Source organism: Oryzias latipes, chromosome 13 (genome assembly GCF_002234675.1).
Source record: "Oryzias latipes chromosome 13, ASM223467v1".
In the NCBI taxonomy this organism is placed as follows: Eukaryota; Metazoa; Chordata; class Actinopteri; order Beloniformes; family Adrianichthyidae; genus Oryzias; species Oryzias latipes.
In genome coordinates, this window is record NC_019871.2 from 19638778 (window position 1) to 19760673 (window position 121896).

At 42.4% G+C, this 121896-nt stretch overlaps 6 protein-coding genes and 4 long non-coding RNA genes across 15 annotated transcripts; 4 read left to right on the plus strand and 6 right to left on the minus strand.

Moving 5' to 3' along the window:
- Positions 1 to 8375: 8375 nt before the first annotated feature.
- Positions 8376 to 19731, minus strand: LOC101157147 (phosphatidylinositol transfer protein alpha isoform). Its single transcript, XM_023961576.1, has 12 exons — positions 19542 to 19731; positions 16992 to 17022; positions 15260 to 15405; positions 14926 to 15017; positions 14731 to 14738; positions 13790 to 13864; positions 11515 to 11598; positions 10734 to 10811; positions 10530 to 10640; positions 10266 to 10388; positions 9302 to 9360; positions 8376 to 9229 (listed from the first exon to the last, which is right to left on the minus strand). Exons 1-11 carry the CDS (start codon positions 19556 to 19558, stop codon positions 9316 to 9318), a joined length of 810 nt encoding a protein of 269 aa, XP_023817344.1. The 5' UTR covers positions 19559 to 19731; the 3' UTR covers positions 8376 to 9229; positions 9302 to 9315.
- Positions 19732 to 19763: 32 nt separating this feature from the next.
- On the plus strand, positions 19764 to 20673 carry LOC110016231. Its single transcript, XR_002291542.1, has 2 exons — positions 19764 to 20006; positions 20132 to 20673. It is a non-coding gene; the product is annotated as an uncharacterized LOC110016231 (long non-coding RNA).
- Positions 20674 to 24177: 3504 nt separating this feature from the next.
- LOC101157385 (large neutral amino acids transporter small subunit 4) lies at positions 24178 to 42469 on the minus strand. 3 transcript variants are annotated; one of them, XM_020708350.1, is made up of 15 exons: positions 42316 to 42469; positions 40341 to 40556; positions 38102 to 38321; positions 37894 to 37949; positions 37682 to 37758; positions 31797 to 31889; positions 31567 to 31700; positions 31075 to 31286; positions 28829 to 28972; positions 28698 to 28715; positions 28351 to 28477; positions 28139 to 28271; positions 27752 to 27825; positions 26631 to 26754; positions 24178 to 26556 (listed from the first exon to the last, which is right to left on the minus strand). In XM_020708350.1, exons 2-15 carry the CDS (start codon positions 40498 to 40500, stop codon positions 26395 to 26397), a joined length of 1734 nt encoding a protein of 577 aa, XP_020564009.1. In that variant the 5' UTR covers positions 40501 to 40556; positions 42316 to 42469; the 3' UTR covers positions 24178 to 26394. The 3 variants fall into 3 exon arrangements, with proteins under 3 accessions (XP_020564009.1, XP_020564010.1, XP_011481047.1); XM_020708351.1 differs by lacking the exon at positions 42316 to 42469 and adding an exon at positions 41413 to 41513; XM_011482745.2 differs by lacking the exon at positions 28698 to 28715 and having other exon boundaries at positions 42316 to 42466.
- A 3796-nt stretch (positions 42470 to 46265) lies between these two features.
- Positions 46266 to 49892, minus strand: LOC111948428 (myosin-2 heavy chain-like). Its single transcript, XM_023961541.1, has one exon. It carries the CDS (start codon positions 49160 to 49162, stop codon positions 46565 to 46567), a length of 2598 nt encoding a protein of 865 aa, XP_023817309.1. The 5' UTR covers positions 49163 to 49892; the 3' UTR covers positions 46266 to 46564.
- Positions 49893 to 51352: 1460 nt separating this feature from the next.
- Positions 51353 to 99184, minus strand: myo1c (myosin IC). Of its 3 annotated transcripts, XM_023961533.1 has the most exons (33): positions 99060 to 99184; positions 98699 to 98908; positions 70193 to 70348; positions 69757 to 69872; positions 67263 to 67461; positions 66820 to 66900; positions 65651 to 65830; positions 65260 to 65358; positions 64288 to 64398; positions 63313 to 63384; positions 63046 to 63165; positions 62409 to 62482; positions 62115 to 62220; positions 61208 to 61288; positions 60483 to 60574; positions 60305 to 60399; positions 59670 to 59716; positions 59480 to 59560; positions 58997 to 59102; positions 57952 to 58069; positions 57036 to 57149; positions 56878 to 56954; positions 56718 to 56786; positions 56557 to 56641; positions 56179 to 56338; positions 55550 to 55633; positions 55377 to 55470; positions 55239 to 55294; positions 55031 to 55166; positions 53898 to 53968; positions 53726 to 53823; positions 53359 to 53458; positions 51353 to 53012 (listed from the first exon to the last, which is right to left on the minus strand). In XM_023961533.1, exons 2-33 carry the CDS (start codon positions 98786 to 98788, stop codon positions 52986 to 52988), a joined length of 3195 nt encoding a protein of 1064 aa, XP_023817301.1. In that variant the 5' UTR covers positions 98789 to 98908; positions 99060 to 99184; the 3' UTR covers positions 51353 to 52985. The 3 variants fall into 3 exon arrangements, with proteins under 3 accessions (XP_023817301.1, XP_023817304.1, XP_023817302.1); XM_023961536.1 differs by lacking the exons at positions 98699 to 98908; positions 99060 to 99184 and adding an exon at positions 95148 to 95295; XM_023961534.1 differs by lacking the exons at positions 98699 to 98908; positions 99060 to 99184 and adding an exon at positions 75873 to 76036.
- On the plus strand, positions 72691 to 76448 carry LOC105355469. Its single transcript, XR_909867.2, has 2 exons — positions 72691 to 75749; positions 75865 to 76448. It is a non-coding gene; the product is annotated as an uncharacterized LOC105355469 (long non-coding RNA).
- Positions 99185 to 100912: 1728 nt separating the features above from the next.
- LOC110016157 lies at positions 100913 to 102221 on the plus strand. The gene is made up of 2 exons (XR_002291443.2): positions 100913 to 101412; positions 101510 to 102221. It is a non-coding gene; the product is annotated as an uncharacterized LOC110016157 (long non-coding RNA).
- A 1764-nt stretch (positions 102222 to 103985) lies between these two features.
- LOC101165659 (14-3-3 protein epsilon) lies at positions 103986 to 112181 on the minus strand. The gene is made up of 6 exons (XM_004075728.3): positions 111952 to 112181; positions 110072 to 110271; positions 109473 to 109579; positions 107908 to 108114; positions 107543 to 107679; positions 103986 to 105023 (listed from the first exon to the last, which is right to left on the minus strand). Exons 1-6 carry the CDS (start codon positions 112013 to 112015, stop codon positions 104971 to 104973), a joined length of 768 nt encoding a protein of 255 aa, XP_004075776.1. The 5' UTR covers positions 112016 to 112181; the 3' UTR covers positions 103986 to 104970.
- Positions 112027 to 114580, plus strand: LOC110016232. The gene is made up of 2 exons (XR_002291543.1): positions 112027 to 112192; positions 114325 to 114580. It is a non-coding gene; the product is annotated as an uncharacterized LOC110016232 (long non-coding RNA).
- On the minus strand, positions 113828 to 121667 carry crk (CRK proto-oncogene, adaptor protein). 2 transcript variants are annotated; one of them, XM_023961567.1, is made up of 3 exons: positions 121110 to 121661; positions 120129 to 120718; positions 113828 to 116131 (listed from the first exon to the last, which is right to left on the minus strand). In XM_023961567.1, the coding sequence occupies exons 1-3, from the start codon at positions 121327 to 121329 to the stop codon at positions 115994 to 115996; spliced, it is 948 nt and encodes a 315-aa protein (XP_023817335.1). In that variant the 5' UTR covers positions 121330 to 121661; the 3' UTR covers positions 113828 to 115993. The 2 variants fall into 2 exon arrangements, with proteins under 2 accessions (XP_023817335.1, XP_023817336.1); XM_023961568.1 differs by lacking the exon at positions 113828 to 116131 and adding an exon at positions 116138 to 119974 and having other exon boundaries at positions 121110 to 121667.
- Between the last annotated feature and the right edge of the window lie 229 nt (positions 121668 to 121896).

Below are 121896 nucleotides of genomic sequence, written 5' to 3' on the forward strand. Positions count from 1 at the left end.
CAGAAGAAGAGAGACTGAGGGGAGCAAGACAGAGTTCAAATCAATACTGCTGTATTGTTCAAGGGACTTCATTGTATGTAAGGAAGTTATGAAAATTAGTTCCAGTTTAAATAAAATTCAAATCAGTAGAGATCCCACATTTGCTTAAATTTTGATGTTTTAATCTGTCCATGTTTTCACTGAATTTTACTCTGCAATAAAGGGTGAATGTTTGCAGTTTGTTGTTCTATGACCATCTTTTGTTGTGTAGTATTTAACCAGCTATAAAACCCAGAGAGATGAGGATCTTTTTTGCAAGGGTGACCTGGCCAAGAGGTGTATATGTATATGGTTACAATATAAAATCAATGACATTTGAGTTATTAAAAAAATAAAATTAAGGTCAAGCAAAGTGACCTCGGGCTGAGCAGGGGAGGTGTGTTGGGTATCTGTGATTGACAGTGAGATGAACTTGAGGTAATGTAGTCCCACTGCGTGGTACGGAGCAAAGTGATGCCAGTTTCTCCACAAAACCTGTGGAAGTTGAAGATTTTTCTCCTCCACCTTCATATGATCAAAACCGTGTCTGAGTGTTGAAATGACGCTAGCATGAAAGCTAAGAGAATAACGTACAAACAATCCCGAGTGAAACATTCATTTTTAATCTAATGACCAGTACAAAGTTCGATGGATTCAATGTCAACTGCATTCAACCACTGTTGCCTTGCTTCCAGGTCCACTGAAAAGTTGCACAAGCCAGTAATTTTTGACAACCGAAGGCAATAAACCGACAAGCCATGCTAAGGCTAACACGCTAACGACCGACTGGTCCAGAATCAAAAAAGGGCGGGGCTTTTGCCACCCGCAGAAAGCGTAGAGAAAGTGTAAGGGGCCATTCGATTGGCTAAAAGCGAACCCGCCTGCTTTGCCGATGAGTTTGATTGACAGATTCACTAGCCAATGGTGACATTAGTTGACCCGCTCCGTCAGATGAGTCTCAATATTCACCGTAGAAAATTCTCTCACACACACGGGGAGATTCACAAACGAGAACGGGATTTTGAATGCACAGTCTGCAGTTCGAATGATCTGTGAGTTCACATCACATGTGTACCTAAAAATCATGTTTGTGAAGCACTTACTGTGCATTTCTGATACATTTATTGTGAATTACTAAAATGTTTTTTGTGAAACACAGTGTGCACATTTGTGAGAAACACTTATTGTGCATTTGTAAAACATTTAGTGTGCATTTGTGAAACACAATCTGTGTGTTTGTGAAACACAGGGTGTGTATTTCCGAATTTATTTTTCACGTTTGCATAAAATGACATTTGTGAATCGGAGCGTGTGCATTTGTAAAACCGGTTGTGTGCATTTCTGATTATTGAGACTGAATTAACTCCATAAAAGTACAGTCCCCTGTGGAGCTCCCACGTTGCTGACCACAGTGTCAGATGTGATGTCCTTCAGCCTGACGTACTGTGGTCTGTCGGTGAGGTAGCTGGAAATCCAAGCAACCAGGCACGGGTCCACTCGCATACTGGAGAGTTTTTCCTGGAGTACAAGGGGCTGGATGGTGTTGAAGGCACTGGAAAAGTCCAGGAAAGTAATCCTTACAGTGCCTTTTCCCTTGTCCAGATGCGAGTGTGCTCTGTGTAGGAGGAAGAGGATGGCATCCTCTACTCCAGGGGTCGGGAACCTATGGCTCGCGAGCCATATATGGCTCTTTTGATGGTCACATGTGGCTCGCAGACAAATCTTTAATTATACTTTTTTTTTTTCATTAGACCAGTCCTCGGCGCGATGCGATGCCAGAGGCGCGCAGTAGTAGCGGTGCTTAGAGAGAGAAATCTGCGCCAGCGCTATCAGTTACTATTATCTATTATTTCACAGAGTTTGTACCAGCTGAAAACCTGTGAATTGCCGTGCCTAAAACTGCGCGCTCCCGTCTCTGAGAAAGAGCGCGCAGTTGCGGAGACGGGATGTGTGAGGAAGAAAGCAGAGGGTGGGGGTGAGGGGTTGTGGGGACCGGCAGCAGGTGAATCGCGCTGGGATTGTAAAAACGTAAAACCCGCTGCCTGTCACTCACTGTAGCGTGTGAGTGTGTGTTTGGCTCCAGGTCTGCATGTGAGCAGTCTTTGTCACATCTAAAGAACATTCAGACCTATGATCACATTTAAAGTCTCAACGCCTGCATGAAGCAGAAACTCACCACGTATCAACCAGACTAGACCATCAGCAAAACTACCACGAGAAATACTCATCATTTATTAGCAACAGCATAACAATGTTATTAAAAAGAATCCACAGACTTATTGTACTTTAAAAATGTTGAAATTACATCAAATGCACACATTCACTTGTATATTTAGTTTTAAATATATTGTCGCGGACAGAGTTTAACTTGGCTGTTGGGTCGCCTGAGTTCTGGAACGCACCAAGCAGAGATCTGATTGGCCCTCAGTTCTGTCGCTCAGCCTGTTGTTAGGTAATTTGGACCAATGGGGTTCAGCTATGGGCCAAATAAGGGAAATGGGAGGGCTGGAGCGGGAGCAGGTGAATATAAAGTTGGGAGAAGCGCTCTCATCTCGCTGGAGAGATTCAGAAGTTGCTGAATTAATTGTACGGCGTTTGTTGTGGTCTGCAGTAACCAGAATAAAGAACCTTAAAAGAGGTTAAGACTCTGTGCCTCAGTGTGGGAAAGGGACACTACATTATTGTATGGCTCTTTCGAAATTACATTTAAAAATATGTGGCGTTTATGGCTCTCTCGGCAAAAAAGGTTCCCGACCCCTGCTCTACTCCAACCTCTGCCCGGTAGGCGAACTGTAGGGGGTCGCAGGACTTCTTACAAATAAAAATAATTATAACAAAGAATTTTAAAAAATAATTTTTAAACATGTAGAAGTTTTAGACCTCTTTTACATGTAATTTAAATTATTTAGAAAAGCCCAACAATAAGTCAATAGTAATAATAATAAATAATAACAATATATAAATAATAAGTAAATTATAATAATAAATGATAACGATAAATCAATAATAAGTCAATAGTAATAAATAATAATAATAAATCAATAATAAGTCAACAATAAGTCCAAACTTAACAACAGATTTACCCTTTAAAAAAATAGATAGATTTACCCTACTGATTCATGTGAGTGATCAATTTGTGTAACACAGATGGTATGGTGCCGGGTTTCAAGCGAACAGTCTGGCCAGTCTCATCAAAATGTGTTTCCACAAAATGTTTTGAACATAGCCAGACTGTATTGCTAGTTCGTAACCACAGTGATCCATCGGGGTTAGCTGTTTTGAAAGCTAAGGCCCACTTTTTCCTTAAGTCTGAATACATTGAAAACCTGCAAGAAAAGTTCAGCCTCTGAGTCATAAATGTATAAAAATTACAGTAATATCCTATTCCTAGTATGCTGTATACAGGTTTAACAAAATAAAGTTTGCATTTATGTCGATAGCAAACTATACGTACATCATGCAGCATGTTGATAATAGCCCTGCAGCATCATGCATGTCAACATGTGTACTATTAAAAAAAAACATGTGTACTATTAATGAAGCCCCTGCAGCTTTAAAAGAAAAAATATATACTTACCTGTCAAATGTTATGCCTTTCTCCTTCGTGGACTCATTTCTGTCTGAGTCTATGTAGGCGGAAATGAAATTGCAAACTTTAGATCAGAGTTTAGTGGAAAAAAGGCATGACCAAAATATATGTAAAGCATCTTCAGGGGGTTCTTGACAAAAATATCAGATTACATTTTAAATCTTTGTAGATATAGTCTAGATGGGTAGAATTTATGGATTAATTGAAAGATTTCTTTCACTTTATTGGTTAAAAGATATTTTGCTGGCAGAGGCCAGGGGCCTCATTTATAAAACTTTGCGTAGGATTTGCGTCAGAAGTGGCGTACGGATGAAACATATGACGTGCGTACGCACAGAAATATTCGGATTTATAAAACCATGCCCACGCACATCATATGCATCTTTCCCTTAATAAATCACAACCAATTCTAAATGCTGCGCAGCTTTTGCGGCTTCATCACGACACGCCCATAGTTGCCCATAAATAGTCCGTGAAACGCCCACAAATGAATATTCATTGATTGCGAGATCATGGCACACACCGAGAGGAAATGAAAAAAACGAAACTTCACTCAATGTGAAGTAGAAGTTATCGTTGTCGAGGTGGAAAAGTGTTGTTTGGTGGGCACAGTGTGGGCATTAATAATGCTAAAAAGGCACGTGAGCGGCAAACGGTGGCAGACGCCGTAAATGCTGTAGCCTCACAACCTCGGACCGTGGCCTGTCCGAGGGGGTGGGGGGGGACTGGAGCGCCAGATGCATGCACCGGGTGACACGCGTGGTTCCTCCGAGTGCTCCTCTGTAACGCCGGGCCCAAAAGCCCGCAGAGGTCCAAAAGGACGGCTCGAGGAAGTCGGAACCGGCTCATAAGCCACTCATAAGCAAGTGTTCTTGCTGTCTAAAGATGCGTTCACTCCTAATTCTTCCATTTGCCACATCTTCTAAGAGCACAAGATCAGCCATTGTGCGTCATTACGCATTGTGATGGGGCATTTTATTTCCATCCATTTAATTACATCTGACAAGCTACAGATGTCCGTAATAATCGACGTGGAAATGGGAAATTGTTCAGCGCAAATGTAATTTCTTGTTGCTTTCTGAATGGTTGAGACACACGCCATACATGGTTTTATCAAAAATAAAACAAACTAAAGGCATATGCATGAATACCATAATTCCGTAGCTTATGAAGAAATGTTTTAATATGAAAACAACTTTCCCCAGTGGACACTTAGTGCGTCTGTCTGTCTGTCTGTCCGTCCGTCCGCACGCCCGCACCTATATCGGCTCCGCCAGACGGACACATTAACGGGAATATCAGTTTTGTAAATTATTTTGTTCTGTTAACTATATAATTTATGAGGATGAATTGCACACCATGCCAATATTCAGGGCCGGCCCTGGTCTTCTGGGGGCCCTAAGCGAAATGTAATTTGTGGGCCCTCTAACTGATCAGCAGCACCAAAAAAAACGCAACTGTTGTTGTAATATAAATGAGATCTGTCTATTAATACATTTGTGAATTATTGTTGCTGCCAAAGAATTGAATACAGTATATTGCCTGCATGTTGGATGCACATTAAGTGGTGCTAAACAAATTTTAAATGCAAAGAAAAAAAAAGAATGACAAATGTATATAGATATATATTTTTTAATATAACATTAGGCACTCAACAAATGACATTCACAAAACTCCAACTTATTAAAAACAGCAACTTAATTGCAAATCAAATGACAATAAAACAATCCAACATAAAGAACACAACAGCTCAATGAGGGGGAGTTTGGAAAGTCAGAGTCTTCATCAGTCTGAAAAGGACCAAATCCATTCTTTCTGGATCAGAGAGTGTGGTTGGCCGTTCAGCTGGACCAACTGGATTTGAGGTACCGGTAGGTGGAATTTTGGATCCACTAGGCTCCTCTTCCAAACAGGCATCTCTTGGAGCCTCTGGAACATAAGATACATAACTTCAATAAAAGCAAACAGTGAAAAGTCAAACAGTCAAATGTTTCTCTTTCAACAGTAGATGTGGTGACAGGAGTTTCTCCTGCAGCTAAAAAACAAGAATTATTATTATACAATAATCAATGATAAAGCTAATAAAATATCTATAGCAGAATACTAATAATATAGTGGCTCGTTTAAAATCTGTGTGCAGGTTTTTCACAATGTCATGATCTTTTTATATATTTATGAGAGATTTATTGTTTGATTGTATATTTGCATAAGGTCATATTTAATTAATTTAATTATGAACAGTTTGGAGCTCCATACTCTTCAGCTGCTGTTTATGAAAAAAAGGGTTTATGCAGACACTGTTTTTTCTATTACTTTACATGCTTTTAAAATTACCTGAGATTAAATCTTCAGTGAAGTCAGGAACATCTTGGGATGTGGACGCTGCACCTCCTCCAATACTTTTTGAGAGCAGAAGAAACTGTCTGATGAGACACAACTGTGCAAAACATCATCATTATGTAAAATAATGCATGTGCAAACTACAAATAAGAAATAAATGTACCTATTTATAAATAATAAAATGTGAACACTAATTTGAGAATAAGTGGAAATATAAGCCTTTTATACACTTCTTTTTGTATAATTTTGTATGTTCATAATTTTAAAATTAGTACATTTATTTTGTTTGTCATTAATAGATGAGAACCTTTATTTCCTATGTATTTGGTAGTTTTTATTCTCCATATTTCATGCCAATGCAAGATTTTAAGACACACTCATTGTTGTAAAACTCAGACTACCTGACTGTCTAAAACAGATAAACAGCAGTTTTTATGCTGTAATAAACCGGAAAATGCAGAACGCACTAAGTATGTGTTAGCAAAACAATGAAACGATAGCGTGAGTTAAAACATTTTTCAGCCATCATATCGTTGTCATTATTTACTTTTCTTTACTCTCCGCCGTTTTAGAAGGTCATGTAAGACCACATCTTGGAAACTTGGGTATCAAAATATTTTCGAGTTTTCCATGGGAAATTACGACAAACGGGGTCGTTTATGTGCAAACTTCAGCTCAGACACATCGCTTAGTATTTTACGTAAATTGCGCAGCTGCACAGAAATGCTGGATAATGTAAAAATAAAGCCCCAACATCCTCCAAACTTACCTTGTGATTGATGTTGAAGTTATTTATCTTTTTTTCGCTCCTGATGATAAAGTCTCTGAGGAATGACGTTTTCTTGTTGTCGCTTTGATCAGCGTGACAAAATATGCTCGTTTTTTTCATTTTTCCCAACTTTATTGAAACAAAATGTGCTCGTAACTGTACAGTGTGCCAGGCTCAGATGCAATTATGTTGACCAATCGTTGCTAAATGGTGTAACGTCATTATTTGGGTTGGTCAGATTGTGCTGACAAGGGGGATCATTAAAGTGCAGGCAACTTTCTTTTGCACAACATTCAGAGCACACGTTGGTAAGGAAGTTTTATGAAATGGGTTGCCAGATTTGGGTCTTTTTTAATTTAATTTTTGTCGCCACTTCGGGGCCCTGCTGGTGACGGGGGCCCTACGCGGCTGCGTAATTCGCGTATAGGGAGGGCCGGCCATGCCAATATTGCAGAACATATTTCACTTTTCTTTTTCCAAATATGTGTTCATTTGAATTTCTGTTGTAATTTTCGTTTGATTTTTTTTATTTGTTTCACTGCTGATCGGTCCAACGGGTGTTCATGTAGGCTGTTAATTGTAAGACTTGCTTTGTGAAGTCTTCATGTTATTTATGAGAGGCAGTATTGTCATTTTCACTTTCACGTGTTTCTTCCATCTGCCGACGGTGTCGCTGTTTCTCATTTCACCTGTTTTTGTGCGTACGCCTGGGTCAGAGCTTGCGTGAAGGACCGCACATTTTCCCGTCAAGTTTGCTTTTTATAAATCTCAACTATTGCGTAGAGAGTGGCGTACGCCTTCTTTTGTACGTACGCAACGTTTATAAATGAGGCCCCTGATCCTTCCCCCCTCTAATTGGTATACTAGATTATTCCAATAAGGAACAACAGAGGGAATGGACACATCTTTCTGAAAAAGTGAGCGTATACGGCGATTTGTGTTTACATGAAGAAAGGCAAATCTGGCCAAATTCTATTTTAGTTGCGTCAATTGGTAATAAAGTTGGACTCTGCAATGATGAAGTGACGGCTCCACAACAGCTTCAAAAACATTCTAGTAGGGCTGTGCCATACGGCTAAAAACAAAATATATTTCACAATAACCATTTTATTTCAACATCTCGATTAGAAGTTTCCTGGACACAAAGTGCAACTAAATACAAGCCGATTATCTCTTTGAAAATCTTAAGTTTAAAATCACATTTTAAGATTGAAAGATGGAATTAATGACATGACACATGTGGACATGACAATGCACACGTATGTGGAACCAGGTTAATGTCTGCTTTTATTCAAAACTTAAGCCCCCCCAAAGAAAAACAAGTTTAAAGAAAACATGACCAATAACTGAAGGTTGCTGGGTTTTCTGAACTCCAGTCAGCATGGTCACCAAACTCACCTGATTCTGCTCCTCATTGAGCTCAACAGATGGATATTTGCATTTATGCAAAGAAACCTGGAACGCAGCCAAGATGGTGGACTGGAGATCAGGAGAGCGCAGCTTTAATATTTAATCAAAAGATTACCAGAACCCAAAGGTCTGATGAGCTAATCTTAATTAGAATCACGATGACAAAAACCAAATGTTTTGATCATTCCAATAGTAACAGCTTCCAAGGAGCTTTTTCCCCCTTCATAAAAAGAAAAAAGAAAAACGAAGAAAAATAAAATTGGTTTTAATGTAATGCACCATCATATAATTACAACCATCCAGATTCATATAGACTTACAGAACAAAAACAGTCAAGACAAAACTTTAATTTCCTAGGTAATTATAAATCAGCTTAGTTCCGAATCTTAGTGAACTTGATGGAAAGACAAAAAACAAAACAATCAGGTATTTGACAAAAGGCACTCTTAACATTATGACATCAATGTGTAAATTTTTACTTCAAAACATTTTAATAAACCAAATCTGTCTTTTTTCTGCTTTCATCCACCTACAATTTAATTAACCACTAATTTCTTTATGAAATCTTAAGTGCTGCAGGAGTTTACAAATACTGGACAGAAACCGGAATACAGGCACCTGTAATATGAAAACGTCCAACTTTGCCAAATACATCATTTCTGTTCTTTGCAGAGAAAAACAGGTGGGAAATTTTGACCGGCTGTTGTAACACCCTCCTCTTTCCATCCTCCAAAAATACAAACAATTACAGCCAATACCACACTAAAAGGTAAACCAATGAGTTTAAAAAAAAAAAGATACCAGTGATAAAGAAACAACCCCACCTTTGCTTTAGAAAATTCCCTCCACAGTGCAGACGTGTCAGTTTGTAAACCTGCTTTAAAAAAAAAAAAAAGTATCCAAATCCAGAGCAGCTGTACCTTTATTCAACAGTTGTACATAAATATGCACCATTGCCTCCCAGGATCGAGCTCTTATTAAGAGCAGAACATTTATTAGGATGAAAGGTGTTTTTTTTTCTGAACAAAGCTTAGAAAGCAGCTGTTGTTCCGGTCTGGAGTCTGAGCTCAGTAGAAGAAGGAGACTCCTTCTGTATTCAAGATCTGAAAAAAAGAAAAGGGATGCTAGAAGGGTTAAAAAAAATATGTACATTTAGATGAAAAGGTTATGCTCACCGCGTGACTTTCTGTCAATCATCTGCTCCCATCCCTTTAACTTCATCATTCTTCCTCATCTGTGACAAGAAGAAGAAAAAAAAAACAAGCCTGGTTACAAGAAGGTTTTAAATCGGCTCCATTTGAGACAGCATGCAGTGCTGATTTGTCAGAATGGCCTTTGAATTGTGTCGCAGTTCATAGAGATGGAAAAAGAAAATAAAAGCTGTGCTTTGTCAACTCCATTATCTCTGATCAGCTGCTAGCCAAGCTAAACATTAACTTTTAAAGCTTCCAGATCTGAACTTTCTTTATTTAAAAAGAAAAAAGGGAAGGAGAAGTGATGGTTCCACAACTGCTTCAAAAATGTTCTCCAAGTAGGACTGGGCTACATGGCTAAAAAACAGAATATATTTCACTAAAACTATTTTATTTCAACATTTCCATTGGAAGTTGGCCTGGACATAAAGACAAAATGCTTCTCGCACTCAACAGAGTGGCTTTGTTTCAGGGGTTGAAACAAATTAATTCCCACTTTTGGTAGTAGCAGCCTTAAAACAGATTTTGTTGTTTGTAGTCAGAAGTCACCAAACAGAACCCGTTTTGGGAACAAGCTCCTCTCTCTATGCTAACTTTTATTTTAACGTCTGCACGTAGCGAGAAACAGGCGGGCTGACCCTACTCTGAACAACGGAAGCCCAAAAAAGCTGAGTGCTGGAAAAAAATAAAAAACAGATTTTACCAACCAAAAAATATCTTACAACAGATTTAAATTCATAAATACAATCAATTTATGGCCCAGCCTGATCTCCAAGCAAAAGAAGAAAATAAAACAAAGCTCCATATATATTTATGGTCTCTTTGAATGGTTGTTCCTCATCTTTTAAAGCAAATATTATTTAATAATCAACTCCATCTTGTCTCAGTTCTCTAAATTAACAGATGGAGCACTAAAAAAAATTGAGACTTGCTCCAGTCCTGTTACCTCGTCCAGCTCCCTCTTGGTCTCCTCCTCCATTCTGCGGATGTCATCCATTGTCAGTTCAATCCACTTGTCGATGCTGCAGAACAACTGTCTGTGGAAGTGGGTGAACAAACGCTTCTCCACCTGGACACGGTGGGTGGATGAGGGACAGCGTTAGAACAGAACTGAAGCGTTTGATACTTTAAGTGAGGAGTGGAGTTTTGGCCACCAGAGGGCGACAATACAAATGCTAAAACAAGACAAATGAATCTAATCATTTCATACCTTTTGGATGTAATTTTCTATTCTATTTTGAAGTCCCAGCCACTTGAACTCCACAGTGACCAGCTTGTAGGCACACATGTGTGGACAGTTAGGGTTGTTAGGAAGTTCACTCTGCACGAAACCCAAAGTTGTACACATAAAAATCATAATCTCCAGTTTACAAATAGTAAATAAAGCATGGTTGAGAGCAGGAACGGATGGTACCTTCCAGTCAGGACCCAGAGGCCCTCTGCCCGTCTTCTCCGACTTAAAGATGGATGGATCCTGATCTGCCTTGTAGTCCTGAGGAGTAAATGTAGGTACACGTGAAAAAACAGGCCAGTTTCACAGCATATATTTAGTATCTTGATTGCTATTAAAAAAAAGGGCAGAGTCCCTATACTTCTTTGGAACCAAAGAGGAAGATCTGAGCATTTTTTATTATGAGAAGACGGTTTATAAATGCTTCCAAACCTGGTGATCTTATCCAGAACCTCCCATGCAGTTTGTACGTAAACTGGAGCCATTTCTGTTCCGTTTTTAAACAAGAATTCCTTTACTTCCCCATATCCACTATTTCTGCACATTTTCATCTGTCAAAATATATTAATGGTTTGTATCTATAAGCTCCTCCCATCAGTCTTTTGTTTACATTTGCCATGGCCCATCACGCGCATTTCAGGTTATACAAGTAGTCCTTTGATCTAAGAGGATCCTGTGACAGTAGTCTATAGTAATCATTTGATTTCATTCTAAATAAAGTTAGTTTCTGAGAATTCTGCTCAGCAGCAGCTGGGGAATGATGGAAAGCAAACCAGATGTTCCTCAGCAGGAAAAGGGTCAAAAACTGTCCAATGAGCATTTGACAGAATTTTCCAAATCCTCATCTTAGTTTAAAACAGGAGGAGGTTCTTACAAATAAATACTCAGCTCAAAAGGTGAACAGGACAAAGGAGCTGACGATGCACAGGACTTTGACTTTATAGCTCTTAAGGCTTTCTGTCACCTTTGAACTGATGGAGTTTTTGTCAGCGATGTCAATGTTAACAACCTCAACGTTGCCCCATGTTTTCTCATCCAGTCCGTGTACCTGCAAAGAAACATTTAAAGTGAAGGGCACAATTTGGAACTAAAATTAAAAAAAGTATATATAGAGGTTTAAGCCTTGCGGGTTTCATTGGATATTTAAAAAATGGTTTACTGTGTATAAGAGCAGACAACAAAGACTCTCGAATCAATAAAGTCTGCAGCTGCACGTGCATGCATCTGCCCTCAATTCAACCTTTGAGTGCTCGTCGAGCGTCTGCTGAAGCAAAGGAGTATTAGTATCCCAGGAGGATTTTCTACACCTGAACCGTTTAAAACACCGAGGAACCGTACTTGGATCAACTAAAATGGAACTTTTAGATGAGATTGGAAAATCCAAACATGCAGATAATACAGAAAAGCTCAAATGTGTTGACATTTTGACATCAGCAAACATTAAAATGTGATTGCCTATAATTTTTATCACAGGTATACCTCAGCTATAAGAGACAAAATAAGAAAAGAAAAAAAATCCAGAATAATAACATGGTCTGATTTTTAAAGAATTTGCAAATTATGGTAGAAAATAAGTATTTGGTCGATAATAGTTCAACTCAATACTTTATTTTAAAACATTTGTTTGCAACGACAGCAGTCAAACGTTTTCTTTAAGTCTTCACAAGGTTTTCACATACTGTTGCTGGTATTTTGGCCCATTCCTCCATGCAGATCTCTAGAGCTGGGATGTTTTGGGCGTGTTGCTGGGCAACACAGACTTTAAACTCCCTCCAAAGATTCTCTATGGGGTTGAGCTCTGGAGACTGGCTAGTCCACTCCAAGACCTTGAAATGCTTCTTACCAAGCCACTCCTTCGTTACCCGGGCTTTGTCTTTGGGATTGTTGTCAAGCTGAAAGACCCAATCATGTTTCATCTTCAAGGCCCTTGCTGATGGAAGAAGGTTTTCACTTAATATCTGACGATACATGACTGCAATCAGTCTTTTCTTTACACGGTCAGTCGTCCTAGTCCCTTTGCTGAAAAACAGCCCCAAAGCATGATGTTTGCTCCCCTGTCATTCACTAGGTCCCCCAGTGTGGTTCTGGGATTTTAGCTCACCGTTCTTGTGATCATCCTGACCCCATGGGGTGAGATCTTGCAGGAAGCCCCAGATGGAGGGAGATTATCAGTGGTCTTACATGTCTTCCATTTCCTAATAATTGCTCCCACAGTAGATTTCTTCACACCAAGCTGCTTACCTATTGCAGATTCAGTCTTCCCAGCCTGGTGCAGATCAATAATTTGGTTTCTGGTGTCCTTAGACAGCTCTTTGGTCTTGACCATAGTGGAGTTTGGAGTGTGACTGTCTGAGGTTGTGGACAGGTATCTTTTATATAGATAACGAGTTCAAACAGGTGCCATTAATAAAGGTAATGAGGATCCTCATTTAGAAGAAGTTACAGGGGGGTATTCCAGGAAGCATGTTTAAACTAGCCTGACTTTAAGCCTGAACTCTGGCTGAAATCCCCCTGAACTTGCTTACTCTGGGTATGTCGGTTCCAAAAGACCGGATATGAGTTAGCGTAATTACGCTTGACTTTGTAACCCTGGGTTAATGCACGTGCATTAACGTGCGTTTCCACCCTCTCACGGTGGAAAAAGTATTACCTGAGCTTCTTCATCCACTAAATCATCTTTAAATGGACTCATCATGCTGCTTCACCTCTCTGAAAACAAACTAAACTTCAACTAAACCTGCTCCAGACCAGGTTATGTTCAGAGCATGAGTTGCCATGGCAACTTGACATGCCCTGAAACATACCTCCATTTCTGGTACCGAAAGCTGAGGTTATCAGCTTCCTTAGCCTCAAACTTACCATGAAAGCTAGCATAACCTGCTTTCTGGAATACCCCCCAGGTCTGTGAAATCTAGAAATCTTGCTTGTTTGTAGGTGACCAAATACTTGTTTTCAACCATAGTTTACAAATAAATTCTTTAAAAATCAGACTTTCTGAATTTATTTCTTATTTTGTCTCTCGTAGTTAAGGTACACCTATGATGAAAATTACAGGCCTCTCTCCTCTTTTTAAGTGAACAATTGGTGGCCAACCAAATACTTTTTTTGCCCCACTGTACATTCATTTCTGCAAACACAGCAACTTTCACCACTGTAGTCTCTGCACTTAGACCAATTCCTCCTTAGTCTGTTACAGTTTCTGCAGAGTTTTTTCCCACGGTTTTACAGTTAACACTTACGTTCTCCTGGTTCCCCATGTCAGGTTTGTGCCACGTCTCAATCTTAATAAGGAACTTATCTTTCATGTAGGTGTTCTGTATGGAGACATAATGACAGTTCTGTCAACCCGTAAAAAAAACATCACACGCAAACAAATAACAGAAGTTTTCACAAGTTCATAACATTTTAGTGTTTTGTGGAGCATTTTGGCTTCAGGTGGACGTCTAACAAAAATCCTGGTTTAGGTTTCAGTTCATTCACATGTTTTCCATCAAAAGTGCAGCAAAAGTCAAACAGTGGAGTTTTTCACATTTAAGTCAACATTTCTCACCTTTAACCTTTTGACTTAAATACAGCAAACTGCACACGGTACATTAAAAACTAAAAACATTGACTTTATAATGCACTTTAACACCTGAAACATTAATACACCAACAAACTTTTCTTTTCATTTGTCACAGTCCGATATTTATCATTTTCTCATCATTTCACACCTGCCTTTAATGACTGCCACTGCAGGGCTTCTGCAGAGCCTGATGATGAGCTGAATCTTGGCATTTATGTAATTCGATATGAATCAGGAGTGCATAAGCAGAGCAACATAAACATAGGGTTGGAAAACGCTGCTCTAGAAGGATGCTCCATGTAGCTGCTCTACACCAGGGCTGGCCAGGCCTGATCCTCAAGAGACACAACCCTGCCTGTGTTCCAGCTCTCCCTGAACTGTTTGATGTTGACTTCCTAAATCAGGTGTGTTCAGTAAAATGAGCATATGGAATCACCTGAGTTGACCAATTAGGAGAAAGCTGGGCAGGGAGAGCTGGAAAGCAGGCAGGGTTGAGGCGCTTTAGGACCAGCCCTGCTCTACACAAATGCTCTATGTGTGCCCACTGTGATCCCACATGAGAAAAAAGGTAGAATTGTTCAAGGTAAGGATGATAAATGGTAAAAGCTCACTCACTGTAAGGACTGCATCAGAAGAACCACGGCGGGAAATAGACCAATCAGGAACAGAAAGAAGAAAAACATTTTCAAGCACAGACAAACAGTTACATTTAAATTCAAAAATGTAATCAAATATGTTTTAAACCTAACACTGGAGCAGGACATGTGGCAAATGAAAAAGTACCACGACAGTCTGAAAGGCGGGACTCACTCGTTCGACAGTAAGGATAAGCGTTCCAGGCCTTCTCGTGAATCTCTAGTGAACCTTTTGGAGCCACAGTCTTGATAAAAGCTGGCACTTTGCTGCAAAAACATCAATGCAGATAAGAGAACACATTGTGTCAAAGCTGCTGTCCTAAGCATAACAGAGCAGCGTCTGCTGTAGATTAAAGGCTGCATCATTGTTAACATTTCAAGTAATGTGTAAGTAAGGAAATCCATCATTTGTTTTCTGAAGGTCTCTCTTTATTTTCACAGTCAGCCTTAAACATGTGAATCTGCTGATCAACAGCTGTGCTAAGGGTGGAAGGGATGGAGGTTCATACCTCTGCAGGTGGTAGACCTTGTGGGTGAACTGTCCCTTCTCACCATTCTCCTCATACGGCTCATTGACCAACACCTCCACGCCTTCTCCTCCACCCGTTTCACTCTTACTGGCTTCTGCTACGGCGTACAGCTGCCCCACTTGGTACTAAAGACAAAAGAGATTTTCACATGACAGCTTTTCCAGGAAAATCCTTTTGCTCCATTTGGATTAACCTCAGTATGGTTCTCATTCTCTGAACATCTCAAGTCAGAATATGCTTAAAGAAAAGCAGCAGAACAGGAGACAAATTGTTTGAGGAATTGTTTAATGACCAAGAAAAAGCACAAGCTGCAGTAAACTGCTCAGAACTCCTACGATGGAGCATTAGGGCCACCATAAACAAATATTTGAGATTGAAGTTGTAAAATTAGGAGAGAAGTCAAAATTTTATGAGGAAATTTATAAATTTGTGAATGAAAAAGTTGTACTTTCCCAAGGAAAAGGTCATGTTTTGTCTGTATTTTCATGAAAATAATGTCATACAGGAAAAATGATAACTTTTTGAAGCATACATTTATAACACTTCTCTTGTAAATTGTTGAATTATTTTTTCATAATTGTAGGGTTTTTTAAACTCATAACATTTTTACTTTTCCAAAAATGTATGACTATATTGTGGTTAACTGTTTATTTTTTAATAATTGTATGACTCAATTTTACAAATTTATTCTCATAAATTGTTGAATATTTTTCTTCATAATTGTATTAGTTTTTTTTCTCCCATTTGTTTGTTTTACTTCTTGTAATGGTGGCCTTAATACACTATTGTTAAACTCCTGCCAAGGCCAATGTTAACTTTTTCCGTAACTGAGAATAAACATTTTATTTCTATGAGTGTTGCTCAGACTAAAGTTTCCACAGTTTAAGACTTTTCGTTTCACATTCTTCCTCTTCCTGGAGTCTTCCTGAGTCTGAGATTATGTTTGTTTTAGTCAAATTACAGGTCATTTTGGCCGGTTTGTCAGAAATTTGAATTATGTTCTAAACAACACAAACACATCCGTGATCCTGTGATTCAGAACATGTGACTTCCACTGTCCATTTCAGTGGAGCTGGGAGCTCCGCCTCTGGGAGAAGCCAGTCAGGAATGCAGCACGCCGTGTTTGACCAGAAAGCCTCAACAGCATTAGGAGCGTATAAAGCCAAACACACAATGTTCAGCTGTGAGGCGAAAACAGTTTAAGTTAACAATGACATGTTCAGACAAGCTGCTGACAAAAGGATGAACGTTATTCTTTTGTATCAAAACTAGAATCACTGGATCTCAGACTTTTTCTGCTTTTTTACAAACCTGACACAACGACTTTTTCAGTTTTAAACTACACCCAGCTGTCTGAGGCCTTCAAAACACACAGCCTGAGTTTATGAAGACGGAGAATGAAAAGGAATAAACACTAAAAACACCTTTAACAACAACTGAACACAAAGTTCTTGTTGCTTGCGGTGCAACATGGATTTAGAAGAACAAAATGTCTGCGATTCGAAACCCGCAACTCTGTCAGATGTTTGGATGACCCACATGTGACGCAGCAGAGATTGTAAAAAATAGTAAGAATAGATAATACAAAAGGAAACATCCTACAGATGTACTTTGTGGATATCAGCTCTTTATCTACATCTAGAGCATGTCCACCATGTCAATGATAAAGCACCATCCATGATAAAATAAAAGTTAGTATAAAGTTCTGTACCTCTTCCACTGAGACGGGCAGAACGATCCGGCTGTAAGGAAACAAAAACACAAGAAAACATTAACAGCGGGAAAACCTCAGAACAACCACAGTAACACGTCTGAACAGTCACACCAAGAGAAGGTCCTGGAGTCCATAAACAGGTCAGTAACTAAAGTGACTGACCGACTTGTTCAAGAACATCCAGTAGCAGATCCACCTGCGATTAACATGTGGCTGGATGTGGACCAAGAGCTATCAGGTCTTTGGTTTGTCCCTGATAGAAGTATCTCCATGAGTCAGACACTAAACACCACATCGGTTCACCCACACTTTCCTCTATGATATACGCTCATATGGGAGATTTTAAACACGCCATGGTACAAATACTTTTCATATATTTGGTCTAAATAATCCCTTTAATACAAAACAACCAGTGTTCCATGTAGAAATGCATGAAAACCAAAAAAGTCCAAATGTTTTTCCATTCAGCCTGTGTTCACAGGAGTGGTTACTCCAGTGGGTGTGTCTCCCTTCATGTTTGAGGTAGAACAAATGGGGCGTGAGCTTCAGATGGGGAAATTTCTGAGCTGGATCCATTATCTGAGGAAGCCTTCAACAGCACATCCCCTTTTCACACCTGCAGTTCCACATTAAGTGGCTCTACACTCACGTTTTGGAGACTTTTTTTTAAGAATTAAGTCATTTCACAAAACTATAAAAGAAAAATTCAACATTAAAAAAAAGGAAAAACTGTTCTGAGGAGGTGGGATGTCCCAGGAGCTCCTGCTCGAATTTAGACGTTCAATCAGAGACGCAATAATACAATACGTGCAATACATGAACAAATAGCAAAACAAACAAATAGCAATAATTTCCATTTCACTGCAACAGTTTTGTTTAAATAAAAGTCGACAAAACTGAAACGATGCTCATCTACATAAGGAGGCAGGCATCTAACAAAAGGGCTACATTGGTCAACGATGTGAAGGGCTTCATCCAATTGGTCAATCGTGTAAAGGCCTCTATTTGATTAGTTAAATACTTCAAGCTACGAGACCATTGTTTCTGCATGTGTGTAAACATTTATTGCAGATTATGCGGTCTTTTGGGACACAAGCATAACACAGGCTGATGCCGCAATGACGATAAATTTGAGATTTACTGTGCAGCTCTAGTAGAGACATCAGTATATAAAGAGTCCACTCCGATCCTCTATTGATCTCCTGTAAATGTGTTCCCAGTGATCTTTTAATTATGATTGTGCCGTTTTTAGGTCAAATTAAAAAAAAAATTGCTGTTTTAAAGGACGTATTTTCTGCAGAGCAGTAGTGCTTCATTAGAAGTTGGCTTCTGAATTGTGGGCGGAACTGTTGACTCACAACACCGCCCCCCTTCCCCTTCCCTTTGCTAAGAGCTTGGAGCAGGGAGCTTGTGGCCCCCAGCTTATTTATTCTCTGCATCACAAATATGCTCTTTTTCTAGCTGCAGAAATGCAATTTTAAGTTTAATTTTCTTCATATATGTCCTGCATTATTCAGAAAAATGCTACAAGAACATGTTGAAAACACTATTTTCATTGGAGTGGGCCTTTAATGCTCTTCGGGATGGTTTATTGCAGTGATATTTTTCTTCCATATTAGTTTCCTTATCTGACTTGAAAAAACACCAGACGCGGAGTTCGGTTTTTACGCACTTGTTAAATAAAAAAAAAGCGTCGTCGGTGGATTCAGCAGAGAAAGCGCTACGTCAGCACCTGGAAAAGGCTATAAAAGCACCGCAGATGCAACAGAAAAGGCTGACGAAGAGTCATGTCATCACCGCACATGTTCACACAGTGCTGACCTCTTCCTGCCAGCACGGGAAACCCGTGCGCGTGCCCCCAAATAAAGTTGCGCGTTTCAGTGGAGACCTTGAACGCATCGGCTGAAGGCAGCCCTTTGTCTGCAACGCAAAAGCCAATTAATCATCAACTGCAGCCTGTGGAACAGGATCTGAATGCTTCATGGGAGAGGAGCTCTCCGAGCAGAAACCTGGTGCTTGATGGGATCAAATGTATCATCTTGATAACAAAAAAAATTCCTTTCAACGGCTGTGTCATGTTCTCCAGACATGTTCTCCAGAGAGAACCCAGTAACGCCGCTGAGGCCGGGTGTACTTTGAACCCCGGTCACCGGCAGGCGACAGCCAGCACCGGATGGAGCCGTGAGCGAGCAGAGAGAACACCTGACCTGCCCCATTCAGGAGTGAAAGAGTGACCATTAAACTCACGGGATCTCCAAAGGAAAGAGTTAGAAAATGTCAACGTTTGGTTTAAATCACCAAACTTCCCCACTGTGAGAAACTGAAAGTTCAGTCAAAGCCAGTTGTCATTTCCCACCTGAAGCTTTTCAGTTCGAACTCGGTTCATTCTGAGAACACCTGAACAGGTGCAGCTTTACGGGAAGAACCAGTTCACGCCCGACTCAAACTCCAGGCTTTTATGTTTAAGGAGCTCAATATTCACAGCCTCCTTCGGGAAGCAGTGGCTCACTGGTCAGCAGTAAGAGGGAAAGTTCTGGAGAAACTCACAACTCCTTGATGAGCATGGTGGTGTCCGGGCTTTGGAGGCGCGCAGAGAGGAGCTGGACCGGCAGACAGATGCTTCTTCCCGGCTGACAGGGCGCTTTTCACTCCGGCCTCTCTTCCTGGGAGATGTCGTGAGTGTTGAGGGGGCGCGGCCTGCGCACGAGGACACACCCACCTTTCTTCAGGTGAGGCTGTGTCCCCTTTAGGCACCCTCGGAACTTTATCAACCGGTTTCACCAGCTTGCACCCATTCCTGAAAAACGCCCAGCAGTGCTACCTTAGCCTAAACAGCAATGATAGTTATTAAAGCATCGATATATATGATTATTCGTTTCGCTGGACTTTGTCTTCTTTGTTTGTTTGTTTGTTTGTTTGTTTGTTTGTTTGTTTGTTTGTTTGTTTAGGTAATCCAGGATCCCGTGCGTGGACAGGTGGTTAGACAGGTACAGGGAGGAACCCTCAGCTCTGGTAAAACGTGTTTATTTAAACGATCATTTTCTGCAGTTCAACGAACTACACTGATCCGTTGCTCAACAAAGTGTTCCTGAACTTTTCTATTTCGTTTTCAAATAAACTTCTTTCCATCTTGGCAGCAGGAGGAAGTGAGAATGAAGAAAGAGGAAAAGGCAGCATGAATACTCGGACTACTGATGCATTTGAAAGAAGACTCTTATTTCATAATAAATATGTTCATCATAATGGCAAAATCCCACATTCATAAATGTAACTATAGTAACCAGAGACTTGCTTTTTTGCCCTTTTAATATTATTTTTTTTATTGTATATCATTTTTTTTCTGTATAAGTGGCTCAACTAGCAAAAAGGCGTTAAAATATAAATTATGGATTGTGAGAATAACGACCCCTTGTTCTCTCCCAATGTTTTTATTGTTCATTCTTTTATACTGAATGTATAGTTTTCTCTATGTAAAACAAACAAAAGACGTTGGTTGGAAGCTGCATGATGAGAAACATCTTTAAGCAGCTTTTAACCGAATCAGAATGTAACGTGTCAAAAAATAAGACTTTTTAAAAACTTTTTGTATCCATTTTTAAATATATGTTTTGTCAATAGAATCAAAATGTCTTTATAATGAAAGAGGGACATTCTTAATTAAAAACATCTTGTAAATTCTCAAATTGTTATTTTTTTACTTTATTAACAAATATTGCACATTCAAAATACCAAACACAAAACTCCACACTGTGTGCAATATACAATTTTCACGTTCGCCAGGAAATTGAACAAAAAAACATGATAATAACAATGTAAAACAGGTTAAGCAAAAATAATAAAGGCAAAGGAATCTGTTAAAGTTTTAAAAGAGACCAAGTTTCATCTGTTCTGACAGCTTTTTTGTTAGTGGAGGATTTTATACTGTTTATATACAGTACCACTTCTTTCTGAAAAACATAAAATACTGTTTTTTTGTTGGAATATTTACACTTGTGAATGAAGGATTTAGCCATATATATAAGTAATTTAACTACAAATATTCTCTCTGCATTAAATCTCCCTTGTGTAAAATATCCAAAAATAATATGCTCATAAAATAATCTATAATCTTCACATAGATGAGTTCTTAAAAATGTATCAAATCTTTCCAAAATAGTTGAGTGAAAGAGCAAAACCAAAAAAGATGAGGCACAGTTTCTGGTGAGAAATGACAAAATTAACAGTTTATATCCAGATCTTTTTTAAACTTGGTAAAGAAGTGTTTCACTGGATACAATTTATGAAGAACTTTGAAAGAAATTTCTCTGATTTTGTTGGTGATGAAATAGTTTTGGGGCACGGACCAAACCTTTTCCCCTCTGAATTCTACAGCCAAACCTATTCCAACATGAGCTAACATGCGGGTTTGTGGCAATCTCATTTTGAAACAGAGAACGGATACTTTGATTATTCCTGCCATCTGAAAAACATACCTTTCCACACTACAATTCTGTTAATTTGGGAGGAGAACATGGAGTATTTGAAGGAGAACTGCTACACAGAAGTTTAACACCACCTGGGATGGCTCCAGTAACCAATGCAAACTCTGCAGGTGAGACATGCAGACTATAGGTGGAAAGAAACTCAACGTATGACGTCAGGTTACCTTGTGGATTAATCAGCTGTGTCACAAGAGAAATGTTATTTTCCAACCAATTTTCAAGAAAAATACTCTTGTTTTTGTATAGAATATCTGCATTATTCCAAATATAGTAGAAATGAGGAAAAAATGTATGTTTGTAGATCAAAGTCCATGCCAATAAAATCTGTATATGAAAATTAGACAGTTTTAAAGGAATTTTCCCTATTTTAAAATTACTTAATAGAAGAAATGTCAGACCTCCAAGCTTATCAAATATATGTTTTAGCATGAAATTTCAAAATGAGGTTTCACTTTTTAAGAAGTTCTTTAACCCTTGTGCTATCCTAGGCACTTTAACATTGGGAGTTGGGTCATCTAGACCCACTAGACAGTGCTCTGAACCTTTTTTCTTCAATGATTTGTGAACCTCACTGGTGTCCATGGATTACATGAAATCTGTCCATCTTTATCCACCTTTGTCATGGTAGGGAGGACACGTCAATGTAAGGGTGGGGTCATCTAAGATAGCACAAGGGTTAAGCATTTAATTTTGAGGGCATTATTTAGAGTGGAAAAGTCCAGAAAGTCAAGTCCTCCGTCTTTTGATGAATTAATTACTACTGATTTTTGTACATAGTGGATTCTGTTTCTCCAAAGAAAATAAAAAAGTTTCTGATCAATCCTTTTTGCATTTTTACTGTCCAGAGATAGTTAGGAAGAAATGTAAACTAGTCTGGAAATTCCTTCTGCTTTGCTAAGAGGGCACGACCTTTTAGTGAAAGATCTCTTTGTAGCCAGCGGTTAAACTTATTTTGTGCTTTTGCTAAAATAAGACTATAGTTATCAGTTCTCTTTGTTTTTGATCTTTAGTTATCTGCAATCCCAAATATGTGACATTTTCTTTGACTACTATACTATTTATGGATGTTAGAGCACATTGTTTAAGAGAAAATAACTCCCATTTCTTTAGGCTTAGATGAAATCCTGATGCTTTTGAAAATGTATTTATAACTTGAAGAACCCTGAGAGCCTGTGAGGATTTTTTTAAGAATGTGGTGTCACCTGCCAGTTGACTTATAAGAATGTTTTTACAAGCAATAGAAATTCCATCAATATTACTCGATTTTATAAATCTGCAGAAAACTTGTGCAACCAGAAGAAACAGGTACACAGAGACAGGACTCCCCTGTCTTCTTCTTCTCTGGAGACAGACAGTAGAATAGAAAAGGATGCTCAACAGAATTCTCCAATAGTTGTGAAATGAGTTTGACAAAAGTGCGTCATCTGTCAACAATCACATGATTTGGGTTTGACCAATCAGAGAAGAGTAAGCCTGACTGAAAGGTGAAACATTTTCTTGTTTTTTGTTTTATTTCTTTCTTTACTTTTCATGAATTTCTATGAGTTTAAATATAAACAACTCTGCTTATGAAATATATTAAAAGCTGGTCTGGTTTTTGAGAATGGACTTTTATGAATATAAAACTTGCCCAGACATTTTCATACATTTAAAGCTAAATAAATCAGGCTGTCATGTGAAATTATACCAAATTTTAATTTTACCAAAACAAAGAATTCAGAAGAATATGGGGCTATGACACCATGGAAGAACACCAGACATGAAAATCATTCCAAAAACTGATAACGTACATAAATGCTATAATAAAAAATTAAGCAGCAACTTGTTTCAGTGTTTTCAACACAAAAAGTATAATTGTTTCCTTCAAATCCAAAAGTTTAATATTAAAGGTCCTTTACAAAATATACATCATCATTATGATTTTTAAAATGTATTTCTTGATTGAAATGTTATGTCATTTGACATCAGTTTGTTCACTTCCTCTATGATATCCTGAAATTAAAGGATTATTTGTAAACTGGTGATGGACTGGCCATAAATGAGCAGAGAAGGAATTTGAACTTGCTGAATTAGCGTTATTGGTATTTCAATTAAAGACTGAGGAACAGCTTTTACAGTTTCATTTTATCATGCAAGTTAAAACTACCTAGAAAAGTTTCAAATCGTAAAATCCATCTACTACTGTCAATCAAATTTAACACTGATCGCATGTCCAGTTCTGGAAAATAAAGATTTACTTACATCACGAATTCCATAGAAATGTTATGGGGACTAAAGTTCTGTTTAAAGGTTAGTTTCCAGTATAACAACTTGCTGATGAAAGTGAAAGACTTGACAGGTAGTTTTTAGAATCATTATTACAATTTAACCCTTGTGCTATCTTAGATGACCCCACCCTTACATTGACGTGTTCTCCCTACCATGACAAAGGTGGATAAAGGTGGAAAGATTTCATGTCATCCATGGACACCAGTGAAGATCACAAATCATTGAAGAAAAAAGGTTCAGAGCACTGTCTAGTGGGTCTAGATGACCCAACTCCTAATGTTAAAGTGGCTAGGACAGCACAAGGGTTAAGAGGGAATTGATACCACCAATTTAGAAAAAAATTAGGAAGTTTTATGAAACCAAATACTTTTTCCAATTTTGGAAGAGCGATCTATATTAAGAAGTTTCTTTCACTTTTAAAACAACACAATAACTTCTGGTGATTACGTTCTTTTTTATTGGACTCAGCCTTTTTTTCCCCTAAACAGCATGTTCTGTAAACATCCTGGTTATATTACAGTACAGTCTAAAACCCAGATATATCAGACATCAAATCATTAAAACACACATTCATATAAAAAGAATAGAGAGAAGTAAAATGAAAACCAAAAAGACAATAAAAACCATATCAATGCACAGTAAATGGAAAATAACCAAACACACTTGGCAAAGCAAAAAAAAGCCTTTCTTTCAGGTCACATCAGATTTTCTTTTTAAATTGTCGCTGAACCACAGCTGGTAATCAGACGCATGGCAGGAGGGTTTCCCTGTCTTCCAGGACTCCTCACTCCTTCCACCAGCCTTCGGTCTCGCATATGACATGAAACAATGCGACATTTTACTACGGTACTATAAATCTCCTGACAGGAAGGGTGTCTTACTGGGCTTTTGAAAAAGGTGCAAAGTTGCAGTTCTGAGTCATCAGGGCTCACCCTTCCCAAGATAATAACAGAAAAATAATTTAAAATATTCGATTTTTCTTTTCTCTCTTCCCATTTGTCATCAAACCAATTATTTAGTGATTTCTCTATTATTTTTAATCAATGAAAAGAAAAGAAGTAACTGTTGGAATCTAAAGTGGCAAGTCAAACTGAAAGAAGAAATACATTTTTTTTTATGCACATAGAATCCACAACATAACATTTTCCCAAGTATTTCAGATGTATACCTTTCTGTTCCTACATTCTGAATCTCCAACTAAAGGCGACAAAGCACATTTCTGGTAGGGGAGTCCTGGGGGGGGGCTGCTGTTTACAAATACATGACTGAGGTCCATTTCTAAAGTGCATCGTGCGCCATTCACGTCTCTCTTAAGACCTTTGCTGGGGTCATGAGGGGGCAGCACAGGTTTGTCCATAAATTTGTCACCTCTGATCATTTCAAGGGGAAAACGATCAAACACTAAGCTCGGGTGAGGCGTTTCATCTGGACGTACTTCACGCCAGGTGACCATCTTTAGAGGGCTTGTCAAGCAAGAAAAGATCTGAGGTGCTTCTATGTGAGCATTCAAAGGCAACAGACTGAAAATCATCTCTTTCTGTGGACAGATTCCAGGTTTCTGTAAATGCAACTAGATAGTAGTTCTGTCATGCTTAGCTTTGTATGAATACATCTTCACCATCTTTGTCCTGAAGAAGTGTATTCAAGTTTCCCAGAGTGACTGTGCTGTGGCTGCATTTAGATACTGTACACAATAAACACAAATTGATTGAAAAAGACAAACAAAAAAAAGTATCACAAACCCTAAACTGAGCAGTTCTTTGGAATCCACCTTTGTAATTTAATGGAAATTTGCTGGTTTGCACGGCCTCCATCCCAGCTCAAAGAAGAAACCACACATTTCTAAAAGTAACTAGCACCGTAAAAAAATTCAGGAGAGGTCATCAAAATGTGCTTGTTTTGCTTTGAATGTATCTATAGTGTGTGCGTTTATTGCTAATAATGATGCAGTAGAAACGGTCAAACCACTGAAATGAAAGAACAAACTGAAAGCAGAGGAGATGCGGGTTGTCGTTCTTTCACGAAGCTCTGGCAGAGATGCAGCCAGCTTTTTTCTGGTGGACATGGTATGTGTCTCTGAAGATCACACAGCCATGAGCATTAGAGAGGTGTAGAGTGCTGCTTCAACGTGTGCATGCGCGTTTTCCTCCCAGGGAAAGTCCATACCATAACGGAGAGCTGACAGGTCGTCAGTGGAGTGGCACCTCAAACAAAGATGGATAACAATACTTAATGTGGCTCCTGGAGTCCGAAATGTTGACACCAAACCAGCTCTGAACAGGTGAGAGTTTTCTGTTTTCAGATTGTCCTCATCTTCAGCGAGGGGCATCTTCGTCATCCCCCTGCCGTGCTGAAGTGTGACAGGTGTAGCTGAACCAGCAGACCACACGAGTGACGGGCAATCAGAACAGCAGGAGTAAACAGAGGAGTCGTTTGAGGAGAAGTCTCTGTGCTTCTCCGAAGCTCCCGTTTGGGCTTCTTCAGGGACGAACAAACCAGGTGTGAGTGCTCATGTGGAATAAGCAGGGATGTGCTTGTGTGTGTTGTTTGCGGTAAACATGAGGTTTGTCAGTCTCTGAGATACTGCAGCTGTGGAGCTCCTCACACGCGTGTTCTCCTCCCTCCTTTGTTTGGCGCCTGAGCCTCCCTGTCTACACGCATTCCTCGGGAGCGCCGCCGTTGTTCATCTTCACATATATTTTGGGGTCTTCATCTTGCTCGTCTCGGAGGCGCTGAAGGCGGCGACTGTGGAGCAGCAGGTAGAAGGGCAGGCAGAATCCCAGCATGCTCAGAACCAGCAGCCCAATATTCACCTACAGGAGATTAGATGACATGTAACTAATGGAGTCTGACTTTTACTGATGTGGTGGTGTTTGTGTCCTCTTACCCAAAGAGGGTCTCCATCCAAAGGCCCCACCATGGCCATGAAGAGGGGCTGCTGCAGAAGGGCAAACAGGGCGCTGATCAGAGACTGCATCCCCGTCAGGCTGCCGAACTGAGAGGAGGGGTACCTGAGGGGGCAAAACGGCACGTCAGGGCACAGGGACAGGGTACTTTTAGAAAAATTAAAAGTTCCAGTTAAATGTTGTTTACACCCATAAAATGAATTTGAAAGTTCTAAAGTTTTTAGAGCTGCTTCTAAATCTAAATTTGATGATTTACCCAGCAGTGATTGAACTCCTAGTTTCAAAATGTTACAAACCTTATTTTAACAAATCAACTTATTATAAAGGAGCCAGTTCACCACTGAGGTGCTATGCTAAAGGCAGCAGACGTAGAGCTAAGCTAAACGGGTGGCGCTGAAATGCTGGGTGGGGCCTGATTTTCCTCTTCACTTATGATGCAGCTGAGCATCCTTTCTGAAAATCATTTAGGATATAACACACTCAAAAAACTGAGAGGGGTCTGGTTGAAGCACACCATTAAACTGTAACCATGTTCCTAACGCACATGAATTCCTGCATTTCAACTCCCACGCCAAGACTAAAGTGTACAAACCTGGAAAGTAAAACGCAGCCCTAAAAAAGGAGCTGTTCTGCTGCCCACTAGTGTTTAATTGCAGAACTGCAGGGCCACTCAAACTTGCTGGTTTGCTTGGGCTTTACGCAGATGCAAAAATCAAGATTTGCTTCTGATTTTACAACAAATGGGCTGCAGCTTTTAGCAGATTCATGGTTCCTGCGTGCGTTATGCACGTTCTATGGTTTGTAAATAGTTTGACCTGAAAAGTACACTTTTGTAAATGATGGCCTAAAACTGTAAGAAAAAGTAGTCTTTATGTGGGACTTTAATGAGCATAATCAATAGACTCTTCAGTTGGACCGTTCAATCTTCAAGTCTTCCCTTTACCTATTCATGCATGCACATGTTTGACAGTTTACTTTTGCTTTTTTTTTTGTTAAAACCATTGAGTTTCATGTCCTCATTGTTTTAGGAGTCATGCTCACTTAAGAAAATCGACACAATTCTTGTGTAATGTCGTGAAAACGAGCTGTTTTCATCACTTACACTGCAGCATACAGGCCTCCAACAGCAGAATGGATGAAGCCTCTGACAATAGTGTGGAGGACGAAAGACAGTATCTAGGGGACAGAAGAGGCACGTTTTCCATCAAGAACAAGGTATAATAATTACAGCTGGCTTCAAAGAGCTTTCATCTCTATCAAAAAGCAGACAAACATGATGCAGTGACGCTTTTGTCCACTAGGTGGCACTGTGTAGCTGTGTGAGTCTCAGTCAGTAGTGCTGTGTAAATGCCTGCTATGTTTTTTGCTCTCTGCAGTCTGAACCTCCCACATCAGAGTGAGTTGGGGTTACGCTGGCACATGTTAGGAAATGTGACTCCCCCCAACAGGACCCAGAGCAACATCTCTGTTTAGCAGGAGGTTTGCGTACCTGGAGGGACAGGTTGGGAATACAGCAGGTGACTCCAAAGCCCACCAGTAGCAGATTGGTGAAGATGAAGGCTCTGGTGGCATTGGTGATCTTCTGAATCCGTTTGTCTGGACGACGCGGCTGCCCAGGTTCCCTACGAAGAAAAAGAAAATAGTCCTTAAGAAGTTTTTTTTCCTCAATTTCTCATTTATTTGAAGCACGTGCACCCTCACCTTTTAGTGCTCTTGTCGTTCTCATCCTCGCACTCTTTGAGTTTCCAATCCATGACGTAACCAATGACAGGGGAGGTGATAAGACACAGAAGCTGGAGCACGCCAAAGATGGAGGTGTAGACGCTCACTGAAAAACAAAGCAGAGGCGTTAGTCGCCTTCAAGCCTACATTGTTAGCCTAACATGTTTTAAATGAAGCCTTTCTTTTGTTGCATTGAAGAAAACTGGATGCCATGAGATGTTTTGGGACATGTTACTCCGGACTTTAAACTCCAGGAAAGACAACAGAGGACAGAGTGTGGAGGAGGTGATGAATGTAGCTGGATAGATTAGCCTTAAGTGTCTTACCCACTTGCATCCTCTCCCCTGCAACAGTAGCAGGGCGCCAGCGTGACAGGGACGTTACAGAGTTGTTATTTTTTCTACAGAGTTGCTGCACACAAACCAAAACGCTGCAGAAAAGGGCTGCAAGCACACACCTGTGTTTAGGTCTGAGTCTGTGAGCGCCTCCAGGATGGTGTTTATGGCCCCCATGTAGAAGATGAGCCGCAGCTGAGTGACGCACATGGTGATGAGGCTCAGCAGGAAGATGGGGCTAAAGATACTCTTCATGAAGGACGGAGCTGCAGAGGAAATGAAACCAGAGAGGCCTTCAGAGCCGGGACCAAATTAAAGTCATAAAACACATGGATGTCAAAGAACGCACAAAGGAAATTTCTTCCTACTTTACTTTCTTTTTTCTGGTTTTTCTGTCTATCTGATAGATGATCATCGTCCGTACATCACCCCAGGATACAAAAAAAAACACTGAGGAGAATCTTCAGTGGGTGTTTATGCCATCCCCATGGAATAAACACTAACTATCATCTTAGATCCTGGTGAAACCTTTATTGTGAAAGTAAACTGCACTGAAGATAAAGGAAACACATCAATCCTGAGGCCTCATGCAAAATGCAAGCACCAACAAGCTTAAGCCTGCCTATGTCACTGTGTCTTTTTTTAACTGTACAACCTCTCTGTGAGGAAAAAAGACGGCCTCGCTTGGGTTCATCTGCAGCTGAAGCCATCAATGAGGTATTTCTGCGGGAACCAGGGTAACCCCGTTTACCAAACCGAGCCGGGTGGTCAAAGAAATGCAGGTTCTAGGAAAAGTTAATCATTACTGAAACTGAAATATAAATGGAGTATGAACCCATCGCTCCAGATGGTGAAGTGCTGCAAAGATCAATTAAAGGTAGGCTCAGCGTTGGAGCAAATGGGTTTATTGGTCTCCATTCCAACTTAATTGAAGAGACAACTTAGTTATAGACGTGAGGCCCAGTAATGTTTCACAAGCACTGCAGTGCATGTTTTTACATCCAAGTATGAAAGTTTAACTACTATATGTATGTAAAGAAGTCCAATATGAGTTTAAAGAGTCTCTTGAGGAAAAGCTTCCTCAGTGATGGCATAATGTGTTCTTTAGGCCTCACATGAAGTTTGTCCCTGCAGCTGCACGGATGAAGCAGGTTTCAAAACGGCCTTCTGGATTTCAGGAGACAGGAGAAGGAAAATGGTGCCGGAGATATGGACCTCCAGAATCCCCTCAGAAACCAGCTGACACTTGAACCAACAGCTCTTCCCAGGATCTTCCCACTGTACTGGGCCAAACCCCCTTCCAGCCGGCTTTTCCAAGAACCCAGCCCTCAGCAATTCCCCGCTCTGTTTGCTAGCAGAAAGCCGCTGTCCACCTGCTTGGACTGTTTGACTCTAATGGGACAGCGAGGAATGCCTGCTGAGCACTGGAGGTTCAGAAAGGGCCAAGTCGACTTCCAGTGGGTTATGGAAAGGAGTTTGAAGGAGTAAGAGATGATTTCAAGTGACTCATTACAGTAAACAATGCAAATGTTCTGAATCCAACTGTATTCCTTAAAGAAATTCAACGGTGGTCTATAGACTGCTACAGGATCTAAAATGATTTGAGTTAAATTAACTGTTGACAAATAGATAGAAATCTACCAGTATGACCAGTATTTGCAACTTAAAATCTGTGTCATGTTTGGATACCAATGCCATGCCATAAATTAGTGTTAGAAGCCAGCTCCATGTGTAACAGCTGCATGGGGGAGGGGGGTAATGCAAACATTTCACACAGAATGTAAACTAAAACTCATCTTATAGCTGATGTTTCAGTGAATTCCCTGCTGTTTTTGAATGAGTTTCCTAATCTTGAGCACCAGGTCAGAGTTTTACATCTGAACCACTGACTGTATATGAGAACTGGACTGAGTGACCCCCCTCCCCCCAGGTGTTCCAAACAGGAAGTACCCGCTGGCTCCAAGAAGCCAAAATCCCATAGACTTCTATGGAGAAATCAACAGCTGTTACTCTGTCATTCTATTTGTCAGAATAACTATTCTTGCTCTGATACCTTTATTTTTTAACATGTTCTCGACATTCCTCATTTTTTCATGATATTTTTTTCTGTAGTTCAAGTTTTTCAAGCTATAAACTGACCAATCAGATGCCTCAATAGAAGTAGGCAGGTACATCAAACATTCAAAAAGATTGAGCAGATTTTCAAGAATGGCGACTAAATTGACTTGATTTAGTTGGAGCTGGAAGTAAATTCTTTTCTGTGGGTGACGCCACACTGACTCAGTCCAGTTCTCAGATACAATCAATGACCAGAACCAGAACTGTCTGAACGGTTTTGCTGCAGAGTTTGAGGCTCAGTGGGACTCACTCTCTTCCTGGCCCGGACACTTCACCTCCAGGTCCACAGTGGACAGGCACAGCTTATTCCCGTCCTGTGTGGCGAGATCTGAAGGAGCCGGGGTCTGCTGCTTCATGGAGTGGCCCACGCTGAGACGCCGGCCGACTGTGGTCACCTGCCGGTAAAACTGCTTCCCAGTGATCTTGTGGTCAAAGCCCAGCCAGCTGAACTTGATCTTCACCCTGAAAAACCCAAGAGAGCGGAAGAGTTGAAGAATGGCTTATCTTAGGATGAAGAAAATAAAAAGAGCTGGAGAGGAAAAGAACATGGATGAAGCTCCAGGTATACGGCAGGAAGGTCAGTCAATTATCTGGTGCTATGGTCTTTCATGTCAGCAGCTCAGTCTGTCTTTCAAAGCAGGATTTATGTCTGTTTCAGTCTAAGATGTTTAGAGTAAAGCAGTCAAATGTCTACAAAGCCTCCAGTATTACAGCTCAGATCGCTTGAGCCTCTTGGTCTTACGTGAAATCCATGTCCTCTGGGCCTGGGAAGGGCTCCAGAGGCCAGTTGAGAAAGCAGTTCAAGAAGACCAGGCAGGCACAGCTGGCCCAAACCAGCAGGATGGAGATAAAGGTGGCACCCAGGTCGTAGATCACCTGAGGGCCAAACAGAACCAGAAAATTACAATGGAGAATGAATGACACATCTCTACTGATATCAGCTGATAATCAGTTCTATGTGATCTGTGTTACCTTAATGCCAGGAAAGGTGACAGCAGAGGAGGCATATGATCCAATCATCAAAGCTATGAAGGTTGACCTCAGGTCTCCAAACATGTTGGGGAGCTAAAGAGAAGAGATGACATGTTAGATCATCCACACAAATCCTCTCTTTGTTTCACATTTTGAAATAAGACTCATTGGAAATCAATCATATCCACACTTATCAATAGATTGTATAATTTAAAACAGTCATCCAGAAGTTTCCTTCTGAAAGTAAGAGCACTCAGTCAACATGTGCTCAGCATGTTATGGATTACTAACAGCAAAACCATCACCACAGACAGTTATGCCTTCATTGAGAAGATCCTCAAGCTGTTTTACACAATAATGTTGCTGGTCTGATGTTCCTTTTGGATTATTTCCTTTTTTTTGTGGGAAAAATCCTAAAAGAAAAGTATGAAAATTCAGCAGAATCTTGTCTTGTGTGAATGTTTCTCTGTCATCCTGTAAACTCTGTTCACCTAATGTGTGTGTGAGGGTGGGGGTGCGCTAACCAGCTGCCTGTACCCCCTCCCAGAGGATGCACCCTATGAACTCATTAGAGCAAAGACTTTTAACACAACCTCTGCTTCTGCCTTAAGTCCTAATGCTCAAACATTCTTCTCCTTTGCTTGCAGCGGCTCCTGACAGAGGAGGCCGGACATTTCACCCCGGAGGTCCGACTCAGGGACAGAACCTTTGTCGGAATGCCTCACCTCTTGCCCAGATAGTAGAAAAAGGGACCAAAGGAACCAGAAGTTGAAGATAAAGTCAGTGTTTGTGGAATCCAGCCACCACAAGGGATCAGAAATGACTGATTCAGCTTTGACTCTTGTCTGCTGATGGCTTTTGCTCTGGCAGTTATTCAAATTTTGATTTGGTACAAAGTTAAAATGTAAATAGTTATTTTAATGATATGGGGTGCCTCATTTTTGAATTGTGGAGGAAGGAACAGTTTTATGGAAATAGATAAACCATATTGTAGTTAAAACAAACAGCATCGTTCTAGGGCTGAGACTAAAGTTCTGCATCTGTAGGACGTCATGTTTAGTAAAAAAAACAAGGTTTTTGCAGCACGAATGTCTCCATGCTTCTCTCTTTATTAGCAGGAGTTTACAGTCAACTCTAAGCAAGAAAAAAAACTTGAATGCAACATGAAGAGCTCTAAAAACAGCTAAGAAAAGCATGAAATCAGCTTTGGATGCAGCGAGGCATCTGACACTGCGGCTGCGTCACACGGGTTTGTGTGGCTCACAGACGTACGTTTCTCAGAAGCCGGTTTGCTCTGCAGCTCACCAAAGCAGAAGTGGGAAAGTGAGTGTGACGTGTCCCTGGTGGAGCTACTGTCAGGAAGGAGCTGCAGATTTCAGGGTTCTTGTGGCTGGAACCAAACACACCTTCAGCTCAGGCTTTGCTTCACTGAGCTCCATCTTGTTTTGTAGATCTTTAATCATCAGAGGAATGTGTTGCGATTCCCCGCCTCTGGGATCAATGTGTGATTACGTCGTTTTTGATCAGAGGAGGTCCAAACATTTGTTTGGCAGATTTTAAAGTTGTTCCCTCGTTAATCTCCAGTTTTGCTCTTACAGTTAACATCATCACGTGAGGAAAGGAGCAGAAGCCATTAGACACTATTATTATCTTCAGAATGGCGCTGGCTTCTGCCTTTGTTGTTGTTTCCACTCTGAATGGCTCTTTTGTGTGCTGTGTTTGCTCTTAGATCTGTCTGAACAAAGTGACATTTGAGTGTTTAAACACCCCCCCCCCCCCCCCACCACCCCTAGGCTTTTTTTTAACTTCATAAAGGTCACCTGGAGATAAGAGGTCGGCTTGTGTCTGTGGTTTCCTGTAGGCAGCAGAGGAAGGTTCTGACATCACTGGTGTATAGGCCACTTTCCTATTGAGACCTCAGTTTTGAATCTGACCAATGACTGTTTCAGAGAACTGGAGTCAGTGTGACGTCGCCCATAGAAAATGCTTTACTTTCAGCTCCAAACAAACGAAGAGGCCATTTTCCCCCAACACTGGCAGTACCATGCTGGAGCCAGAGGAGGTCAGTAAACAGTGATTGGTCCAAGTCAACAGTTCTATCAGGGGTGACCCTGTTGGAGGCCACACCCCTACCACTTGAAAGTTGGCTACACGAAATCTGTCAATTAAACGCTCTGAATGTTGGATGTGGGGGCCGGCAGGCTCCACCTACTTCCATTGAGGCATTTGTTTGGTCAGTTTATGATGGGAATAACTTGAACTACCGAAAAAATATCATAAAAAAGAGAATAATCGAGAAAATGTAAAAAAAAAAGTATCAAAGAAAGAATGGTTATTTTGAAATAGAAGGCCTGAGTAATAGCTATTTTTTCTCTTTGAAAGTCTGTGGGATCTTGGCTTCATGGGGCACTTCCTGTCGATTTGTACGACTCGCCTTTATCTTTTACATGCGCTGCAGTTCTTTTCTGTTATGTGTTTATTCCTTTTTTTAATGGTGGTAGAAAACAATCAGTTTTCTTTGCATGATTTAAAGACCCAATTTAAGAAAAAATTTGTTTTTCACATGTTCTTGTAGCATTTTTCTCATGATGGAAGACATTGTGGAAAAAGATTATGCGTTAACTTGCATTTCTAATTGTTCATTCATTCAAATCGTGAATTAGAAGCAGAAGAAAAAAAGATCCTATTTGTTACGTAGAAAATATGCTGGGCTCTTGAAGTCAACTTCCAGACAACCAGGTCTTTGTTTTCCTCGTCTGAGCTGGCATCTGGCTCAAAACTGTACAGCTGGACAGCTCTGACACTGCTCACCATTTTTGCTGCACTGCTAATATTAGGTTGGAGTTTAAGTTAGTGGGAGAGAGTGTAAACAGAGAGCTCTCAGCAACAGGGAACAGAGAGGGAGGACAGGGTTGCTCCATGCCAATGGTCCCGCCCAAAACTCATAGAGTTTTGGGCGGGAACTACTGCCACTCTGCAGAAACTCTGTCCTAGAAAACGACACAGTTAACGCTTTTAAATGGCGTATACTTATATAGCGCCTTTCTTCCTACAAGGACAAAGCGCTTTACAGTCACAGACCCATTCACCCAGTCATACACACATTCACACACACAGTCTCACACTGGTGGTCGCTCCGCTGCCAAACACAGGCGCCCGCCTACCACCAGAGGCAAGGTGGGGTTCAGTGTCTTGCCCAAGGACACTTCGACTCATGGGCGTGCAAGGCGGGAATCGAACCTGCAACCTTACGATCATGGGACGACCGCCCTACCGCTGCACCACGGCCGCCCACAGTACAGTAGATCAGAAGATGATTGGAGTGGGACTTTGTTTAACCTGATTAATGAAGGGCGGGTTGTCTGCAAAACATTGTTAATATTTTGTCACTCCGCCATTATTTACAGTGTTTGGTAAATGTTGTTAACAACACCAGTAGCAGCACACAGTGTCCCTACTTGACTCCGCCCCCTAACATATTATTGACTCACTTATTTGTCTTTTTAGCAATATTTCAGGGAAGACTGGTATTTTCAGTTTGACTTCAGCCCAGAATGCATTGCAGAAACGTGACTTTTGCTGACTGGCTCTTCTGCTCATGTCTCGTGAGTCACTGCGGAATAGAGCGCGTTTTGAAAGTGGGGAAAAATCAAACGTGAAGAAACAAATAGACTCTGAGAGTGAAAGGCAGCTCAGTCCATTTGAGCTGGGAGGGGCGGAGGGGGGGTTGAAAATGAGGAAACAAAGTCACAGACGAGAACAGAGAAAGAAAAGAAAAGAAAAAAAATGTTTTTTTTTCTTTTTTGCTGCAGCAAATGGAAAATTCAGCCGGCGCATTCATAACCAGATCAGACTGGTCCTGATGTGACGCACAATGTGGGAGTCCTTTTGTAAAGTGCAGCCAAGTGCACTGGGAGGTGAACAAACACCGGCCGGGACTTCTCCGTGACAACTTCCACTATTTGACTGGACATCTGTCAATTTAGCATATTTGAAGAGAAGAAAACATTGGGAGAAATAGAAGATTTTTTTTATCAGATATTGTCTGAACAGATCCCTGATTTATAGTCAGCTGTAAAGAGCCGCATCTAAGGCAGAAAAAGCCCTTTTTAGAGCTTTTCCTGTTATAGAACCATCCAAGGTCTTCAACCGAGATGCATGTCCAGGCTAAAAAGTTAATTGGTGACCAGTTTATCAGGTGTCAGAAGACCAAAAGGTGTTGCTGGGTTCAGAGACCCTCTGATAGCAGGAGCAACTGGCTGTGAGCTTTGGCCTAGATGGACTGACCAAAGAGACAGTCTGATCTAACATGTGAGTGAGGTCAACTTTTTTGTCCAGTCAGTTTGTTTTTAATCCACTAAAAACTACAATTCCCAGGACCCCATGTGGTATCATTGGCCCAAAATGTCTCCTGTAGATACCAAAAGGAGTTCATTCAATTGTATGCAGTGGTTGGAAATTATTCAGGTTTAGAAATGACTTCTACAGAGGACACATTTGCATTACTGATGATTTTGTTCTCAGAATAAAGGCCTAAAGTCAGGAAAAAACAGAATGATCCACCCCTTCCTGCATCCTGCACACTCAATTATCTCAGGTCCATTCCCTGTTTTCCCGTGACACCGGGTGCTGAGTGTGCATCGCCTGCAGTTAATGAGAGGAGAGGGTTTTCTCTGAGGTCATTGCCAGTAACAGTGAGGGACGTGTTGCCATGAGAGCTTTTCCATCAAAAAATGTTACCAAGATGCAGGCAGAACAAGAGACTTTACAAGTTTTTTGGGGTTTTTTTGCCATGAGGAAAAAAGCTGCAGCGCTGCAGAACAGCAGCACAGCTGTAAACAGAACATGCCAGGCTGCGCGGCGGCTGTGACTGCAGTGTGCAGATTCTGTGTAAATGTGATCAGATGCAGACAGAAGACAGGAGTTGGTGGGAGCTGGATAGAACCGGATCAACGACATGTGTGAGTCTGTGTGTGTCTGTCTGTGTGTGTTTGTTTCAAAAGGCCATTCGAATAGGACACAGATAAAATGGGTGGGGAAATGAAAACGCACACTTAGTTCTCCTGTTGCAGCTTCCTGTTTGTGTCTTGTGTAGCCAGCCGCCTGCTTTGTTCTGCAGTTTGTTGTTGGTGAAGAAACCAAATGTTCAGAACAAGCGGAACCGAGAACACGCAGCGTTTAAAAAGCAGCTTTAGTTCCTGACAAAACCTCCAAAAATCTGCTGAAGCGCTTCTTTTTCAGTCAACATTTTTCCTATGATGCAATAATAATGAAAAGAGGGTGTTTGCCTCTGGGTTCCTGAAAAAGCAGCAGAGCATCATTGAATAATAGATCACCAAAGCAGACTGTTCGTCTCCCATGATGCAGCAAATCTCTGACCGCTGGCTCTGCTCATCCGCTCCAGCTCTGCTTTCCATCAAGCTACCTCTCATGCATCCTTTCAAATGTTCCTCCTAATCTAGTGCAGCGTCTGCTTTCTATCTGCTTTCTTTCCATCTGATTCATGCCTCACTCTCTCACATTGCATTAAAACAGACATTTCACAATTTCTGTAAAGAAAAAAAGCTGCACTGTTTTAACAATTCGACGTCAATAAGTTGATGAAACAACAACTTGAATTCATTTCTAGGGCTGCAGTCCCATCAGAACCTCTGCATGTTCCTGAGTGCCGCCATAACTACAGCTCAGCACTTGCTCAGGCACTCAGGTGTGTGATAATCCAGCAGACCAAGCTTCACCTTCTCTCTGCTCCCCAAAACAAACTTAAACAAAAACTGAGCTGAACTGGAAACTGGGCCGTGGAACACCAATGAAACTGTTTGGTCACAATGTCTTTGAGGGCTCCTAAACCTGCAGCAGAGACAGTGAACTCATCATTGTCTTACCGTCAGCGAGGTGAAGGTCATGCACATGCCTCCAAATCCGTTCAACGCCAGTGCAAAGAAGATCAGGATGGACAGATCTGCAGGAGGAAGAGCACACTGCTCAAACAAGACGGCCGGGCCATAAATATTCTGCACGTCCCACAAAGGAGCTGTCAAACTGCAGATGGTGTAGGTCAATAAAAACATGGCTGGGATGACATCAGCATACATACTGTTGGGATCGCTGGCACCGTAGGCGATGAGGAGACAGGAGAAGGCGAAGCAGGCACTGGAGACAAACGTTTGTTTGAAGTTAACCTTAAATATCTTCAAATTTGTAGTAAATGTTGAGCATTTTCTTTAATCTGAGATTCATGTTTCCTCTGAAAAACGTTGTGGAGGAAAAACGGGATTTATGTTATGATTCCGGTTCCCGCTCACCTTCCGAGAAGTCGTAACTTTCGTGGCCCGTACTTATCCATGACAATGCCAAGCGGCAGAGTTATGGCTGACAGCAGGAAGGAGCCCACCGTGAAGGCCAGGTTCAGCATCTCATCCTGATCCTTGCAGATGGGCCAGTTGTTCATGAGCAGGAACTCCTCACCATCATCGCCGGTCTCCACGGCGGAGGAGTTGGAGACGTTGAGGCTGGAGCTGTTTTCTGGATGGACATGAAGGCAGAGGGGAAAGAGCGATTCAGGTTGATGAACCTTCAGGACCTGCAGACACGCGTGGGCCGAAATGCTTTGGTTGATTATTTTAGGACACGTTTCTATTTTTGCTTTAGGTAGAGCAGTAAAGCACCTCCACCCTTAAAGGAGATGAAGCTGATGGAAATCTGAGCCTCATTAAAGGGGCGAGTAAACAAGTGAAAAAGAACACAATTCTAAGAAACCAGAGGACGGAATTAAATGAACCCTGGAACAGCTGAGGGGGACGCTCTGTGACTGATCCATTCCCTTCAGATGTCCACTCAAGTCACGTTGACTCTATTTTTATTGGTTATCAAACTTGTAGTGGGAGGGGTGTCTTCATTTCAGTCCTAAGGAACAAGATCATCAACACAAAGTCCTTCTCCAACGCGTAAACAGCACATGTGAAGACCTGCTTCCTGCATTCTGACGGTGGTTTTGCTGATTCAGCTCCCAGCAAAACAATTCTGGGGGAGAGATTGTGACGCTGTGGCGTGCAGAGGGTGCACTCGCAGCAGGAAGAAGCCGCAGGGTTGAGTCAAATGCATCCTCCAGATGTAAAGAACTGGCGGTTTGCCAGTGATGAGGTAACTAGGTGAAAGGTCACATGCTCCAGATGATTGTCAGAAAACTGCAGGTTGTTTTGACGCGTTCACCCACTGTTTTAGCTCCGTTAGAAGAGCAAAACCTCGCAATCTTATGAATGTAGGTTCATCAGGAGGAGCGGGTGAACTTGATTCTCAACAGCCGTAGAGATACGAAACCAGTGACCTTTATGTCACAAGTCTCATCCTGATAAACACACGCTAGAAGACCCATGGCAGGCTTTAGTTAAGGTCAAGAAGAAGACCTCTAACAAAAAGGGTTCATCAAACAGGAAGCCTCAGACTGTTAGCTGCATAAACTCAGACATTTATGGGGAGTGACCTACTAGGTACGCTCATCTCAGATTTCAGGCAATCTAGCCGATTACCAGTGTTTGAGGAGCACTGGGGCATTAAGTGCTGACTGTTGGGCTAACAGCAGCCGGCAGCATCTGTCGCTCAGTGACCAGAACTGCAGACTAATCATACGGCGACCGAAAAGCAAGCTGAGTCAATAGGGAAGAACCCCGTGCACTCACTCAAGCAAACATACCAGAAGGTTTGCTCCTCTCTAAGGGTTCTCAACACTCCTGGAACGTTCAAGTCAACTAAAAAAAAGTTTCTTAAAGTTTTTCTTCTATAAGTTCTACCTTTGGTCCTCTAGATCAGAAGCTCTTGGATGAATAATCACTAAAGCTGGTTTACTGCATTGGAGCTGTCCTCCTTTAACCAGGGAGTACAGACAAAAGCTGCAGCTCAGCTCCAAAATCAGTGGGTTTTAACATGGCAGTGACAGAATTCTGAATCCCATGATATTGTTAATTGAGTTCATGTTTTGTTATGACATTTTCAGACATCAGATGGCAGCACAGTTATGTTCCTGTAGCTGGAGCTAACAGCACGTTTCCGCTGATAAAGTGGTGAAATGTCTCACCTCCTCTGCTGATAAAGGTTTGTGAAAAATGTAACAGCGTTTTACCTGAAACTTCACTTTAATGTGACCGACCCCTGAATGAGGTTGTGGTCTGCATAGATCCAAACTAAAATCTGTCTGGAATTTCTTCCTTCGTGTCAGCTAACGGATGTGACGCAATCATGCATCCTTATGCCTAAATTCTGACAGGAAGTGGCGCTGCTCGACTTCCTTGTACTTCAGCTCAGCTGCAATAGCTCTGAGGAACACCTTTGATTAGAAGATGCAGAAGCTGGATTCAGGATGAAATGTCTCAGGTGACCCCTCCATGACTGTTCTGATGAGTGTGTTCCATAACCGAGGTGTGTCTTAACCCAGCCTGCTTCAGCTCTTTGGTTTTAGTTGCAGCTCAGCTTTACTTATGTGAATGCAGCAGCAAAACAAACAAAACGAAGTGAGTGTGGGTTTCCAAACGGCCTTTGCAGACACACCTGGTCCTCTGCACAGATAGGAGTAGAAGCCCTCGGACTTCAGCATGATGAGTAGGGATGACCACCCAAGCAGCACGGCGGAGAAAAGCAGGTTCTCGATGACGGCTGTAACGGCCATCCACCAGCGGCGGGAAAAGGCCGTGGACAAGCTGGGTGCCATTTCTGCTGGCGTTTAAATAACAACAGACTAACTTAAATAAACCTAAAGGATGGAGCCTGAAAGACAAGATAGAGAAGGAAAACAATCATGATGATGGGATGCAGACACATTTATTCCTCTAAAACCTGTAGGAAACATATTTGAGCAACAGAGAAGAACACACACTCGTTTGTTCTGAGAAGCTGGATAGGCCCCTGCAGCCACAAACCCTGCCCACATCCACGAGAGGTTCTCCCCCGTGAAATATCAGATGGGCCTGAAAGTTGTATAGGTCTGCTCTCATTGGCTGCTAATGATACATGTCATGCAGCCGCAACACGTGAGGCTGTTGATGCATGCAGCATTTCCTTTAGGGAGAGTCGCGCACGCGCTCGGTGACTGTAAACCGTTTCTTTTTTTTTTCAACTCCAAAAAGTGTTCATGTTATCATTTGTACATTTACACCTTAATATTTTCTGTTTTGATAGATGGAATAACCACTGGTTTAATTTAGTTGCTGAAAGCAATGGTGCCCCCTTTTTAGAGAGGCAAAAACGATTTTAAAGTGTTAAAGTGTCTTTTTTACAAACATCTGCACTGCGCGTGAACGCAGCACAGGCTGAAGCCAGTTTGAACCAGCGCGGCGCGATATTCTCGTGTGATTCTGGGCACGAGCGCTGTTGTTTTTCAACGGTTGTTAATGAGACAAACATGCCTTATGAGGGAGAGAGGGAGGGCAACAAAAACCTCATGAATGTTAAATAAATGAAGTGACCTGATCGCAAACGAATATTAAAAGATTAAACCTCAAATTCCAGAGCTGAACATTTATGATCTAAATCATTTCTCGTTAAAATGCGGTGTGTCAGTCACTGTTTAAAAGCTGTCTTTGTTCAACATCTCGAGAACAATAAAGCAGAGTTTTAAACGAACCTTGGAACTGGTCTGAACTGGACTGAAAAACATCCGCACAATACGTCCCCCTCCCATCTCAATCTGCATCTTCTCAAGCCCACCTTCTCGTCAACCAACGGAAAGTAAAACGTCAACTTCCGGTTTTTGGCTTCAAAATAAAAACAATTGGACTGTGTCTTGCATTTCAAGCGGTACAACTAAATATGTCTACAACAATGTTAATTCATTATAAGACTATTGGACTGTAATAGAGTGTAATATGACATGATTTAACACTAAAGGTACTTTTATGTATAACTTCATGTCAATTTATGGTGCTTGATTGAACTTAGACTGAAGCCGCTTTTATTTTGAAGCGTGCTTTCGGCCTTGTCCGGATTCTCTGCTTTTCCCCTCACGTAACCTGACACAAGTCTCGCCGACAAGCGCTCAGCTGTTCGGCAGCAACAACAGGGCTGAGGAGTCCATCCTGGAACAAAGAGTGCTTTCCAAAAACACATCCCACATCTCACTCGCGGCTGCTCCCGTTACACCCGCGCGAGCTCTTTTTACAACTTTGATGCCGAGTTAAACTGTCAAGTGACATTTTATTAATGCTAGGATGAAAGTGTGCAAGTCAGAGACAGTTAAGAGCTCACAGTTCATGTCAGGCGCGCGTGTTTGCAGCAGATCCATGACGTGAAGGATGTCAGGTATCAGACTTTGCTAAAATGATCTAAACTGAAGTTGGGGGAACTCTGTGTTTGATGCTGCGGTATTTGTGGCAACAAAGGACTTCTAACGATGCGGTGCTACTAAGTCATTCTGCTTTACATCGTTCTACATCTACAGATGATTTTTCTTGAAGCATCCAAAAATCCGAGTCGTCCTCTCATCCCCGGCGCAGATCCGGAGTCCCCCCTCCCCAGAAAGCAGTCTCACCTGAGCGGGTCCAGGAGCTGCAGAGCGCTCGTGCCGGTGGCTCAGCTGCGCCTCTGAGAGTTCTCCGTCTACAGGCGTCCGGGCATTCACCTGCAGGATGCCGAGACCCCTCTGTGCCCGTCACTGTTTCTGATTTCATCCGCCGTCGATGTCACTTTATAGAAGCGCAGTGACGGCGAGCACAACAGCGCCTCCCCCTTATTGGCCTGCTGGAAGCAGCCTCAGCCAATCAGAGCGCTCCCATTTCTCAGGAATTGTTTGTCAATGTGAAACATGTGTTGAGACAGAACAGTTTCTGCTTGGCGTTTGGACTCCGGTTCAGCAGAGCTAAGTGATAATTATAAACCAAGTAACCTTTAAGGTTCAGCATATAGAATGCATCATCAGCAGAAGCTGCTTTAAGTCTTTGGGATTCTGATCACTGTAATCGGGCTGGATTCATGCAGAACCGCGCAAAAATGTCTCTTCAACAAGAATCCAGGATGTTATCCAATAAAGTTCAGCAGATTTCCAGCTGTTGGTTTCAAAGTCTCAGATCTTCGGTTTCTCGTCGGCTCTCCTCTTATGTCTGTAGAGTCTGCCTTGTTTGCTGGAGGTTCAGATGATTTATTCAAGTTGGATTCTAATAATTCCACCATTCTATGAGGAAACACCCTGTTTACCTTCTCCTTCGTGCCAATCTGTGACTTCCTAGAAAATCTAGAGGGGAAGGGCTTCTCACGTGCCGGCTGAGTGAAAACAGACAGAAAGGGCGACATCTGGTGGATATAATGATAAAAACAAGCAAGTGTCAGAATTTCCTCATTTGTAGAAAAACAAAAGTGTTTTAACACTGTATTTTTAAATTATGGATTTATAGATTTTATTTTGTTTATTTTGTTATTTTTTTTCCAAGTGATTTTTGAGTAAATTTGGGGGGGGGGGGGGGGGGGGCATTATAAAATAATCTCACTGGCCAAGTGGTGAAAGACACTTCTACATTTAAGATACAACCAACAACAAATCCCGGTACAAACTAACAAATCATGAAGCATTAAAAACAATCTCAGAACAAATGAACAAACACGGAAACACAAAAGCAAAAGCAAATCTGGGTGCTGATTACCAAACACTGAATCACAAAAACAATCTAGGTACAAAGTAACAAATGCAGAAACACAACAACGAAAGTGGAGAAATAGCTCCTAACAGAAAGGGAATGTCCTAAATCCCGGAAGTGACGTAATATACAACTAATTGTGTATGATTTTTTACATTAATTTATTACTGTTTATTTATGTCTTCAAACCATCCATCCTTCTTCCTCCACTTATCCAGGACCGGGTCGTGGGGACAGCAGTCTAAGCAGAATTCGCAGACTTCCCTTGCCCCTGCCACTTCCTCCAGCGACTCTGGGGGAACCCAGAGGCATTCCAAGGCCAGCCGACAGACATAGTCTCTCCAGTGTGTCCTGGGTCTTCCCCGGGGCCTCGGCCCACTCAAAGAACACCTGACACCATTCCCAGCATCACTGACACAAACCAGGCATCACCCCTAAATGATTAACAACACAAACATCTTAAGAGGTAAAAGAGGGAAAGTCTTTTAAGGTGCATTGCCCTTCCTTTTATCTAACCTTCTACCTTTCATTTTATCCTGCCTTCCATTATTGTCCTGTCCAGGTTCTGGCTTGGCTCAGTGCCGAGGAGCAAGTGCTGCCCAGCATGGCTGTGGAAGACAAAGTACCCAATACGAGCAGAGGGAAGATAGAGACAGAGGGGGAAAGAGGGGGATGAGCGTCTGAAGGGGCAAAGAATGGAGATGGAGGAGTGACTGCAACAGGAGTGGAGGTAAACGGTGCAGGAGCATTGATTTGCAATTCTAATGAAGCCTGCTTACAGTGAATTACACAGCGACACACTCTGGTTTAAGTGTGCATAAATAATCCCAAGCAGCTCTGCTCAGTAATGGATGGTCCTTCAGTAACAAAGTTAGTGAGGCGCTCCACTGTTGGAACAACGTAAACATTAAAGCACTTAAGCATTAAAGTGAAAAGTGCCATAGTGGATTACGTCTGTGTCAGGTAGCTTCTGACATGGTAGAGCAAAAAAGAGCCAGAACGAAGCCACAGAACTGCCCTCAATACTGACATATTCAAATAGGCATATTTTTGAGGTACAAAGTCACCCCATTAAAGGATGGTGTAGGTGCCAAAACTGTAAGAGTCTGTTTGGTTGAATGCAGAGATTACTTGTTTACACAGAGTTTGGTGGATCTGTCAGTTGGGGTAATAGCAGTGGGTCTAGGTGGAGTTCACCTGTTCACTTGGCGGGAATGGACGCCGGTTGGATTAACCGGCTGCTGTGGACTGGTGTTGAAATCACTTTGTGGAGTTTGCATGTTCTCCTCATGCAAGTGTGGGTATTCTCCAGGGACTCTGGTTTCCTCCCACAGTCCAAGAACATGCTTCATAGGTTGATTATTTTCTCAAATTGTCCAATGGAGGATGATAAAAAACCTGAAAATGGTCTAAAACTGATTTAGCTTCATTTTTTCCCCCCAACAATAGCCTGGTTATGCTTTGTTAGTCCCATGACCCCTAAAAAGGACACAGCTGGTTAAGAAAAATGAAAGGATGGATGCAAAATAACAAAATCTAAATTTTTACACTAACCTTAAAATGTATCTTAGACATATTGAAGATCTGGGCCATAATGACAAAGGCTTTAAGTGAATTTAAATGAGTTAAGAGAAACACATGTAAAATTAATAAATCTTTTCTTGTGGTTATTGTGCATAAATACCTGAATCAGATGTTTTACTCAAACGTGTTGCGATAATTTAAAGTAAACAGAGAAATAAAAGATTTGCAAATTTCTTTATGCAGAAAGAATGCCAAGGAACCTTTCCCTCCATTCATCCTTTGAGGTTTATTTTAGTGAATTGATAAAGAAAAAGGAGCAAACCGCCTTCAACTGTCCCCTGAACCACGATGCATCAGTTCCTCATCAGTTGGCATAGGAAGAAGTGATTTTGTGTCTTTTTGTCAGGTTGGACTCAACCAGGGTTCATGGGAAGAGCCCCGGCCACCACGCCCTCATTTGCGAGCCCCAGCCTGGCCAAGCCTGGCCTGACTGCAACCTGTGTTGCAACTGGACCTTGTTCTTTCTGACTCAGTTGAGGGATTCTGAACCGCTCTTAGTCTGACTCGTCACCTAGAGCCTGTCTGTCGTGGGACACCATGCCATTGGCATTAGCCCTGGACAGATTAGCTTCTAGGATCACTCGAGTGCACAAACCCCTCCACCACGTTAAGGTGGCGGTTCACGGAGGGGATAAATTTAGTGTGTTGCACTTCTTTCTTTTTCAACTTTTTTCATGTTTTCTTTTTTTTATGAATGAAATTAATTTTAATACAAATAAATTATCAACTTGTTAAATTTTTTACAGGAACTACATTTTGGTTGGGTGGGGGGAACTGAAGTGCTCAGAGAAAACCCACACAAACACACTTATTAGTGTGTCGCCCTTTTTTTTCATTTTAAGTCTGGCCAGATTATAAATAATTAATAAATCATCTATTTTTTATTTTCTGCGTTTTTTGTTTTCAACCAGCAGAAAGAATTGCAACATTTTTTTCTTCAATTTACAAATTCTAACTAATAATAATCTTAAAGACACTACATTCAGGTTGGGTGGGGGGAACTGAAGTACTCAGAGAAAACCCACACAAACACACTTATTAGTGTGTCGCCCTTTTTTTTAAACACCTAAATGGATTTTGACAAATTAATTAACCCTTTTTCATGTGTGTGTGTGTTGTGTTTGCATTTGTCCAGTGGGGGGGAGGCAGGTATTTTAAAAATGTGCACCCCCCCCTCAGGTCCCCCCCTAACAAGTGACATTGCTTGTTAGAGAGGCGACTTGAGTGGGTGGGGTGGGGGGGGGGGGTTACTCTATGTTAACCCCCCTCCTCCACCAAACACATGCATTCAACAACACACATATTTATAAACCATATCCCAAGACAGCACAAGGATTATGAAACCAATAAAAAACCATTTCCATTTTTATTACATTATTTTTTATCCCATTTTTTATTTTTATTTTTTATATTTCTGCCATTTTGTGTCCTACTTTGTACTAAATAAAGGCTTTTCCCAATTTTTTACCCCATTTCTGTTTTAATTTTCCCATTGACCCTATTCTAAACATTAGTTTCTGCCTTTTTGTGTCCTACTAAGTACTAAATAAAGGCTTTTCCCAATGTTTACTCCACTTCACAAACTTCCTTTTGCTGCTGTTTCAGTTCTGAAACTTTATCCTGAAGCTGCTTCTTCTTGTCTTCAAGTTGGGACTTTTCCTCAGAGATTCTGTTAACTTCATCTCTGAGCTCTTTTAGTTCCTGGTCCTTCCTCTGGAGATCTTGGATTTCTTTCTCCAGAGCAGCAGTACTGTCTTTATGAGCCATGATCTGAACTGTAACGTCTTGGAGTTCCTTATAGAGAAGGTCATATTTTTCTTCTGCCTTCAATTTGTCCTCCTTTGCTTTTAAAATTCTTGACTCCACATCTTCGAGCTCTGAAAGCTTCCCCTTCAGAAAATCAACCTCCTCCAGAGCTTGACTGTTGTAAGCTTCTGCCTCCTCAGTTTCTGCTTTTATTTCATTGTATTCAGTCTCCAATGTTTGACGGTGTTTGAGAAGATCAGTCAGCACGGTTTTTTCGTCTTCGAGCTCCTTTGTTTGCTGTTGAAGAGGTCCCAGTTTGCTCAGTAACTTGTTGTATTGCACAGCCACTTCACAAAGTTCTTTTTTCTGCTGTTTCAGTTCTGAAACTTTATCCTGAAGCTGCTTCTTTTTGCCTTTAAGTTGGGACTTTTCCTCAGAGATTCTGTTAACTTCATCTCTGAGCTCTTTTACTTCCTGGTCCTTCCTCTGGAGATCTTGGATTTCTTTCTCCAGAGCAGCAGTACTGTCTTTATGAGCCATGATCTGAACTTGAATGTCTTGGAGTTCCTTATAGAGACGCTCATATTTTTCTTCTGCCTTCAATTTGTCCTCCTTTGCTTTTAAAATTCTTGTCTCCACATCTTTGAGCTCTGAAAGCTTCCCCTTCAGAAAATCAACCTCCTCCAGAGCTTGACTGTTGTAAGCTTCTGCCTCCTCAGTTTCTGCTTTTATTTCATTGTATTCAAACTCCAATGTTTCACGGTGTCCGAGAAGATCAGCCAGCATGGTTTTTTCGTCTTCAAGCTCCTTTGTTTGCTGTTGAAGAGGTCCCAGTTTGCTCAGTAACTTGTTGTATTGCACAGCCACTTCACAAAGTTCTTTTTTCTGCTGTTTTAGTTCTGAAACTTTATCCTGAAGCTGCTTCTTTTTGTCTTCAAGTTGGGACTTTTCTTCAGAGATTCTGTTCACTACATCTCTGAGCTCTTTCAGTTCTTCTTCTTCTCTCTGGAGATCTTGGATTTCTTTCTCTAGAGCAGCATTGCTCCCTTTATGAGCCATGATCTGAACTGTAATGTCTTGGAGTTCCTTATAGAGACGCTCATATTTTTCTTCTGCCTTCAATTTGTCCTCCTTTACTTTTAAAATTCTTGACTCCACATCTTCGAGCTCTGAAAGCTTCCCCTTCAGAAAATCAACCTCCTCCAGAGCTTGACAGTTGTAAGCTTCTGCCTCCTCAGCTTCTGCTTTTATTTCATTGTATTCAGTCTCCAATGTTTGACGGTGTTTGAGAAGATCAGTCAGCATGGTTTTTTCATCTTTGAGCTCCTTTGTTTGCTGTTGAAGAGGTCCCAGTTTGCTCAGTAACTTGTTGTATTGCACAGCCACTTCACAAAGTTCCTTTTGCTGCTGTTTTAGTTTTGCAACCTCAGTCTTTGCCTTTGAATTTTTCTCCTTTTCAACATTCAGTTTTTCCTGCACCTCATCCATGTTTGAAACCTTGAGCTGCAGCTCGGCAACTTCTATGTTTAGGGGGAGGAATGTTGTCATCAAGTCATTAGTTTGTGCTTGCATCTCCTTATATTCAGACTCCAACGCTTCACGGTGTTGCAGTTCATCTGCCAGTGCATGTTTCTCTGCTGTGAAGGCGTTTGTTTGTTCTCTGAGCAATTCCAGTTCTCTCTTTTCCTCCTCACGTCGAGCAATCAGCTGGCGTGTTTCCTCCTGCTGCTGTCTCTGATCAGAAATCTCTCTTTCCAGTTGAGCCCTCAGATCTGTGAGACGTCGCCTATCTTCCATCATGCTAGGATAGTTGTCTGCCATCTCTTTTTGTTCCTCATTTTGTTGTTGCAACTCCTGAAGGTTTTGCCTCAGTTCTTCAGTTTGTTGTTTTAAAGCCTGGAATTCATCAAATTCATTTTTCAAATCAGGTTCCAGGTGTGCTTTGCGGGCAGTCTTCTTCTGGAGTTTCTTCAGTTGGGACTGCAGACCTCTGTTCTCCCGTTCCAAAAGTTTACGTTCACCTTTCATGTCAGAAATTTCTAGTTCCATTCCTTGCAGCTGCTGAAGTCTGTCCTGGAGAGAGGCTATTATTGTTTTCAGGTCTTGGTTACTTTCCAAGGCCTGAGATCTTTTTGTCCTCTCTTTTTCACACACATTTTCCACGTGGATCTGTTTTTCCACGTCCACTCTCAGACTCTCCAGCTGCTTCACCAGTTTTTTGTTTTCCTCCATAGCAGCTTTGCGTGTCTTTTTCAATTCTTTGCATGAATTGTCCAAATCTTTCCTTTTCTGCAAACTCTCGCAAATTTTCTCCAGATGTTTGCTCAAAGTGTCATTTTGCTGCAGAATGCTCTCTGTGACGCTATTTAATTCTTCAATGGAAACGGCCGTCTGCTGAAATTCTTCGCTGTGTGACATTTTGAAAGAACTTGTCAAGAAATCTCAAAAAGTTGACGCACACTAAGTTATTGTTTTCAAAAGATGTGAAACCTTCCTGTTTCTCTTTCTCTATCGTGTCTTTGCCCACAAACTCTAAATCCCTTTGCTCTGAAAATGCCTCATACTTGAGGATGAAATTCAGGAGGTCCAATGATGTCAAATGATGTCACATGATGTCACATGATGTCAAATGATGCCTCTGAAGACTAAAATTAGAAGTGACATAATCCAGCCACTGATGTCAAATGATGTCATTACATCTAAAGTTTAGAATGACATCATCACTGATGATGTCATTGCAAACTTTTTTCCCTGTTAAATTTTTTTTCTTTTTTTGTGCTGTCCAGCAGCTAAAACACATTGAATGAGGAGTCTTTTGTTTCAAACAGGATTTCTATAAATTGAATCACTTCTACAGCATTTTCAACAGTCACTAAGAATTCTGAACACAGTTTTTACTACTTATTTGTACAGATATCAATCATTTTTCCTGTTTTGCTGGTCTTCTTACCACCCTATAGCATTTTTAACATGTATGCGTCCTTTGGAGAATGTCATCAGACGTCACAAACATCATCATTTTTGCAGCTCAACCAGGAAACAACTGAAATTTTAGTCATTGGTCCTGAAACCAAAAGAGATAAACAGCTATTGAAGCTAACATACCTTTCATTAAGTTACTCAGAAACAGTTAGAAACCTGGGTGTTATTTTCAACTCTAAACTAACTTTAACCCTTGTGCTATCCTAGGCACTTTAACCTTGGGAGTTGGGTCATCTAGACCCACTAGACAGTGCGCTGAACCTTTTTTCTTCAATGATTTGTGATCTTCACTGGTGTCCATGGATTACATGAAATCTTTCCACCTTTATCCACTTTTGTCATGGTAGGGAGAACACGTCAATGTAAGGGTGGGGTCATCTAAGATAGCACAAGGGTTACATATGAACCCACATTTCTGGTCAGGGTCTTTTATTAGCAACAGTTGAGGCTTCTTGAAAAGCCACTTGTTGTTAAAACTACATTTTCCAGCATTTCGTAGCATTTACACGTCTGATAGCAAGTTGAAAGCGCCATGCATGCTGAACCAATGAAAACTTGACCTGCTTTATGGCAACGTAAATTACCATCATCAATAGCTTGATGTTGAAATTCTGCCACAATTTAAATTCAAATTTCAGGTTAAACTATTTTTTTCAATGTTTTTTGTCTCAAAAATATTAAAATTTCATGACTTTTCCAAACTTTTCAGAAAATGGCATTTTCAATTTCCAAAACATATTTGCTAAGAATTTCAATGGTGAACTGATCCAGCTTAGACCTTTGCAAATACAGTGAGCTATTCCTCTTTTTCAAAAACAAAAGTAAAAAAAAAAAAAAGGATTTTTTATATTTTTTGTCAAATAAGTTGGTTTGTAACATTTCTGTGTTATAAAGGGGGTAATTTGTTTTATATCTACAGCAATCAAGCCAACATCATGCACGATTGTTTGAGCCAACTCTACAGTCTGGATCAAAAATCTGAACCCCTTCATGCCATTTGATGCAAATATGCATCAACCATTTCTGTTCCAAAATTATCTTAATTTAGCATCAACTCAGAGCAAAATGAAAGGGAAATTCATTTTTTTATATAGCTGAAATAATTTCAAGGTGTTAATTAAGGTTGTTTAAGGGAATATTTCCTTAAATGAAGCATCCAATTAACAGGGGAAAAAGTCAGTTTATCCTGATTGTATGAAGGCACAGCAACTTTACATTTTATGCAGTAGTTCTTAAGTTTACACTTTGATTGTATTTCACTTCTTTTGCATGTCTTTATTTTTTATGCAGTTAATTGAACCTCAAGTCTGTAATTAAACTCAGTCCTATTCTATTATGGAGTTAAAAACGACTAAAGGCAATTTGGCATTTTTAAAATGTAAAAATAACTAAAATAAAAATGTGTTACAGATTATTTGATTCAAAGCATTTTAAAAAACCTTGGTAGTTTTTATGTTTATTCTCTAATTATGAGATAGAAAATAATGATAAAAACTATAATCGTGTATAATATGTGGAACATTTCTTGTAACATTAGCAAAATATTGCCAAAATGTGTTTGAGTTTAGTTTTTCAAAGCCAAAACAATAATTTTACATCTCAATATGTATCCAGTCATAAAACCACTTCAAATGAAACAATATACATTTATTTTTAGTTGAAGTTTCATAATTCTTTGGAGTTTCCATAATTTTACATTGATGGGGTACATACAGTGAGTCAGGACAGAGATGGTGGTGGTGGGGTGGGGGGGATAAACATTTAAATTGTTTTGGACACAGAAAGAGGAAAAACAGACGTCCATCTCCCAGCATTCAAATCCTCCATCCATGTCCAACAGAAGGCACCAGTTTGCTCCAAAAACAAATTATCGCACAGACCCAAAACTGTACAAAACCCTCCACTATTTGGAAAACAGACATATTATTTAGAAATGACAGAATCATATTAATTATACAGACAGAAGCACAAAGTGGGTCCTCTGGCTTGTAGGTGCATGCTGCCACCGGCGTTTCTCCAGAGGCGAGAAGAAGAAAATCAAGCTGGAAACTCCTTCCAGCTCCTCTGAAGTGGCAGCTTTTCTTCAGCAGTCTTTGGTCTCACAGAGGTGGAGTTGGACGGTGGATGCTGGCTGTAGATCCGGTTTGTCGAGCGTCCAACTACCACAAACGTGTCGAGTTGCGGTCATTTTAATGGTTGAAAAAGCATCACAGACAGGAAAGGCAAGCGGCAAGCGTCCAGACGGGACTTTAGGATTATTCATCCGCCCATACATTTAGAGACATTTTTGGAAAACTCTTACCTTTAGCAAAAATCATGAAATTGGCAGATTGTTATACATGTTGGCACAAAACTTTCATCAAAATGTCACAGACCTGCTTTATTTAAAAAAAAAACTTTAGACTTTGGTTTTTGCACCATCGCTGACTCATCAAATGTTACTTTAGGATGAGAGTTGGTTCAGTTTTGTCTGCTTCCACCTGACAGGTTTTCAGTTATAAAATCTGACATATGAATATAAATCAGCTGTAAATCTGTTGGCTAAATTTATGTGTTTGAGATAAAGCTGCTCCTCTCAGGTAAACAGGCAGGTGAGGCACAGGAAGCAGCTTCTGCTTACGTCACTTGTCTTCCCTTCCTCCTCAACTTCCATACATTTTGAAGTATTTCCAAAACACGCACACACAGTGATGATCCCCAAACGCTTTTGGAAAGCTGCACAAAGAACAGCCGAGTGAAGTCAATTCAGTAGTACGTCAGCTGTTCCGGCTGAGCCGCAGACGATCCATGTGATGGAAAAGCTGCTCTTCCTCACCAAACCCCACGCCATCACATTCCAACAGATCAATGGCGTTCAGGAGGAGCAGCGTCAACTTTACAAGTCAAGAAGTAAACGTACTTTCCCTTCCTGACTGATGAGCTTTGAAGCAATATCTCACCTCCCCTACTGGTTCTGATCCAGACTTTTCCATCAGTTTTTTGTTCCCAAATCAAGCACAACAACATACATTTATTATTCCTGACAATAAAAAAAAATCTGAATATTCCACAAGCAACAATATTAATTCCCCCCAAATATTAATTATAAACATAAATATATAACAATTAGTTTAGCTGGGTTTTTCTCTGTTACATTGAAAGCAAAAGCTCCTCCACGAAGGACTGCTGGTGTGTGATTGGCTGATGCAGAGGGCGGCCTGGAGCCCAGTGGAGGGAGGAGGGCAGAGCTCAGGAGGGGCTTCCTCTTTGTGGATGGGGATCATCTGCTGTTCAGTCTGGGCGCCGTCTGGAAGAAAGATTTTACATCAGTCGTCAGCAGAACCAGTGGAGGAAGAAGAAGCAGAAACAGACGGGTCAGCAGTCACTGAACTATTTTTGCCATTGACCCGGTCGTTCTTTAGCGGGCTCACTTGGCTACGTGCAGGACTGGCACACCAGGGTTTATCAGTGTGTGTCTTTGAACAAGACCCTTCAAGTTACTGCTTAACTATGTAGCCACAAGGGGACTGAAGTCCCCCAGTCCAGTTCAGAGAGTCAATGGTTGAGTTAGAAACCATGGCAACCCTTTTTCCTTCTCCTGTTCTTCTACAACTAGAGTTTTGTCTCTCCACGGCAGCAGAAAGTCCACTCACCACAGACAAGTGTCCGTTCTTTGCCTTGGTCACCAGCAGTTCTGACCCGGCGGTGAAGTCTATGACCCCCTCTTTCCCTTGACCCACTGTAAACTGGATGCTGGAGGGAAAGCACAAACACATTTAGAATGAGAAGATCAACAGTTGGAGCTGCAGGCCTGAACATCAAGGAGTGAGAGCCAACAGGACAGCAGGTGGATGTGTTCAGACTGAGTCAGATCCGGCAGTTCAGATGCAAGTGGGTCCTGGGCCTGACCGGAGGAACTTTGAGGCTGCAGCTTCCACCAAGACACTCTCCATTTAAACTCGCCTTTATGCAGATGCCTCTTGTGTTTGGCTCAACAGGACTGAACAGTACCAAACTCACCTGCCCTGGCTGATGTTGATGTTGTTGATTTTGTCGGCACAGATGGCGATCTTGGTCAAGGTCTCAATCACGTGCTCGCTTTGCAAAATCACGTCACCCTGAAAAGAATCCACCACAAACCAGATGAGTACGGAAACCTCCAAATAGCGAGCCTGAGACGGCGTTTTGCTACCTTTTGTTTGTTGTCGTCACTGGGCACGTGCAGAACAAAAAGGCCGTCGCTGAGAGAGCTGACCGAGATGCCTGAGAACAAAGCAAGAGCAAAGTCGTGTTTTAGTCACAACAGCTAGAAGTTCAGTCAAAAACATGCAGACGTTTCTTCGCAACCTGGGGCACGCGCACCACATTTAGCACACAGAGGGAAAGATAGTGGCTCCGGGGGTGTGACGACAATAAACACTTCAAAATTACTCACTAAAAAAAATCTGTTTCGAATGATCATCTCTTCTCATAATGAGCTATTTTCCCAAATGGCGTCATAAGGAAAGGGTCTAATCATGCAACACTGTTTCTGTGACCCCGCCCACCTTCATAAATACTGTCACTTCTCCACGTCAGCCTTCATGAACAAGCAATTTAAATTAATGCGTTTTTTTTGTCATGTTTTTGGCTGACATTCATGAAATTACAAGTTCAGTTTATTGAAAAATAACGAAGCAAAGTCAGATTAAACCCAGACTTTCTGTTCTGCAAAATATCAATATGAAATATAAACATGATTTAAAATGAATACTACAGCTCATCACCACAACATCTAGTGGGGGTGAAAAAAATGAATAAAGATGCTGTCCAAATGCAGAAAATGTATATTACTTTAATTCGCGAACTAAGCAAAAGTAAAAAACATTTGATTTTAAATGCAATAAAAGCCCCATCAAAGAAATAACATTAAGGTAAGTAACTCAGGCCCTGTCTCACAAGGTAACAAAAAATGAACAAACCAAAGGCGTTTGCCTATTTTTTTCATGTTGATAGTTGTGAAGTTCATAGAAATATTGATGGTATTTTGTTCTGACGTATCCAATCCTATTGCTGTAGGCATAACAAACCACCAATGCAGTACCTGTAGTTTCAAACAAACATAGATGTAATACTATTCCAACTTTCTTTGTCCAATCTTGTTGTGAAAACACTTTTTGGAGTTAATGCCAAAATATGCTTAAATGTTTTTTGACCGGCTGTTTGTGAATTAAATACCATTTCAGATATTTTGGAAATGTTTTTGTATTAGAGTTAACATTAAAGTTGGTGATGGCACAGTTGTTAAGGAAAGAAATTGCAACTAGCCCTGCTTTAGAGTCTGACCTTTGAGGGCTCCATAGTCGATGCGCTGCTTCAGTTTGCCCTCCTCCACGATGATGGCAGAGTTGGCGGTGAGCAGCAGCTGGCGGGTCCGAGCCTTGTAGCCCTTCCGGTCGTACTTTGTCACCGTTACTGCATACTGTGCCCAGAAGGAGGAGAGGTCAGGCTCATGAGGAATTCATGCCATCGTGGCGTTCAGAGCTCCACCCACCTTCATCTTCTCATTGCCCAGAGCCTGCAGCACCTTGGGACTGATGTTCTCTCCAGCTGAGCAGAGGCAGACATGTTGGATAAGGGTTAAGCAGATATGATGAGGCAGATGATGCAGCAGGAATCACACCAGCCTTACTGAGCCTCGTGTTGAGAAACAGCTTGGACACGCTCTGGGGGTAGTTGTCCTTCTTATCTTTGAAGATCTCGCTGGCAATCATCTTCTGCTCCATCTACGAAGACAATAGTGACGGTGTGAAAAAAAAAAAAGGAGCCATCTCTGAAAACAAAATCTAAATGATGAATATTCACCTGATGTTTCCACTCTGGACTTGTCTTCTTGCAGTAGCTCCACACCATGTTCTGCATGCACATCTTCCGTAAAAGTTCTGAGGCCTGAAAACAGATTGGTCTTTAGTTTCTAATGAAGGTCCTGCTGGACGCTTAGACCCTTCAGTTAAAGGACATCAGCAGAACAGGTTTTCTGTTCACAGAATTTTAAACCTTTTACGTGATGCTACCACATCGGTCTTAATTCTCACACATTTCTTTTTTTCTTTTCAAGAATTTTAGACTTTTCTTACTGATCTTTTGGAACAAAATTACTTTAGGTTTTTGCAAAAATCTATTTCTTTCGCCGAATTACTTTTGGATGCTTTCATTTCAGTTTGTTAAACTGATAAACACTAAAAAATTAGGAGAAACAGTGAGACTAAACTTTCCAGGGAATAAATGTAAATCTTCAATATATTTTCAAAATACCTGGAATGAAACGAACATGAGAACAAGTGAAAAGCAGCTGAAGTTTAAAGAAAAACGTTAAAATGACCTGAAAGTTGTTGCTCTAGACAGGTCAGATGTTTTATGAGCAAACATGACCCCTTTATGTCAAAAGACATCCAATTTACATGGAGTTCCATGAAAACAGTGAGCTGTCCCACCTCAGTGAGAGCCGCTGGAGGTGTCGGCCAGTTCTTGTCCAGAACGTTCTTGGGCAGATTCTTCCGTAGATTTGTCAGGAACGAGTAACGAACATAATCCAGGAAGTATTCGTTCTCTGGGCAGCGTTCTTTGTGGCGATTGATGAAACCTTTGATAAACCTGAAATGAAATGAAAGGATAGATACTTTATAATAGCAATGATAGTAATTCAGTCCAACAATAAATCATCTAAACCGTTAAAAACATGTATAAATATTAAATTAAAAATGATATAAAAGCTAACATTTCTGGCTGTTTTCTCATTGCATCTTCAAAAATCAAAGACAGATTAGGAGGTGGACAGCGCCTCCTGCTGGCCGTTCTTGCACAGCTCATACCTGCGAATTCTATCAGCAGCCTGCCGTCTGCGCTTTGCTCTCCTCCTGGCCAGGATGCCCCTCCACCACGCTTGGATTGCGATGGCTTTGAGAGACAGCAGCAAATGCATAAATGTACGATACCATTTATGGTTCAGCATAACCTGGTCTGTGTTCCTCACCTGAACCTCTGAGTTTTTGGTATTTGGACTTCTGGCTGTAGCCCTTCCATCCCGCCTGCAGTTTGGTGGCTGTCAGGTGACAAAGATTCCACAAAAAGATTTTTGATGTTTGAAACAAGGAACCTGCTGACAGAAACAGGACAAACCAGTGGATTCTTACCAAGACCATGTTTCCGGGTCTCCAGAGCATCTTCAGTGGCAAACAGAGTTTTGGGGAAACGGATGAAGATTTTAGATCTAAACGGTTGAAAGACACAAAATAAAAAAATTAGGGAAACAGAATCCTCAGACTGCAGGAGCTACAGCAGAACATCTGACCTGCCCATTTTGTACTCCTCAGGTTTATATCCCAGATGTTTGACCAGAGTGGAGACTCCGTCTGACAGCTTTCCGTGCCAGTTAGGCCACGTTTCTGGACACAGAGACTTGTACCTAAACACAAAGTGCACAGAGGAGAGGAGTTAATCAAATGTTTTGTTTTAAAATTAAAGTCTTTAAAGAGCTTCCTTTGATTAAACGTTGATATTTTTTTTTTTTCCTTCTGCTTCTCCTAAACTGGAGGCGAGATTTGCACAGGAGCAGACAGAATCCTGGGAAATTTCTGATCCGCTGACGGTTCATTTGATCACAAAGAAATGTAAGAAGCGATTTCAGCTGTGTTAAGTTAAATGTTCTAAAAAGTAAGCAGTTTGACCCTTTTTTCTGTTGCGTTACATTTGTCTGTGTCTTATCTGTTGCTTCATTCTTACTGTTTAATCGGCTATGGTGGCCGATTTGGTTCAGTTGTTCCGTTCTGAGGACGGATTGTATTCAGACAGGAATCTCAGAGCAAACTGAAGCTCAGTCTGATTGGAAACAAACCGAGACCACTTCCAAAGAAGGGTCAGAGAGCGGTTTCTGGTCCTGGACCAGGGTCCTCCTTGGTGTATTCAGTCTGAAAATTAACCATTTGTTCCGGATTATCTGGGCAAATGAACTCTGGTTCACTTTAAGCGGCAAATGTGTCCAGCTTGAAACACCCTAAATATTTCCAGAGAATAAAGATTTACCGCTATTCTTTAGTTTCATCTGTTCATATGAGGAGAATCATTACAGTGATTTGTCTCCCTCAATACACCTCCACAGAATCATTTTAGAAAGTGGAGCTGTAGAAAGTGTCTCTGCTTCCACACTTTCTCAGCTAATCTCCATAAAAAGCTTCAGCGATGCTTGACTCTGAACTGTGGCAGATCACCTCTGCAGGAAGACCTCGTAACGCCGTCTGTAGGCGAAGCCAGCCCTCCTCACCCTCAGGTTCTCCATCAGACCCAGATACTTGACCTGGTGACGGATCAGCACCTCATCGAACCGACCTGAGGAGCAAATGGAAATGGTGGAACAGCCTGCTGGAGCAGTAAAAACTGAGCATCAGTGGTGAGAGAGACAGAGGACAGAGATTCATTGAGAAGCAGACAAAGGCCGGTCCGATATACTGACCACCACTGACCCAGCTACGCTGCAGCTGCTGATGCAGCAAAAAAAACAACAACTGTTTGGTTGATTGAAGCAGTGCATGTTTGTGGGAAGACAGGTAAAGTTTACAGGAGATGCTTAAAGTTTGACAGAATAATACAAACACTGATACCAATAGTATTGAAGGCACTGGAATATTTTCCATGTTTAGTTTAGATGCTGTAAAAAATCTGCACCTGACAAACATGCAGCAAAACTGAAAAATTAGACCACCTAACTTTTTTACATATTGAAATTTGATTTGCTATGATTTTATTTTCATTTTCAAACAAAATAAATCAGTCAAATCAACATGATAAACAAAATGATAAAGTGCTCAAAAAAAGAAGTGGGTAGAAGAATAATCGTATTAATTCCCAGACAAATCTCACGATATTTTATACCAACATTTTTACATTTTAATTATGCAATAATTATCAACATTAACGCACCAAAAGCTAAAGAAAAAAGTTTCAAGGTACCTAAATAAAGTCATGAAGTCATGATTGGGTTAAAGTTCACAATCAGAAATAAAAAATGTTTATATTCATGGTAATAAATGTATTTATAACAACAAATGTCTAAATGAGAGACAAAATAGGAGAGAAACGGCAAAATATTTGGTTCTGAAGGTTTATATAATAATAATCATGAACATTTCAAACATTTCAAAATCCTGAAAAGAAACGACTGAAACTTAAAGCAAATATCTGAATCCTGAATTGGAAAAACATGACAGAAAACTCTGATCTCTGCATAGTCAGGACAAAGCTTGTACTCTGGCTTACCTGCTTGCTTGGAGTCATTAGGCTTGATGCAGCGGACGTATGACGGCTCCTTGGACATCAGGATCTCCATCAGCTTCGCCAGGCTGGTTTTGAACTGAGTGGCTGCCTGGAAGGGACAGCGGACGGATCAGGGATGGACTGAGACGAAGACGCAACACAGAGACCAAGACGTGAAGGAGAACAGAGGAACCCTGTTGGGGATGACCAATGCAGAAGCGTGTCTGGGAAACACTGGAGCCAGTGTCAGAACGGGGGCCGGGGCTTGCTAGCCTGTGACAGCCCCCCTGCATCAGCGCCTGTTTGTGAGGCATTATTCAGCAAAGGGGCAGAGAATCCCCATCACACTGCCCACTCAGGACTGGAGAGGGGGGACACATGGCTGTTTGTTGTGCTGTGGGAAAGTATACTGCATGCATGGATTTATGAGTGTGTAGAATCAGCTGAAAACAAAGACGGACTCCAGAACGGAGCGGAGAGTCTCACCGTTTCAGGACGCTTCTTGTCACTCAGCTCCTCCTTGTCGAAGCACTGGGTCAGGATATTGTTCTCCGACATGCACATGACCTGCAAACACACACAGATTTCACCTGCTGAGCTACACAAAACAACAATGTGTGGAGAAACAAGTTCTTTTCTCTGCTGGAATTCACATTTCACACAGGCTCCATCTCACCTCCTTCAAGTTCCTGAACAGCAAGTCGTTGTTCTTGTCGAGAAACCCTGAAGAAGAAGAGAGGAGGATCAATCTATGAGGCAAGCATTGCTCTGAGCTCTTGTTTTGGTGTAAAATTTAGAAAATGAAAAAAGATTAGAATTAGAATTCTTCCCAAAATGAGTTTATGTGAAAGTCATCCTTTCACAGTGAAACATAGAATCAAAATAGATAATAATAATAATAATATTTATATAAAGTCATGGCTTACATATTTGTCCCCTAAAGTCCCATTCCAGTCATCTATTGATCTGTTGTAAAAGTATTCCCAGTGGTCTTTTAATTCTGATTATGCCATTTTTGGACAGAATAGAAATTCACCTCTAAATTGTGGATGGACTGTTGGCGCAGAGCAACCCAACGTTAACACACTGTCCCACTAGCTTACAGCCCCTCACGCCCCAAGCTAACATTAGCAGTGCAACAAAAATAGCGAGCAATGTTGGACCTCTCCAGCCGTACAGTTTTAAGCCAGATACCAGCTCAGACAAGGAAAAAAAAGGCGTCGGTGGATCCAAGTGGGTGCAAAATCAACTTTTCTGCTCGTCTCTGTTTGCTTAACATCTACGCATAAAGGTGTGCACGCGCACACTTACCATTCACGTTGTAGTTGACGTCTCCAGCGTAGTGCTGCAGCCTGAACTCATCTCTGCCCATCACCTTCCGGGTCTTTCCATCAGCCAGCTTGTGACTGCAGAAAGAACAGATCATCACATGTGAGCATCCATCAGTCAGTCAGCTGCATCAGCGGGAATGAATGAAAGCCAAACTGACGTGACAAAGTGTGGATGCCCTCCCACGGTGTCCTCCAGCTTCTCCAGGAAGGTCAGGTCACTGGCATCTCCGGGCCTCAAACATTCTTCATCCTGCCATCAATAGACTCAGCCGTTCAGGTGGATGCCGGGAAAAATTTTCATTTCCTTTTATGTTTTACTTGAATGAGGCAAATCTCAGCTTTTTAGAGCAAACCTGAGCTGTTCTGAACGTTTAAAAAACAACTAGAAGACAGAACATTTCCCTGACCTTAAAGAGAAACATCCTCCGGTCCTTATCCTAAAACCAGATCAATTACATTTCTACCAACAAAAACCAAAATTCATCAAATAAAGTTCTTTTTTTAATAGTCTGGTGTTAAAGTTTAAGCATAGAAATGATGTAAATCCCCAAGTTCATTATTAATATAATGATTATCATTTTAAAAAAAAGTTAATCAAAGAAAGTAAAATTTGAAGAGAAGGCAGTTTTCATTTCTCATTAAACAAAACAAATGGAGCTTTAGGAGCTGCTCGATTGAGTGTTTTATGTTTGACAGCAATCAGACACAGAAAACCGTTTCTCTGATTCTTAGAGAAAAGATTTAAACTAAATTCTCCTTTCATTTTGGTAAAAACAAAGCCGTATTTCATATATGAAGATGAGGAAAGTGACTTTAACATTTGGAAGATCAACTACTGCTGCAACATGGATGGAGAGGTCGAATACGTCCAGCGCCTCCTCACCAGGATGGAGATGATGCCTTTAAACTTTTCCTCCACCAGGTCACAGATGATTTTGTTGTTAAAATACTGGACAGGCTCCCACTGAAAAACATGCAAGTGTTTTGTCAAATTAGCAGACATATGGAACACTGCTTGATGATGAGGAAAGACTGCAAAACAGTGAACAGCAGAGACAGCCTGCAGATCTAAATTCTGTGAGGACGACGGGCCGAACCGGGGCGTCTGACAGCTGCAGCTCGACAGCCTTTACATGAATAATCCACGGAATGCCAGGAATCCAAGCTGGCTTCCCACCCACACGTGTGCACATGAACCCTGTGCAGGTGGAGAGGCGGGTCGTGTTTGTTCTGGTGGTCCCATCGTTTCCACAGAAATGATAGAGGCACAAGCTGGATCTGCTCCTGTCTCCTCATAATGGACTCTTTCAAGACTGAATTCCAGCTTCTCCCACAACTGTTTAGCTCTTTCCACACATGCATTAGGATGCGACAAAAACAACAGGCTTTTGTTCAGCAAACCAGTGTAAAGGCAGTGAGAATAAACTCAGAGCAATAACAGCAGAAACTGTTTGGAAAAGTTCAGGGAGCTGGAACCTCTTTTGTGCCAGAACTCTTATGACAAGCAACACCTTCAAGGGTTTTTGTCTGACAGCAAACCAACATGATAACACTTTTAAATGCCTAAAAGCAGTTTTCAAAAGCCAAACTTGATTAAATTTGCTTTAGAAAGGAAACCAGCAGGTGAAAACATTTCAGAAGAAACAGAAGTCTGGAAGAACGTTTCAGAAACCAATGTCTTATTTGTTTAACAAAATCTACAAATCCATGTCCATGCAAAAAGGGATTCATTTGCACTGTCACATTTTGCATTTAACAGTACAGGCAACGAGGTGGAAGCTCAGTCTGACCGTGATGCCTTCAGCCTCATACTCCTCCTGCTCAGACTTGAGGGTTAGTTCGATGAAGAGCTGCTGCAGCTTCTCGTTGCAGTAATTGATGCAGAACTGCTCAAAGCTGCAAGACACAAAAAGCCCAAAACGTCAGGTGCTCTAATGCAAAGGAAGTGTATGGAAATACGGTATGGCATGTTTTTCATTTCTGTTTCACTAGGTTAATTGTTAAAGATTTTAGGAACTCCTGTGCAGTAAAGGAAATCGGTTAAGAAAACAAAAAGCAGATTTCTGGACAGAAAGTTCGAGTACCTGTTGTTCTGGAAAACCTCAAAGCCGTAGATGTCCAACAGACCAATGACTGAATAATTTTTGTTAGACTCATCCTGTTCAAAAAACAACAAATGAAGCCAGACTTAGTTCAGGATCCATAAAACATATAAGGTTCTTCCACAAGGTGGAGCTGTTCACAAAGTAACGTGAGGGTTGATGTTGGGACATTTGATGACAGCTGAGTGGAAATAATGTGAATAATCTGATGTGACAACAGAAGAATCTATCAATAAACAGATGAAGTCTCTAACCTCTGCAATAGTAACGTTTATGTGCGTGTGTGTGTCTATGTGCGGGTGTCTGTGTGTGTACCTGTGTGTGTACGTTTGTCTGTGTGAGTCTTTGTTTATTCCAAATGGCGTATACTTATATATTGCTGTGCCTTCTCAGAAGGCCCAAAGCGTTTTACAGTCATGCAGTCCCATTCACCCATTCACACACACACACTGAAGGTTGCTTCACTGCTAACCTTTAACCACCAAAAGCACTGCCAAGTTCAGTGTCTTGTCCAAGGACACTTCAACACAAGTGGGCAAGGCGGGAACTGAACCTGCAGGCTTTTAAACAGATATGGACCGCTCTACGTCCGGGCAGCCGTGGTGCATGTGTGTTTTACCTTGTTGGCTAAGGAAAAGTTGATCTTGTTAACCAGCCAGGTGAAAGTGCGTCCATACACCGCCTTGGACAGCGCATCCCGAGCAGAAGAGGCCTGGTCCATGTTCAGCGGACTCATCAGCTGATGGCACACAGACACACACAGAGGAAGAGCAGACATACAATGAAAGCCTTTAGCCAGGACAGGACATGTTACAAACTCAGGATGTTGGATGCAGAAAGACATTGTGTGATTGAACGAGTACAGCATATCAGGACTTAGACCCACCTCCTCGCCTTTTGCAGTGATCTTCTTGTGTGTTAGTGCCTCCGTCAGCACAGCTCCATTCACTCCCAACAGCTGGAAAAGAAAACAACAGGAGCAGTGACACATGGCTGCAGCAAACGCAGACGCCGCATCAGCAGAAACGTCCTGTTATCTGCTTGTTATGTCTGCCTCTGAACCCAGAAGACATGGATGATGGCTTCACTGGACCATTCTGATCTTCTCATCATTTCTGATGGCATGCTATCAGATGTTCTCCCTGTTGTTCTTTTCTATTTGTTTGGGTTTCCAGGATTTTCCTATGCAAATGAGCTTTGAGGAGGTAATGCTTGATGACCAATGGTAATGCTTGATGACCAATGAATGTAAATGGATGTAAAGTGTCTGACCTCTCACTCTGCATGTTGTTTGGAGGCATGAAAGACAGTGGAGAACATTCACACTTTTTTTTTTACAAGCAGAGTTTCTATTCCAAGAGCAGCATTTTGAGGCTTGAGTGGAGGGGGAGGTACAGGATGGATGTATACATTTCCAGTTTCATCCTGGTCTCTCTGTAGTTTTGAACATTGTGGAATCTCAGATGTTCTTCCTAAAGTTCTTTGAGAATCCTCATGTTTGTTGTTTTTCCATCAGGATTCCACACACACGATTCCAAAACTTGTGATGTGCTTCAGTGTGAGATGGATCAACGATAGCACATGTGTTGGAGATGTTATTTGTTTGTAAACAACAACAAAATTAATACATCATGTAAATAGAAATCAGTATCTGTCTTGTTTAATGAGAGGAACTGTTCAATTAAAGCCTTTTCTCGATTCCTCTCTATATTATTTAAGCATTCAGTCAGTTTGTTGATCGTTGAATACTTTCTTTTAAGGATTTCTATGCTTGTAAAGCTGCTCCTAAAATTAAAGACCATGTTTACGGTTTTGACCCACTTCTCAGGTATGCTTCTTATCCATCTGTTAACCATCTTACCCTGGCCAGGTACTTTATCTGAGTGTCTGAGGTGATGCAGGCGCTCCCTTCTTCTCCTCCGTACTGTACGTTGCCAAGGTGAAGCACGCTTGCAATGATGTTGAGCAGCTCCTGCAGAGGAGCAGAGACAGAAAAGGGTTCATCTTCATTGGACTGACCAGGGGATTGCTATGATGACACTGGAACATGGAGGAATCTGCACACATAAACCTGTGCTCACAAGTCCCATCAGCAGTGGATCTAACAGGGATTTGGGAACCATCACAGAGCTGTAATTATGTAGGCGGAGCCTAAGGCTCTTCTAAACATGTAATAATAAAGACACACACACTCCTGTCAGACATATATCTGCAGAAAGAGCAGCAGAACTCCTGTTTGCAGGGAAAGCGGATGTATGGATAAGAAAAAGTCTTCATGGTTAAATAAAAGTTATGATAAAAACATTAATAAAACTCTTTTATCTTAGAGGAACCAGCCTTTAACTTTAAAGAAAGAAACCCTAATATTGGATTAAAATCGGGTAACATTACCTTTAATATAGCACTTTACTACCTTCTTGGAAGGCCCGCAGTGCTTTGCAGTCACAGTCCCATTCACTTCTACACACTGAAAGTGTTGGTGCCAACCTATAACCACCAGGAGCAATCTGGGGTTCAGTGTCTCGCCCAAGGACACCTCAATGCATGGGCAGGCAAACTGTGAACCGAACCTGCAACATTCTCATCTACCTCTGCACCATGGCCCCCCCATTAAGGTACAAACCAGCACTGAAGGACCGCTCCCTCTGTCATAGAGACGTGGTGCTAGGTCATTGATTGCATGAAAACACTCTTTTTTTCCCCTCAGTCAAAGATATTATTGATTAAAAACACATGAAAAATACACATAAAACATAGCTTTACTTTGCCATCTATCAGGAAAAAAAACATCATCCAAAACGTAGCAATGTTGAAGAAAATCTATGGGCCTCACCTCCACCTCATCGTCATTGAAGCCAATCACAGTCAGGGCTTTCCTCACTACCTTCCAATCGCTGCGGTCGTTGATGGAGCTCACTTTGGGACAGTTGCCCTAGAAAAACACAAACACAACATGATGAAATGGACACCTGAGGCAAAACCCACAGAGGGGGGGCCTGAGAAAATGACCATTTACAGGTAAACACTGAGCCAAAGGTGACGTCAACACCTATTTACACAAACACGGGGGGGGGGGCTTCAGCTCAGCAGCTGCTGGAGATTTCTCATTTCAGAGCCAGTTTATACAAACTCAACACACATGTGCACACACGTGCACATATGCGCAGACAAACGTGTACACACACACAGATATGCACACTACAATCACATGAAAGCCGTCTTACTTTGACCAGATAGTGGTACTGCTGGGGGTTCCTCTCCAGGCCCAGGCGCCTCAGCAGGTCCTCCTCCCCACCCTCAATCAGCTGATAGAAGATGTGAAAGTTTCTCTCGCCGTGGTTCTGGTGGACCACTCTGGACTTCTCCAGCAGGTAGTTGATGATGTGACCCCCAACGGGCGCGCCCTGTCGACGGGACAGAGGCCATGGATGGAGGGGAGAACGGGAAGAGAACGGGGGGGGGTTGGGGTACTGAGGAGCCATGAGGGGTCAAGTAAACGTGCAGGTTCCATAGGGGGTTCGGGAGAAAGTTGTTGCGTACCCCACAAAAATGCACACAACAACAAGAAAACAACTATTTGATTTTTTCAATGAAAAGCAGATTTATCCCTGATGCTGGAGTCTTCTTACAGGAAAAGCTCGTTTGACCAAAGCTTTTCAAAATAAATGCCACATTGGAGCACAAATGAAAACCTATTTTACACAAAAAGGGTTTCCATATTATTATAGAAAACTTTACATTTCACACATTTTTGACGCAGTCATAAATAAACAAGACTTTAATTATTTTGTAGAAGAAAACAAACATATTTTTTTAACAGGATTAACGATGTTTGCTGAACTTATTACCCATCATGCAGCATGTTTTCAGTTCTGCTACAGACTGTAATGACTGAGGTTTCCAGGCATCTGCACAGCTTCATGCTCAGCTGATTCAGGTGTATTTACACAGGTTAACACAGTTTAGGAAACTCTTTATGTTTATAGTGAACCGAAATAAGGTTGTATTATGTCAGAATGAGAAGAGTCTGAAAGATGTTTTTGACATTGCTTGGATATTAGACAGACGGCGTAAGGTTCAATAGAACACAGAACACTCAGTCTAAAGATTTAAAGCATTTTATGTTTTGTATTTCTAACAAAACACATCAGTATTTAATTTGTTTTATTAAATTTAACCCAAAATCTACCTTTGAATAACGAGCATCGTTGCTGTTATTGTGCAGCTCGTCATAAGGAAGCTCCTTAGAAAGCTTTCAAACCCTCAGTTACTTTGTTGCTTTATTATGAAGATTAAGATAAAATTGCTCATTGTAACAGGAAAAATAACCTTCAGCAACACCGTTACGGTCGGCTGGAAGCAGAAGCTGAAGCATGGCGGTGTCTGTGCTCACCTTGAAGTCAAACTGAATATCCATGTATTTGCCGAAGCGGCTGGAGTTATCGTTGCGCAATGTCTTGGCGTTCCCAAACGCCTGCAAAGAGAGGAGACCGGGAGAGAAAGGATAGATTGAGAGAAGAGAAGAGATGACAGTAGGAAAACACTGGAGGCACACAGCAGCAATATGAAGCAGAAATCCACAAGTGGTGAGATGATCCCACTGTTTTATCTAAGAAAGAGATGATCACAAAGCTGAAAAAAAGGGGATTCTGTCGCTGCTCTGTTCAAATAACTTTTTTTCTTAAAATAAAACTACAAAACATTTGAAATTACTTTTTTAGCTGAAACAGCTGTGACATCACGATACGATCTATCACCCGAAGTTCAGAAAGGTATGTTTTTTTTTTTTTTAATCAAGATGGTTTCTCCTGGAAGTGCAGGATGAGCGGCGTTTACCTCCAGCACTGGGTTGGACTGCAGCAGGCGATCTTTGATGGTCTGCACGTGCGCACTGGCTGGGCATGTGATGGCGTAGTACTGCAGGATCTTTTTAGACGCCTCCGTCTTTCCGGCGCCACTCTCCCCAGAGATCAGGATGCATTGATCCTTCCTCTCGGTCCTCATGGAACGGTAGGAGTTGTCAGCCACGGCATAGCTAAAAGAGAAGGGAACAAACCATTAGATCGGGATTTCAGGTGTTTGGAATGAATCTTTTTATTGTTAATTATTTAGATTCTGAGCAAACAGATCAATTATTTAATTATGAGAGAAATCAGTTGAGATTTCACATTAATGGGAAAAAAGCCAAATAATTCTACAAAATTCCTTTATAAGAATCAACTCTTTGCTTGAAGTCATGTGACCCACAGATATCACTTCGACTACTCAACGTACTGAAAAATGACCTAAAACGCACATACTCACTGATTATCCTCAAATCATTTGATAGAGAAAAGAGGTTTAATAAAACCAGTTCAACTCAATGTGACAGTTTTATACACGTTAATATTTAAAACCTAAAGGAACATCAACCAAAGTCTGGAGAAGATTTGATTCACAATTCCAATCAAGTATAGCAGCTGGGATTCGAACCAAGGAAATGGCGCTAACCACTGCACCACTGTGCAGCCCTCCATTCATCTATTGATTCATTTATCAACAAACAAGAACAAAATCCATGTCTGCTCTTTCATGTCGAGTTTGTCTACTCAGAATTCTTCATGTATTTGTCCGTTAGGGTGAAGGAGGTTGCTGGAGCTTTTCCTAGCCGTCTTTCAGCAAAGGCAGGGTGAATCTTAAGCAGAAGCCAGTCCATCAAAGGAACATTAAACTTCATTCTTTCTGCTTTTCAGTGCCTTAACCCATAGGGCATCCCCCCTCCAGGCCTCGAGGCCAGCATCCTGCTGGTTTTTCCGAAAACCAGCCCTACCTCACCTGGATCAGGTGTGTTTCGTCAATAAGAAGCTGGCGGTAAACATGTAGGATCCCTGAGGCCTGGAGTTTGACCCCTGTGGCTTAACCAAATGGTTTTTCTCCATCATGAAGCTTAAAGTTTTCTCCTTAAAGATCTGCTAACGTTTGGTGTTTCCACATTTTTGACAGTAACCTATTGATTAAGCTGCTTCCTTGCCATAAATGATCAAATCTCATCATTTTCTTGTTTCCACTTCATTTAAACACTTAAATCAAAGAAGCAATAAAATAAACTTAAAACATTAAAAGCCATCAGGCATTAAATGTTTATGAAACACCTCTGAAGGGTGTAGAATGACGAGTGTAAACGTAGATCACTTTGTTCTCCTCCATCATTCGTCTCGTCCATGGCCTCCGCGTTTCTGACAAAAGCGTTCTTGTTGAAAGATAAAGCCCAGCTCTCAGGACGTGTTTGCACTGATGGTTATGAGGTCAGAGGAATCCCCTCTTCTGCCTAACACCATCGCTTTTTCCCTCCTCTGCCTCCCATTTTCTTTCCAGCAACTCTTCACACTTTGTCAAAGCGTTATCTTTCAGCTGCAGGCGGAGAAAACCTTTGCGGTTGGAAGTGAAGTCAAGAGCTGGGAGTTGTTAAAAGTGAGGCCAGTGAGAGATTTGGAAAGGTTTCAGTGACTTTTCAGAGTGCGGTTTGTTTTGCTGCTGGCAGAGAAGGATTCAACAAACCATTCCTGTGGTAACCTCTACAACAAACAGCCAGCCCGAGTCATGAAATCCTGTGAACATGACGTCGCTTCATGTCTGTGTGAGAAATTACCACACAGCAAATACTCCCATGCAGTCACAGGCTCGGAGATGACAAACACATAGAACACAAACTCTTACTCTGAATACATTTCAACAACATGAATAAACATTAATTCTAAAACTAAATCTAAATGTTGTGATGTCAAAATGAGTTCTTCATGTGATTCACATTTCTTTGTACTTTTTGGAAGCTAACTTTAGCATCTAAAAATCTAAAAACCAACTGCAACTAAACCCCTTTTTTTCCTCACTAATCTGTTTCTGGGTTTCTGGGTAATGTATTTTTATTACCGTTTTCACATCTTCTCTGTGCATTTTCATTAACTGTTTTTCTCTCCAGTTCTGTCCCTTTACGATTTCACATTTCTATTAAAAATTTTTTAGTTGTTTTATGTCTGAACAAAACAAATGAGCCCTCATTTAATACATACAACAAAAACTCCAATGGAGTTTATGGATCGAATTCTGATGAACGCTACATCAGCTCAGGCTACAGCAAATAGTTTTAACTGCCATCTAGTGTTGGGAGATTTTGATTTTTGATTTGAAATGGTTTATTTCAAGCAATCACAGAATAATGCACAAAGACGTATCAAACTTAGGATAATTGTAATAACATAACAACATATGGTTCCTTTCATAGTGTCTGAACAAGAGTCATCAAGATCTTTTTAATCAAATCTTCAGACAGATGGGGACTGAATAAACTTACATGTGTGGTGAGACTTCGTAGAAATTGACGCCCCGGTATCGCTCCATGTGGTTCTTGTTGTAGATTTCCAGGTCTTTGTACGGGTTAACTGACACCAGCACTGAACCGATGTAGGTCTATTGAAAGATGAAAACAGGTGTAAGTCCTTATGGTAAATGTGTTTCCTTGACCTTATTTCTTTAGGTCTTTATAAAAATATAATGCAACTGTAAATCCTCCACAGGTCAGACCAACATGAGGACATATTAAGCTGTACTCAGGGGGGTTCCCCCGTATGGGAGCAGCATGTCCGTAGTAACACGTTTTTACTTAAGGGGTTTACAACGTTGATATTATGTGTGAACCTCCTGCACGCCTCGTGCTGGTTTGACCATTTTTTTGCCTGCAGACAGCCCTGTAAGTGCAGTTGGAACTAAGAGTTTAGCCTTTTACTCACATAGATGAGGTTCTCCTTGAAGCGTTTACGTAGGTTCTCTATAAAGGCGGCCTCACTGGTGTAGTTCTCCAGCAGGACAAAGTCCTGCACGCCGACCCGGTCTCTTGCTGTTAGGGCCGACTCCATCATAGCCCGCACACCTTCACTAGCCACCACCTGGATGACAAAAAAAAGGAGATATGATTGGATGAAGTTAAATCCCCAAACTTTATTGTTGTGATGTTTTCTTTTTTTGGCCTCAAGGTAAACTCAAGCCCTTTAACAACCAGCTATTGAAGCCTTTGATTGGCTTCATTACCTGATCCAGGTAATCAAGAGATAGTAATGAAAGGGTTAATCTGGAGAAGGATCAGCGCAGGATCAACAGTTCAGAAAAGACCAAACTTTTGAGCTTTGACACAGAAATGTTTGAAAGGCCATAAACTCAGGAAGTAGAACATTCAGGGTCGTTCTGCTGACTCCCTGCTTTCGTTGAAGTCGCCTTTAACTAATCCTAATATCAGCGAGAACCTTACACAAAACAAACAGAGATGCAAGCAGAGAGTTATCGCTTCATCCAAACACGAGGAGCCACACCCGCTTTCACATGTTCAAAAATATCTGGGACCAATTTAGAAAGAAATGCGTCAACAAACTGCAACACTTACATGCTGAAGATCATCGACTGGTTTACGCAGGAAGCCCATGTCTAAGAGAGAGCCTTGAGTTTTACGCAGAAGACTGCAAATGTTGTTGACGTCCATGATCAGAAATGGACGGAGGTGGACGCAGGAGGGCAAAAGTTGTGATGGGGAGGGGGGTTTGAGACTGAAGAGGATGGATACAAGGATGAGGGTGGAGCAGAAATTAAGAAAGTACATCAGGTGCTGTTGTCGTGTTATGCAGAGCAGCAGTTTAATCCCTCAGGAGTGAAGATAGCGATTAGGAGAGGAGGAGGCCTGGGGGAGCTGAGAACATTAATTAGAGCCAGACTAGAGGGGGGGAAATACAGGAGGGGGGGCATGATTGATGCTGTGTTAGGTTTCCAGATCAGCCCCATCACTCCATTGAAACTCTGCTGGAAAATTAACAGTACTCCCTGAAATTCCACACAGCAGCGCCCTCAACGGCAACACCAGGGCCTGAGAACATGTGTTCTTCTTTGCATGTGCAGGAGCAGCTGCTAAGAAGGGGAGGAGTTGCAGAGCCCTAGGAGAGCCACGCACGGCGATGAGGCATGTCCACGGGTCCACAACACAAGTTCAGGAAAACAAAGTCAACACGACCACACTAAACGACAGTCGCTCATGCTGCCAGCTGCTCTCACAACCTTTAATTAACCAAACCACTGCTGTCATTTATCTTTACGGGCTTGCAAAGAGGCGAAGAGGCGAGCGGCTTTGCAAACGGAGAGAACATTAGAGAGGAGTCAAGGTTTCATCTGTGTCTCCTCAAAGCTGAGAAACGACCTGAAATCCAGAACAACCATTTTGGATCCCTCAAGAGTAAGAGCTGGAGTTTTTGGAGAAAAGATTCACTTACAATCAAACAAAACTGTTTTTAGCCTTGATTCAAAGATTTCCCAGAATCCAGTGGCATCCAGGTGCATCAGCAGCAACAAGGTGCTTCAAGCTTTTCATGAACCTCTTTGAGAGACTTCAGGATGAAGATACCCGAGGCTAGTTGAGCTAAAGGCCTGTTTGTTTCTCATCTTCATCAGTCACGTCAGGAGATGATGGAGCAAACCTGATGACGAGGAGCAGCGACTCTGCACTGATCATAATCCAATGCATCCTTCTCACTGATTTCTGGTCTCCAGTCGCCGGTTACAAGTTTAGTCTACATAAACAGGGAAACATTTACAGCAAGTCGTAACATTTCCCATCAGGAGCAGAACCTCTGATATCAGCTCTTCACAGTCTAAACATTTTAGATCTGCGCTTCATATGAAGCCTCCTTCACTCATGAGAACTGAACAGTTCAGAAGCATTCTGGTTGATTCTGAACATTCACTTGAGATCTAGAACTAGAGATATTTATAGAACATTTTTTTCTCATCAGTTCAGTTTCAGATGTCTTATTGTACAGAAATTAAATTCCAGTTATCCGAACTGTGAGGTTAGTGACATCCACAGATCAACATCTGCAGCAGGCACGGGTCCACGTATGGATAGGGAATCATTTTAATCATTTATTTTAAATAAGGACAATTTGATTGAACGGAAGGAACATCTAATTATTTCCCATCTTTATGGGGTTTGCATTTCCAGGTAAGGAGTGTTTTAGAGTTGGAGCTGCTGGACTGATGGTGCTCAACTCTGATGTTTCCTCTGCTGCACATGCCCTTAACATCACCTGCTGTTCTTTATCCCTTGTGCCATCTTAGATGACCCCACCCTTACATTGACGTATTCTCCCTACCATGACAAAGGTGGATGAAGGTGGAAAGATTTCATGTAATCCTTGGACACCAGTGAAGATCACAAATCATTGAAGAAAAAAGGTTCAGAGCACTGTCTAGTGGGTCTAGATGACCCAACTCCCAATGTTAAAGTGCCTAGGATAGCACAAGAGTTACGCTGTCAAGGCGTTTTTAGGTTCAGCGGAAATTTTTTATTACATCAATCATGGACTACGTTACAAAAAAAAAAAGTCTTCGAGTGTGGTGTGATCATATCCTACTGTGATGAACCCCAGCAGGCGTCAAAGTCACAGCCTCAGTGCAGCTACTCCTCCGTCTCTTGCATTAGAAAGGATTCAATTCTTTCTCCCAATGAAAAAAATAATCACCCAAACACAAACCTCCATACTTTTTTCCACTGTTTTCTTTGCAAAAATGAGAAAAATTATGATCATGTTTTCAATCCATCTAAATGTTTGTCTGTAAGAGGAACATCTGGCTCACAGAAGAGAGTTGTGTTTGTTTACGACTGCACAATGAAGCAAACTACAGTTTTCACTTTGAACCAACTTTCTTTACTGCAGTTGTTTTAAAGTCAGAGGTTGTATCAGAATTCCTTCACTACTCTATGACCCCTTATAGACTTTATAGTGTGGGACTATCCAACGTCCTAGATTTGAATGCCATTCAGATGACTTTTTTTAAAGGCAAATATGACGCCACCCATTTGCCGAAGTAAAAACCTAATGATGAAAATGTGGAGGATTTATCAAATATAAATTGAAATGCATATTTACATATGACAAACTGTTCAATTGCAATGCATTGTGTTCTATATTTACCAGTGTAGTGATCATCAATGCTCACTAGTATTTTTACAGAAACTTCTGGGAAATTTCTAGCACACTGGATTTTAAAATTGTTGATTTGAACAACCTGAAGAAATGGTGATAGCCGTATGGGGGCCACTTGAGTCAATGAGGGAATTTGGAAACAACTAGTGTGTCTCCTGAATCCTTCAGTGCATTTTTATTTGGTCAGGTTCTTCTTTTCTAAACAGGTTTCATGTACCAACATGGTTCAGGACCTAAATGCCTTCTCATAAGGAGAATAGTGGTTCATTTGGGGGCTAACTCCTAAATATGGCTGTTATGGTGGCACCTAACAGCAGAGGCCACTTCAAAGCTGGAGGAAGAGAAAGACCACCAACATCTGGGTTTTATTAGAGAACACTAGAATGTTACCAATATAGGAGCTCATCTTAGAAAATAGGAGTTTGTTCCAGTTCTAAACAACAAACACCAGGAGGACAAAAAGTGTCTTTAGATAAATGTTTCCCGGTTTAAATTAGACTTTTATGGTGAAAACTACAATTAAAGAGTTCAAGAGTGTGTCCATCAGCCAACAGAGTAACATCTCCATCTCCCCAGGTAGCTATAAGTTCTGCTGAGTCAGCGTTTGACATGTTCTCCTACAGGAGGGAGTGCGCTCCAGTTTTCCTTTTATTTTTCTGCTGTTTTTTTTTTAAGTCTAGTTTGTTTTCTTTAATGCAGACACTGCTGTGGCTGCAGCTGGAGGCACCACTTCCTGTCTACAGCTGAGAGGACTTTTCCTGGGAAAAAATGGAGCCTGCTGGGTCTTCTGCGTTCAGGAACCGGTTAAATTACTGCAGAAAAACTGGCCTATCAAGTTGTTAAGACTACTTTTCTCATATGGTGGCAGAGAGGAAAGAAACCACAGCTTTACTTCCCCTCCTTTTCCTCTTCTTTACATCTTCCTGTTTCATAATCATTTCTGTCCGTCTCCATTGCTTCATTGTTCGTCAAAGATTCTTTCACTGTTTGGCTTTCCTGATGGTAATACACGATGGACCTCCACCCGCTCTTTGGAACGCTGCGACGGCGGTCCGGTTCCTACATGCCATCATGCTTTCCATATCCTGTGCAGCAAACAAACCAACTTGGAGCCGAGTTTATTGTGGCAGACCTGAGCAGATGCCGAATTTTATTCACAGCAGCAGTTGTTTGTGATTTAAATTGAACTTAAAGAACTGACAGTGTTATGTTTAACCAGACCAGTTCTACTCAGAAAGGTTGCTGTGCAGAGAAAAGATGGAGGAAATGTAGCGGTCAGTTTTGTCAGGAAAAGAAACTTCACACAAGTCTGTAATGAAAAGACGGGTTTCGGTTTTGATCGTGTCTGTTCACTGAAACAGTTCTAGAGTGGTCAGGCAGGTGGAACAAAATGGTTCTAAATCCCAGGCAGTCCCTCTTTTCCTGACTGTGCATCAGAGCGAGACGTTCCAGAGCTTTCCTTTGAGGTCTTTGAAGGAGCAGCAGAACAGTTAAAGTCCAACTCTGGAGTGACTCGGGAAAACTCTGCTTAAGATCGGACCTTTGGTTCTGTGATGCAATAACTCTGCAGAACCATCAGTCAGTTATGAGGAAGTAAATCAAATCCTTACACGGTTTTAAAAGCTGATTTAAAAAAAAAGAGAAGTAATTTTCTGCAGCATCAGGTATGGTTAGAGACATTAGTGGAAGTCGTTCATTCATCTCTCAGACAAACATTTTAAAACGTGTTTACAATCGTAAAATCTGATAAGAATCATTTACTCCGACATTTAGGGTGAAACAGAATCAAGCTTTAAATCAAGCCACGTTTTTATAGTTTAAGAAAACCCATTTGTCCCTCTGCTAAATTCCTCGGAACAACTCAGGCGAAGCTCTGCTAAAGGCTTTACAGTTTTTAGAGTCAGTTTGTCTAAAAATGAAGAGGTTAACATTCGACCAATGAAAGCTCCGGTCAGATGCCTGCAGGCAACGATGACAACTGTGTCAGGAATTTGTTGGTGTGTCTCCTACACACATGCACTCATCAGGGCGATGATTGCATGCAAACACATACTCAATCCGTCACAGATTCTCTTTCGTTAACGTTTGTTAACTGAACCAAAGCAGCGCCGCAGCCCTGGCTGAGGAGATGCCAGGATCCAGAGAACTTCCACCACAAACAGCGTGAGGGAGGCGTGACAGGTGAGCAAGCCACGGACTGCCCACCTGCGTCCTTCAGGTCAACCAGGACGCCGGCAAGGTTATTATGCAACACCAGTTACTGAGTGCAGAGAAACTCCGTCGTCCACATCAGCGCGTGCGTGGATTCATCAAAATGACAGAGGTAACAGCTTAACCGCTACTCTGGAATCCAGGCCTGTGGATTTCAACCTGACAGCCTCCCGGAGAGTCAGCAAAGCGTAAAACCAGCCCTGATTTCCACACTGCACTCCCCACAGAGTCTTACCGAAGGTCTGTACTTCATGGCTCCTGCCGTCTTCCCAGGGATTTGGTTGTTCTCTGCGTTCCACCACGGCCTTGGTGGAATGTGGCCTCCAGCGTCAGCGCCACTTTTCAGCCCAGGGTTTGTTTTTAGAAGCTCTCCCCTCCGTCCTGAGAGCCAGCTGCCATGCTTCTCCTCTTACTGCCTCTCTCCACGTCGCTCTGCCTCCTCTCCACTCCTTCACCCACTTTGCTTCTCCCTCCCTTCAGAGGAAACAGCCCCTCTCTGGGGTGACATGTAACCCCACTCCCACCAATAACTTTTTTTTTTTTTTAATTACTTCCTCCTGAAGACAACAAGCACTTTAAGTCTGAAGGAAAACTGGATAAGATGAACTACAGTAAGAAAGAAATTCTAAAAGCAGAACAGCTGACGGGTTCTAGGTTAACTTTTGTGGAGGTTCTAAGCCTAGTCCTGACTGTTCTTTTAACCTCTTGACTACCAGCGATGTAAATGTGTCCTCTGTATAGGACATTTATAAACATGAACATCTCCAAACCACTGCATACTATTGAATAAACTCCTAGTTGAATCTCCAAAGGACATGTGGGGCTTTTCAATGATACCAATAGAGAAAGGGTGGGGCTCAGGGAATTGTAGTTATTAGTGGATTTAAAAGATTATTTTTCTCTGATGATCAAGAGGCTAATCATTGAACTAACTGAGTCATAACTTTGGTTTTTGATGCTTTCTGCATGTATAGCATGCATGTGTGCACGCATTGACAGATGTAGTGGAGCAGTGTGATTGCAGGCAGGGTTCTAACTCCAGACCAGAGCTGCAGACGGATGCATGCATCTGCTTGCTGCAGATCAAACGCCTCAGCAGGTTCCTGGTCTTTAGCACTAATAATACTCAGCATGTTACGGGAAAAGAGAAACTGTTGCCACCAACCACAACAAACACAAAGACCAAAACACTTCAACCAAGATTTTAAACTGGGTTCATGTTTTTTAGGGTTTTCTTACAAGTCGATGTATTTTCCTCTACTTTTCTTCTAAGTGTTCTTCGTTGAAAATTCTGGGGACTTTCTTAAAGTACCACTCTGATTAAATTGAGTTTTTAATTGAGTGATTTAATGTATCAATTTATTTCTGATTTAATTGATTGTTCTTGTGGCATTTTTCTGATGATGGATAATATATATACAAATAAAATTAAGCTTGAAATTCCTTAGTACTTCTTTATTCAAATTGTTGTAAATCAGGAGCAGACGATAAAATGACGTTGGAAAAACAGATTATTTGTGTTGCAGAAAATACGCCAGGTGGGCCAAAGGCTCCGCTCTATTCTGATGGATCTCATTTCAGACAAATATCTTTGTTTTCCTTGTTTGAGCTGACATCTGGCTCAGAACTATGCAGCTGGATGGCTCCAATGTTGCTCGGATAAGCTCCTGGTAGCAACATTCAAGACAAAGGCTGCTGCAAAATGATTTAACTTTTCAAATATTCTCCCAGTAAAAAAAAGTATGTAACTCAGTTCAAAGACAAAGATGTAAAATGCCTCAGACAAACAGAACCTCCTCGTGTTTTAGGACTCAAGCGCACGCAGATCATTTCACAGAAACTCCCCCTGCTCTGTGTGTCCCCCTCCTTTTGATTCATTTTCAGATTTATGGGTTGAATTTGTGATTTCCCAGAATGCTCCTGTCTCCCCTTTAGAGAACAACTCACTGCTATAAACTTCCAGCAATGATCACAACAGGCAAAAATAAAAGGGATCAAAGATTCATTCGATCCAATCAACCCTCAGAACTTTAAACCTGAACCTTGATCCGTTCCAAACACGGAGCTCGAAAGGCTTCAGAAGCCGACTGGTTCCTTTATACCTTCAGTTTATGGGATCATAAACTGACTGAAAGTGTGACGGGGTTTTTCTCTGCAGACAACAAAGTGGGTCTGAGCGCAGAAACTTCACTTTCATCTTCGGTGGAACTTGACTTCTTCATGGGAGCAGCGGTGAACAATTAGCAGCAACAGAACAACAGATGGGCGAGGTGCAGGGACGTTCAGGCTGAAGAGGAGCAGCAGGAGACGCAAACTTTACAGCCCTCATTAGGAGGAGCCGCTCCTTCCTGTAAATTTGATCAAGAAACCTGGTAACTCCAAAGAATAAGCAGTTGTTGGTTTTGTGCATCCCTGTGTGCCTTCCAGTACACATGTTGGTAAACACTCTTGTGTAAGAGTTGTCAAATTTTATGAGAAGAAGGAGGACCCTGATGGAGAAGAAGAGGAGGAGAATTCCTGACAGTCCCATAGCAATCCTTCCTTTTGTTCTGTTGTAGAAATGTTCCTGCTGGTCTTTTAATTATGATTATGTGCCTTTTTTTAGACAAAAATCCAAAAACCTGTGTCGTTTTCTAGGACGTAGCTGCTGCAGAGCGGCAAAAGTTCATTAGAAATACACCTGAGTTGTGGGCAACTCAGGTGTATTTCTAATGAACTTCTGCTGCTGAGAGCCCTCTGTTTACACGCTCTCTTGCTCGCTTTCAGCCCCTCACCTCACCCAACCCTAAAATTACCGGTGCAATAAAACTGGTGAGCAGAATCAGAGCTATTCAGCTGTACAGTTTTGAGCCAGATAACAGCAGACGGAAAAAAACAAAGATGGAGGCCCACCTGGAGTATTTTCTACCGCACAAATACAATCTTTTTCAGACTGCATTTTTTCGTCTGCTCCTGATTTACTACAATTTAAATAAGAAAATACTCTGAAATTCAATTTTCAGATTCATGTTCTTTATATGACACCAGAACATGTTAAAAACGGCAAAAACACAATTTTCATTTGAGGGTGTCTTTAAAAAGCTAGAAGGCAGTTTTCATAAAATGCCCTTAAAGTCTTGTCTTACACTGTCAGCTCCAGTCAAGATAAAGTATCCGTCAAGGTCGTTCTGAGTCTAAATGAGTTCCTCTGAAAATGCTCGGCACAGCAAACCCGGGTTTGTGTTTCATTCATCAGGAACAAAGACCCTTTTTTTAAAAAGATGAAGCATCTTTAGATAACAGCGGTTGGATTTGCTTTAGCACCAGCTAAGACGAGGCAAGGACTGCGGAGAGACACAACAGGCCCAACAAGCAGATCTCAGTGGCAGGGGCTCGAACACGCTGCCCTCTGCTGGTCACCTCCTGCCCCTGAAGTGAGGGACGTCATGCAGGTTTCACATTGCCTGGAAATAACTGCCCCAGAGCTCTGTGCCAGAAGGATAAACACACTCATTCACTGGATCTCTGGGAAAGATTCGACTTTTCCTGCCTGCCCTCAGCACCACCCCCCGGCAGAAGTCCTGTAATGTTTTCCAGGCGCTCTCAGTCTCTCCACAGTGACGGGCAGCAGGAAGCAGCTGAGATCCAAGCAAACATGAAGAGCTGGACTCATTTCTCTCTGGATCCTCTGGTTTGTTCTGGCCTGCGTTGGGTCTTCAGTGACTTCTGGCACGAGCGAGGGCCATAAAGGTCTGCCGGGTAATGCTGAAGCAGCATATTTGAGCTGAGCCGGACGAGGGAGGGGCTCCTCCTCAGCCCTGGATGTCAAACATTAACCCTTCCCGGTTAACTTTTCTTCTGGGATATCAGCTTTAAAGGCGGCCTGTGATCAGAAGGCCACCGCCGCATATGAATTCTTCTCTTCACAGCTCCGTTTATGACTGGGATCATCAATAAAGGGCTCGGCACCAATAAATCCATGGAAACAAAGCAAACTCTGTTTTATGCCTGCAATCGAATGACAGGTGGAACTGTCCAAACACAGATGTTTCCTGCAAACACCTGCTAACCAACCCTGCAGGTGGATTCATTGCCAGCACTAGCCTGCAGGATTCAAACAGCCCCCCCCCCTTCCATGTGCGTTAGTGTCCATCCTCTCAAAGTTCACGTAAAACTGTCCTTTTTTAGAGGGAAAAGGAAATGGCCACCTTTGGACAAAGGGGGCTTTGTGTAAATTTATCAAATTAAAAGGGTTTCAGGCATAAGCTCATGTGATCTCGACTCTGTGGGAACGCAGAAACACAACTTTCGCCTTAAGCTCAGTGCTCCACCCGCCCTCACAAACTCTTTTCTCTCACACTTCCTCCTCCACAAGGTTCCTCAGAAGGATTTCACTCAAAAATAGAAAAGTTTTTCCTCTTTGCTTCTCTTTACACGACCCAAAAACGTGCTTCAGGAATGTGAGGTCAAGCAGTTTACGCCGCCTTCCCATCTTGCTTGGAGGAAGATGAGAGGAATGGAAAACTCCAGGCCTCTAAGACCACTGTCCCACTCACTAAACTAGTTTGTTGATCACCTGGATCAGGTGCGCTCAGCCAATCAGAAGCTGGACGGGCAGGGTGAGTGGAGAAGAAAGAACATGAACAGAATAGGCCGTTACAGAACAACAGGAATCCTTTTCTTTGCCTGAATATCATCTGACTTTCTGTCTGTGTGGAAAATGACAACCTAATCCGGTCAGATTAGGAAAACTCAGAATACGAGAAACTAAAAAAAATTAAAAAAACACTTCATAGGCAAAGCATCAATGATATTAAGTCCACATAAAAAGGGTAAAAGTGCTTCTCATATAAACCCTTTAAGATGCAGCCCTCACATTCTGTGAACCGCAAAGAGCAAAAATGTGTATGTACATTTTCTCTTTTTTTTTTTTTTTTTTTTAACTTGTCCTGTCCAACAGCTAGGCAAACAGATGAGAGCTGAGGGCGTCTTGTGTTGGACATATTTTATTTTAACAAGAGGGGTTATTCATCTTCAGACAAACCAAAGGTATGTCTGAATAAACCCCTTTTGTAATTGAGGCCAAAATTTATTAATTTCAATCATGTTTGAAAATCTTTGGTGTTGGACCGGACGGAAAAGGAAAGAGGGGAAGAAGAGAGAGGGACGTTAGAGAGAGGGGGGGGTAGGAGGGTGATAATAGGAGGGGAAGGGGGGTAAGACCATGAAGCAGCATAGAGCAGACAGGTTTACTGGTTGTTTATCGTTACGGTACGGTTCAAATGTAGTACAAAAAGGGCGGGGCCTGTTCACACACACTCAAATATTATCAACACACCTGCTAGCCGCAAAAATGTCCACATGTCAACATGCACACAAAACAGATAGTGTTCACGAACGCATACCTATGCCTTTAAACCAACTAGTGTGAAATCTTTCATTCATTCACTCATGCAAACTATTAGTGCAAAGGTGAGCTAACACCTGTGCTCAGGTGAGTGTTTATGTTCTTCTAAAATGGATGGTGGAATGTGAAAAGAAGGAGGAGGAGCGCCCAGCTACCCCCACACCCATACCCCCGCCGCAGCAGCAGCGGCAGCCGGAATTCCCCCAACGCCACACGGGAACAGGCAGGGAACAACCGCCCCCCGGGCGACCAAGACCGCCACCCAGGCCAGGGCCAGCCGGACCGCCGCGAGGCCCCCAGAGCCAGAGAGCAGGGAGGCGCAGAGGGAAAGAGAGCGCCGCCCCAGCCCAGCCAGGAAAGCAGCCCCCCGCCGCGCCGGAAGAGCCCAACGCAGGGCCCCACCGGAGAGGGACGCCCACAGCCCCAGACGAGCACCCCACCACCACCCAGGAGTTCCGGGCATCCCCCCGCCCCGACCCCAGGTACGAGCCAGGACCCCCCAAGGGAGACCCGCTCCGCACTCCAGGCAGCCACCCACCCGGCCCACGGTTGGTCCAGGTAGGAGCAAGGCAGGGGCCCGCCGCCCCCGCCCAGGAGGGGGGAACCCCGGGGAAAAAAGGGGCGGCCCACAAGGGATGTTATAAATATGGCCCGACCAGGCTCGGCCATGTTGGAAGTTTGGCGGGGCCCAGCGCCCAGGGGCAAGGACCAGGACCCACCCCCCAGGGACACGAACACCCCCGGCTCAGGTGTAATATGAACCCCCCCACCGCGCGGAGAGAGCACCGCCGGGCCCAGGGAGCCGGCACCCAAGGGACACGGCCGCCTTCGCCAAGGGGCCCACACCCCCCACCAGGGAAGGGGTAGGGGACAGATGGACCCAGGTCCCACCTTCCTTGTAAAATGTGTGTGCGTGTATGGGTGTTTGAGAGGGTGTTTGTGTGCATGTGTGTGTGTTTATGTTTGAATGTATATATTGAAGGGGGAGGGGTGTGTGTACTAAGGGGGGTGCAGTTAAAATTGGCGAGTAGGGCACTAAGGGGACATCTCCTGATTACTCACAGTGATGTCCCCTCACCCTCCACACCAAGGGGCCCTAAATGTCTAAGGTGCGGTTAAAATTGGCGGGTAGGGTGCCAGGAGGACATCAGCTGCTTGCTTGCAGTGATGTCCAAGCACCCCCCCTACCAAGGACCCTACATGTCTAAGGTGCAAATAAAACCGAAAGAGGGGGGGCCCACTCCATACGGCAACCATAGGAGGGGGGCCACTCCCAAGTAGCCCCCCCCCCAAGGCGCATCGCAGGCTAGACCCCCCACCCCCTCACCCTAATATGAGGTTATATAAGGAAGGGGGTAAGTTGGGGACAGCTGGTAGACTGTCCCCCGGTGGTCAAACAGCCGTCCCCCTGCCCACCCCCAGCAAAGGGGCCAGGGCCACCCAGCCCAGGGGCCCACCCCCGGAGGCGCCGACACCCCAGGCCCGGCACCACCCACCCCACACAGAGAGAGAGGAGCCAGAAAGCGTCGCCCCCCCCGGAGCAAGCCCAGGCCCCCACCCCCAGACGCCGGCCCTAGAAGAGCTCTGGTCAGGCCTCGACGGGACCGAGGAGGCCAACCGGCCGAGGCAACCACTGATTGCCTCAGCGGAGACCCCGACCCGCTAGCCCCCCCGACCCGTACTAATAATGGGCCCCCCCTCCCCCCCAGAACGCCCCCCCACAGGACAGGGCCGACAAGCCCCCCACCCCACCCCACCCCAGACCCCGCAGCCGAAGCGGGCGACACCCAGAGCGACCGGGGGCCCCGAGAGGGTTGTCCCGTCCCGCCCCAGAGCCAGGGAAGGGCCGATCCCAGCCCCAGGTGCAGATGGGCAGCCCATCCGGCGCCGCTGGGCCCCCCCACCCGAGCAGGGCCCCCCGCCAACCCCCCCCAGCACAGGCAAAGGGACCACCCCCCCAAGCCAAGCCAGACCACCACCCCACCCCCCCACCACGCACCCCCACACCCAAGCCCAGAGGACCACGCAGCGCCCCAGCCCGCCCCACCCAGGCACCGGACCCGACCCCCCGACCAACGGAGCCCCCCACCGCCCCCGCCAGGCACCGGAAGCCCCGACCCCCACCCCAAACCACGGCAGAAGGGCAAGGAGCAGCGACGACCAAGCCCCCCACCCCCTAAGTCATGGAGTCAACCACAGGAGACCAGAGAGACTGAATTCTTTCAAAGTTACTTGAGCTTTGGGCTGACATTTTTTCCAAGCTGATATGATCAAACAGCAGATTTCTGTGTTGACTTATGTTTATATTTTTCTTGTTTTTCCAATTTATTAAAATAGTTTTTTTGGCAATACAAAGAGTTATGAAAATGATAGAAGCTAATCCTTCTTCTATATCGATGGCACTCATGTCACCAAGCACACAAAGTGACGGTGAGGCAGTGATTGAAACCTTAAGCCAGACTGATAAATCGGCACATACCTGCTGCCAGAGAGCCTGGACAGGCGTGCAGAACCACAGTGCGTGCATGTAGCTGTCGGGTAGATTATTATCACAGTGCTCGCAAATGTCTGAGTTACTGAGACCCATCTTGAACATCCTCTGTCCAGTGTAGTAAATTCTGTGAAGAGTTTTGAGATGGATTAGCTGCAGATTTGGACTTTTTGTCAGTTTAAAGGTGTTTAGACAAAGTTCTGACCAGAAGCTTTCATCTGTGCTGATGCTCAAATCTGCATCCCATTTTTTTGTTGGAAGGGCAATATTGTTATCTAAATTACATAAAAGTTTGTATATTTTGGAGAGAGTTCTATTCATTGAAAAATTAATCAGAGTGGTAACTACATCTGGTAGCTTTAAATCGTCGTCTTTAATTTTATACTTTTTAGTAATACTTGATTTAAGTTGCTGATATTCCAAGAAGTTATTTATTCCATGTTTGTCTTGAAGTTCCTGGGGGGTTATGAATCTTCTATCAATAATTACGTGCTCTAGTTGTTTTATGCCCCCTGCTTGCCAAGCTGGGAAGTGAATCATTTTTTTGTTAATAAGGATGTCCGGGTTGTTCCAGATGGGTGTCATTTTGCACGGTTGAATTGATGATTTTGATATTTTGAGAAATTCCCACCAGGCTGTTAAGGTGGCATTTATATTAATGCTTTTGAAACAATCCTGTTTTTTAACTGTTTGGCTAATAAATGGTAGCTGTGACAGGTTGATCTTTCCACATAACGCCTGTTCCAAGTCTAACCATGAGTTGGTTTCTGGATTATTTTTTAACCATTTTAAGATGTATTGTAATCTATTTGCAAGAAAGTATTTGTGGAAGTTAGGTAATTCTAATCCTCCACAGTTTTTTGCAGATTTTAAAGTTTTTAGACTAATTCTTGCAGGTTTGTTGTTCCATAGAAAGCTTGATATGGATGAGTCTAATGTTTTGAACCATTTTAATGGCGGTTGTGTGGGAATCATTGAGAAGAGATAATTAACCTTGGGTAAGATTTTCATTTTAACCGTGGCGAATGTACATTTTCTCTAAGGGCATGCTGCAGGCGATAGGTCGTAGAGAACACTTATACAACACGTAAGAGTAAGTAAGGGGGACGTAAGTGAGGCGCAGGCATGTCATACAGATTTGTCTTTTCTCCCCTAAATCCTGCAGACTGAACAAAAAGCCCGTTAGAGTTGTTCACATGATAAGAACGCGCTCCTTGCGTGCAGCCTGATTGTTAGAAATAAGGAAATTATACAATCAGAGTGTAGTTTGTGTGGACATCCTACGGGCACTTATGAATCACGTGCACACCCCGTGCGTGCAGATTTTGTGCGTGGTCAGTAAGGAGCCAGTACTCGCACCTTACTAATGACATGTAAGGACACCGTACGACAGCATCATCCATACGTCATAAGTGTGTGTAGCTTCCAAATACTTAACAATACACTTACCACATGCAACACAATGCAGCCGCTCCTTTCTATGACCCTCCAAGAGGAACCCAAACGAGTCAACCCGCTGTAAGTAAGGCTTTCAGAGGCAGCATTAGCATGCGTGCATAAGTTCTCCTGTTGACTTAATATAAACAACCAACCAGCTTCTGGAGAGTAAAACCTGCTTCTTTACGGCTCAATCAGGACTAAACTGAGATCAGAGATGAATCCAGAACTTAAGGTTCAGGTTCTGGGTCTGAACTGCTACTCCAAGCTAAAACTTTGGGTTTGAGTTTTGACTTTTTTCTGTTTGAGACTCAATTTATTAAGTGCAGTTTTCTCTGGAAAAACAAAAACAAAAAACAGAGTCCCAGGATTTAAACAGCTTTTATCACAAGTTAGACTTTCTCTAAAGTTTTTCCACCTTCAGTGAACCTAAAAACTGATAATTTTTTTAGGGGTTTGGCATTTATATTTTATGAATAAACATTATTTAGCCATGAGTTTAACGTCTCACTGAATCAATAGAGTCACTTCTCACTTTTTCATCATTTAGCTTTTGCTTTAGTTGTTAAAGAAGCCACTTGGATGAAACTTTTTAAGAGAAGAAGTCCAGGTGCCATGACTCGACTTCAAGATATCATCTGGATGATTGAGAACCTTCACCAAATTAGATATTTATGCGGTCATTCATAAAATGCATTTTCAGCTTTATTAAGTGCAAGCCTAGCTGTGCTTGTGTGTCTGCGTAAAAGTGTTATCGCCATAGTTACAGGACAGTTTGTGACACACTTTTGGCTTTTTCAGCATAAGAGAAGTTCATTAATGCATAAAAAAACAAAAACAAAGATAAAGAAGCTGAAGGGTTTCAATAAAAACTCGTTTATTCCTTGAAAACCTGTAGTTTTGTTCCTTCTTTCTGAGATTGGAGTTTCACCTCCAACACACCTGCATTCAGTATCAGCCGGCTGTTGACAGGCTCAGAGTTGCGTCATGCCGAGCACGCCCTTGTTTGTGCATCTCCATGTTATCAGAGCTGCACTAAAACGGCACATAGATGCCGGGATTCTGATATCAATAGCAGCTTTTCATTTTTGCAAACGTGAATCCTAAACTGGATTTATGTGTGGCGCCAGGGGGAGCGGCGAGGGAATCATCCATTAACGAGAGCACAGAAAGAGATGGTGAAGTAAAAGATTTATGTTCAGGTCTCACACCCACAGAACATCTTCTCCAACAATGTTCTCTATTAGGCATGAAGCCAGGGTGACCCCACCCCACCCCACTGCATTTTTACATGTCATCTGAAACCTCCAATGCAAAATTTTGCAATAGTTGGTCACAATCCAAGAAAAAAACGTGTTCAAACTCGTCAGCTGATTTTTTTACAGACGATTTTAGAAATGTGTCTCTGGCAAACAAATGAAACATCCAGGATCTGACGACAGACCATAGAGTAAGAAACAGAAATGAGCATCTCCTGCAGCTTCGACCAAACATTTCTTCTCCAAATAATCTTTTTTTAATAACAACAACCACAATAGGATCAAACCTCAACCACTGACAGATGCGAAGGACCTCCCCTCACTGTGCACGTTTGAACTTTGAAAAATGCTGCTTTGTGTCACTGCAAAAACATTTCCTCCTCCAGGCTGACGGTCCGGTTCTGTTATGACTCAACATCTTCCAATGACAACAGGTCTAAAATGACAGCTCCTCTCTCTCCATAAAAAAGCTGACTCTGGTGGTCAAGAACCAGCATAGGAGAAAGAGAGGCAAAAGAGAACGCCGCTGATGTCAGGGAGAAGGAATGTGAGCCATGTGGGCGGCAAGCGGCACTCTGGAACCACGGAGAAGAGGCATGAGAGTCGAAGAGATGATAAAAGAGAAGTTAAACACATTTAAACCCAGGATGTGGAGTAGGAAATCGGTTATTAAGAGTGAAAGTGTTGATAAGAATATCCTTGGCTGAATGTGGGCAGCCTCGGTTTGTTGTGACACATTTTTAGAAACTGAAAGTGACACACGTTTAGGAGTCCATGAGAGCTTCAGGACCAGGTTTCCGGTTCTGCACTTAGTTCTTTATTGACCCGAGGAGTTTCCACAGTGTTCCTGCGACTTCTGCCCGTCTGTCTGGACTCCTGGCCCTCTCAGGTTTGGTGAATCACCGGGTGTGTTGGTGAGTAAGAGCAAGGAAATGTGATCCGCTGGCACTGAGATGATGAAAGGAAGGAGAAACAGGCTCCAAAATAAGTTAATGGAAACGGGGCTGTGTTCAGTCTAAACACCAAATATGGAAAGACTCCTCCACACAGAGACACGCCCACTTTTCCACTGTGGCAGCACTTTGGTCATGCAGGCATTTCCTAAAGTCTTTAATGTCTCCAGAACAGCTCAGAGAGAGTTTCTGGCTCTTTAAAGGGGAGTTTTTATGGCTGATGTTTGTTTCAGACAAAAAAGAAAACAGTAAAGGATTTGAAGGAGTGTTAAAAATGCAGATGAAACCTGTGTTTGCCACCTAAACTAACTCACCTGCAAGAGAATAGTGACAAAGCTGCGGCAGCTGCTTTAATGTGACTCTGGAAAAAGTAAATGATAAGAATGATGCAGGCCCTAAAGAAATAAAAACGCTGTTTGGCAGAAAAAGCCAGGTTCTTGTTGGATCATTTACTTGGGTTCTCCGTGGGAAGAATCAATAACATAACCCAAACTAAGCGATTGCAAACATGCTTTCGTCCTAAGATCCCACCGTTTTCCACCAGTTACATCTGAGGAATGAAGATAAAAACAGTTCAAGTTAGTCAGATAACAACTGAAGTTCTTCCAAAACCCTCAAACTGTTTGGCTTTCTATTTATATTAACTTGTAAAGGTGTGGGAAAATGACTGTGCACACTCACACACGGTCCTGCAGCAACACAGACGCAGGTCGGGGCTTGTTTAGTCAACTAATGGTAGTAATGCTTCTTCAACCCCCCCCCCCCCCCCCCCCACACACACACACATCTATGACTGCATATCTATGCAGGCAATCTTCTCCTTTGTAGAGCCTCTTTCTACACGACCTTCCACCTTCATCCTGAGTCTTTATCTTTCTTTCCCACCTCCATTTCACGTGTCCTCGTGCCTCCTATCTTCTCCTACAAACCAGCAGACCTTATATGGAGAAGAGCTTGATGGCGTGGAGGTTAAGACATGCGGCCGACACCACATAACCATCTCAGGGTCTTCTCACAAACATCATCTGCTCCAAACTGTGCTGAAAAAGCGAAGGGATTTGATGGATCGCAGTTGCTGGTTCCACTCAAAATCAGCAGGTGTGCTCAGGTAAACTTCCTGTGTCCAATGTGTGTAAGCCTGAACAATAGATGGAGGCGTTTCCTCTTTCCAAGCCACACCTTGCAGAAGACCCTCAGAATAACGAAGCCTCTCGTCTTGAAATGTTTCAAATTAAGAAGTCTTTAAGTCCGGATGCCATGGTTCAACTTCAAGACAGAAGGAGATCCAGATGGATCCTGTGGTCATCACCTTCTTACTGCCATCCCAAGAGTCTCTTCTATTTAGTCAATATTTGGACATATGTGTTTTTGCACAACTGTCATAATGTTTTCCAAACACTACCAGACAACTGGATCTTCCAGTCCAGGGATCAGTACAGTGGCCCGGCTTTGTTGGCAGGTCCAGCCTTTCCAGATCAAAAGAACCTTAAGAACCACACTTTGGAGTCAAACGTAAAAAAGCAAAAACAGAAGAATGCTGTGAGACGCTCACTGCTACAGCGAAACTGAACTGCATAAAACCCTTAGGTTCCATTTGAAAAGTAAATGTAGAAACTTCCTGTGTTGAGAAAAACCTGATCCAGATCCAGATCCAAGAACGAGAGCATTAATCAGATTTACACGCTTTAAAAGACAATAATATACTAAAGGGCATCTTTGTCGTGGTTATCAAAAACCTTCAAGAATCAACTTCTTATGACGGATGGAAAACAGAACAGCACATGAAAAGGGTCTAAAGTAGAACGGTTCTTCATCACTTTGACGCCACGGTCAGTTCAGGACTGCACGGAACAAACAGAGGCAAAAAAAGCAGACCTGAGCAGAAGAAACCTGCAGCCTGGAGATTGATCTGATGCTAGACGTCGCATGTGAGGTCAGATTGATGATGACTATCAGGGCTGAGAGCGGCAGTCCGGACCTGGGTTCTTCTGAGCACTTAGGGGCAGCACGCAGACTGTGTTTAGACTTAAGGCAAACGAAGGAAGCTGTTAATCAGATCGGACCAAAAACAAGAAAACTGGACCAACAACATGCGTCTGCTCCCAAGTATGTAACAAAGGGTTACATACTTGGGACAATCCTTTGTTTTTGTACTGTAAATATCCCGTTAACACTCCCCCTCTACTGAGTTATCAACAGCACTATGAACGGTGGGACAGAAACTGAATGAAAATGTGTTTTTTTTTCATGGTTTTTCTTCTGTCTTCATCCATCGGATTCCATTAAAGCTGATTATTGCCTGCCTTCTTCAGTTTCAGCTTTTCACCCACAGAGGGGTGCAGGCCTGAATCATGGCAGATTGGAAAAACAGCTCCTGAAAGGTTCTAATTAAAGAACAGCCAACATCAGCAAGCACTTAGATGAAACTGATGAATGATGGGAAATGTATGCACATTCTCTGGAGAAAGCTACCTCTCACAGCCGTCCTCGAAAGCCTGACAGAGAAACCGATCAAACACATTTCTATGCAAGATCTTTAACCGAGCTGTCGGTTCTGTTGACTCTCAGCCAGAAAGTCCAGGTTGGAGTTGTGGCCGGGTCCATTCTGGGTGGAGTTTGAGGAGTGCATTTGGATCAATCTGAGGACCCTGCCTCCCTCCCAAAGTCCCAAAAACATGTGTCACTCTGTAAGGGGCAGTGGGATGTCACTCCAGCCATGAAATGGCACCTCTACACTCCGTTAGTCAGCGGGGAAAGGCTCCAGCAACCCCGCTGACCCCACACAGGACGATCGATGGAGACTCATGGATTGTTCCATTTCCAAATATAGAAGCTGCTGCAGCTTCATAACCCTCTGATGTCCTGTACACAGCAACACATTTATCACACAGTCATTCATTTAAGCTAACAAAAACTGACCCCTTCATCATGTAACTACAAACACACACTCTTGAAGTGATCAGAAGGAGGGAGAAGGTCGTTCAGGGGAAGCCAGCAGAGCTCACACAACCCTCATGACACACAACCACAAACAAACACAACCCTTAAGGCCATGTTTGTGTTGGAATTCTTTAAAACTGACATAAAAAGAAGTGTCTTCGGGTCAAATATTTCAATAAACTATAAAGAATTTTGCATTAACAACTTCAGCCTGCAACACACAGACCACCAAATCTAGAAGAGCTGCTCAGGAGGGATGCACACGTTCCTGCAAGACAGGACGGAGTCCTAAAAAGTCCTAAAAGTAAAAGTCCGGGTGTCATGGAGCTTCATGTGGGCTGGTCTGCAGCTCATGGGGGCCCTTTCTGTTTTTTGAACCACACTAATTCTTAATGTGTGGAGAGCAGGACTGAAAAATAATGGTTTGAATCCACTTAAATAAATAAGCCATGTCTACAAAAACAACACCGTTTTACCCAGAAGACTGAGAGAATCTCTAAACATCACAAAAGGATTAAACTAAAGTGCACAGGAGAAACAAAAACAGCTATAGTGCTCCAATTTGGGCCTGTAAGCACAGACCAAGTGTAATACCAGATAAATGGGATTAGGAGTGGTATCATTAGGTTAATCTGAGTGGAGGTGTGCAGGGACAACACAGTGGGATTATGAAGAGACCGAGTCAGCAGGGTGGTGAGGGAACACCAGCTCTGTCCTCAGCTGACACCCAGTGAAGGACAAAGAGTCCCAAACAAATGAGAGGAAATAATGAATGAAATAAAGTAATGGTGAGTGTTTGATAGATAAAATAATCTTATTGCTGTCTAACTGATTGAGAAATGTCAAACAGGCAAAAAGGGACAATTCCCATCTCTAAATCCAGTCCTGCTACCAATACTTTCAGGACATGGACAAATTAGGCAATGGAGCTGGCAGGGAAATTTCTGAATCACATCCAGAACCCACAACATTTGAAACTGCAATAATGCAGGACGCAGCCACTCTAGTTGTAGTCGCAACAGGGCGGAGTTCCCTGCACCAACCGGCAGGTTCTGGGTTGCTGGAGCAGCAACTGAAAAGGAGTCTCACATGTGAGGAGCAAGGACGCTCTCCAGCTGTAAATCACCATCCCTCACTGTCAGGGATACTGTTAAGGAATCATTTTTTACCCACAATGCATCTCCCTTTCAGCTCTAACTCAGTTAAAACTTTAAGGTCTACAATAGAATGAACAGTTGCTCATATTCAAGAGGTTTCCTGCTTCAGAAGTCTAAGATTGAAAAGTTCAGACCTTTCCAGAAGTACCTGACATGTTCATCAGGTGACTCTGCAGTTTCAAAGGAACTGATCACATCCTCACACAGAGAACACGTGCATTACTTGACACAAAGGATTAAAGTTACATAAAGAACGGTCCACAGGTCGTATCGGGGAACTAAAAGTCGTCTGGTTTCAGGAAGTCCACAGCAGCTACAGAGATTTGTTATTAATGCAGGTTTACTTCAGTCCACCGGTTGGTTTTAGGATGAAACTGGGCTTGAAGATGCAGCTTTTGGATAAACCAATTTTTGCCTGACACTGACCTACAGCTCTAAGATCCTGCATTGGAGTCTGACTGGCAGTAGTTATGATAAGTCTACTCAAGCAAAGTGGTTCCATCAGAATCTCCCATGATCTTCAGGAGCTTGGGGAACATGGTCTCTGCACTCCTTCCTGTGGACCTGAGGTCAGCCGGGAAACTGAACCAAACTGTGCTGCAGTCATCTGATGAGAAACAATAAGCTGGAGCTTTTTCGTTGTCTTTCTGCTGCTCATTTTGGCTGAAAGCTTACTGTTGACACTCTCCCGCTAGTTTACAGCCCCGACAAACCCAACCTAACAATGGCAGTAACTACGTTTTGAGCCAAGTAGAATCACCGGCTTTAGTGAAAATTGAAGGCAATAATTTTAAATTGACAAATGCTTCCATGCTACATCACCTCCTGCTACCAAAAAAAAAAACACCTACAACAGCATTTAGAGGTGTTTTCACAGAGTGGAGCAAAAACAAGAGCTCCCACCACCGTGCATCTCTCCATTTCTGTCTCCAACAGATTCCAGATTAAGATTCGGTCCCGACCTGATCCAGAGTTTTTCAACAAACCCCTCAACAACCCCCTGATAATATGAAAGTTCATCACTCAGACCGATTCAGAGTCTGACTCACAAACACACATCGCTCTCATCACATGAACCTTCTCCCACACGGCATCTGCATCACTCCAGTAATGAGCAACCCGGTCTGGTAATCCTTCATAATTCCATCCTGCAGTTAATCTCACAGGAAACTGATATTTCTGTACAAGACAAACATGCTCTCGGGCGTCTGTTTATGTCCTTCGTCTTCATCAGAGGGAGTGTGAGACCAGAGAAGTTTTGTGATGCTACAACACCATGACTGTGGTGCAAACAGGAACAGGTTTAAGTGTCTTGAAGGTATTAGGAATGTAAGGAGCCACCAGTCATCTGTGAGGAGATCCGTTATCAAAATAAAACAACGTTTGGCCCTGAATTCAACCCTTTTGTATTTTAAAATGTGCGGGCAAAGGCAGCAAAAACACTTTCAACTGCTATTGCTTCATGACCTTATCAGCCTCGTTCTTGGCTCGGCCCAGTTTGGCATCTGTGCTTAAAACCATCAACACTATCAAAGCTGAACATCTAATCCTGGGCCGTATCTTTATGCTGGGGGTTGAACTGCAGACACAGCATTCAAAAGAGGCCCATGCACTCTGCAGTACGAACATGGCGCAGAAAAACGCCTGCAACTTCATTTTGAGCTTGTTTGGATGACATTTTTCAAGTAACATCAAAGTTTTTTTTCCTTTTTTTTTTTTTTACTTGTTCTGTCCAACAGCTGAGCAAACACGAGAACTGAAGGCCTCTTGTGTTGGACATCTTCTACTTTTACAACATGGGGTTATGAATCTTCTAACACACCAGGTTTATATTTGAATAAACCCCTTTTGTAATTAAGACTAAACTTTATTCGTCTTAATCATATTTGTAATATTTTTGTGTTGGACCAGACGGAAAAGGAAAGAAGGGAAGAAGAGAGAGGGATGTTGGGGGGGGGGGGGGGGGGGTTAATAGAGGGGAGGGGGGGTAAAACCAAGAATTAGCATAAAGCAATAAGTTGCTGGATGTTTATACGGTCAGATGTAATACAAATCTAGAAGGGGCGGGGCCTGTCCACACACACACTGAAATGTTATAAAGATACCTGTTGGCTCCAAAAATGTTCACAAGTCAACATGTACACAATACAACTAATGTTCACACACGCATACTTATGCATTCAAACCAACAAGTGTGAAATATTTCATTCAGTCACGGAAACTGATGATGCAAAGGGGATGCACCTGAGCTCCAGTGAGTGTTTATGTTCTCCTGGGGTGGATGATGGAATGTAAAAAGAAAGAGGAAGAGTACCCAGTCATCCCCAAACCAAGACCCCCCGGCAGCGACAGCCAGGACCCCCCCCCCCCCCCCCAACACCCGCACGGCATTCAGATAGAGAACAACCGCCTGCCGGGCAATCACATCCACCAACCAGGGACAGCAGGATCGCCACAGGGGCCCCCAGTGCCAGAGAGCAGGAAGGCATGGGGGGACATAGAGTGCAAGCTCCAGCCCTACCAGTGGAGCAGTCGGGAGGGCCCAACGCGGAGCCCCGCCCCAGGAGTGCACCCCCAGCCCAGGAAGTAACATAACCAAAGTTACCTGCACAGACATGAATGCAGAGTGGCCCTGAGGTACAACCGCAGCGCAGTCTAATGTTCCAGCACTTTAAGCTGAAGTTCTCTTTGTAAAAACTCCAGGGAAACCAAAATAAAACAAAGAAAAAGCGGAGTTTAGGTCAGAAAACAGGGATTTGTTGTTAACCCTTTGTTGGCTGAATCTTCGTCTTTCTGTCAAGTCATTTGGAGATGTTTGGTGATGTTAAAGTTTAAACAAACTGGTGTTTAGCATCTCTTGGTTTTATAAAGTGAGTTATTATCAGATTGACTGGTGTCCATCAGTAGAAATATGTCTTTAAAATGGAAACAGTTTAACTTGTGCTATCCTACGCACTTTAACATTAGGATTTGGGTCATCTAGACCCACTAAACAGTGCTCTGAAGCTTTTTTCTTCAATGATTTGTGAACCTCACTGGTGTCCATGGATTACATGAAATCCTCTTCACCTTTATCCACCTTTGTCATGGTAGGGAGAACACGTCAATGTAAGGGTGGGGTCATAGGATAGCACAAGGGTTAACAGAAAATAACAGGAATGAGCCCAAAATCTGTGAGGACACATCTGTCATGACAACATCTCTGCTCATGACAGTTTGGAGCAGCAGTTCATCAAGATTTCTGAGGAATCTGCACTGTGATTCAAAACACACCTGCACGGATTTCTAACTCAGACATCAGAAGTCAGGTCAGTTCCAGACAACCAGGAGAGTCCAGTAGCGCACGGGTGAAGCTTCAACATGAGAGGAGACGCGGGGCGCACCGTGGGTTCGTTCGCTCTCTCCTGTTTCTGATGGACACCCGCGCTGGACGGAATCTCCACAGCAGCAGCCTCGCCCGTGGATCCTCAGGAAACTGAACTTTTGCAGCACCTTTGGTCCGGTGCGACAGGCGGGCTAATCTGTGTCTGACTGGCTTCTAAAAAAAGACGAACCCAACCTGAAGGGATTTGGAGATGTGGGTCGAAAAAAGACGAGTAAACCCGAGTGACAGTCGCTCCAACTTTCATTCAATTGACGCACATGTCGTGATGTGTGTGTTCTTCTCCTCAGAACTACAGCGGGTTCCAAACACCTTTAAATTAGACCGTCTCGGGGATTTTACGCACCAAATGACGTAGTCTCGGATAAGCAACAAGTCCACGAGTGACGAAGTAAAAAAAAGCCCACGTTTCTTCAGGCTGTTAGCTGAATTTCAAACAGTTCGCTGACGCAGCAGAATGACGGACAGCGCGGACAAAAGCAGCAAAGTTCTGTGGTTCTGCTACCTGATCCTGCTGGTTCAGCTGCTCCCTCGTGGACCGGGTTCTGGCGTCCGCGTTCAGGCCGGTGTGCTCTGCTCAGCTGAGTCGCTGTCTGACGGAGTCCTGTCGGCTTGTCCTGACCCTCCCACCACTCCCCGCGCGCACTGGCGCGCACCGGTGCCCCCTCCGTGGATCTGCTGCCGCCTCACGGTGCACGCGCAGCCGCGCTCCGACTCAGCATACCGGCGCTGATCGGAAATAAGCAGAGTCGGTTCCTCTGGAGCGGCGTAATTTCCCTTTTTCCTCCTCTGTCATTGAGGGGAAACACACCCTGAAGGACCAGGAAGTCTACCATCCAAACATCCAACGGCCCCGGCTGTCCCACGAGACACGCCATCTTACGAAAATGTATTCGTTTACTTTACGTTCATTCGTGGGTTGTTTTGACTAAAATGTGACGTTTTTCTCTAAAAAAAAAATTATGTTCGGGTGAAACTGAGTCCAGTCCCTTTATGTGGGGGTCAGAGAGTGGTGTTGGTGGGGCACTATGAGCATCAACGATTTTCAAACCTCAGTTTCTTCACTGCGATCATTTCCACAAACACTAACAACTCGTGACTAAAGTCACGGAGAAACGTTTTCTAGAGGAAGTTAGCGGTAAACCTAAAGGTTGCGCTCTTCTTCCATCTGCTGGCGCGTCTCTGCTCCTGCGGGGGTTTTAATGATCCCGCACCGCACCGGCCATCAACGCAGCTGAATGTGCTTTAAAATGTGGGGCTCAGGTCATTACCAGGGTCTCCATCGGTGTTTTTAAACAAAGACAGCTCATTGCGGCGTGACTCGTCTGTGAAACACACCTGGGTCACATGACCTTAAGTAAGAAACAATGAAGTTCTATTCTGAAAGGTTGGTCTACACTGATTGTTTCTCTAAATATAATTCCACGAGTTGATTAGTTTGAAACAATCAAAAAGGGGGGAGGGGGGACAATAAATCAAATGACTCCTTTTTCATAACACCAGGATGTGGTTCTGCTGAAACAAAAACATCAAGATCTAAAATGAAGTTGGAAGGATTCAAAATGAAATGAATACTGTGATTTAAACCTAAAAGGCCCTAGTCTGTTTTATATCTACACAAACATGTTTATATTCATCCATGTCATTTTTCTTTTATTTATTTATTTTTCTAATTAATAAATGACAAATTATCCTGAGTCCCATTAGTTGTAACACATCTAGGTGCGTGAATTCTGTACAACACAGCCGCTCCTGCCGGGAACCATTTGGTGGTTTAACCCCCCAATCCAACGCCTTAATGCGGAGTGTCTATCAAGGAGGCATTGGGTCCCATTATTTTAGAGTCTTTGGAATGATAAGGCCTTGGATTTGAAATTGCAACCGTCCAGCCTCAAGAGAGACACTATAAATTAGATTAGATTAGATTAGATTAGATAAGATAGATAGATAGATAGATAGATAGATAGATAGATAGATAGATAGATAGATAGATAGATAGATAGATAGATAGATAGATAGATAGATAGATAGATAGATAGATAGATAGATAGATAGATAGATAGATAGATAGATAGATAGATAGATAGATAGATAGATAGATAGATAGATAGATAGATTTTCTAGAACTACTGACACAGTGTTTTTAAAAGTTGCCAAAGTAATAATGTTCATCAATCCATTCATTGATTTCCTTCAACCGCTTTATTCTTTTTGGTATCTGCCAGAGTCTAACCTGACTGCTGTTAGCCGTCTTTTCTGCCATGATGGTGACCAATTACGTCCAAGGTTGTGTCAACTAAGACATTTTTTTTAATGTGAGTTTTGCTAAAGTCCAATACGTTAAAGATCTGTTACTTTTGCTGGAATGATGCTAATCCAAAGGGTTATAATTTATAATTCCTTGTAAAATGCACCTCGAAAGGAAACTACATCAGATTGTTACTGACCATTGTGGCTGTAAATGCTCAAACAAAGCCAGTCTCCTGTCCTGCAGTTACACAACACGTGGTTCATGTGGAGGTGACCTCCACCCTCCACGTGCTCTGTCCTTGCTGGTGCTGAACTGTAATGATGCTCCATCGCCAGAGGAGGGAGCAATCGATTTACAGCAAGCCTCCAGTAATGTTCTGTACACAGTTCCGCTGACAGGATTTATGGATCAACTGAGACAGTCTGACTGTACGGGACAGAAATGCAGGTCAGGACATCCGCCCTACCTCCACTCAGGACTTCACCTTCCATGTCCCACAATGATGCTCATCCTAACCATTTAGGAGATCAGTGAGTCAAAGACGGAAAACTGAAACAAAGATTTATCAGGAATCTTTTATGGAAAACCATAAATGAGAACAAGAAGGTTTCATCTGTGGTCACCAGAGCTCCAAAGCAGTGACACCTTTGGCACAAACACAGGGTGACCTGACCCCACATGAATGTAGGAAGGGGAAGAGGAATGTCTTTGTCATTTCCTGAAGTCCGAACAGTGGTACATTCCACACCTTCACCAGCACAGCAGGGTGAGTCAACCCTCCCTTAACTGTAACAGAGATGTATCTGCTCAATCTGGAGCTGAGAGGCAGAACGTCGTCATGATTCCTCACAAACGCGAGGAACTCAGTAACTGATTCCATTTATTGTTCTAATCAAAAAGCAGCATAAGTCTGATAGATTTCCTTCATTTTCCACTGTACCTTTGAGCAAAGTTGATCTGATTTAACATCAACAATTGCAGAGAAAACTAAACTGATTTCATTTTGAGTTTTTTCCTAAAATGTCTAGTGCTTTCAACTTTTTCTAACAGGTTTCAGCCAGTTGGGAAGCAGCTCTAAAGTCTGCTGCATCCATGAAAACTAACAGAAGCTTTCACAACTGGAAATGTTTGCAAACGTGTTTGAAATCAGTAAATCTGTTTGCATTAATTAAAATCACATCTTCAACAGCAAACAACTTTCTTCAATATCCAAACATCAACAGTGATAAAGACAGAGCAAACAGACCAGAAGCTTCTGTGTGGCAGCGCTGCCATCGATTCATCAATGAGGACAGAAATGTTCCCTGAAGGTAGAAGCTAACCCTTCTTTCTGTTCCTCCATCCTTCATCATTCATCTCCCATCCCTCCGTTCTTCCCTTCCTCCATCATTCCATCCTAAACCCATCCCATCCTGTTCAGGGTCAGAGGCGGGCTGGATTCTGCCCCCAGCTGTCAGTGAGTGAACTGCGGGTTCTCGGATGTTCCTAAAATTAAACGTGAGATCGGACCTCATCAGCAGACCTTTGACCTTTTCTGCACTTGCATCAATAACATCCTGTTTCTATGGAGCATCTGTCAATCATCAGAGGAACCAGAAAAAAAAGTACAGACACTTTTTGGTGGGTTTTCCTAAAGTTTTTCTGTTGGTTAACTAAAGAAATCTCATCTTAAATGCTGATATGCAGGATGTCCTTGAGCTCTTTAGATTTACTGACCAACCATGAACTGAGTTACTGTCTTTGCTTATCAGCCAGCAGATCATCTCTGCGGTAGACCCATTCTTTCAGGTAACGTTGACGCTCACCTTGCAGCCGTGGCAGAAGTTTTCTCCATTCTTCCCTGGAGAAAAGATGATCTCCCCCGTTGGGATCAACTGAATCGTCAGTTCCATCATTTTTCCCCAACCAGGATTCTATCTCCTTTAACGCGAAAGGTTCCGGTCTTTTCTCGTGTTCAGAAGTTTAATTCTTTTTTCTGGAGAGTCTTGAAATGAAGTCACTTCATCGCTTTCCTCCTGTGTGATGACAAAAAAAAGAATCCAACTAAGAAGTGTGACAGAAACATTTGCAGTTCACCAGTAAAACCAGAAACTTTTCATCTTGCAGCAGCTCCAGAAAGAGCATCAGAGAGGGCTGAAGCTGCAGAGAGCAGAGGTTGGGTGTTACCTGCTGCAGAGCAGAGTCTCAGTGAGACCTGCTTCCCCTCGCTGAGGATGTTGCCTCTCTGACTGCTGAGGGATCATGGAGAGGATGTGGAGCTCGCCCAACTCCAGATGAGTGTGACAGGCAGAGGATATGTCTTTTGTCTTCCGAGCTGACAGTGCTAAGGGTTTGGAGGCGGGGTTCTACTGAGAACTTTGTACGCAGATTATTCCAGGATTTCCTGCAGCCGTGATGGATGGACAGAAGGTTCACTATTGAGGATTTTCTGAACACTTTCCCCGACACACACACAAAGTCAAACACACACACGCAGGGTTTCCTCTGAGAAAGAGCATCCTGCTTCAGACATATTCAGGACAGACATGCAGCCACGGGGTTGTCAGTGAAGAACCCCGCATGTTTGCTGCACATGGTTTCCACAGGAGGTCCATGATGTGTCTACACTGTCTAGACTAGACAAGTCCCAGGGTTTGATGCACCTAGGCACCTTGGGTGAAGTCTTTATGACAGGGATTTACAGAAAAACTTCACTCTGAAGCATAAGCTCCTGTGTAAACCAGGTCATTTTCACTTTGAGAGGGTTTGCATATTCAACAATCTAACATGTATCTTTTAGCAGGAATCACACTTTGCTGCTGAGGGAAGGGAAGCGACAAAGACACACATCCTTTGACCTGTGAGCCTGGCTTGCCAGCCTGGCATCAACAGGAAACCTGTGGCCTTCATGCAGTCGCACACTCACAGACACGCACACACAACCCTCTGCAGGAAGCGCGGCGTCGCTCAATACTGTTTTAAAGACAGATAAGATAACGGTGGGCTGTTAGCTAACAGGAAACAAACTGTTGTTCGTGTGACGCACAAACTTTAAAAGTTGACTCACCTGAAAATGTTACTCATAGCTGATAAACATAGAAATGTAAATGCGCGTGCAGATCTATGGAGTTATAAGTTTTTCACGATACATAAATCCAGATTCCATTGTTGTGTGTGTTGACTTTCTATTGTCTTGTTGGTCAAACTCTGGTCTTTTGTTTGCAACACTAAAGTGAGGAGCAGTAAATAGAATGAGGGGCTGGAAGGTTTTCTTGTGTTTTTCTTCATAAGTTTTTGCTTCATCAAGAGCTGCAACAAAAGATGCAACAATATCTGCGTGTGTGTTTAGTGGTGAAGGATCAGCCCCGTCCGTAAGACAGCAGAAGGCTGCGGTGTTGATCCGGCTCAGGAATGGCAACTATTTCAAATAAGCCACCACCAAACCACACAATGACGCCTCTCCCTCCGTGCTTTACGTGTGTAAACAAACAGTGCTCTGCTCCTGCACCGTACAGTAGCTTGGCTCAATTAGAATGACAGATGTAGAGTCAACCTCAGGTGTTTGCATTGACCTGTGGTTACCACAGTGGCTGATCCTACACTTGAAGCTGCATTTTCTCAGTTTTCAAATTTAATTAGTTCTTTATTAAGCCAGAACCAAAAAAAAAAAAAGTTTTAGAAAAATAAAATAATGAGACATTCAATTTCTGTTTTTTTGTATTGTACTTTAGCTCTTTGCATGTCAGTAATAAGGTTAAAAAGGGGCAAAATAATGAATTATTAACATTATATTGAACAGTTTTATAATGAATACAAAAGATCTGTGTGAAAAAATCTCAGCCTGAATCAGTAAAATGAGGATCTCTGTGCGCTGTTGGTTAATATTGACATTTTCTTTTCAGCAGAAGTCTTTCTGCTGACCTCCCCAGCCAGCAACACCAAGTGGGCCCCATGTGGTTTAAAAGTGGGCAGAGAATGTGGGCCCCAAATGGGTTTCAAGCTTCTGTGGTGGCCCCACCTGTGTTTGCCCACTGAGTGGGCTCCAGCCCACTGAGTGCCCACTTTAGGCAGTGTGGGCAAACACAGGTGGGGCCACCACGGAAACTGGAAACCCATATGGGGCCCACATTCTTTGTGTACCTTTGGGCCAGCAGAGTTCACATTTTCTCATGGACTTCAAACTGTTAGAGACAGCAACTTTTCTGATGGATGAGTCTAAAACATGTCTGCCCTATTTTCCATCTTTCGTTTGGACAAACGTCTGATTACCACAGCGGTACACGCCTCCCAAGTGACCTCTGTTATGGAGGTGGTCTCGTTCAATCCCGTGTCTCCATTCAGCCTCCCCTGGTCCCTCCTAAACCCCTGGAAGCAGCAGTGAGCTGCTGTTTGGTTTTAGGAGGCAGGGCTCTGCTGAATACGGTCGAGGCTGCGAGGACGACAGTTTCATCATTCTGCATTGTTGTGGTCTGATCAGGAAACCAGATCCTCCATGGAAGCTCGACCCTGATCAGATCAGACCAGACCAGACCGGCGCAGAGTAAATTTCACAAGTGTTTCTTCAAAATAGCTCCAGCTATTAATAACTGCTATCTGTAGAGGAAGTTCTCCATATTTCATTGACGTTCTTTCCGTAGGTTCCTCTGAGACCAGCAGCCTCCCTCTGACAGCAGAACGGCCCGTTTCCAGTTTCCACAGGAAGCCAGTGGAGGTCGACGTCCGTGTTCAAGAAGGAGGGACCGCATCAACGTCCAAAACACACTTTTAACAACAATGTGCCCAACGGAAAGTCACACTCTGTTTTGTCTATTTACAACACTTCCTCCAAACATCTCCTGTGGAAACCTGGATGGATAATCTACTGTCCCATCAGCTGGAACCTGCTGCCCTCTGGAGGCTCCCGGGTCCAACCAAACGCTCAGCAGAGCAGAAACCACAGGACGTCACAGCAGCATGAAGTCCAGGAGGATCCATTGTACTCATGGAGGGAACTTCTTGTTCCAATAGTTATCTGAATTTAGTTTGAAAGTTATTCCAACATGTTTAATTGAAAATAATCTTGTAAATTGCTCTGAAAAGGTTTTTGAAATCCCCTCGTCAAGGATGAAAGCCTGACTTTCAATTGTATTTTAAGTTGGTGCTGATTTTTAGCTCTTTTTGTAAAGTTGAAATCAAGCGTTTCCATGGTAATGCCAAATTATCTGAACCACATACATTCAAACTCATTTGGGAATTAGTTCTCACCCAGATACTTCGTGAACGAATATTTAGGATTTATGTGTCAACGTCTTAACAGTTTGTTTGACTGTAAAAAAATCATCCACCCATTTGGTTCTCTGTGAAACATAATGTAAAAAAACATAAGGAGAATACATCCTCAGAACCCGCTGAATGCGTTTTGGGGTCATGGGTTGCTGGAGCCTATCAACTGTTGGGTTTCTAGGTTAGTTATTTTAAAACTAACCTAGAAACAATAACATAAATTGAGTTTTTGGTTTGTGCTAACAAAAATACAGTTAAAGATCTCAAGACTAAACCACGTCTGTCTATATTTATAGATTTGTATTTTTTCCATTAAACTTTATTGCACATTTTTCAATTTTCAGAAATTCGCATTTAGTTGCACAATAAAGAAACAATTGTTAATATCAAACACACATATAAGACCAAACAACAACTTATAGATTTGTGTGTGTGTGTGTGTGTGTATGTATATATATATATATATATATATATATATATATATATATATATATATATATATATATATATATATATATATTTTTATCCGTCAACGAATCATCTTCCTTACCGAGAAGTACGGGACTTGATTGACGTGCAGAACGGCCAATCGAACATCCCCTCATACAAATGTCACTGCGCATGCGTGTTTGCATGCAATGAGCACAGATTCTTCTGCTACCGGCCCCGCTGCATGCTGGGTCACAGGCGGAGGACCACTCCGGCCCCGGAGATCAGAGCCCACTACGGCAGCAGTGTTGTCCTGCAGCACGCGCTTTTCTGTCCTGTCCACGGAGCAGAGCCGCTGTCCGGTCAGCATTGGTTAAACCAGCCGCCCCCCTCCTAATAACACCGTTTATAGCAGATCATCGCTGCTAAAAACGTACCAAAGAACAACACGCACAACAGCAAAGATGTGTGTACTCTTACTGTGTAGTTTTTGAATTACTAGGACATAAACACAGTATTTTAGACTAGATGTTATCAGGTCGATAAGGTTGTCATTCATCCAGGGGATGTACAATCATCAGGGCTTAAAGTCTTCTCCTGGAGGGAAATGTGACAAAAACTGAGCGCCATCGTTGGCGTCTGCATGGAAAAACACAAAAGCAGCTAAAGCCAGTCAGACTGAAAACATTCTGAACACACATGAAGAGGAAAGGGAGTCATCCTGTGATGGTTGTTTTAGGGACTCAAACTCTGACCAAAGCTTGAGGTGGGTGATTGGGAGGAAATCAATTCTTTATGGGATGTAAATACTGACACGAACCTGAGAAAGAGGCCTTGCTTCCATTGGATCTGGTTAGTTGGGACTTTTCTTGGTGTGAATTTATTGAGCAGTAGCCACATTCTCCTCCAGCCTTCAGACCAGGGTTGTAATGTGGACAGGACTGTCGCTTTGCCCGCCTGCTCTCAGCCTGACGGCCTCCACCACTTTCAGCACAAAGTCCAAAAATATCTCTGCAGTTCAGACGGTCAGAAGGCGTGAAACAGTAGCTCGGGCTGCATCGGCTGAAACTGGAACGGGGAAGGCAGAAGGTCGCCGAGTTCCTTTGACTGACCCTGTGAGCGTCTGCTGTCGTGAACTCAACTTCAGAGGATCAGCTGTCCACGTTTCTGCTGCGGCTCCAGCCACCGTGAAGATGCTTTCATCTCCAACGCCATGAGGAGAGAACATCAGTGCGAGAACATCTGCAGCTTCTAGGATGAAAAGACCAGCGGAGCTGCAGAATCCCACAACCACCTCCAACCCAGCAAAACATACTGAAGTATTTCCACTGAGAAGGTTGGAGGCTTTTATGCTCTTAAAAACCTAATTCCACTTTAGTTTTTTATTTGTGTGAATTTTATGTACAAAAAGACAAATGAGGGTTTAATTTAGACTGTTTAATGTTAATTCCATGCTGTGTCTCAATAAGAACAATACAGATTCCTCATCTGTGGCTCCAGTCAGATATCCAGTAGTACAAATCAGCTCCAAATTACACGTAATGAGGCAAAACAAAGAGCAATGAAAGCCGCAGGAAGAAAAACAAAAAGGTCACAAACCAACAGGAGGTCAGCAAGAAACCGAGGGGGGAGGCAGCAGGAAACGATGGACCGGATCACGCCAGCGATGGCCGTCACTGTCGGGGTGAACGTCTGTTAATGTGAGTGAAAAAAGAAAAGAAACGACCTGCCGGCTGGAGATGAGAGATGCTGCACGCGTGCACGTTACAGTACTTAAGCACAAAGTATACGCTCCAGAGACGGCTACGAAACGTGATGACGGCATCGCCATCGGGAGAAGATTAAGCACTTTTTTTTTTTTTTGCCCCACATGGATATCAAAAATGTTGCCAGCTTCCTCTGAAAACTAAGTTAACAAAAAAGGGCGTCTGATGCTTCCAAACAGCCCATAAAAAGGTCAAATAATCTTCATGACATGTCACTAAAAACAGGTAAAAGAGCTCCCATAACTAGTACTCAATATTATCAGTAATAAAAGTTAATTTCTATAATTACATTAAGAAAAAAAAATCTCAATACATCCAGCAACTGATACAAACATTGAGGAAAAAGCAACGACAAAAATACAATAGTGAAAACAAAGATAACATTGTCAGAACTGCTTGTACCAGGACAGAAAACAGCAACAATCCAGGTCCTCCTCCTCCTCCTTCTAACGTCGTTTCTCCTGTCTCAATGAAGTGGCTTTAATCTGAGTGAAACACGGGCTAATACAAAAATAAAAAAGGAAAATTAATGTGTTAGCTCCATGCTCCTGCTAGGCCCCAGAGCTGCGGAGGTGAAGAATGAAGGTGGAGGAGTCTGAGGAGAAGGGGGTCTGGAGTTGTTGGCTGTTGGTGGCAGAGTCTCACTGGGCCTCATCCTCCACGTCCTGCAGCGCCTCTTTGTTCTGCTCCTCACCTGACGGACAAGAACATTTGACGTGAAGGGCGTCGCCCTGCACTGACGGAAGCCACGCCCCACTTCAAACGGGGGGGGGGGGGTCTCTTAACATGACCAAGTTAGCTTTAGCATAAAAATATTACCAACACATACTGAAATGATGCAAAAACACAGATACTTCTATGGGACAATGCATTTAGATCAACTTTAAACTGCAATGCAGCCTCATAATCATGGCCATTTTATATTAAAAACAGGTTTGAGTTTAGAAAAAGTTAAAAGCATGAATCAGCTTAAAGAGCAATCTGAGGTTTGCCTCAAACGTCTCAGAAGAGCTGGCAGAGGAGAACATGTGTTCAGCCTGGAGGAAGATGGGAGCAGAAAGTGAAGCTTCACAGCAAACCCAGCTCGACTTCAGACCATCACCACACCCATCAGTTCAAATGTTTCTGTAACCATCCATGCCGGATTCTCTAAACTCATCTTAAGCATTGACCGTCCAAAAAAAATAACAGCCAAAACCAACAACGAAGCATCGCCTTTCAAACAGTGATGCCAATAAGCGAAAGACGACAAACGTACACAAACATGGGAAGCAGGGGAAGATGGGAAACCCACAAGTAGGAAGTCGGGAGATGCTGGTAAACAAGAGTCTGATTTTAAGGCAGATTCCTTAGCACCTCAATTCTCCTTCAATGCATAACTAAAATAGAGAGAAAATTGCAAAGTATTCCACAGAATTTGTTTCAAGCTCCAACATGGATGAGATGCTCAGAAATGTGAGGCAGATCCTCCTGAAGGTCATCTCAAAGCAGAGGTTTGTCTGCAGGATACAGAGGTCTTTATCCTCAACAACAGTTTAAATATTGATCCAAAGACCTGAAAATGATCTGTTCCAAACAGCAGTAAAAACAAAATACTAGACGAGCAGCTGAATGTACAGCAAAGCCCTGAAGACTTTAATGAACACACACTTCCATCGCCTCCGTCACATTACACTTAACGGAGACTTCTGAGGAGAGCAGATTACCATCGAAAACTAAAGAATGCAGAGAGGTCAGATGTTCAGCAGCTTCCTTCCATCCATCACACACCAGATAAAAGGTGGAAAAGCTTTTCAAACTGTTCTGCGCCAATCATCCATTCCTCTGCTCAAACCCAGATGAGTCTGTATTGAAGCGGGGCAAAGAAACATTTGGTTCTGGGCTTTTCCACATATCCACTCTCAACCTGGAGCTGATCATCTGGACCCAGTGTGTCCATGTGACCAACAGTGGACCTTTGAGCTTTTCATGGTGAAATAACAAAACGCGTGGAGATGAGATCATTCCAGCGGAAGAAGAAACAGATGCTAAGGTTTACCAAGAACACATTTAGAGTTTGATTATTTGAAATCCTTTTTTTTCCATTTAAAAGAGATTCAGCATAATTGCATCATCTTCCATGTCAGTCAAAGCTCAGTGTCTGATCTGAAACAGACGCCTCCACATAACCTTTATTCTTTTTTAACTGTAGACTTTTGTCTTTTGCTCCAGGAAGGACAGGTTAATTCAGACGTCGTCATAAGACCATAAAGACGTGGAATCACAACTTGCCATCATCACGTAAATTTAGCAGCAATATCAGCGACTTAAATTGCTTAAAAACACCCAAACTGGTGTCACCATTTCAGGAGAGAAACGTTCAAACTCCAAACCAGCAGCTCAGAGATTTGAGGCTGTACAGAAGCTCATCTAGCAGCACTGATGGACATTTGTTTACATTTCACAGCCCAGCATTTTGGATTCCTGATGGGAAAACGTCTTTTAAACCCAAGACAGTTCTCGAGTTTCTGCAGTGGAAACGCCAACATCTGATGATTCTAAAAGCAGTGTAATCAAACTGACCGGTCAGTGAGCCTTTTCGGATTTTTAACTCTAAATGTATTAGAAACAGTAACAGATGCTGCAACGTCAGCTATCATCTTTCACAGTCTGTATAATAAATACATTTTACTATGGGGTTTGCTGTATCAATACAGGTAAACTGGTCAAAATATTGTTGGACATGAACACACCAGAGGAAAGTTTAGGATTACATTAACTGAAGCAAATGTGTGTGTGCTCGTGAAGCGAAAAGTTTTCTCTGCAGCGTGTGTAGTACCGTTTACAGCCTTATGTGGGCTCTGTTCAGTGCTGTTTGGGATTTTGCAATAACAATCAATTATGTGGGATAATAGGCATTTTACAATAATCGTGTTGAAAATGGATCTGAAGTGGATCCACTGCGCCTTGATGCAGTGTCTGCCTGTAGGTGGCACCGCTTGGATTTCAGGGACCAGCTCCGGCCGATTGAAAGTTTTCTAATTGAAGCAGCACCGCTACGCGCTCACACTGCTGCACAGATGGAGTAAAATCGTGTTGAGCTAGACTACGTCTGTAATCGTCCAAGCCTGAACTTTCCTGACAACAAAAGTTCTCGCTCTCCTTTAATCTGCCAGGAGATCACGTCCATCAACGTGTTGTTGGTCTGCATGCAGTGCTGCATGTGGCCCTTACCTTCTCCCTGCATATCTGAAGTCCATAATGTCAGGTTGTCACGTAACAACTGCATGATGAGTGTAGAGTCCTTGTAGCTGTCTTCACTCAGCGTGTCCAGCTCTGCGATGGCATCATCAAACGCAGCCTTTGCCAACCTGACAGAGCAAAATAGTTTCAAGGAATGATGCTGGTTCCATTCTGGCTTTCACAACACCAGGAGCATCTTCTGGAAACTGTACATTAACGTCATTGGTGTCAGCTCTGGTATGAAAGCATCTTTACATCCAATTATCTGCTTCCATGACAACACACATGAACCACAGGTGCAGTGGCTTCCCATTGGAGCTGCTCTGCTGCAGCAGATCAGTGGGGGTGACAGTTACCTGCAGGCGCGGTCAGGTGAGTTGAGGATCTCATAGTAGAAGACTGAGAAGTTGAGGGCGAGGCCGAGGCGGATGGGGTGTGTGGGCGGCAGCTCCAGCATGGCCAGATCTGTGGCAGTTTTGTATGCCACCAAGCTGTTTTCTGCAGCCTCCTTCCTGTTGTTGCCGGTGGCGAACTCTGCCAGGTACCTGTGGTAATCCCCCTTCCTGGAGAAGACGGACGGGAACAAAGTTAATGGATGAAGGTCTGGGGCAAAAATGCAGCTTCATTTCTGCACTGCAGTCCTCTTCTGTTGTTCAACTAACAGAATTAAAAACAGACACAGGAACAAACACAGACCTCACAGGAACAGCGTAAACTGTGACAGACATAAACCAGGGATGCCAGCTCCAAACATCACTACTTAATGGGTTTTCCCCATTTATTATATCTAGATGTTATGTCATAACTTTTTTCTCCTTAGATCCACTGTCATGTGGTCACAGACTCTCCTGAAATCGTGTTTTGGATCAGATATTAAAGAATATTTGAATTGCGACATAAAAACTAGAAGCCATCTATGGCTTATCCCTTGAACGCAGTTTTAAAGCATGGAACTACAACATTACAGTGTTTCCACCAAAGCAGTCAAATTCCAAGACATTTACAATCCAGAAGCTAATACTAGAATTTATAAATTAAACTAATTGTTAGGGCGGCGTTTAGAGAATCGATTTTTTTGATTACACTTTAAGAAAAATAAACATTAATTCATTGAATCTAGAATCAATTTTCTTTGGTTGATTCTTTTTTTCTTCAGGCAAAAAGCTGTTTTAACTCTATTTTATTTATTTTTTAAATCATAATTTTACTAAAAAGAAAATCAACTCTTTGATTTCTAATGAAAACTAATCAGAAACATGTGAATTAAATCAAACAGTGATACAAAATCTCAAAAGAATTTTACTAAGGAAACTACTGCTTTTAATTTTCAAACTCAGATAACATTTTTTTCATATAGTTTTTTTTTTCCTATTCTCATGAAACATCAGGAAAAGTAGCCTAAAATTAGTTTATTTCACTTCCAATCGCTTGAAATCTGATTTTTTTTTTACAAAACCAGAAGCGATATATGACTGAATAAATGCATCATTCCAAATGACAGCAAGTTCTCAGAGTTTGAAAAGCTGATCAAAGTCAACACTGGATCAAACCCCGAATTTCACTCTAAGAAAACCTAAGTTTTATTTTTGCATTTGTGTCTCTTTGTCTGTCTGGTTCCTCGTGAAAACCCTGGTGTGCGTGGCTACAAACACGACACGTCTAGCAGTGCACATGCAACTGTTCACATGACACAAACTACTGGAGACGATCAAACCAGCAAAGAGACTGAACCCCATCCACTGGTCTCCAAAGATCAACTAAATTAAAAAACGGGGCGATTTGTCATGAAGACCCTTAGAAAACTGAAAAATGCTTCCACATAAAAACGAAAAGTGGAAGGAAACTTTGGTTGTAGAGTGGCATAGGTGTTTTTCTTTGTGATGAGTGTAGTGATTAAGTTTAAAAGGCAGAAAATTCTTACATTTTGTTGTAGAAGACTTTGGACTCTCCCATGACGGCTGAAGGGAGGAGGTGCCTTTCCAGTGCATCCAAAATGTCTCCACAGATGGTTTTCAGCTCCTTCTCCACCTACATTAAAAACAAAAGCATTAACCATCCAGAATCTCTTTTCATGTGTGAAAAAAAAGCTTAAATGCCTTTTACACTCATTGCTGTTTAATAGCAAATGTGTGACATTTACTGTTGAATACAATACAGTCAGCAAGCACCGACACACTTATATAAAAAACCTAAACATTCCTGTGGGTAAAACTGAAATGCTGAACAGAAACCATCAATGTGATGCAGAAATATCCATCTCCAAAGGAGGATATCCATCTCTGCATGCCATCAAACTGCAGTCCAGCTGCATCTCCAATCTCAGACACAGAGAAGCCACTCCCAGACCAACAGCAGCTCTGGTTTCACTTCCTGACAGCAACACAGTGGTTGGAGAACAGGACCACATGGCTAAGATGCAGCATTGTCCATCAATAACACTCACTCACTCACTCACTCACAACAGAACAAGTCTGAGGTGCTCTGAAACGAGTCGTCCCGATGCATTAATGTGAATGTTACCGTTTGTCTGTATTCCCGGATCATCTTCAGCTTGTCTTCCCCGCCCTTGCTCTCCTCCCTCTGCTCAATACTGCTGATTATCCTCCACGATGCTCTCCGAGCGCCGATCACATTCTTGTAGGCTACTGATAGTAGATTCCTCTCCTCCACTGTCAGCTCCACATCCATGCTCGCCACTTTCTTCATTGACACCACCATCTCTGTTGAGAAAAGCAGCAGTGCAGTGAAGAGAACCGACACCAACAGCTCCAACACTGAGGAACGTTTCCCAAACAGTTAAAGACTCGCTCGGTAGAAAATTGGGTTCTTAAAATGTTCTTGGGGTCTTTTTCTCATGATGGAAGACACTTAAGAAAAATGAGCTCAAAATTGCATTTCTGACCATTTTTTATTCAAATCATTGTCAATTAGGACCATAGGAAAAAATGCTGTTTGAAAAAGCTTGTAGGTGTGACGTAGAAGCTGCTATGACAGGCCACATTCTCCCTGCTCCACTCCAATCTGATGCATCCACTTGCAGACAAATATATCCATTAATGTCTTCAATTTCCTCTTCCCAGCTGGCATCTGGTTAAAAACTGTACAGCTGCATAGCTTCAATATTCCTCGCCATTTCTGTTGCAGGGGTAATATTAGGATGGGGGTGTGAGGGGCTGTAAGCTAGCGGGAAAGCATATAAACGGATGAGGGGAAGGGAGGGCAGACTTACAGCTCAGAGACGAATTTCTATTGAACTCCTGCTGCTCAGCAGAATATATGTCCAAGAAAACAACAGTTTTTTGATTTCTTAAAAACGGCATAATCATAATTAAAAGACCATTGGGGACTTTAAAGGGAAACTCCGGTAAAATTCAGAGAGAACCAGTCTGCTGTTACAGAGAAAGGTCAGTTTTCTGGGTTCAGACACAGTCAGCATATTGTCATTTGTGGTTGGCAGCTCAAAAAGTGTATGAAAACAGACTAAAAACTGCAGAAATAATAAGACATTTGTTCCTTTGGGAATGAGGGAGACCTTTAAAGTTCTTGCTCGGAAAGCAGGACAATGTTCTGTAACTTACGGCTCAAGCGCAACAGATATACGACTAACTCCAACAAGTCTGGCTCATTCCACCATAAATCTGTGCAAGTGCTCCCGTCCAAATCCCGTGAATGAGTCATGGTGCATTCACTGACCGTTACTGGGCAACGTCAGAGCGACGGCACAGACTCTAAAAACAGCCTCTGCAGGGCCTGTAATGGCATGACAGCGACGTTAAGTTAAAAAAAAAAAGGGGGGGGGGGGGCTTTTTCACCAATCGATCCGTGCTATCTGCGCGCGGGGGAACACCCCACCGAAGAATGGACAGCTGCGCTCCCACTCACTGCTAAACACACACGCGCGTGAGCTCAAATCCAAATTCACCTAACACTGACCCACGTTTACGAACAACCACCTGTCGCCAAAACAGGCAGAAACGTGCTAGTTTGCTGTTTTAAGGTGACATCGCGCGTGGGCCCTTTGGCTCCGCTGGAGCCACAGAAACGCGAGGCTGAGGCGGCACGGTGAGGGGAGGCAACTCCTGACAGCTCACGCTTCACTAATCCGCCATTTTGTTGTAGCACCACCGCTAACGTTAGCTAATATGAGTCACGTCCCTGCAGTTTCAGACCAACTGGCGTTCTTTCGAGCACTTCACATCAGTTTGAAACGATGACAATTCCTGCCACCAGACAACATCGTGTTATGTCAATACATAAGAAGTTGGCAAAAGCGGTGTAAAGTGGGCTAGCCTGCTAGCTGGCCGTGGCCAACAGAGCTAGCTCCTTTAGCTTAATTTAGAGAGGGGGGAAAATCCGCTGCGAGGAAAGGAAGGAAGGAAGCCCCCGGTAATGTGGCTTACCGTCATATCGCTCTGCCTGCTCGGCGAGTTTTGCCTGATAAACTAAATCTTCTCGCTCTCCCATTGTGTATCAAGATGCAGGTACAGTGACAAGCTAGGAAGTAGAACTGACAAAGCTATTGGTGAGACACACGGCGGCGTGCCAGGTCAATCGGCGGTTCCTAGAAATCAACTGGTCGATGAGTGAGCGGAGTTCCGCCCCGCCGGCAGACAGGAAAGATGGCCGCCGCCGTCCATCCGGGTACTTCGCGCCACTTCGATTTCTGAAGATTTGTCTTTAAAAACTTCAAGCAAAACTTCTTCAACGTATTCAAAGAATCAAGCAGCACAGGATTTCTCCGAATTTTTACAAATACATTTAACCAGATTGAGGGGAAAAAAATCGTGTTTAAAGGAATTCTTAGACGTTAATATTGATTGATGACTAATAAATTTACATATTGGGGTCAAATCCTGAAACTTTGCTTTTGAATGAAAAATAATTTCAACAAAAATACACAAATTCCCTGAATGCAAACTTTTGGAGTAAGGACATAATTAAGTGGCAAAGTAAATGGCACAATCTGAATTTATTTCTCTTTGTAGACATCTGATGAAAAGCTTTATTAACAAAAACTGCATTTTTTTACTTGTTTGTTTACTGATTCATCTGATTTATAGTATCTTTGTATAGATGAAAATCCGTGGAATTAAAAGAAAATGGATGTAAAGTGACGCTGAGTCAATCCGAGGATAAGTGAAAACTAAAAGCCTGAGTTGGACAGGACTTTTGGGCTGACATTTTTCATTAAGACCCTGTATAAGAGCTGTATATAGTTTCTCCTGACTTAAACCAATGCAAATGTGTCGTCTGCAGAGGACATTTCTAAACTGAGATCAATCTATTGTTTTTATGACATGAAAAACAAAACTTATGGTTTTGGATACTGTTAAAGCAAATGATAATATAAAACCTTTAGACAGGATAGACACTGAACGTGTTTTTGTAATAAAGTTCCTTTGGGTCATTATAGACCATCTGTTAGTTGAAAACCACATGATATATGAAAAACTAAAGCCATAAGTATAATTTACATAACCAAAAGAAAATAGAGTAAAAAAAAAAGGCTTTTAGATGTAATTTAATGTATCAACTCTACCACAATTTTGTGTCGCAGAGAAATTTAGGAAAATATATACATAACAAATACCGATCTGTTTATACTTAAAAAAATTGCAATTATAGGAAGAAATTAAAAAACACTATTTTATAAAAAACCTCAAATACACTAAAACTTGTGGATATTGTCCATGTGAGAATATTGGGGGTTTTATTATGCACCTTTAACATTAGTTTGCCCTTGAGAGTAGTCATTTTTCTAAAAGAAGAGAGAAACATTATTTTTTCAGAGGTATTTTTATGTTTGAATCATGCAAAGCAAGAACTGATTAAAATTGAGATGTCCTTTTATGGACCAAAACTATGGATTTGTTTGAATAAGTCTAAAATTAGAAAACACTGTCATTCTGTCAAAAAAAGTAGATTACTGTCAAACAATATCCTTGTTTTTTTTTGTATGGGCTTCAATAAGGATTAGGCTTTAGCCCAGTCCTTCGTGAGCGTTGGTTAATGTTTAAAAAGTAGTCAAAATGTGTAGTTTTAAATAACAAAAAAAAAATAAAATCCTCAAAACTTTAAACAGCTTCATATCTTAACGGAATCAAGGTTTTGTTACCAAAATACTCTAGAACATGTACCAAATGAAACTGGCATGGAAGAAAAGTAATCCATTTATGGTTTTAATGTCATAAAGGTACAGATGGAGTCCACTTATTAAAGGCAGCTTTTACCACAAGTTTCATGCAAGGTTTTCAAAATAAAGCGACAAAACACAAGTTTATTTTGTATGAGTTTAATTTTATTTAATAGTATGATAACACATTACATGCTACAGAAAATAAAAGGTAATTCTTGAAAGAATATAGTGTTATAATAAAATGGCACATTTTAAAATGATACAGTTTCCTCTGTCATTTTGCCGTCCCTTCCTTTTGTCCCCAAAGGAAAAGATCGACAACATGCAGGGCAACTAAAAAAAAATACTTCATGGTGGTTTCATTGGCAGAAGGTTTACTAGGATTACTTCTGTCGCTGAGCGCCTGTCACGTGCGGTCCAACAGACAACGAAGCTGGCTTTGATCTTCGCTATGGTTTGTGTTCTAGCTAGTCTGTAAATAAAGTGTCCCCCCCCCCCCCGAGTACGCTTCCCAGCTGAAACCCAGAGAACGTTGGGAGAAACCTTTAAATTAGAGCTGTTTTTACGCAAAAGACAAGATTCTGATCCGAAAACAGAAAAATGTTTTGAAAAAATTCCGACTGAATTTCTTTTGTAGATGCCTTCAGGAAAGAATGCCATCGTTGTAGTAATGCCACCAGAGAACTGGATCTGGAGACGTGGATGCGTTCGTTTGGCGGACATGGAGGTTCTACATCTGCTTAAAAGCAAAGCGTGTCGCAAAACAAAAGCCCCTCTGCTCTGTGATGCAAAGGCAGGATGATTGTCGGATGTCAGCAGGTGGAAATATTCAAACAAGACAACATTCAGCTCAGGGAATTGTCAAGAAATAAAAAGAGGAAGGAAAAAAGAAAGTGTTTGTCCTGTAAAGGTAATTAAATAAAACAATAGAGGAAGCACTAAAGAAAAACAGACTAAGAACTAATAAGTGAGAGGGAGGAGTCGACAAAGATGGAAACAAAAAGATCACCGTCCATCTTTTCACATCTGCTTCTCTAAGACAGTGAGCTAAACGAAAAGCACGAATTTGAGAACACTGACAAAAACTAAGACGGTGGGCGTCCTACATTCACTCTGTTCAGCTAAAACGGCTACACCAAATGGAAAAAGAGAAGGTTCTCCTGCTGGAGCTACAGGTGAGAGCGGTCCATCCTGACATGGAGCTGAGAAATAAACCAAACAATATTCAGACTGAAATAATCGTTTCATTACATTAGGCCCTGTTTATCAAACAAAAAACTACTTGGTTGGAGGTGAAGGATGGAGGAGGTAGCGACAGAGTGGTCTGATCTGAAGGAGTCGCAGTTTTCTGGGTCACTGAAAGCTACAAACTTTGTCAGCCTGTTCTGAGCTGCCGGGCTCCAGTCGTTTCATGTTCTCCAGGTGATCCTTGAAGGAACCTTAACGCTCATCGAGAAACTGCAGTCAATAAAAACCGGCCAACATCATCCAACATACTGATACAGCATCTCTGCAGATGGAAGCTCGTTTGACCCCATTTTGTTCAAAGAAACTCATTCTGTTCATAATGATCCAGCAGTTTACGGAGGTTTTAGTACCAACAACAGATGTCTGGACGTTCTTAGATCCTGTTCATGGTTGGTAAAAACAGGTTAAGCTACAGCTCCTGTCAAAGCCTGCAGCTTCTAAACCACAGATTTACATCCAAATGTTTCATTTCCAGAAGGTCAAACGTGTTTTCTGGAACTTCACGTCTGCTAGCAGGCACTGAAGCTCCACTCTTCCCACCAGCCTCCTGACCTGGAAACCGTTTTCACTTCAGATGGTTTATAACTAACCATAAATGCAGCATCAAGGAAAAAAACAGAATAAACCAGCATGTTAACGTATTCCCATTTGACACGAATGCATCAAGAATGACTGAAGAGGGCTGTTTCCATGGCAACAGTTGTCAAAAAGACGTAAAGGACAAAAAAAAAAAACAGACAATGTGAAGCAATAATGAATTGTCAGAAACACAGCAAGAAGAAGCGGCCAAACATGTGAAATCAGGTGTGAAGGTGAAGGTGCGTCCACGGGGCGTTTCCACATTCAAGGACTGAAATGGTTTTAGCAGGAAGGCAGGTAGAAATGATCACAAGGTGGCAACAAGTTCCTTCTTTGTTCTCAGGGATCCTCTGAAACTGTACTGGGTGCAAGTGAAAGCTCAAGGAGACACCAGGGGAGATGCAGGTACGGGGAAGAGGATTGTGGAACAGGAGGGGAGAGTAATACTAGTGTCCAAGTGGTGGTCTGGAGGTCCACTCTCAGCTGAGCTCGTCCTCGGGGTTATGGTGGTCCAGCAGTTTGACGTGTGTGAAAGGGAAGTGGCCCCGCTTTCCTTTGCATTCCCCCTCCCACTGACCATTGACGTTGATTTTGGTCACCTTCACCATGTCGCCTACCTGACGGAGGAGAAGAGAACAGACATGGTGACAACATGCAGCTGAAACATCATTTAAAGTCCCACTCCAATCATCAGGGATTTATTTTTAAAGTCTTCCCAGGGATTTTTTCATGAAGATGATTCGTTTTTAGGCACACACACACAAAAAAAAAAAAAAGAGTTGTGGGCGGGACTGTAGGGGCGGAGTAAGCCTGTACCTGTTTCTGTCACCTATAGCTGAGAGCTCTTTGTTTACGCACTCTTCAGCTAGCTTATAGTCCCCCCTCACGCCCCCAACCCAACATTAGTGATGCAACAAAAATGGTCAGTAATATTGGAGAAATCAGACTGAACAGTTTTGATCCAGATTCCAGCTCAGACGAGGAAAACAAAAACTTCCATGGATCTAGTCATCTGCATCAGAATGGAGGAGCAGAGAGCTTATGCCCACCAGATTTTCCACGCTACAAATAAGCTTTTCAAACTAAAGGTTTTCATCATTCACAATGATTTGAAAGGAGAAATACTCAGCAAATGCAATTTTGAGCTTAATTTTCTGTGTGTCCTTCATCAGAAAAATGCAACAAAAACATGTCAAAAAACAAAAACATAATTTTTATCAGAGTGGATTCCTTACACGAGAAATACTACAGCTCATTTACCGTAATCAGTTCCAGGGGCAGAATGGTTTTTCTTTTTTAAGTAACAAGCTAACGGCAGATGATGACGGCGAGCTCTGTGGCTGAACTCTGCTCATCACAGCACAGAGAGGAGTGGCCACTTCAATGAACCCAAACAGTCTGGCAAATGACTCCAAAGTTCAGTTCTATGCAGAGGAACGGTGAGGGAACCTTTGACTGAGGAACACAGAACCGAGGGAACGTAGAAGATCAATCAAGTCGGGGAAATAATGTGTGCAAAGAAAACCAAATAGAGAAATTCAACAGTGACAAACTCAGCAAAGAGAGAGTTTGAAGACAAACTCACCCGTTTCTGATGTTTAGAGGCTCAGAAGAGGACAGAGAAGTGCAGTCAGCAGAGAATCCTCAGTGTTCACATGAATTCACAACCACAACTCGTGTATTTACGCATCGAGACAAAAGAAAGAGTTCATTCTGAATGGTTTTAAATGTCACAAAACAAACTCTCTCTAAAAACTTACATTTCATTTTAAGCTTTTGAAATTTTCCATTTTTTAACTTTTATTTAGTATTTTTTTATCCTGCTTTAGTCCCAATTTATTATTAAAAAATATGAGCAAGCGAATTATGGGGGGAAAAAACAACAACAGAGAAACAAATATTTACCCAAATAAATCATTCAGACAGAAATGACTGAAAAACATAAAGGCCTTTAGTTTCTGTTGGTAATGACTAATGAATTAAATCTACACCATTTGTGAAATACTTTCATAACTAAAGTCCCAAAAGCAAATGTAGAGAGTTACTACATGCACTAATGAGAAGAGGGATGGATGTTTGTGGCGTTGAAGCTTTTAGCTCAGGTAACAAACAGACAAACATGCTGCTCCTCAGATTCAGCTCTTCAAACAGAACTACACTTCTTGGTATTACAGACTATAGATCTGCTGGCTCGCTGGTTTTTATCTGTCCTTTAGAGAAAAACTATGAATGAGGTTCAGGAAAAATGCAGAAAAATGCTTAAAATATCAGGTTTTCAAAAAAGAATGACAATAGTAAATCCATCAGTAATCAACACGCAGTTTCAAAGAAAGAACCTACAACATAATAGTAGCTATAAACAGCTAAAGGAAAGTCGAGCTGTGACGCAATCCACCTTGTTTGGCATGAGGAGCGCAGCCGCAGCCGCTCAGCTGGAACAGATGTGCAGAAATACTGTTGGAACAACTTCAAGAACGCAGCCAACGTCTGTCGGCGCCTCCGACACGTCTGTATCAGTTTAGAGCAGAACAGCACTACATCACAATGCTTTCTTAACGTCCATTGACCAGTGGCCTTTCATTCACAAACGTCTTTAAAACTGTTGCTTCTGGGACGTCCAGGGTGTCAGTCAAGCCGCTAGATGCTCATTTTAGAAGAGTTTTACATCTAAACAAGCTGAGCGATGGCAGATTCTAATATTCCTTCATTACTAAGACTTTTGTACGTTGAAGTTTTAATCAAAATTGTTTTAAATTTATTCAGATGAAGATAATTCCTCACCAAGTTTTGGTCAAATATTTGAGCAAAAGCCCCCAAAGCAAAAATGTAAAAGTCATAAAAGCAGTAGGCAGACTTCATTCATAGGCTATATGTGTTATCTAAGATGATTACTACACCTGAGTAATTAAAGTGACGCCTTTGAGTTGCTTCATTTTAACCTCCATTTCAGAGGATTTACTGAACTTTGCCCATCAGAATTCACAGAGAAACCTCATTAAAACTCCTTCATGAGTCTACTAAAGTTCAGGTATAAAGTATCTCAAATCTTTTTCTCAATAATATTTTCTTAATTAAGGACAAATAGAAACCTAAAACTGTAATAAAAAAAAGAGCAAAAACTTCTCTGAACTTCACGTACAAAAGCCACTTTATGCTTCACATGTCTTATTTTAATGACCCCCTCAAACTTTATCTTCAAATAGAAAAACATACATCACTGCTTTTTTTATTTTTATCAATGAACTGTTGTTTTGTCGACAAAAACTGAGTTAATAAAGTTTTTAACTGCAGTGAAAGACTCAGGCGCTCCTGAAAGTCTTCATCCTTTCAGTTTCTGGAGCTTCAGCCTCGGTGGTAAAAACACTCATGTTCTCATGAACAAGCAGAGCAGGTCACACACACACACACACGCAGGTTTTTGGAGAACAAACGGTCTTTTGGGCACGTCTGGTTCATTTCCATCTTTTTTCACTTTACCTTTAATTTAATAGACGTTCAGCATGAAAATCCTGAACAAACCCCAATATGCTTTTAGCTTTAAAGGAGCTGCAACATTCATGGAGACAGTAGTACGTCTTCAAACAGGAAGTAAGGACGGTTTCACAGAAAACATGCAATTCCATGGATTTATCGCTCGATTTACTTCGCTCAAGCGCCAAAGGAAACAATCCAGGAGAATAACAGTAACAAGACGTAAAACAACAACTCTGAAATAATATTAGCAGGCTGGAAAATAAACAATATCATCTTATAAAATAATCAAATGAAAAATGACTGGTGTTAGTTTCTTGACGCCTTCTGCTGTTTTCATCATCAAGGTCAGGACTGAACGCCACCTCTGAACCAGCCTGACCACGCCTCCTCTATATCAAAGGGTTTGACTTAAAACAAATATTTGCTCCTCATGAAACAAACCAGATGATGAAAGCTTTTATCAACCACGAAGAAAGATCCCTCCAAACCTTTCCAGGACAAAGAAGCCGGAGAAAATCATTAACTGCTCGGTGTGCAGAAGTCAGTCAGGACCAGCAGAGCGGAGGCCGCTGTGGCTTAGCCAGCGCCGCAGAGGTCTAACCGCAAGTGGAAGTGGTAGCAGAGCGGGCAGAGAGGGTGTCGCCTCATTAAATGTTTGTGTCGCCCCCACACAGAGTGTTTCGCTGCCTCCTCTCCTCATTCCAGCCTCTCAGACTGGACTCTTGGCTTCACTCAGAACAAAGGAAACGGTCCCGTCCCCAAACACAAACCATTTCCTTCCCCCTGCGACCCGCTCCGAGGGAGCACCGCTCTCACTTCCGGACAGTTTAACCGTCTGGCCACTGTGGCATGATGGGAATTTTTACTTTTATTTTCTGGAGCCTCTGAACAGATTTAAAGTCAGTATTGGCACTGGACAGCAAAATATATAGATTAAAAAGAATCAGAATATGAGCATGTTCCCTTCATGGTTCTTCTTCCTCCACCTTAGAGAGTTAAGAGGAAGAAGAGAGGCAACATGAGAAAAAAAGCTAAAGAATGTGAAGTCATTCAGATAAGCTGCAGGAACCAACATCCTTTCCAAATACCTTCATTCTTCCAGAAGGACGATAAGAAACATGACATTCAGGAGATATTTACCTCCAAAGCCAGCGCGGTTTTGTCATACGCATTAGGAACCCTCTTCTGTATGGCCCTGGCATACACGGGTCCGTTCTGGAGGTTTGGGAGAGGAGTGGGCTGAGCGTACTGGCTGGGGTCTCCCAGCAGCGGAACACCGGGCTGGGCCCCGGAGCCATCAGAGTTCCCGTGCAAGGGCAGCACGCCAGGGGCCCCCCCGGCCATTCCCGGCCCCGCCGCCGAACTGGGAGATGACGGTCGGTACTTCTCCACATACGGCACAGGGATCATCCCCGTCCGGCCCTCGGAGTTCTGGGCGTTCCACCACTGCTCCTCTGGCTTCTCCAGAACTCGGAGAATGTCTCCTTTTCGAAACGGAAGATCCTCCTCGTCGTTACCGGGGAAGTCAAAGAGTGCTCGCACAAACTCGTCCTCCAGGCGCGGCGGAGCACCGCCACCGTGGGCCACGCTCATGCCGGAGGGGTGTTTGGACTTGTTGATGGGTTCTATCAAAGTGGTGGTGTCCAAATAGTGAATTTTGTAGAACTCAAGCAGAGCAGGAAGAGCATCAAACTCCTGGTCACCAATTCGAAACCGTGGATGAGACAACCCTGGTTAGATGACAAGAAAAAGAGGTTTAAAATGAACTTTAAATAGTCACAACCATCAAATGTGTTTAAATATAAGACACTTGTCTTCATTCCACTTATGCTGGATTTGTCTTTGCTCAATTATTCTGACATGAAGGTCCAGATCATGTCCACCAGCATTGCTAGCAAAAAGCTAACTTTATGAGAAATCTCCATAAATTCATCATTTTTTCCGTCAAAGTTTGTCTTGATTTGAGAAACTAAAACACAATACATCAAATACATGTTGTCTGGCCTCCGTGCCCCCCTCCAACCCCACCAGCAGCGCATCTTCAGTGCTGCAGGTCATGCTAGAATGGTCACATCTGCTCCATCACTTCCCCCGCTCCTCCACGCACCCCACCATGCTCACCTGGGCCCGACTGCCTGTTGTTACTGATGCTGTTGATTATATAATGGGAGACTTTGGAGTTCTCGGATACCGAGAGCACGTAGTCGCCGGGGCTGGTGATGGAGTCCCGGACCAGGAACACGCCGTGCCTCTGCCCCTGCAGCAGCGACACCGCCTCCTGTCTGCTCAGCCGACCCCAGTACCAGCTGCCGCGGTCCTCCGCGTCAAAATTCCCGGCCATGATAACCGCTCCAAAGCCGAGGCTTCTCCAGGCCTTCCCTGCTCCGTTGAAGCCTTCAACTCATACAAAAACTTTAGCGCCTAGACTAGAGCACGTTCAGTGTTCAGTAAACGGGCGACATCTGCGGCTGGCAGCGCGGGCATCGATTCCCCAAAGCAGACGAGAAAGCGCCAGAGCCAGGAGGAGAATAGAGAGCTGTTTCTGAGGTCGGGCGGGAAAACACGGGACTAATTTGAACCCGCAAAGACGAAATTCCAGCAACAGACCAGCCGCCGTTGACAACTAACTTCAAAAACTGAAATGGCGGATACGGGGAAAAAAAAGGAAAAAAGGCCGCACTCACCGGATATGACGTAGATAGCAGGCGAGGCTAGAGAATTTCAAGTGAACTAAAAAAAGAAAATCCTTAAAATACCAAATAAAATGGATCCATGCAAAGATTTATTTTAAGAATTAGATTTAATGTTCGCCATTTGTGTGAAAACGTCATTGAAACTGAAAATCTCTTTTTTATGATTGTGATTTATCATTACAACATTTTTGTCAGGTATGGACGTTTTTGATTGG

Excerpts from the sequence above, each read along its gene's own strand:
- LOC101157147 (XM_023961576.1), bottom strand. Across the intron at positions 10,812-11,514 it reads AAAACTCCATCAGTTCAAAG|GACTACAAGGCAGATCAGGA; the intron begins GTGACAGAAAGC and ends TTTACTCCTCAG. Across the intron at positions 10,641-10,733 it reads CTCTGGGTCCTGACTGGAAG|AGTGAACTTCCTAACAACCC; the intron begins GTACCATCCGTT and ends GGTTTCGTGCAG.
- LOC101157385 (XM_020708350.1), bottom strand. The coding sequence starts at position 40,500 with ATGGCACCCAGCTTGTCCACGGCCTTTTCCCGCCGCTGGTGGATGGCC. Across the intron at positions 27,826-28,138 it reads TTCCCAACCTGTCCCTCCAG|ATACTGTCTTTCGTCCTCCA; the intron begins GTACGCAAACCT and ends TCTGTCCCCTAG. Across the intron at positions 26,755-27,751 it reads GGAGGCCTGTATGCTGCAGT|GTACCCCTCCTCTCAGTTCG; the intron begins GTAAGTGATGAA and ends TTGCCCCCTCAG.
- LOC111948428 (XM_023961541.1), bottom strand. The coding sequence starts at position 49,162 with ATGTCACACAGCGAAGAATTTCAGCAGACGGCCGTTTCCATTGAAGAA.
- myo1c (XM_023961533.1), bottom strand. The coding sequence starts at position 98,788 with ATGATGGAACTGACGATTCAGTTGATCCCAACGGGGGAGATCATCTTT. Across the intron at positions 56,955-57,035 it reads GAGGAGTACAAAATGGGCAG|ATCTAAAATCTTCATCCGTT; the intron begins GTCAGATGTTCT and ends TCAACCGTTTAG. Across the intron at positions 55,471-55,549 it reads GTCCAGAGTGGAAACATCAG|ATGGAGCAGAAGATGATTGC; the intron begins GTGAATATTCAT and ends TTGTCTTCGTAG.
- LOC101165659 (XM_004075728.3), bottom strand. The coding sequence starts at position 112,015 with ATGGGAGAGCGAGAAGATTTAGTTTATCAGGCAAAACTCGCCGAGCAG. Across the intron at positions 110,272-111,951 it reads GCAGGCAGAGCGATATGACG|AGATGGTGGTGTCAATGAAG; the intron begins GTAAGCCACATT and ends TTTTCTCAACAG. Across the intron at positions 107,680-107,907 it reads TCACCTGACCGCGCCTGCAG|GTTGGCAAAGGCTGCGTTTG; the intron begins GTAACTGTCACC and ends TTGCTCTGTCAG.
- crk (XM_023961567.1), bottom strand. The coding sequence starts at position 121,329 with ATGGCCGGGAATTTTGACGCGGAGGACCGCGGCAGCTGGTACTGGGGT. Across the intron at positions 120,719-121,109 it reads CAACAGGCAGTCGGGCCCAG|GGTTGTCTCATCCACGGTTT; the intron begins GTGAGCATGGTG and ends TCATCTAACCAG. Across the intron at positions 116,132-120,128 it reads AAACCGCGCTGGCTTTGGAG|GTAGGCGACATGGTGAAGGT; the intron begins GTAAATATCTCC and ends CTCCTCCGTCAG.